Source organism: Anastrepha ludens, chromosome 3 (assembly GCF_028408465.1).
Source record: "Anastrepha ludens isolate Willacy chromosome 3, idAnaLude1.1, whole genome shotgun sequence".
Classification (NCBI taxonomy): Eukaryota; Metazoa; Arthropoda; class Insecta; order Diptera; family Tephritidae; genus Anastrepha; species Anastrepha ludens.
This window is the reverse complement of record NC_071499.1, coordinates 46,503,388-46,647,566: the sequence shown is the minus strand read 5'-3', so window position 1 is coordinate 46,647,566 and position 144,179 is coordinate 46,503,388. Positions and strand designations below refer to the sequence as shown.

Sequence of the window (144,179 nt, the reverse complement as noted above, 5' to 3'; positions counted from 1 at the left end):
CGAAAAAGTATATTTGGTTCATAGGACAGAAAAAAAGTTCGTTTTTGTAACGCAGTGTAATTACTCAGAATACAACTTCGAAAGACCACATTAGAGAGGCGAGAAAAGACGAGAACTTCGTTTACAGCTGTTAAGTTTTAGCTGCTGATGAAACGTGGTGTTTCCAATATGGACCTGAAACTAAGCGTCAAAGATTCGAATGGAAGGCCCCAGACGAGCCACCACACAAAAAATCACTTTTGAAGAAGTAGAAAATCAAGTCTATGCTGATTAGTTTTTACGATTCCAAGGGAATTGTCCACAATGCAATTTTCTATCTTGGCGTTTTGAGGCATTTGTTGCATCGTATTCGTCGAATTCGCCCTAAATACCGCGAAAAAGGAAGCTGGCGCTTATTGCATGATAATACAGCATCTCATCGATCCACTCTTGTGACTGATTTTTTGACCAGATATCGCATTTTAACCATCAATCACTCACAGTATTCATCTGATATGGCTCCCTGTGATCTCTAACTATTCGGAAAATTGCCTTTGGTCATGAAAGGAAAACGTTTTGCGTCCGTAGAGGCCATCCAAAAGGCTTGTCAATGACCTGAAACACTCTTTCCAAAAACTTTTAGATCGCGCAAAACAGTGTATCGAGACCAGAGGGGACTATTTGAATAAATAAACTCGAAGTTATCTAAACAAGGCTTCTGTCGTTTCTATTTTAGACTTCATCTTGTAGATGCAGCGATTTCGCTAATGGTCGCTAATGATCCCCAAGTATTCAGTATAGTGAATGATGAAGGTTTCACTCATTTAATTAATGTTTTGGATCCTCGATATCGCCTTGCCTAAAACAACCCTTAAAAACATTTTATTTAGAAATCGATAAGAAACAGCTAAATTAGAATTAAAATTGAACTTCAATTAGTTACAGTTAGTTTTGATTTAAGGAGCTCGAAGGCTATGGAATCTTATTTGATTTCTAGTTGTAATTTTATTGGCAGTGATTTTAATTTCAAGTGCAAGGTCTTGTCAACCACAGCCTTGCTTGACTAATCAAACCATGCAGCGAAAAATATTGAGGTATCGCTGTCTGAAATATTCGTAGAGTGGGGCTTGAGGGAAAAAGTAAATTGTATTGTCACTGAAAATACATTTTCAATGCTTAAGGCTTATGAGTTTCTGAAACAGCGGCATCTGCCATATGTTGCACATTCAGTCAACTTAGTTGTGCAAAATTAAAAAAAAAATACGCGAAGTTTCCTTTCTTTTAAAAAAAGAAAAAGTTTAAAATATCGTAAATTTTTTAAATCGTCCGCCACTTTAACTGCAAAAGTTCTCGCAGGACAGTCCACTGACAAACCTTTAAAATCTATTCAAGAAGTTTCAACCAGGTGGCCAGGTAGCTATGCAATCATTGCTCGAATTATTGAAATGAAAAATGAATCAAAAATGCACCAAAGCCTCTGAGAAGTAACGAAATTGAGGTTTTGAAAGAACTCGAAATTATTTTGAAGTTTTATTGATGATATAACTCAACCATTATCTCGTTCAAAGAAAGTTCATCTTTTATAAACCCATTCATATGTGGACTACATCTACAGATTCAACAGCTTTTCAAGGAAATCAATACAAATAAGGGAAAAAATTTGTATGCGGATATTTTGAAAGAAGTGGTAAAAGGATTATTTCCTTATGTAAAACGAACCATTTCCCGGATATATACAATATTGGGTCCACTCTCAAAATAAAAATGGCTTTACAAGTGAAGAAAATTCTGGACAGACATCGAATGCATTGGAGTCCAAAATGTTAATATCTGCTTGTTTGAAGCCAGCAATGCAATCAATCAGCACCAAATCCACCCCTTTATTCAGCTTTTTACGGCAACCAGTAACCAACCAAAACAATAGAACACCAAGAGTGGCGGCGATTGTCACGAAAAGCAATATTTTGAGCAGCTCAACTGCAATTACAAATCTTCCATTAATGCGTTGGAAAAGGCCGCATGATGAAGATAAATTTTCCGAACAGATTACTAAATACTTTCTCTATTAAAGGTTAATAATATTTGCTGCACGAACCAAGAAATACGAGGGGGGGTTCAATAAGTGGCGTGTTAGTAATAAAGACACCATTTAAAAAAAAAAAAATTTATTTTTCAGCATAGACCCTTTTTTAGAAAAAAACACTTCTGCCAACGCTCCAGACATTTTTTTAACCCCTACAAAAAAAAAAAAAAAAGATTTGTCGAACTCTCTAAAATCCGCCTCTGTCTCAGCGATGACTTCCTCGTTTGAACTAAATATTTTCCCCGTGAGCTATTTCTTCATGTAAGGGAACAAGAAAAAGTCGCAGGGAGTTAGATCGGGAGAATACGGGGGGTGCGGCAATAATTCATAACGCAATTTACGCAGTTTGGCGCCTACAACTCCGGATGAAAGTGCTGGTGCATTATCGTGGTGAAACCGCACCTTCTTTTTCACCAAATGCGGCCGTGTAGGAGACACCGTGAAAGCGGTCCAATAACTAACTTTAGTATTGTCCAGTAATCGTTCTTCCTTAAAAAAGTCATGGGGAAGACACCGTTCACCGCTCGCATCACAAAAAAATCTCGCAATAACCTTACTGTTTGGGACTGTTTTTGCCTTGGGAGAAATATATTGTTTTGATTGTTGCTTAGTTTGTGGTGTGTAATTATAAATACTGTAATTTCATCAACGGTGACAATTTGACGCAAAAATTCCTTCGGTTCTCGCTTAAGTTGCTCCAAACACTGCTTCGAAGCTAACAGCCGCATCCGCTTCTTGTTGCTTGTGAGCAATCGCGGCGACCATTGGTCCGTCAATTTTTTTTATCGCCCACTTATCATGTAAAATATTAATTGCCCCTCTGGTCGGCACACCTATGGCCTCTGTTACTTCGCGCACTTTCGTTCGTCGATCAGCGAGAATCGTGTCGTGTACTTTTTGAATGATTTCTTCGGTAACCAACCTGCCGGGCGTTCTAATCGCTCCTCATTAAAAACGAATGTTCGCCCACGTTTAAACACGTTGAACCAATATCCAATTATGGTCGTAGATGGCGAAGCTTTCCCATAGATAGCATCCAACTTTGCTTTTATCTCCTCGCATTTTTCCCATGCAAAAACAAAAACTGAATTACCGAATGATCCTGCTTTTTTTCCTTATTAGCGAAAATCCCGAAACATATCTTACTTGAATAGCTGTCAAATCCAAACGAACCAATCAATGAGTCTGAAATTTGTTTTGCCGATAGATGGCAGCACACGATGCTAATACAAACTTCCCTCATGAACGCCCTCTGTACCTTTGCCTTCCCACTTCATCTCTCGAAGCAGAGAGGATATTTAGCAAGGCTGGGTCAATTATCAGTTATAGACGCACTCAAATGAAGTCAACAACAGTCGACAAGTTGATTTTTTTACATAAAATGTATAAAGTGCATGAAAAGCCTTTACGTTTGGTAGATACTATCGACATATCGATAGAGGGTGCGAATACTATCGGGAAATATCATTAATCCTTACCATCGATAGTTTTCCACCTCTAGCGTGCAGGTGTATGTATTTAGCAAGCCCGAAAGAAACCAGCCTCCATTGAGTTATTCTACTATGACTAAAGAGATTATAAATCAAGGCAAACAGATGAAGACAAGCATTCAACAACGGTAACAAAGGTGTTACTAAGTCTTTAATAAAGTTTGTGCTGTAAATAAAGCTTACAAATTTTAAAGCACAATTTTTTTCATTTAAGCTGCCTTAAAATTTCAGCTCTTTCAGCTTTGGCACAACAGTGAGCAAAGATTTCGGTAAACAACCGCAATCAATTAAGAGCAGCTGCGAGCTATAAATTCGCTTGAACCTCTATCACTCACAGAAATTCAATGGTAAATCTATATATTTGTTTACAGTGGGTTGCCAAATTATTAGGTACAGCAAATTTTTTGCTTATTTTCTTTATTTCGATGCACTTGGCTACAGTTTAAGTGGTTAAAAAGTTAATGAAATTTAATACTCCGTTTGGCATGTCTCTTAGGCTCATATTTCAAGTGGTTGCTGAAAGGTCTAGGGCGTATAATGTTGATAGTGCTAGTCGTTAACCCAGCTAGTTCAAAAGCCTGGCATATGCGTTTCTAAAAGAACTGTGCAGCGAATATTGCGAGAGGAAGGCTTGACAGGACATCGTCCAGTAAAGAAACCTCGCCTAACTGAAGCCTAGCCTGGGCTCAGGAAAACGCCAAATGACTGTTGTGGATTGGAATAAAGTCGGTTTGCCAACTTACAAATGATAAACATTAATTTAGATACTATTTTTAAATATTATTAACTTTTTTTAGGTGTGTTTCTATGAATCTACTTTTGAAATTCTAAGCGAAAAAAAGTAGCTTCGTCAGAAGGCACCCAGGTGAGAAAAAGCACCCTGACTGGATAGTGGCGAGGGTGAAACATCCCATCAAAGTAATTGTGTGGTCAGTTATTAGTAGAGCTGTGATAGTCATGCAAATGCATGTTGCATGCATATTTTGCATTTTTCGTCCATAAAAGCATATTTCGATTTAAAAATGCAAACGTGCAATATTTTTTGAGTAATTTTAAGAAATGTAAATCATTCTTCTAACCAAAACATAAAGCAAAACAATTCGCAGCTAAACTTTCGTTTAGAAGAGATCTATAACACTTTATGCGCCCATCTTTTTCAAAATTTTTTTATTTGCTTTCTCCAATGAGACGACAAATTTGTTTATAAAAATGGGTCTCGAAAATTTCCACGAAATGAGTTTGATCGGTTGATTGAAAATTGGGTTAAGATGCCAACAGATAGAAAAGAAACGCCGGGTGAATTTATTGTGCGCATGAAAAACCAATTTCCCAATGTTTTTCGGTCGGACAAATCAGTTTTATTTTGTTCACATTGCAATTGTTTGGTTTCTGCGAAAAAAATATTTCAATTCAAACAGCACATTGATTCAGTGAAACACGAGGATGCTCAAGAAAGAAAAAAACAGAATTCTGAACGTGAAATGAGCCAATTGTCAATATCAAATCATCAACAGAAACATGGGCCAAATCTTTCGGAATTCAATATGGATTTATGTAAAACTTTAATCGTAGCCAACATTTCATTAAATAAAGTGTAGTACAATTCATAGAAAAATACACCAAAAAATCAGTTCCAGATCAAAGTACACTTCGTCGTAATTATGTGCCACATTTGTATGAAAAATCGATTGAAAAATTGCGTTTAAAAGCTGATGGAAAACATATTTGGGTTACTCTAGATGAAATAAAGGATATTGAAAAAAGATCAGCTGCGAATTTTGTTTTTGGCATATTGGATGATGAAAATGAGCGCGGAAAATCTTATTTGTTGAACGTTAAAGAATTAGACAAATGCCACGCTAACACGATCGCAACATTTTTTACTGAATCATTGTTACTTTTATGGCCTAAAGGTATGTAAGTCTTTACCTAAACACCTTATTTTTGCGTTTCTTTTGTATTGAAGGAATTCAATGTGAAAATGTTATGCTCGTTACTACCGATGCTGTTGCATATATATTATAATTTCGGCAATTAAGGCTCTTCAAGTTTTATTCCCAAAAATGCTACACGTTACATGCTTTGCCCATGGATAGCATCGATAGGTAGAATTTATTCGTTCAGAGTTTCATGAAATAAATTTGTTGATATCAAAAGTAAAGGCTACGTTCGTCAAAGAACGTATTGCCATTTTTATCTATAGTTCAAATTCTTATATTATATTGCAAAAACCATTAAATTCCTTCACAGTCAGCAGCTCGCCACCAGCTGTTTGAGCAAGCAAATCCGAACATTCCACTACCACCCGAACCAATTGTCACTAGATGGGTAGCTTGGCTACAAGCATGTGATTACTATGCCGACTAATTTGACGCTTTAAAATCGGTTGTTGATTATTTAAATGATGCAGATTCGGAATATATTCGAGATGCAAAAAAAGCGTTTAGAGCGTTCCATATTCGAAAAGATTTGGCATTCATAAAAGTTAACTTCATGTTCATCGCAGACAAGATCAAAATATTAGAATCGAAAGGACTTGAATTGAAAAAGTGTATAGAGCTGTATGAAGAAGTTCTCATTCTATCTTAGGCACAATGACCGACGACCGTTTTTTGAAGAAGTTCGAAGAAGTGTTATCTCGGAATGTTGGATATAGTTCTTTGCTTGAAATCAATGATATTTTGAATGGAGATTCACGAGGTAGCGCTTCAAATGAATATATAACAGCATTGACAACATGTGAAATAACATTTTTTAAATTTTCTGTTGCTACATCGGTGGAATTAGAACTTTCCTTCTCAACCTACAAGTAAATTTTAAATGAAAAACGGCGGTGTTTCCCGTTCGCTAGTCTGAAACAACATCTTGTTTTGACTTGCAACAATGAATTACCATAAGTATCTGGCTAACTGAAATAAAAATGTTTACTAGCCCAGGAGAAAAAACTATCTTTTTTGCATTTTCGGTATTTTTTGAGAGATTTTCGAATATTAATATATTTTGGACCTTTTTTTGCGTGTTTTCATACATATTTTCGTGTATGTTTTGTCTTTTTTTGCATTTTTTCGTGCATATTCCAGAGTTTTTCATGCATTTTTGCATGCATATTTTGGCCTTTTATTTTGCATGACTATCACAGCTCTAGTCAAGGGTCTTGGACGCCTAATATAAAGAAATGCTTCAGAATCGATTGCTGCCGACGTTGAGGGAATGGTTGTAGACTTCATGTTTATGCACGATTCGGCGCCATGTCATAAAGCCAGCAGTGTTACTAAGTTCTTGAAAGACCATAACATTCCAGTCTTACCTTGGCCGGGCAATTCTCCGGATATGAACGACATAGAAAATCTCTGGGAGATCACCAAAGCTGAGATTGCCAAAGAAATGTTGGCAGCAAAGGTAAGACTGATAGAAAAGCTGATAGAGGTTTGGCATCACAATCCTAAAATGAGAGAAAGTGCCGAACAATGCATACAAAGTATGCCCAGGCGCTTAGAAGCCTTTAATGAGGTTAAGGGGAATGTTACAAAATATATTTAGCTGTTTTTTCATATTTTATTTCATGTATAATTTTCTTAGATGTTTTTTCTTATCATATTAAACGTAATTTAATTAAAAATTCCGTGTTTAAATTAATAATTTTTGCCAAATACTCAACAAATGCATTCTTTGCGATTGTCCCTAATAATTTGGCAACCCACTTTACATCTGCCGCTACGAGTATAAATCTCGTGTCAGGCAAAAAGCACTACAAAACCACTACACAGGAAGCGTTAACACTCACTCACTCACGCGTGCTTGCAGAGACAACTGCAAGTTGTTCTATTTTTGGCCCTTACAAATAAATGGATAAAATAAAATACGCACAAACGATTTTCCTTCAAAAATGTGTGTATATTTTATTTTAGCAAATTCACGTTCGCACGAAAAAGAAGCACAAAAAAGGAAAGTTGCGCGCATCAGGCGATGTTTAAAAAAAAGCAAAATAAAACATAGATATGCACATTTGTAGTAATGAGACTAGTTTGTATTCCACGTTTAGTGGGTCAAGTGCGCCATAAGGCATCCATATGCAAATGCTCTTGCTAAATTTGTTATTTAAGGCTGTGTTGTTTATTTCCTTTGGTTTTACCTTCTGACTTATACGTGATGAACCACTTACTCATGTGAGTATAATAAAATGTGAATGCAGGTATGTCTGTGTAGGCAAGTGCGCCTGTATACCCATAGAAATACATAAGTCAATAGTTTCCCAGAAATAGCAATGCCTCTACTATTTATTTGCGGCTGTATTTTCTAGGTATATATTTTGGTAACGCATGCAAGGCAAATTCTAAAGTAAACAGAACTTTTCAAACCGAAAACAAGAGCAAGGCAACGGTTTTATTCATTTCAAATCAATACAGCAGTTTTCATGCACTAAAAGGGTGCCGCATGAACCTTTTAGATCCTCGACGCGGATGTCCTTTAATAAGCCAGCAAAAGCCTTTTCGGATGGTTTCTACTATGACGGGCGGCAAATCTAAAATATAACTTCAACCCAGTATGGGAAATGGTCTTTATTGTGCCAAGTTTTTCCTGAGTGTGGCGTTTGTAGCTCCCCAAAGTTCGTTGAAGATCTTTCTAGCGATGGCGAAGCGCCAGCAGGAGTAAACAACATGAGACAGCTGTATCGCATAGTTGGCCGCCTAACCAACCAACAGAGTAACGGTTGATCAGAGATTTGAATGATACTTTGCTGACTTCCAATTATGACCAGATCCGCAGATGGCAGCAGCACTTTGAAGCAACTAGCAACATTGCTCTTAGCAGTACACCTAGCTTTGAAGTGGGCAGCACAACAACCAGCAATAAAATAACAACATTCTGCCCCAGCCTAGCGGAGATTAAGCATGCAATTAAGAAGCTGAAGCTCCACAAAGCTGCGGATGAAGATGGCACACAGCCTGAACTAATGATTGCCGACCCGCAAATATCAGCGGAAATTCTTCATCTCCACATCACCGCCGTCTGGAACAATGAAAAGCTATATCCGCCCTGGACAAAAGACATCATTGTGAAGCTGCTCAAGAAAGGCGATCTGCGTGACATCCCACAAAGGCTACAATCCTTCATCAAGAAATGCCTCCGCATCATCTGCAGAATAATCTGGCCAAACACCATCAGGAACGACACACTGTGGAGATTAACGAACGAGGAACTCATCCTTAGGCAAATCACACGCAAAAAGTGGCGATGGATAGGTCACACATTAAGAAAACCACCAGAGAGCATCACGAGCATAGCACTGAGCTGGAACACTCAAGGGAGCAGAGGTCGCGGTCGACCAAAAAACACTTGAAGAAGGTCGATACTGCGTGAACTAGCACATGCCGACATCTCATAGGAAGGTGCAAAAACAGCACAAAACCGTGTACGATGGAAGAGTCTTATCGAGGTCCTGTGCTCCCGAGAGGAGTGAACGAAGGGGGGGAAAAAGTATGGGCAAGTCAGAAAATCAAAAAAAAATGGATGATAATGAATTTGCGGTCATTCTTTTTTTTTCGTGATACCAACTATAGAATGTAAATACGGTGATAATGACCCATTGCTGTAATTTCTTACCTCTTATTGATTCCGAGTCTACTGCAAAATAAGAGCCCGTGGAGATAGATTGTTTGAACCAGTGGCTTTGATTCTAAGATATATTTGATTTCCCTCTTTTCTTTTTGTGGAAAGTGAAGGAAATGGGTAGCCATGAATGCCAATTTCTTCCTTTTTAACCAAGGGTATGGGGCAAGTCGGGTTTTTTGGCTTGGGAGGCAAGATTATTTTTGACTTACTGCAATTGTATTAAGCTTAGACAAATGAGATTGTGAATGAAAATATGTCAAATATTAAAATCAGCATGAAAAAACTTGTAAATACCAAGGATATCACGTCAACAGAAAGTTAAGAGAAAGCGAATATGTACGTCTGCTCTCAGCGAGTACCTATCGAGAACAGAAAGTATTCCTTACATTAATTAAAAACTTGAACCACCCTTAAACTATTGATTAGTCATAATCTGATTGGAGATGTAATTTCAGGCCCTTGTCACCTACAAAAGTATTGTTTTATTGTTTTTAATCTTATTATCAAGCACATCACCCCTCCTTCCACATAAGAAGCAAGGAATACTCTTTAACTATGGTGAAAAAAGTGAGGGGAACTTCGGCTGCCACCACGTCACTTGGGAGACTCAGCCGAATACTGCACTATCATTTCACACATATTCACACACTTGTCCAGTTGTTGATTCAGACGGCAACGAAGTGTTATTGGCTAATTTTTTTCGTATAGCACCCACACAATCTCAATTTTTTTGTAAGCACATAAGCTGATTCTGTCTAACGAACACACCTCTAAAAATCTTTATTTCATCTATAAGAAGTATATGTACAGTAGCTCAATAAATAGTTAGGGCATCCTAAGGAAAATAAGCAGATGCAATCACAAATCTCAGCCATCCGCTTTTATCCTTATAACACACCTCAGCAGCTACCAGGTCCTGACAACAGAATTGTTCAAGACTCACAAGAACTCACTCACGTTCACGCTTTACTTCCAACTTACCATACATGAAAGTACTGCAGCCCCACGTTAAGGGATTCTGGCGGTCTAAAGCTCGAAAATTTAGGGTATTTTCAGCAATTTTTTTTTACGAAAAAAAGGGAAAAACGATATTCCAATTTTTTAGGCGTTTAACTTCTTTTACATGCAATAATGAAAAACAAAATTTTTTATTAAATTAAATTTAAAAATTAATTTTAAAAACGACGCTGAGGAATTGGATCTGTGGTGTTATCCATTTTGGCTCTTCTATTTATCTGAAATACAAAAACCAAAAAATTATTAATCAGTATGACTGTAGCTATGCCCATCTACTAGAATAAAAAAAAACTGACAAAATGGCGCGGTTTTGAATTTGACAGTCTAAAAATCGGGTTTTTTTTCAGTTTTTTAATAAAAAAAAAAGTACAAAATAATTGAAATAATAATATGATTTTAATATGAGCGATAGACATTTATGTTGTGAACGACAGATTAAAATTTCAGACGATTTGGTTGAATAGTTTTTTTTTTAGCACACCAGGCCGAAAAAGTCGATTCGATATACCTATGTATGTGAGTTTAAAATATGAGGTACAGAAGCACGCGTACCGCTCTCTATCTAGTCAATAGGCTGTAGAAGCTATAATATTGGGAATTTCCGCATGAAAATTTCACAGTGTATTCTCAAGATACTCTACTTTCGAAACATTGAAAAAACAAAAAATCGAGTTCTAGCCCACCGAGTCCCCATGGGTATCGTGGGTTCAATAACTCAATTTTTTTTGCCTATTAATTTCTACAACATCTCAAGAATATTATTCTAAATTTTGAAGTCGATGCGAATAATAGTTTCGGAGATACAGCCTTTGGAAAGTATGCGCTCCAAGCCACTTTTATTGTTACTCAAAACTTTAACCATATACGCATAACCTTCGTCGAATCGTCGAACAGAAGATAGAAATATCGACGAATGGTTAGTATTTGTGTACTTTTTTCTACAATTGTGTAGATTTTGTGACAGTTTAGTATTTTTATTTTGTGTAGTTTTTTTAATGTCGTCAAGAGGAGTGTTATCTGGGGAATCTATTCTTCGTTTCTTATTGGAGGAGGAAGATGCCAGTGTGTTGGATGACTCGTCTGGCAGCGAACTTGAAGAAGAAAGCGATCACGTAGACGATTAGTCAGATAGTGTGGATAACTCCCTAAATACACAAGATCAATGTTCTCTTGTTTCGCTGGACCGTTCACTAGAGTGTCGTTCTCCTTCAGCTCAACTTTCAAAAAACAATCCATGTATTTTAAGCTTTTCAGGAAGTAACATTCGTAGTCGCTCACGACATACTTGGGCTACAAGTAAAGGGAGTAGCTCAAAAAGAACATCTTCAATTAATATTGTACGTGTTGCTAGAGGGCCTGCCCGTTCTATCAAAAATATAACTGATCCACTTGCAGTATTTGAGCATTTTATGACTGATCAAATGTTAGAAGAAATTGTGAAGTGGACAAAATCGGAGATTACAATCAGGAAAGAAAACTATGAGCAAGCTAAATTTTCACAGAATGAAACTAGCAAATTTGAGATAAAATTGAGATTTTAGTATTAACTGCAGCGTTGAAAGATAATCATTTGACACTCAACGAATTGTTCAATATAGAGTATTCTGGGACTAGATATACATCGCTGTATATCGTGCATGAGTAAAGAGAGATGCGACTTTCTTCTTCGGTGTCTACGTTTTGATGATAAAATCTTACGATTACAAAAGCAAACAGAAGATCCTTTTATACACATAAGAAACATTTGGGAATTACTCATGGCTCAGTGCCGTCAAAACTATATGCCTGGAACAAATGTCACAATTGATGAGCAATTATTAGCGTTTCGTGGAAGATGTAAATTTCGCATGTATATTCCGAATAAGTCGGCAAAATATGGCGTTAAATTGGTTATGATGTGTGACAGTGGCACGAGATATACGATTGATTCTATGCCAAGAACTTACTCGTAGTATATATGGCTCAAACAGAAATGTTACCATTGATAACTGGTTTATGTCAATACCACTAGCGAAGCAGCTACTTCAGCAGCCTTATAAGTTGACAATTGTAGGAACATTGCGAGCAAACAAAAAAGAAATCCCAGAAGAAATCAAAAATAATCGGTTGAGAATTATCAATACATCGATGTTTTGTTACAATGGCCCACTTACTCTACTGTCATACAAACCTAAACCCTCTAAAATGGTTTACCTATTATCATCTTGCGATGAAGAGGGATCGGTGAATCCCGAAACAAAAAAGCCGTGTATGGTCTAGTTTTATAATAGTACAAAAGGTGGAGTAGACACGTTCGACCAAATGTGCTCAGCAATGTCATGCAACAGAAAAACCAATCGATGGCCAATGTGTGTCTTTTATGGTATGATAAATATATCTTGTATCAACAGCTACATACTTTATTGTGGTGAACACAAAATCGACTTTTGCACACAATGTGCTTCAAAAAATTTGCCGTGAATATAGTTAGCCCTAGACGGACATTCTTCGTCGTTTCGACGACGCTCGATTGCATTTAACTGCTTATCATAATTTCCGTTCATTGTTTTTCTTTAATTTTTCGTACAGCTTTAGTCGTTGCTGAGCTTTAGTTGTGAGCGTCCGTTCATATATGTTAGTTGCTTTTAAGTACCGTTTTAAAAAATTTGCGTCATCGAAACGACGAAGAATGTCTTTTGTGTGAGTTTTGCAACAAAATAATATATCGCTTTTAGGATTTTTTTTTTGTCTTAAAAACTTTTATATAATTCAATTCGACATGACAAAACAAGCCTTTTAAAATGACAAGGAAATTGAAAAGTTTCTTGCTGAAGACGATGACTTAATAGTTTCGGACGAAGATGATTATGCCATTGGTGAGCTTGAGACAGACTTGGGAGAGCTAATGGACGAAGAAAATTCTTCTGAAGAGGTTTCTGCAGACGAAGACGATGTCCCGTTGAATGTGTTGCTTGAAAAGTCTGATATAATTACTTTCTCAAAAAACATATTACGTGGAAAAAACCGTCATAAGTGGTCGACGCAAAAAGCTACGTCTCATAGATATGGACAAAATATTGTACATCAAGTACGTGGTCCTACTCGAATTGTAATCATGGATAATTGGTTCGCTTCAGTCTCCTTGGCTAAATCTCTTTTAAAAGAACCATATAAATTAACATTGGTTGGAACATTGCGAGATATACCTCCAGAGAGATAACTCCAGAGATGAAAGTCAGCAGAGGTCGAAAATGTGGCACTTCAATGTTCGCCTATGATAACGAACGGACGCTCTTGTCATATAAGGCAAAACCGAATAAAATATTTTAATTGTTGTCCTCATGCAATGAAATTTGGAACTGTAAATAGCATGACAAAGACGCCACATATGATCAAGTTCTACAATTCAACAAAAGGTGGTGTAGACACCTTCGACCAAATGTGCAACGTAATGAGTTGCGTTCGAAACACCAACCGCTGGCCAATGGTAGTATTTTTTGGTATACTCAATATGGCTTATATAAATAGTTATGTTATATACACCCATAATATGTTCCAATTGGGGCAGAAACCACTTAGACGCAGAAAATTTATGAAAGGTTTACACTCTGCTCTCACTCAAAAACACTTATATAAAAGACTTAATGTGGTAACTTTAAAAACAGCAGCTCGACAAAATATACAAAGCGGACTAATTCAACATGATGAGAATGCAGAAAACAGTGGAGAGGTATCAGCAAGCAAAAAAAGAAAGATTTGCACGATTTGTCCCTCATCCAAACGTCGAATGGCCAAATCTTCATGCGCCAAATGTCAAAAAAGCTTGTGTGGGGAGCATAAAATTGATCTCTATGCCTCATGTGCAAAATATAGTTGAAGACCTATAAAACAGAGTTTTATTTTTAGTTTTGAGTATAAAATGTACCCTTTTAAAGTATTAATGAATTTTAATTTGATTAATATTACTTTTTTGCTGAAGTTTGTCAGAGGCTATAAGCAAAAAAAAAAAATTTTTATTGAATATGAATATTTTTAATTTTAGGTTTTATATTATATTAAAATAAATAAACAAGCATTAAAACTATTAATTAAATATTTAGAGTAAAATACTGCATTTATATTTTATTCTTTTTGGGTGTAGGTGCAATCTGAAGAAAGCTTAAAAAGAGTGGTCGTCGTTTCGACGAAGAATGTCTTTAGTGTACTAAAAATATGAATGTCCTTCTAGGGTTAAATATCGCCAAAGAAGAAGAGGCTGTTTTTGTTGCGTTTTTTTTTTTTTAAGATTTTATAAGTATGTTATCTTACAGTGATCTCAAAATTAAATTTATTGCATGTTTTACTTAAGATATACATGGTTAATATAACAGTGTGTTAAAACTTTCAGAAATATATTACACATAATTTTACACTGGTATTCGAGATACAATTTACTCGTGCTTGAACGAAGTATTTGTTTTTTCAATTACAATTATTTAAAAAAAAAATGTCAAGCAAATTTTACCAAAATTTTCATTTTTTTGGAAAAATGTCTGCCAAAATTCCAATTTTTACTTTTTTTTCTTTCCTTCGTTCAAGTTCGAGGTTATGGTCTTAACTAAAACACTTATTTTTTTTTTCATTTTTGATGATCCTGTCAGGAGTTATGCTGACAACGCCGATGCACCTTTTTTTCGAGAGGTCACCGGAAATGACGTCATAATGGAGGAGTTTTCATTTTTTTTTTGAAAATTTCAGAACTTTTTCTTTAAATATGTATCTATAAGACAGAAAAAAGGTTGAATTAAATAAATAATTTTTTACATAGAAAAAAAAAATATTGAAAATAGGCCCCGACGAAACCCATGTAACCCCATAAACTTAATTTTGGCTACGACCTTGAGTCCATGGCAATACATTTTACTGATATTTACTTTGCTTGCATTGCATATATTTTCGTTTATTATAATTTACCTTATAGGTCAAATTTGGCCTTATCCTCTTTTTTTTATTCACAATATTTAAAACGTTCACGTTAATTCATTCATGCAGCCCTCAGATAAACAACTTAATACAACCTTAACATTTTCAAGGATATCGTAACAGTAAAGTAAATATTTTAAGCCAGCAGGTAGCACAGCGTAATTGGCAACTTTAAAACACAACTGCATAACTTTGTGCTTTACCGTGAACCACGCGCTGCCCAACCTTCTGGTTACTACGATTTCCAATGAATTTTAATTACACGTTTTTTGTACATTCGTAAAAATGAATTAAAATCACATATATATATATATATTTTTTTTTGTATAATTATTTTGCTTATTTGTACATACATCCTTACATTAACTATCAATACAGATACACTCGTAAGTGCATACGCAGTCGTGCACAGACTTCGTCGCTTCCAAGCAGAAGCTTGCTTTTATATCTTTTACAGTTGCTGGTATTTTATCCGAGCTAATTTATTCGTAAGGTAAAATTAAAAATAAGATGTTTACATAAATTTAATTCTCACAGCTGCTATTAAACAAAGAGTGAAAACTCATAAATCAATGTGTAGATATAAATCCTCTCTGCGAGAGTATCGTCATCTTAACCGACCGCCGGCAGCACGCAAAACCCTTCTCTCATATGAAAAAAAAGCTTGTTGATCCCTGTGTGCTTGTATTTATAAGTTAAGTGCGCAATTTCAACTCAGGTCATAGTGGTGTAAAGGGAGGCGAGAGAGCAGATATTTTGGAGGGGAAGCTGCAACGCACTGCACAGCATGGAACCTACCATAATGGAAAGAATAATGAGATGGCGCCTATCGTGGTACCGTTGCGCTTAGCGAATTTGACAATGAGTTACGTCGTTTTAGTACCAGTGTGGCCAAATACCATTTTCGTAAATTGATATAGCTTCTTTTTTTTTATTATTTAGTCTCGGAATTTTAGTTCTTTCTTCATAACATATTTATAGCCTGTTCTAATTAAAACGTAATGTTTATAATTTTGTAAAATATACCTTTTTTTTAAATAAGTTCAATAATTCGCTCAGTTTTATTTATCTTTACTTTTTTAACTTCTGGTCACATTGCCCGCGATTGCAGTTGCTGTTGGTGTTCTTCTTCAGCAGTCAAATCTCTCTCTCGCTACTTCAATGTTGCCTAGCTTTGTATATAAAAACGCACTAGAATGCCCACTTAAAGAAAATAATGCACCAAATTTTTATTGAATTACTTATAGAACTTTGTATGCGCGACAAATTATTTTTAAAATGTGCGTTTTTTTTTTAAATAAATGTGTTACAATTTAATTTATAAGTTTTTTATTTTTTTTTTGTTAAGCGAAACTATTCTGTTAAGGGAACGATTTTCTGCTATATTTCAGGTTATGTAACAAAATAAGGGAATCTTTTCGTAAAAATATCGTTGGGGTTACTTGAGCATTTTCTGGTATTTTGTTTTGCTAATTTTTACTATAAACGCACCTCTTAATGTCCTATGTCTCACTAAGGATTGATGACAGGAAGAAACGATTACACCTCTATGGCTTTAATTCGCATTCAGTGAGTTCTAACGCTTTTTAAAATGTGTTAAAAGGTTTTGAATGCTAAGAAAAGTTGAGAGAAGAAGGCTTAATATTCTTGCCTAACCTTAGAAAGGACAAACATTTTATTTGCACTTTCAAAATATCAAACTTTATAAGAATCAACAAATTTGCATTAGCACTAAAATCTTCTCAGAGTGACCTTTTTTAATATTCTTTTGTTTAATAATACTTTTTTTTTAACTTACAGTTTTGTAGCTTTAAATTAAAAACAAAAAGAAACAAATACCAAACTTAAAAATGTTCGCATTTTGGTTACGAAAAAGCACTAAATTTATTGTGCAGACCAAATGGTTGGCAACACTGCTCAACTTGGCAATTTGACGTCACGTACTCTCTGATGAGCGCAATCTTGTTTCTATCTTTCTTGGGTCATAGTGGTGTAAAGGGAGACGAGAGAGCAGATAGTTTGGCGAGGGAAGTTGCAACGCAATGCACAGCATGAAACCAACTACGATCAACGAAAACCTCAAAGAAGAATCCGAACCAGGGATGAGAGATTACAAAGTTTGGCTATCCGAAGCAAAATTGTGAGAGTAAGTTCGGTTGCTACGTCATATGGCATTTACACACCTAACCAATCAGACTGCAACTAAGTAATATAGGCGAAGGCTGCGCTGATTTTTTCTTGTATCACCTACACAATTGTCACGTATGACTCCCATGTATTTATTTTATAATAATAATAAATATAATCGATTAAGCTCGTTTGAATTATAATCAATGAAAAATCGAGCAGTCCGCTCACATATAGATTGTCGGCCTTAATTCGGTGGTTCTTAACATATCGTCCTTCCAGGGCGAACTGTCGTCCTCTGCATATGCGTCGTATTTAACATTCAGCTTCACTTTCTTTCACGCTCCTCGTGGTTGCTGTACTAGCCTTGTTGTATGTGTTAGTTTTTGATATCGGGAAAGTACTCTGGAGGTTGCTTTGAAGCCATGGGCAGAGAAACATTTCGGTGTCAGATCATGGACGTTTCAACAGGACTGGGCACCGTCTCGCAAAGCTCGAGTGCATCAAGAATGGCTAAAAAACAACGCTCCGAACTGCATAACGTCCACACGATGATTCTCAAATTTACCTAAAGAATTTTCAAATTCTCAAACTAAAATATTCACCAGTCTCGAGGCACTGAAAAAAGCCATTGTCCGCGAGTGGGACCAAATAAAGGGGTTTTCAATTGGCGCGGATCGATTTTGGCGCCCTCTATCAGCCATTTTGTTTAGGTGACATCTGTCAAATCTTTTGTTTATTATTCAGTTGTTTATGCCAAATCATCATGGCAAGTTACACGATTGAACAGCACGTTCAAATGATAAAACTTTATTACCAAAGTGAGTGTTCATTAACGCAAACGTTGCGCGCATTGCGCCCATTTTTCGGTAGACGTGGTGACCCTTCAAAGTCGACTCTTCAACGTTTGGTGGCCAAATTTGAGACGACCGGGTCAGTAAACAATCAGCCAACACCCGTACGTTCAAGGAACGCAAGATCAGCCGAGAACGTTGCCGCGGTCCGTGAAAGTGTACAGCAAGAACCCGAGGCAGTCTATTCCTCGCCGTGCACAAGAACTTGGCCTTTCGCAGACTTCAACTTGGCGAATTTTGCGTCGGAACTTGGGCCTACACCCGTACAAGATCCAACTGACCCGAGAGCTCAAAATGAATGACCATAGACAACGCCGTTTGTTCGCTGACTGGGCTTCGAATCGTTTGGAAGAGAACCCTAGTTTTGGGCGAAAAATCATCTTTAGTGGCGAGGCGCATTTTTGGATGAATGGCTGTGTTAACAAACAAAATGGCCGTATATCGGACGACACCAATCCACACGAGGTTCACCAGGTGATAATGTATCCTCAAAAAGTTACCGTTTGGTGTGGATTATGGGCCGGCGGCGTCATTGGTCCGTACTTTTTTGGAAACGACGTTGGTGAGGCGGTCACCGTCAACAGCGAGCGCTACACAAAGATGATAAACAATTTCTTATGGCCCATATTGAACCATATGGACCTAGGCGACATGTGGTTCCAACACGATGACGCTACGTGCCACAGAGCAAACGCCACGATTGACATTTTCAACATCTACCCGCCCTTATTGAAAAACCCTTTACCTGGAAGTCACATTCGGGCAGCTTGCGATTCGTTTCTGAACCGCCTGAGGTCCATAGTCAAGGCAAAAAAAGGTGGTCATATCGATCAAAAGTAAACTGATTCTTAATTTTGTATTATTTTCACACATTTTTTAGTTTGAGCTGAATAAAAGTAATTTTCCAAACTAAATTTATGGTTTTTTCAATTGGTTACACTTCGAGTGCCGGACCCTGTACTTCTTCTTCTTCGATTTGATTTAGAATTAGATCGTGTTATATCCACGAAATATCTGCTGAAATAAGAAATTGTAAAAATCATGCAAAAAAGTTAACAATTAACGATTCGTATATAATTCAGTCATTTTGCGACTCAGGCTTTCAGCACTCATGCCATCGTTTCGATGGTCTTTCGGTGGTTTACTCCACATTGCGTTTCTGGCTTCACAAACAGCACCCACTCTCTTCACATGCTTTTGCCGCTCTGTCCGTTGTCTTCGGACCCATTTCGAGATGAACGGCTCTCTTCATTTGAGATGTGATCGAGTCTTGTGTGCCCACACACCGCTCTGAGCGTTTGCATTTCTGTGGTGGTAAAGATATGCTGGGTTGTAGGTGTATCTGCACGCGTTTCGATTGTGGATGGCATGATATAGAGGGCACATGCTTTGTTTGCATGGGTATGGGGTTTGCTCTAATTTTTTTCTACATAAAGCAACAACAACAAACTAATATAAAGCAACTGTTTCTTTTTCTGAAAGCTTTTCCAAGTCGAATTAAGCAATAAGACAATAACCCACTTGTTATTGAGAATTGCTTACATACAGGCTAAACAAAAGTTGCATTACACTAGACGTAATAAGTACAAATCACTTAAAGTGTACTCTTCACGAAAATTTATTTAATAACTCTGTTCATTTCTTAGCAAAAGAAATAAGCCAACCTTTCTTCTCTGGCTTGTAAATCAAACACCAAAGGACGTAATAAGATGCTGGCATACTCTGAAATAAAATCTTTTTTCTGTTTTTTTTTTTTCAAACTTTAAGCAAAAAAAAAAGGCAAATCATAGGGTAATTATTAAAAAAATTAGAGAAATATAAAACGGCAGTGAAAAAGGCAATTCGATTTTTTTTGTTATTTTTTAACTCTTAACTTTCTTGGGAATGAATTATTAAGTGGCGTGCTTGTAATTTGAATTTAATCCTCTTCTTTGTTTCCAGTTTGAAATAACCTTCATATTTGTCTTTATGCGAAATGAAATGGCGAGCGCCTCTTTGTGAGTAGCGGGGAAAACCATGAAATACTAACCACTGTTGTACGAGTATTGTAATTGCAGAAGGGGAATCCTCATTTGAGTAAGCCGGAGCGCCTTAAAGCTATGGTGCTTACTTTACAGAGGCAAATGAGTTATGTATGTATGTGTGCACATAAAATAAAATGTTTAATGCAAATAAGGAGTAAAGTGCAAAGAGAGAAAGCTGCTTAATTTTATTTGTGTTGGACCGCAATTTCATTTTATCTTGTTTATATCAAACATTTTTACTGTAATTTGCTACTATGAAATGAAAAGCTCAAAAAACGATAATTTAAATTGCATTGTAGAATATTGCTAAGTAGAGTTTCTTTGCAGTAATAACAAAATGAATAAACTAATTTTTGTTTCTTTTTCGATATGATTTTTGCTGTTTTAGAAAGAGCAAATATTCCCATTTGAGTGGCGGTAGCTTCTTCCTACTGACTGAAACCATGTAAACCATTATCAAAATTGCTATTTCTCATTTTCAAGCAGTGTCTGCCCCCGAACTGCATTACCCCATTCAAATGCTCTAATGAGAGCATAATTCGATAAAAAGCAAAGTGCATACCTCAAAATGGAGTAAAAACTCACCTCAAATGTTTGTCATAGACAAGTGCACTACACTAGTTTTTTACTACAGAGTGTCATTATATAAGGAATCCGATTTGATTTATACATACAGTGACCGACAAAATTCCACATACACCCCCCATTTCCACTGGGCTCAAAGTTCAAAAACTTTACTGAAAAATGTGTTAACCCAGTTTTATTTTAAAGCTTTTTCTAATCATTGTAAACTTAAAAAAATCCATACCTTAACAGAAAACAGCAAAGCTATGGTAAAAAAACCTAAAATCAACGTTGACAAAAGTCTACATACAGTACACAAATATCTTACTCCAGTGTGAAAAACTCTAACTAACTTATTAACTCTAAATAATATTGCTTCTTAGTATTTAGTTGGTCCATCATTAGCATAAATCACAGCTTGAAGCCGTCGTGGCATCGAGGTGACTAAATTGTTTGTTCTATTAGTCGTTCTTTGCGTACTGAAGCGCTTGAAATTGGATTTTTTCTAATTTTTCGGTGTAAAATTTCCCAGACATGTTTAATAATATTCAAATCTGTTCTTTGCGGTGGTGTATTTAATTGCCTTGGCACATGGTAAACCAGCCAATCCGTCACAATGTGTGCTGTGTGCTTTGGATCGTTATCCTGTTGAAAGACCCGACCTGGGCCAAGCTTTAAATCATCCACCGAAGATTTCAGATTGGCTTCCAATAGTGATTTGTATTTATAGCGATCCATTTTACCTTGAATAAGTACTATAACTTCCAACTCCATATGCAGCAACAGCTCCCCAAACCATTACATTGCCGCCACAATGCTTCACTGTTGATACCAAATTCTTCGGACTCAGTGCAGTACTTTTTCCCCTCCACACTTTTGCTCTTCCATCGCTACTGAATATATTAAGCTTCGACTCATCTGCAAACAAAACTTTTTGCCAAAAATCCATCCCCTTTTCCCTGTGCTTTGGCGAACTCTAGGCGAAGTTTACGGGTTTTTTCAGAAATAACAGGCTTTTTTAGTGGCGTTCTACTATGAAAGACGTTTTTGTTCAGAACTCATTGAATTGGATTTTTGTCCACTTCTTTTATAATCAAGCTGACGTCTCTGCGAGATAGTTTGGTCGGGCGGCCACTGCGCGGCTTATTTTCGGTGGAACCACTATTTTCAAAGTTTTTTAATATATAATGGTCTGGACTGTTGCACGACTCAAGTTTAAGATTTTTCAAATTTCGCCATATGATTTTTTTCTTTCCTGTGCTGAATAACTAAATTTCTAACGTCAACTGATATTTCTTTTCGAGGAGCCATTGTAGATGCTTAAGTATTCAAACTGCAACTAAAATCAATATTAGCAAAGCAACAAACATAAGAAAAGGAAAGAAATAGACAAACGGTATTTTACCGTTATCACAACATAGGATATCAGAGTACAAGGTAGGAAACCGGTTCTGTGTGTACACTTTTGCCAACGCTGTTTTAGCGTTTTTTTAGCATAACTGTGCTGTTTTATGTTAAGGAATGGATTTGTTTTAGTTAAGTCGATTAGAAAAAGATTTCAAATGGAATTGCATAAACACATTTTTAAGCAAAGTGTTTGTACTTTGTAAGCAATGAAAGGAAAGGGTGTATGTAAACTTCTGAAAGCTTTTCTTTCGAGTGGTAACCACCCATAACATCCAGGCCAACCCAATCACACCATCTTTTTGTCAAGTTTAAAGCACTTTGCATCGCAAAGAGTGTTCTCGAACATGCGTCCCGCTATAATTACAACGTCATCCATATATTCCTGACAGCGGATTTCGTTGCTTGTCAGCAAGTAAAGCAGTTCGGCTCCACAGGAGGGGTGATAAGACTCCCTCTGCGGATACCCCTTGCCTGTTTGTAGCTGAATATAACTGTGCGCTGTTGCGGTTTCAGCTATCCTTGTCCATAGCAGTGACTCTATCCATCTGTAGATATGGGTTCCAGCACGTTTCTCTTTGCTAGTGCGCGACATACCCCTGAGTGAGAGGCATTGTCGAAAAGTCGCTCAATATCGAGGAAGGCACAGAGAACTGTTTCCTGACAGTCAAAGGTACTCGGGATCTCCGTGCATAGCTGATACAACGCAGTGTCCGTAGACCTTCCTACCCTGTACGCATGTTGGTTTAGATGGAAAGGGGTTATACGCAGAGTTTTTGATCTGATTTCATTATCAATAATCTTTTCCATTGCTTCTGGTACAAAGGAGGTGAGACTTATTGGTCTGTAGAACTTAGCCAGTGAGTAGTACGTTTTTCATACTTTTGTTATGTAAACAACTTGTGCTCTTCTCCACACTATTGGTATGTATGCCAGCGCTAAACTGTCTCGCATTATCCCAACTAGGGGTGGTGTAATTAGCTCCTCGCCCTGCTATACATAGTACTACAGGGCGGATACTTAACCTGTTAAGCGATTAGTTTTTTTTAGACAGCTCGATTTACTGTGCTGAATTAATTTCAAGCGATGGACTGTTAAAGCAAACTGGTTTTCATCCTGTTAAAGCAAATCGGTTTCATTGGATTCACCGTGCGCGTTGGCTGAACGATTATGATAACGATTATTAGGAAATTCAGTGTTCATGCTTACTTTATAATGCCAAAATAACAGGGAAATTTTCGTTTTTTGCTTAACTTCAAATTTCATAGCAAATGCAATTTTCTTTTTCGGCATGACGCACATATACGACGTTACCTAAAACATGAACTTTTGAAATTGACGCATATAAACGACATAATCACTTAACAGGTTAATTTGAAAATAGAATTGAATCCACAAAACCATACCATATACGGACTTATGTGCTGCAATGAGATAAAAAAAGTACTTCAGTTGAATAAAAAAGACGGTTTTTCCAAAAAATGGCCATGGCAGAAAAATCGTCGAGGCTACTGGTCACATCAAATATGAATCCGAAATTTAACTAATATTCATTTTATTTATGTTCTTCAAGAGTAAAGTGAAAATCTCAAATTTTATTTTTTTATTGGTTTTTTTTAGGAATTATTTTTAATTTTTTACAATTTTATAGTGCAAGTTTCACCTATAATTTTTGAATATTAAACCTATTACTGTACCTGAATAAGTTTTATTGAATTTTAAGAAGAAAAAAATGTTTGTCTACACTTTTGATATGAAAAAGAATAGATATTTAAAATAGTGGAATGGAATAGAATGCATGTCTTTTAATATTTCAACTGGTTCAAAACTGAATATTTTAGTTAGACCAGAATTTTTTTATTGCTTATGCAAGGCCGGACAACTGATATCTCCTAGGATAACGCCTTGTTGAAAATACCACCTGTTAAAATTGAGAAAAAAATAGAACACGAACTGGTTAAGATAAAAATGAATTGATTCGCAACTAGAATTTTTCCCTGCGGGGTAAGTCTATAATAAGCTGAAAATAAATCATGTATGCTGAGCGTACTTCTTCAAGTCTTCAACGCAAACCATATACTTGGATATACTTGGAATAAATACGTGAATATATGTGACATGTAAATATATACATATGTAACTTGTGAATAAATTTTTGCTCTTAACATCCTGTGGATCTTAACAGTCTGTTATGGCTTACAGCTAAGATGATACAGCGAAGAATACCGCTTTAGCGAGGCAAATCGGTGAATCAGTGAAATTAACTACTCTGGCGTCGTCAAGAGATGTTGTAGCCGTCTTTTTATTGAGTTAGTGCGTTGGAAGTTACACCTTAGCTGAATTTCAGTGAAAGCTTGGTGACATTCGGTTCAGTGGAAGCGAAGTTATTGCGTCTAAAGTGTCAGTATGTTTGTATCATCGGTATAAAAATGAGTTTCGACCAAAGTGCTAATATCAAATTTTGTTTTTAAATCAGTAAAATGTTTACCGAAACATTTCAATTGATGAAAAAAGTTTATGGCGATGATTGTCTATTTCGCGTCAGAGTTCATGAGTGGTTTACACGTTTTAGAGATGGTCGTCAGGATATAAATGACAATATCAGTAATCACTCAAGACTCCATCGAAATTGTTCATAAATTTATCAAAAATGAACCGAAATCATCGTTGAAATTCATGAAATCGGAGTTGAGTATTTCCAAAACATCGATTTATCGCATTTTAACTTATCATTTGGGCTTACGAAAGGTATATGCCTGTTTCCTCAGCACAAATTAACTGATGGCTAAAAATTCTTCAGAATTCAACATTCGAAAGACCCCATTAAAGAGGCGAGAAAAGAGAATAACTTCATTTACAATATTGTATATTAACTGGTGATGAAACGGCGTGTTACCAACATGAACCTGAAACTAAGCGTCAAAGTGCCGAATAGAAGACCGTACACGAGACACCACCCAAAAAAATCGCGTTTGGAGAAGTAAAAATCAAGTCGATGCTCATTTGTTTTTAAGATTCCAAGGGAATTGTCAACAAGGAGTTCGTGCCATCGGGCCAAACCATCAATGCAACCGTTTGTTGCATCGCATTCGTCGAATTCGCCCTGAATACCTCGCCATCATAATGCGCCATCTCATCGATCTACTCAATCACTCACCGTATTTGCCAGCTATGGCTCCCTGTGACCTCTACCTATTCGGAAAATTGCATTTGGCCATGAAAGAAAAACGTGTTGCGTCTGCAGAGGCCATCTAAAAGGCTTGCACCGACATCCTAAAGGACATTCCGGTCAATGACCTGAAACACTCTTCGAAAAGCTTTTAGATTGCGCAAAACAGTGTATCGCGGCCAGAGGGGACTATTTTGAATAAATAAACTCAAAGTTATCAGAACGAAGCTACCGTCGTTTCTATTTTAGCTCAGTGTTGTTTACTTTGGACTTCACCTTGTATGTTCCATTTGTACATTTATATGCCAGCGCTTCTCGAGAGCAGTATTTTGCACTGATTTTCTGTACGTGTTTCAATATAACTCGAAAATTTGCAAAGATTGGTGAACCGCAAATATTTTTAAAAACAACTTATAATTTTTCCCCACTAAAATTTTTTTTTAGTTATATTTTTTCCTAAAAACTTTGGCAAAAACATTTATATTTATATAAAGGGTGGTTAAATTTCAAGGGCCGATGTTGAATGTGAACCACAACTAAACGTCAACGACACCGTTGGACTTCTTTCTTTGAGGTTATTTGAAAGAAAAGGTGGACGTTGATAAGCCAGCAACAATTCAAGAGCTAAGGGATGAGATAACTTTGCATATTAACGGCATAGAACCTCAATTATGCCTCAGCGTCATCGAAAATTTGGAACATCGGATGGAGGTTTGCCATTTGGTCGATATTTTTTTCTATACGTAATTTAGCCACACCAATATTATCATAATAAAGAGAAATGATAATAATTTCCTAAAAAAATTGTAATTTATTCAAAATCAACACCAGCTCTTGAAACTTCACCAGCCTTTACATATACATATATATACACATATATACGAGAAAACGGCGATACAAGCTTTATTGGGTCTTTGGCCGAGCTCCTCCTCCTATTTACGGTGTGCGCCTCCCACAAATTGAAGGGACCTACAGTTTTATGCCGCCTCCAAACGGCAGATATTTTTTATGTTCAGCTTTTTCATGTCAGGAATATGAAGGTTTGCCATTGCCTGCCGAGGAGCAACTACTATTCGAAAAAATGTTGTCTTTCTTTTTGAGATTCGAACCTGAACCCTAGTGAGTGGAAGTAACACACCAACCCGTTCGGCTACGACGGTCGAAAATCGTTAAATAAGTTGGTGTTGCTAAAAGCTAATTAGTTTTACCGTCAAGTTATCCTCAAATACCGAACACAGGGTTATATTGTTATATCGTTATATTGTTCAGAGTGTAATTTTTTGACAAATTGATGGTTGCATTATTTATTTATGTATTTTTTTTTAGGTATGATGAAAAATGGCATATTTCATTGGTACGAAAATTTTTCCTAGGTGTTTCAACCTCAAATCCCAAACAGTTGGGTGCGTACATGACTGGATCACTTGACATGTAATTGTTCATTTGTATATTTGGTACAAAAAATGTTCTTCTAGCACCAACACCGCTAAATGGAAGAAATAACAAACAAAATTAATCAATAATGCGCAATTCGTCATTGCAGCCCAAGCACAATAAAATTGAATGAAGACGCTTTTCACTCGTGTTTCATTAATTAAACGAAGCAAGCCAGCAAATACAAACTCATAGCCTTTGATGTTGTAATTTTTTGTAAAAGCCAGTTCCTTGTTTATTGGCATTTACCAATCAAGCACTTCATTATTCGTATGCAAGTGGGAGTTGAAGTATCCCATTCTCACTCATTGAGTCACTCACTCCCTGTTGCTTGAAATAAGATCTAACATACTATATTATATTTTATTTTATACTAGCAAAAACCCGCCCGTTCCGCTGATCGTCTTTAAAAAAATTTAGATTAATTAATTAAATGTGGTTTTCTCAGAAAGAAAGTTTGAGCGCGTCGTTGTTCCGTTCTGCATTTGCATAGATGCGCTCCCCTTTACACATAAACAAGAACATCAATCGTATGATACATACACATCGTCGAGTACGAAAAAGCGGAGAAGGAGAAGAGAACTGTTCTATTCCCCCCCGCTTTAACCCAGCTATGTGTTGAGGTGCAAATGACTTTTTTGCGTGAAGTCTGATATAAAAGAAGTTCTATTTACTCTTCTTAAATTTAAATAAACTTTTCCAGGCGAAGTAAAAAACTGCCATATACCTATTTGCTTCAACCGTATATTTGTGAGTACACAGGTAATACGTAAATATATGAATGATATAGGTAATATCTCATATTAGCATAACCTTTCTGCAAAAAATTAAGGAAACGATCACCAATCACGCCGGCAATGATACAATGAATTTTTCACTATAACTGACTTCAGATTAACGTTTATATAATAAACGGATATGTAACATTTTAAATTTTTTTTAGAATTTTTTTTTTAATTTTTAATAATAAGTGGTCTTCCTCTTTCTCTTCCTCTTCCTGTAGCTATTCCTTTTCCTCTTCCATCTCCAGCTTCATCTCCTTTCTTTATCCCGGAAACGGGCAATAAAAATTACTTCACTTAAAAGCTTCTATCAACAGCTTCCATCTGATACCCATATTGTACAAACACATCCAAGGGTACCTTGGTCCACCTTTTCGGCTATATCTCGAGAACCTGGTCACTCAGAGATCTAAAAAATACTCTGTATTAAAGCACTCATTAGTAGCTTTTCTTATATACCCACAATGTAAAAACACATCAGCGCCACCTGCTGGCGAGTGGAATCAATAAGCATATTATACTAACCTTCTCCGTGGAAAAATATATATATATACCAAATTTCATAATAATCGGCCCAGACACACACGACCAAAATGTATTCAATTCTAATGAATGCTATGTGCGGTACAAAAAATACGTGCGGCAAATAGCAAAAACATACTCAGTTAACCGACGCACCGCACACACACGCGTTATCGGATTTCAACCAAACTTCACAGAAACCTTTGCCAAAGCAACACCAACAATGTGTGGAACTTTCATTGTTTTCCTTACACGCGTTGCTGAGATTACCGGAGACAAATGCACACTTTTTTTCGGCTTAATTTTTATATATATAGATTTAAGGGGACCAGGTGGTCTAGGAATTTCAAAAAATCTAATTTTTTTCTCGATATTTCAAAAGTATAGTATCTTGATAATATAATGTGAAATTTTCATGCGACAATTCCCTTCTAAAGCCCATTAGATAAGTTAAGAGCAGTCCGCGCGCTCTTCATGGGTCAAACTTTAAACTCATTTATCTCGAAACGACTTTTTTCGGCACGTCGAGGATGGAAGAAAATATTCAACCGAATCACTTGAATTTGAATATGTGGTTCACAACATGTATGGCTATCGTCGGAACAAGAATCATAATTTTATTTAAATAATTTCCTATTTTTTACACTAAAAAACTAGTAAATAAAAAATAGTTTAAAAAAACTAAAAAACACGCTTTTATTGCTAATCGAACTAAAAAGTAGAAAATAAATTTTAATGACAAAGGGACCTATAATGAAGTAATAGCAAATCGAAGGATCAGTCATAGTCAACTACCTCAGAACAGAATTATAACAAAAATTAAGATACAAATAGAGTAATTCAAATTAGAGTTAAAAGCATTGTTATATTTAATTCCTCTCTTATCGACTGTGAGTCTAAAGCTATGCAGTTATCGGCCGTGATAAAGAAGTAATCGGGATTAAGAACTTATTTCGTGGAGGGAGCCTGAGAAACTGATTTACAAGAATAAATAAAGATTTTTTCATTTTACAACCAAATTCACCTTACTTTTTGCCCACAGTAAAAAAAAGAAAATATTAATCCTGGCAATCCTAATAAGGATAATGGAAAACTTTTATCAAATTATTGCATTGTCATCGGTCCTTGATAGGTGTGCAAAATTTCAAGTCGATCAGATTTTTAGAAGTCAGTGAAAATTAAGCTCAAAGATTCCGTTACATACATACATACAACCCGTCCTAATAAAAGTGTGTTAAAAAACACCCGATTTTGTGAACTTTTTTTGAAAAGCGCATCATTTTGTCAATTTTTAATTTATCCGATTTCTTCTAGTTCCGAGCATAACTGCACTCTTTCTGATTAAGAATCTATTTGCCTTTTGTGTTTCAGCTGAGTAGAAGTCTCGAAATTACCTACACCGTCCGGGTCCGATTTTGCTAGAGGGTCATCTTTAGTGGCATTTTTATAATAATAAATATTGCAGTAAGAATTAAAAAAAATAAAAAAATTTTGTATGCTCAATAGACGTAGTAATAAACACTAAAAATTGAATTATCATTTTTTTTTTTTAATTTTTAATGGCAAAAAAAATTGTGAAAATAGGTGAACTTTTCGTCCTTAGACCACCAAGTGCCCTCACAAATGCCTGTATAAGTTGTGTATCCTTTATAGAACAAACTTACTTCACTCGCGTATCTTAGTATCTGTTTTAATTGAACTAATTAATATGAAATGTAAGTACAAATACATTTTCGGTTAGTGTGAATGTAGTAATCCATCAAAAAATCCACCCACACCACAAAATACACCTAAAGTTAACAATGACAAGTGTTTTGCTTTGTTCATGCCAAGCAAGTCATTTATCTTCTTCAAATGATTCAACTGCCAATGGCCCCTATTGCTCCTTTACAAAAGACATTTGTTCGACAATGATGAGTCTATTGTGATATGAGGCGGTCAGTGTAGTTATGGCATTGTCATGAGACGTGAGATATGTATGCACATACCTACATACGAGTGTGTAGAGAATTGCTCCGCACGTTGTTATAAGGGCAAACTAGAGATATGAGTGTTCATTGTTATAGCCTTCGTTGGCACTGACTCGCTTTGATTTGAAAATTATATGAAAATGCGATTGTGGTGGGCAATCACTTAGTAATATTGATTCCATAGAATTTTGTTTATACTTTTTTATCTACTGAAAACTACACCTCATATTATAACTAAGGGGTGATCACTTTAGTGGTATTGGATTTAAAATTGAAATAAATCAAAGAAAATTCATTTTTATTGGGCACTCTTTATTATTTTTGTGTAGAACCATTCATGGCATTTTTTTGACGTGATATCGTCTTATAATTCGATTTAACAGGCTGTACGCACGAAAAAATGTGTCGTTACCTTGCTCATTAGTGTTACCTTGCTCATATGTCGTTACCTTGCCCATTAGTGTTACCTTGCTCATATGTCGTTACCTTGCTCATTGCCGTTACCTTGCTCATTTGTCGTTACCTTGCTCATTGCCGTTACCTTGAATGAACTGCAAGCGAAAGCGCGGAACGAACAAAGCAAACGAACGGCAACGTTCGACATCTTGCTCTCTCCTACTCAAGTGAGCGTATATATGTATGTATATGCGCATATGTACATATATAAATTCACGTATTTGTATTTGCATATGCCTTCTTATTGATTATTATTAATTTGATTCACTTGAAGAATTTAAAATAAAACCAAGTTTGTTAATAATACCTGTTGTTTTAATGTTATTAATCTTAATTTTTTTATTATATATGAAGGAAAAAATGTATGGTAATATTTACCATATACCTTATAAGATATGTTGTATACTAATATATGTATATAAACATGCATATACATATACAATTTCGCGCAATTTTCAAAACGAACAAATCTATATGTAAAGATGCATACAAATCATATGGACATATCAAATATACGAATCCATTCCGTACGCAAGCAAATGTAAGCTAATGTGCTTGAACTGCAAGCGAGAGCGCGGAACGAACGACAAAGAGCACAATCGGCCGCCGTGTTCGGCAACGTTCGACATCTGTCCTACTTGAGTGAGCATATATATGTATGTATATGCGCATTTGTATATAAATTCACATTTTTGTATTTGCATATGCCTTCTTCCTGTGTGCATGGTAATGAACCAATTCTCTGTTGAGAATAAACGATGATAGGAAAAATAGGAAATGAAAGGGAGTGTTTCAAGTGTAATGTGTCTTGAGAAAGTCAAATCGATGATGATGCCTCTAAGTGTTGTTGACTTATTAACGTCTGATGCACAATCGAAATTGAAGATATCTTTCATGAATTTGATAAATGTTTCGTAATTTTTCACGTTTGTGTAAATGTAGTTTGACCTATTCCATTGCAATTCCATTTACCTCCTCCTCTATATCCATACAAAATATCTATCAAACAAATAAAATTAAAATTTTGTTTTGAAAATTGCAACCATTCCATCAGTATTTTCTTATGACGTTGCCACGTTAAACTATCGTCAGTAAACCGACTTTACATACAACCTTTTTTTTAAGATAATCCCTTTCAAATGTTGGCCGCAACTGCGCCGTACTTCGGCCATCCCTAAACACCAATTTTGAATGACTCGCTGGAGGACTTCGGGCGCTATTTCGTGAATAACTTCAGTAATGTTCACTTTCAATGCCTCAACCGAAGCTGCTATATCCTCAAAGCATTTAGACTTCACATGCCCCCACAAATGAAAGTCACAAAGTGTGATATCAGACGATTTTGATGGCCAATCCACTGGTGCGAGACGAGAGATAAATTGCTCCCCGAAACAACGAGGTAGTAAAACCATTGTTTCACTGGCTGTATGCCAAGTATTTAGCTTCGTCTTGTTGGAACCAAATGTTGTGGAGATCACGGGTTTCAATTTCCGGAATCCGGCATCCGGCATCAAAAAGTCGTTTATCATCGCGCGATAACGTTCACTGTTCACTGTTACATTGACGCCAGCCTCGTCTTTGAAGAAATATGGGCCAATGATTCTTCCAGCCCCCAGGCCTCACCAAACGGTTGTTTTCTGTGGATGTAATGGCTGTTCTTGAATGACTTTGGGTTGCTATTCACCCCAAATGCGGAAATTTAGCTTATTTCCGTAGCCGTTAAGTCAAAAATGAACCTCATCGCTGTACACCATAAGTTGACCTGAGTGCGCGATGAACACTTTTCAACCTACATTGTCGAGGTGTGAGTCTTTCCATGATGAAATGTCAATGAATACTCAAAAAAATGATGTACTTATATTAGTTTGACAGTAGTCACGCATAATCTGTAAAATAACCCCTATTGGAAAAATTACATCCAATCTGAGGTACCCATATCTTTATATGCTGTAGACCAAATCAAAAAGAACACAGCTGATCTCGTTATCAACAACGCACCTTTGGAAGCTGTAGAATGATTTAAATATCTTACAGTTGTGCTTAGTGTCAAAGACGACACAACAATTTTCACACAAGATGGGCCACCAGCAGCAAATAGAACATGCTATACTTCGTTCCAACGACAGTCGGTTCTACGTTACCGGAACGACCCGGATTTATATCCGGCCAAGGACTGTGACTTCAGCAGCATTCGCCATATATGTATGGGGAATGTTTATGCTGCTACAACAACAACAAGAACAAGAACATACTTCGCGCGTATAAAGCTATTGAAATTCAAACTCCTGAAAAGAAACCAAGAACTACGTGTGTACCATGCTCTCTTACGTCCAAGCATGACATACGGTTGTGAAATCTAGACTACGAAGAGTTATGACACATATAGTATTAGATACAATTTTGAGCCTCACCTCATCCAAGGGCAAAACACCATAAACCCTCCGTTGGACACCTTTTTTAAAACCTTCAGTTGGGCACCCGGATCTGGCCTTTTCTCCTCCTATTCGAGGATCTCTTTTAAAAGGCGATAACCATAAATCGATAGAAAATTAAATTTTAAGAAGCTACTCGGAAGCGCAAGTCGTTAGCTGACGTCCAAAGTCGAAAAAGCCAGAGAAGGGTAAAATATATAAAAGCCCAAAGAATACGCTGGCATCGGCGCGTAGAAGGAATACCAAAACGAGCCTTCAATAAATAACCGTATGCGAAGCAAACTAAGAGCAGACCAAAGAAAAGATAGATAGATGCAGTTATCGACGATCTCAAAAAGATGAACGTAAAACACTGCTGGCGGTTAGTAGGGCTCGAGAAATTTAGGAGAGGATAGTTGAGGAAAGGACTACAATACTATCATAGGTATGCTGACAGGTCATAATCTATTAGCTGCACTTGCGCACAAGATAGGGATTCTTAACATGGACAAATGCAAGAAATGCAGAGAGGATGTTGAGGAAACTTTAGAACACCTTCTGCGCGTCTGTCCGGCATTATTAAAAACGCGATTAAAATGCCTGGGAGCCTCCCTGTTGGAGGGTCTGGAGGATGTCTCAAAAGCGAATCTCCAGGCTCTGCTTAGGCTCGCCAAAAGCGTTGACGTCCTACCTGATGTCTACTTTCAGAGTTCATAAAAGTCGGTCTCCATCTGGTATCGCTAGGCACCAAAATACCATGCGTGGCTTCATGCCAACCAGACTAACCTAACCTAACCTAGTTGGGGAAGCAGGGTCCACCCAGGATTGTCATGCTAAAAAAGATGAAGAATTGCTCTTCACTGAAAATGTCATTCGAATCAAAATATGTTGCTATTTATTTAACTTTGCATAATGAGAATTAATGCGTGATATTTCACCCGAGAGGATATTGAGGGCTTTATTTCTTTGAGGATCGTATGAAGGTTCATTCGATCTGCATAACTTTGTTGCAATAACTTTATGCATTTTTTTACTCCACATTTTCTTCAGTTTTGAGTGTTGCCGAGTTGGTTCAGTTTGTATCAAGTGGCGCAAAATTAACCATTCACTTTTGTTTTTGCATAACTTTTGTACTAAATAAAAACATAATAATTTTAAGTGCAGTAAATCTTTGTTTCAAACTTTACGCGCTTCATTGCTTGTTTGTTTGTAAACTGGAGCTCACAAGTATCCAATATGAACGGACGTACGACGACATTTACAAAAACTATAAATCTTCCGATAGGGTGACTAATTTTGCGCCACCTTATATTATTACTCAGAACCGATTTACATTGCTTTGGCATTAAGTAAATTAAGTTACCGAATATACATATAATAGACGCTTCTACTGTATTTCAAAAATTTTCAATTGGATTTGGGCTTGGCGCTTGTGGTGGTTATTACAATTTTTCGCCCTTGATTTCTTCTTGGAGGAGCATAGGATCTCTATAGTACAAGATCTCTTCAAGCTGTCTCCTTGTACAAGCTGTCGACGGTCTCTTAGTTGTTTCTTACCTTTTTTCTTGGTACAACGTACAGATTTCTCTCCTGTAGGCGTATGGAGACTCGATAGACTTCGATAATTTCCATGCCTTTCTCAGGGTTTTTGTAGTAAATGATATAGCGGAAATTTTGCGATAATGTGAATTTTACAACCTATCGTCTTTTCATTTGACTGCTGCTGTAGTGAGTGCTTATCTCAAGCGTCTGTTCGATTGTTTGTTTGTCTCAAGCAGTTCGCCTCCGGTGGTATGCTGCTGCTATTGTCGCCGTTGAGCTTTCCTGTCCCAACGAAAGTGTTGCAGCTTTCTCATGACTGAGAGCGTAAACGCTCTTAGGTCAGATTAGATTAGAATTGCGTGGGGCTGGACAAGTCCAAGTACTCAGTGAGGAGACCATTGTACTACACCCGGGTAGATTTCAGTAGAAAGAATAGAGATAGGAAAGATAAAAAGTGGGTGGTAAGACGGATAAATTATTTTGAGGTCACTCTTCCACAAATCTCTGGAATTCACTAATGAATCTTAAGAGATCCGGAAGAGGAAGAGTATGAACTTTATCCATACTCAGTATATCGCAACCTAATACTCGTATCCTAAGTTTGATTCTGGAAAATGTTGGGCAGCTACAGAGAAAATGCTCGGCAGTGTCGTCATTCTCAAGACAGGATAGGCATATCGGGCCCCCATGGCAGCCATATGCTTGCCACACGCGTTACGCCTTGTGATTATACCTACCAGTACTCTCAGGTTCTTCCTGCTGAGTTCTAGGAGAAAGGTCGCTATTTTCCTGTTTGGTTGATTCACAAAGCACTTGGTTACTCTGCACGAGTTCAGCCCAGACCAACGCCCTCTATGGGTAGACCTCATGAAGTCGTCAATCCATAGTTGAATCGATGCAAAATTGACACCTAGAAAGGGTTCAGTGCCTAGTGGCATACTTGCAGAGCCTTCATTAGCCAATTTATCAGCTAACTCGTTTCCCTGCAATACCACAATGTCCATGCACCCAAAAAAGACTAACTTTGTTGTGTTTTGCAACACAGTTCAGTTTTGTCTTACATTCACCGACTAACTTCGAAGAGCGGCGTGGGTTAGCAAGGGCTTTAAGTGCAGCTTCACTGTCACTAGAACTTCCAATACAAACGCTCTTACTGCGTTCGATCTCTGTCGGCGAGTGTTCTAAAACCCTCGCGAGCAACGCCAAAGTGAATGCAGTGCTCTGCACTCTCTATTGTGTCACATGATTTTACTAATGTGGCAATTCCATAATGGCATCTGTCATGACACGTCATGGTTCATTTTTAAATATTCATCACGAAGGTTGACGAGCAAGAAGTCAGTGTACAGCAGCCGTGAAGTTAAGAATGCTGTATTTTGATTGTAATGTCTCTGTATGTAGTTGACTAAACATTTAATCTAATAAACATTACTTTGTTAATTTTATAAAACAATATTTTGACAACTGCAACCGGAGCAGTAGAGGCTATCTGTAAGTTGAAACCGATGTACATAGATATTCCACAAAACAAGTGCGAGCGGTGATTATTCGGGTGAGGTAGTTATTATCAGTGTCGCCGTGTCTTCTATTCGCCCACTTATCTAGGTTTGGCATAAGTCTGTCTGTACCTTTGGTAGACGCTTTCCATCTTGGTCATAGGCTGTGCTCGTTCCGTAGCTTTTTCTGCTGCCGCCGGTTTTGTTCCTTGTGCACCGTATAAGCGATATAGCGCTGTCGGGTGGTTATCTACTAGCATCTTTCCGGCAATAACAAATATTGTATCCTCCGTAACTGTTCTGTAGGCACATGCAATTCATTATTTTTTACCTGTTCCTTACGCTATCCGTAGTAAATGGTTTCAATAAAAAATGCAAATTTTTTAGATAAATTTCAGAAAGTATTTAATTTTATAGCATAAAATTCGTAAGGTTCAATTAAAAATTTTAAAAAGCGAATTTGAATGAAATTTCACAATTGGCGCTCTTACATACATATATCTATTTTTAACAACATTGACCATTTGGCGATGTACGCCAAACAATTTGTACATCCGTTTTGTTTGTGTGCATATTTTGAAATATATTTACAACTGTAAAACACTTGAATATTTCGCTGCGAATATTGTAACTTTGATTATAATTTGGCTATCAAACTATTTAATTTGATTTCATTTATTATTTATTAGGCTCAAATATGAAACCTAATTAGTTAATTTCTACACGCCTCACATTTACAAATACACTTGCGCTCACTTAATTGTGTCACTTTCAATTCTTACTTTTTGTATTGCTTAAAAAACCTTGTAAATTGTAAAATTTTCACAAAAATGTATGAAATAAAAAATTGACAAAAAAAAATTCGCGGTTATTGAAAAAAGATAAAGTGACTCAATTACGTGACCACCAGTGTATATATGTACATAGATCACAACTTTGTTTGTATTTGTATGGTTAATTTTACGAGCCAATTTGTTAGCCAATAATTCACCTCAATTGGTTTGTATGTAATTTTATTAATTGGATTTATGAATTTTTGGAAAATTCACAAATTATTTACATAGCCTCGCACTCGCCAAATGCATCAAATTTTATTTCTTGCATAACAATATTTTTATTATTTCATTAAAACATCTGCTCTTACACATAAATACATATAATTAGTGAATGTAATCAAAACGACGTACTAAGAGCACTGCTCTTCCCAGCCAACCACTCGCACCCGCGCGCCCAAACATGGTGATCTACACCGAATCAGACATCTGTCGCTGCCATTTTGGAATTCTGCCGTACTGGCGTCGCTTTTGCCCTCAGAGCCGCGGACTGTCCAGGACAGTGTTTGTGGTCATCATGGTGCCGCTGTTGGCCATTATAATTGAGTTTCCCGCCACCGAGTGGTTCGATGAGTTTTTACGCCGAAAAAACCCACCACTCAGCTGAATGCCTTTGAAGGTGTCGAGGAAAGCGCGACGAAAGCCGGCGTTCATGAAGCAATAGGTTATTGGATTGCAACAGCTGCTGGAGTAGGCGAGCAATTGAAAAAAGGAAATCGATGTGTAATCCACATATTCATAGATGGCCGGACCAATGAACATCGCCACCGTATTAATCACATATAATGGCGTCCAGCAGATGAAGAATTCGAGTACGAGCACAAACAGCATTTTGATGACGCGCTTCTTGCTCTCCAGACTTTTCGTCTTGTTGGACCTGCACGAATAAGCCAAGAAAATAAATTCAACCGTTAGTGTAATAAATGATTGCGTGCCAACATTGTAATAAATCTGTATTTGAATGCTATTGATGTGTTACATTAAATTTAAATCGAATTTCTGCCAAATAACGCTACACGTGCCATAATCTTATGGCAGCGGTTCAATATCCTAACGCTTGGGTGGTAAGAGAAAATACGTGAATATTGGAAGTAATAGCAATAATATAGTAGACTTCTGGTGTATATGTAGATATTTGCGTATATGTGGGTATATATGTATGTAAGCTTCTGCGTCAACTTGTGTTATGCCGCTTAAGGGTACCCAACAAATGTCGGATGCGGTGAATTTATATTTAAAATTACAGCGCCACCGAATGGCAGCTGGTTTTCATAAGCAGAGTTTTCTACACTAGGCAGTTTGCCATTGCCTGCCGACAAGCGAAAGCTGCTCTTTTTTATGCAGGGTGGCAGATGAAACGCGCTGCTAAAAATAAAGGGTCTCTCTAAAGTGACACCTAGATAACAGTAGTGAATGATCCTTATACGGTTAATTTTTTTATGTCAACTTTGGTATTTGTCAAGTAGGCAGATGCACAATTCTACGCGCTAGAACAGAGACGTTAAAATCATTTAAGCTTAATTTGAAAATTGTCCGTCTTTAAGGACAACATAACGCAAAATTCGTGATTTTTTTGGAGAAAATAATCGTCGGAATGAGTCAAAGGTTCAAAAGTTCAAAGGTTGGTCAAACAACTTCAAGAAACAGGATTTGTCGATATTAGAAAAAGGACTGGCATACCAAGAACTGGACGTTCTATTCAGAATATTGCTGCTGCTGCATAAGGTAGTAGCCCGGTGTGACGGGTTCAAAAAATCGATTTTTTTTCTTTTTACATTTTTCGGAAGAAAAACATCTTAAAAATATACCATAAAAATTTCGGACAGAAATTTTAATTATTTTTAAAGTTATAGCTAAAATAAGAGAGCGCGCCGTAGTGTGTATGAAAGCGTGTGACACGCCAGCAGCAGCTCTTGTTGAAACTTTAAACGCGTTTTTCTCAAAATCATGTTTTCGAAATTTCGGGGAATCACTGACTCGAAACTATTCAACCAATTTGGCTAAAAATAAACCCGTTATTCTAGATACACATATCTAGATCCCGGACCTTTAAAACATTTAATTTTGTAATAATAAACTATTTAATTCAAACAATTTATTTTTTTTTCCATTTTTCTATATTTATTGAATCTTTCTTGTATAAGAAACTAACAATAAGTTTACAAATCTTATATGCTAGAGTAATATGTTTCCTTGCCAGTGCTAAGAAACGAATTATTTGCTCAAATGAACATATATTTACATATATGTTTAAATCGGTTGTGAATCTCCAATTCTTCATAGTTGGGAGCTGGAAAGGACGGGTTTCCAGTCTCCGATTCTTCGTAGCTGGGAGCCGGAAACGCCTAGTTTCCAGTCTCCCTTAGAGCTTCCGTTGTCCCTCATGTCGATTGTGAAAATGATGTTGTTTTTTGTTTTTTTTTTTTCGAATGTGATAGATGTGGTTGGAGGAAGTTGTGGACGGACTCTCGTGTGAGATGAGATCATTAGGATAGTGCAGACCTGAAGATGTCTCTTTTTTTCAATGGTGTGTGACCTTCATTTAAAAGTAGATTTCGCACTAGTTTATTGGGAAGGTCTTCTAGCTTTTGTAGGTATTTTTTGCTCAACCGTACTATTTCATCGGCTACACGAGGTATGCAAATATCTCTGTGAATGTTAGCGTTCTTTATATACCATGGAGCTCCCGTGATTATCCGCAAGGCTTTAGATTGCACTCTCTGAAGTTTTTCGATATTTGAGGGCGTAGCCGTTCCCCACATTTCTATACCATATGTCCATATTGGTTTTAGCATGGCTTTATATAGTAGCACTTTGTACTCTAGAGGTAATGCTGATTTCGAATTAAGCATCCAATATAGGCTTTTCATTTTAAGCTCGATATTCGACACTTTCTTTTCAATATGATTCCGCCAAGTGAGTCTAAGTGAATTCCAAGATATTTTATTTCGTTTTGCTGTGGTATTTTCTGACCATTTATTGTAACTGCAGGGCAAGTTTCTTTTCTTAGAGTAAAAGTAATATGCACGCATTTGTTTCATTAACCTTTATTCTCCAGTTTTTAAGCCATACTTCTGTTTCAAGTATATGCCTTTGTAATATAGACGTTGCTACTTTTGGGTCTGTGTGAGTGCAAAGTATTGCAGTATCATCGGCAAATGTTGTTGTCATTGTTTGGCTCGTCGTTGGCATATCAGATGTGTATAATACATATAAAATAGGGCCCAGAACGCTGCCTTGTGGAACTCCAGCGTCTATTCTACAATGCCGAGAGAAAACATCTTTTTGCTTTACAACAAATTCTCTATTGGTGATATAGTTTTGCAGCAAGAGGTGTACATTCGTAGGCAGTAAACGAGAAATTTTGTGAATTAGGCCGCGGTGCCATACCTTATCGAATGCTTGTGCTATGTCTAAGAACAGTGCAGTGCAGTACTGTTTTTTCTCAAAGGACTTTCGTATAAATGACACAATGCGATGAACTTGCTCAGTTGTACTATGTTTTGCTCTAAATCCAAATTGGTGTTGAGGAATAATATTGTTATCTTGAATAAAGGGCATTATTTTCTACAAGAGCAACTTTTCAAATAGCTTTGAAAGTATGGACAATAGACTAATTGGCCGATATGAGGATGCTTGGCTTAAGTCTTTCCCAGGTTTACCAATCATAATGATTTGAGATAATTTCCAAGCTTTTGGGTAGTAGGCAGTACGAGAGATGGCGTTAAATATGTGCCTGATATGAAGAACGGCAATATTGGGAAGCTCTTTTAGCATTTTTGGGGTGATTTTGTCGTAATCTGGTGCTTTTTTAGGTTTAAGTTGATTAATAACTGAGACTATGTTATTTTTTTTAAACTTTATTGGCTCTTTTGGTGGTTGCAATATGTGAATGTCTATTTATGAAGAAGAAAAATTAGATTTTGAGAACTTTTTTCACAAGTCCGCCATTTTGTTCTTTGTTTTTTATTTTTATGTATATTTTAGGTTCGGGACTTAAAATAAAGTCTACAGTATAATAATCTCTTTGAATTTTTATTTCAGATGACTTTGGAAGGCTGTGTGTTTCCCCGAACCAACTCATCTTTTTTTAAGGACTCCACTTTGACGTCAAAAATTTTAAACAAATTAATATAAAACTAACTTAAAAAAATTTTTTTTACATGCTTCAAAATACCAATAAAAACATGTAAAAACTTTAAAACGATCGCATTTTATTTTCTTTTTAAAAAAGATTTATGAAAAAACGTCGAAATTTCGGTCGTTACACCGGACTACTACCATAAAGGCCCTCGCCTCATTTGAAATGGTGCCTGTTTCTGGTGGGTGTTTCCTTAAAAGTGTGTAAAACGGATACGCAAAAAATTTCTTATTTTTGCTTTAAGTATTTTATTTTTCGATCTATTGTTAAAAAATAAGGTTAGTTCAAAAAGTTGTCAGCCTTCAAAAAATAGTCTTCACATGAACAATGGACACAGCTATAGCCAGTTCTACTGAACTGATTTTGGATGAAATAAAATTTAAATGGCGAAGAATTGATGTCGTTATCGTGTGAATTACGACCATCCGAAAAAAATTGTAGTATATTTTTCGAACCTTTGAAGTCAAAAAAAGGCTCAAAAACCCGTTTTCCATTTTTGAACGTCCGCCACTTCATCAAATTTTCTTTTTTCTTTTTGTAAGATCGTAGTTCACACCATAACGAAATTCATACTGAACAAGAACCTTTTTGACTTCATTCAGAGTGATTTCAGACACCTGTGAGTCCCGGAATCCGTGTCGCCAGCGATATACCGCTTTTTCAAAGACCATTTTTTGACGAGCCTCGTAAGGTCGAAACAAATTTGTATTTCCTAACAATGGATCAACAAAAAAATATTCACAATACAAAAATCAAACATTTTTTTCGTTTCCGTTTTACACGCTTTAAAGAACCACTAAAAAACACCATTTCAAATGGCTGGCTGATCTGTAAAAAGATCTCACTTAGACCACTACGGTCGATTGTGGTTCCAGTGTTACCTATATATTTGGAGTTGAATTATGTATATACCTATGAAGTGAGACTTTCAGCTATTAGTCCATAGATGTCGCTAGGAGTATTTTTAAACCTTCCCAAATGTCCTGTTTTTTTCGGCTGTCATCTGTCAACAATATTCAGTTCATTGTTTGCTACGTTTCATACAACAATGCATTTTTGCCGCTCTTAAAAATGTCGAATTTCGTGCCTTCAAACTACGATTTGCGGACATCGTGAAACCACTTGTGAAATGCTGCTCTCCTGGTTCAAAAGGAAGTATTTTTTGCATCGAATCGTTGCAGTTGATGAAAAATGGGTGTATTTATCCAATCCCGAGCGTAAACGATCATATGGTCCGCCCGTCCACAAGCCAAAAACAACTGTCAAGCCAAATCGCTTCGGCCGCAAGGCAATGCTGTGTGTTTTTCTTGATGACAATGCACCGCCACATCAAACAAGAGCGAAACATTGCCTAAAGCATGCCCTATGATGTCCTGATTTAAGCGATCCCCACTCACTGATCCTGGATCCAGTTGTTGTTCAGATGGTAATGAAGTAACATAAGCGTAGATTGTGTCGATTTTTTCGTACATCACCACCACAATCTCAGTTTTTTCGTAAAGAAACCGCTTTAATGAAACCCGTTTACGTCAGCCAATCAACTGATTCCTGCAAAATCGCTGAGAGTCGGTTAATGGTATGATGTTAGCGCCACACCTCTGGATTGTGTACCTAGCGCTCATTAAGCACACCTTTTCGAAAACGAAATGTTTTTCCTACAAATTTTGTTTTGCTTTCACCTTTACTCAAAATTTCTAGAGTTAGTTGCGCAGTTAGTCTTGCTCGACGAGTCGATTTGTCAAGAGGAAATGAGAAATTTGTTTGTCGAGCAAACCTTTTTGTATTGAATCATGGTTCTGACTGTACTGACTTGCCGGTAAAAAATTGGTAATGCGATTATAGAGGAGGGATATAGGAATCTTTGTGCATGATTACCTACCTACTATTTTTATCAATAAAGTTCACACCCTGTGCGACTTAACGAGCCGTTTGGACTTACGACAAAGAATTCTTCAACTTCGTTTTTATGACAAGCGAAGCCTACAAAGAAATAACCAAATTGTTGTCATATTGGAAACATTTTTCGGCACCATGTGGATATGACTCTTTTTAGGCGTTTCAGAAGCATTTCTGGCATGTAAAATCGCTTTTCGATGCGAGGCTTCAACTGCCATTGCTTCTATATGTATAAAAATTCTTGGTTGGTGGGCTTAGATGTTGTCTGGGTGACACGGCCCAGACTCAACTAGCACAAAACGTGCCATTTTTGATACATCACTAGCAGAACCACTGTTCTTATTTAGTCAAACCATCTTGATATGGCTATAAATCTGCCCATGTCATCTATTTTCTTTCCTGCAATTTCTACCAAGTTGTTCATTGAGAATTTCTTCCCCAGCATTCTATGTCGTAGAGCATCCAGATTTGGGCACTCACACAGCTAGTGGAAGACTGTCTCAATAGAATCCTCTCGATTGCAGCTTCTACAGGGTTGCCAATATTCGACGGACCCATCTGGCAACTCTGTATCTTTTGACAGAGACGTCAGATCGCTTAATGACATACCGCGTTGGAAGCGTCAGTCCAAGCAGATTTTTACCCTGGAACAGTACACGCCTCGCAAGCGCTCCCAAATTGTTGAAATTTTCATTCAACAAAAGAAGTCAATTGTGAAAACTCAACGTGCGCATAAAAACTTAAATAATTTGAAAAGTGCGCCTTCTAAGAACACCATTAAACGTTTGTACGAAAGGTTTTCTACCGGTGATGCTCTTTCTAATCCAAAGAGGCCAAATCAAAACCGACCAAGCCGATCGGATGAGAATATTGTTCTTGTACGGGCCAGTGTTGAGACGTCGCCAAGGACATCCCAAAATCACCGTTCTCAGCAGTTGGGCATTGCTCGGACCACTTCACAACGAATTATCCGCATTGATTTGCATTTATTCCCGTATAAGATTCAATTGACGCAAAGATTGTTGCCTGCGGACAAGACTCGTCGATTGGAATGGGCCCAAAGAGTCATCGAAATCCGTCGGGTACGTCGAATATGGGCAACCCTGCCATCATCTACATCATACATCTATCGTTGTACGACCACCCCATCTTCCTAGCATCGTCTCCAATAGGTCAATGGCCGGTTATTGTTGACATAATTCTAAAGATGGCTGTTCTTGGCTTTGGTAACAGCTCGTTAGTACTCAACTTTTTGTACTCTGGCCAAGTTTCCTTCGCTATTTCGCAGGTTTCGGTGCTGGTCCATCGTTAGCAGCCTGCTTTTCGTGTTGCAAAAAGATCTCCCTTTTGTAGACGTTAAGAAATTCTTAATGACAAAGAACTTAAGATAGTTTTACTGAATGAATTCCAGTATGCATTATAAAAAAAGTTTCTCGAGTTTTTTAATATCGCCAAATTAATCGGTACGTTCATCGATTTCAGTGCCTACTGTTGCATAAACAAATTTGACCCTAGCATTCACCGCCGCAAAATTATTTATCTGCACTTTATAATTTCTTCTAGCAAATGTTCTTTACTTAAAGATAGTGCGTTGCCTGCATTTCGTTTCAACTGTTTGTCATAGCTGTAGTTCTACAATGGACCACTAAGCTATTTTCCACATAAACAAGTACGGACACAACACTCAAAGACTATTTGGCCATTTGCTTACCTTCTCAGTGCGGTATCGTGTAACCGCAGGCTTGGCGTCGATGTTGATTTACTTCGTTCCATATCCTGTTCCAAGTATATCTGCAGTTGATGTTGCTGTTGTTGTTGCTGCTGATGTTGATTTAGCTGCTGTTGGCTTTGATGTCGCTGCTGGTACAACTTAAATCGCTGCTGCTGCGGCACATTAATCACAGTCATCGAAGAGGATGGTGACACGCTGCTGCTACTGCCCCCCAGCCCCCCACTGCGGTCATTATTATTGTGATTCAGTGATTTTATCGAACCGGCCCCCATGCAATATAAATGACGCCGCCCATCTGTCGCCGTGAGTAGTTTACGTTTCTGAGTTATCGCCGTTGCCGTCATTGCTGGCGTTGGAACGACGTCGTCTTCAATTGAAAAAGGAAAAGTAATGGCAATAAATATATATTTTATATAAATACTAAAATGAAAAATGGCAGATGAGTTTTCTCATTGTCACGTTTGCTCGTACGCTTGCAGTTGGACACTCATTTATGGCATTACGATTCTTCATTTTCTCTGCGCATTTCCGATACAAACATTTCCAATATGATTTTGATGATGAAGAATAAAAATGAAAGAATATTGCGGAATAACAGCACAGAAATGGTTCATAATAAAACCACCATTGAAAAATCTACAAAACTGCAGAATTGCTTTTGAAAGCAAATGAACGAGAAAAATTATCAGCTAAATTACAAATATGCCCGGCTTTCGCGAAAATTAAAAAAATAATAAAAAAGTGAACAATAGGAGTGTGAAAAATAATAGCCTATCCGTACAAGGACGAGCAAATAGAATAAAGTAAGCGTTGGGTCCGCGTACCACGCGTTTAAAAAGCTGCTGCTCTTTCTCTAGAAAAATTTAGAAAGCCAAGGCATTCTGTCGAAAAGAGCAAAGCTCGTCCGGGGGCTGTTATTTGTATTTCTGGCCTCACAATGGAAAACAAGAATATTAGAAATTGCAAATGAGTTTATTGTTTTCAAAAAACATTCTTCTTGATCATCAATACACTTTTGCATTTGTTCGTGTGAAAATAGATTTTTTTTTAAAGGCTAGAAATCTATTTCAAATGTGCAGGTTAGGTTAGGTTATCCTGGTTGGCAATAAGTCACGCATATACCTTTTGGGCCCTAGCGATACCAGATGCAGACCGACCTCTATGAATACCTACAGTAGACATCATGTAGGATGTCAGCGCTTTTGGCGAATCTATGTAGAGCTGGGAGCTCTGCTTTTGAGAAGTCCTCCAGACCCTCAAACAGCCATTTTGTCGCTTTTTTCACCTGTTAGTATACCTATGATAGTTCTGCAGTCTTTTCGCGAGAGCGTAAGTACGAATTGAGTCAGTTTTTTGTTGTTATTTCTACACATTACTTTTCTTGTTTTGCATGTGGTCAGATTAGTCCACCTAGCTTCCACTCGCCTTTTCATGTGGTCGTCCATTTCATTGTATATTGTGTTTAGCGGTTTTGGTATGTCGTTCTCTTGTTCAAAAGGTAGTCTAACAGCACATTTTGCTATCTCATCTACTATTTCGTTCCCCTTAATGCCTATGTGACCAGGTACCCAGGATATATGCAGCCTACTGTTTCCGTCGAACATTTTTGGACTTAATACAATATGAGCTTATTGCTTTCAGTGCTGCTTGACTATCCACGTATATATTAATTGTTGAGTTCCTTCTTATTCTAGTGTAGGCTAGCTCTGCGGCTTTACCCACAGCAAAAACTTCCGCTTGGAAAATACTGATGTGGTCTGGCAGCTTGAGAGGCTGCCTTATCCCTAGTTTTGAGCAGTAAATACCCGATCCCACTCCGTTCAAATGTGCCAGGTGACGCAAAATTAATCACCCTATCGGTGGATTTATAATTTTTGAAAATGGCATCGTACGTCAATCATATTTGACACTTGTGAACTATGTAGACAGCTGCAGTATACAAACAGACAAGCGCGCTCCATCACTCGAAGGTCAAGATAAAGATTTCCAACACGCAATTTTTTTTATTTACAATAGTAAAAAGTTATTCAAAAACAAAATTAGATGATTATATTTGCGCCACCTTATATAATATATAAAGGATGATCAATTTAGAGGTATCGGATTTTAAATTGTAATAAAACAACGAAAATTCAAATTGATTATTATTTTTTTGTAGAACCATTCATGATATTTATTTTTTAAAGATTACCCCTTTCAAATGTTAATACGGCCAGCTTTAAACACCAATTTTGAATGACTCGTGACTCGCAGGAGGACTGCGGTCGTTATCTCCTGATTAACTTTAGTAATTTTGGCTCCCAATACCTCAATCGAAGCTTTGTTATCCACAAAGTTTTAGACTTCGAATACCTCTACAAATGAAAGCCCAAACACACGATCTTGGCGGCCAATCCGCCAATCCACTGCTCCGAGATAAATTGCTCACCGAAACAACAAGGCAGTAAGTCCATTGTTTCACAGGTTGTATGCCAAGTACCTCCGTTTTGTTGGAACCAAACGTTGTGGAGATCACGGACTTCAATTTCCGGAATCCGGCATCAAAAAGTACTTTATCAAGGCGCGATAGAGTTCACCATTCACTGTTAGAACGGGACCAGCCTCGTCTTTGAAGAAACATGTGTCGATGATTCCTCTGGCTGATAGACCGCACCAAACAGTGGTTTTCAATGGATACAATGCCTGTTCTTGAATGGCTTTGGGTTGCTCTTCAGCTCAAATACGGTAATTTTTCTTACTGACATAGCCATGAAGCCAAAAATGGCGCGATGAACACTTTACACAGAGCGTCGGTTTTCGTAATATACGGGGTGAACATAATGAAGTGTTACCAACTTCACACCGCTTGTAGCTGTAAAACAGCTCATGACATCAACGTCAAAATTGTTCTAATGACAGTTCAATATATTGTTTATAAGCCATCAAAAGCAATTGCGTCTCAGTTTTGTTGAATTTTTTTCTCTGTGATGGAATTCAAACGTAATAGTGTGATTGCGTTATATTTGGCAGGAAAATCACAACCATCCATTGTTCGTGAGCTCAGTCACCTCAAAGTGAATAAAATGTTTGTGTATCGCACTATAAAACGTTACAATGATACTGGTAGCATTGCAAAACGCTATGGAGGTGGACCAAAAAAAACCGCAACACCGCCTGAAATGGTTCGGAAAGTGAAGGCTCGACGTGAACGGAATCCACGTCGAAGTGGAAGAAAAATGGCCAAAGAACTGAAAATATCGCAAGACAGCATTCAATGCATATTGAAAAATGAGCTCAAAGTCAAGGCTTACAAGTTCCAAAAAGCACACGATCTTTCACCCCAGCAAAAAAGAAGTTCGGTGCGAAAGAGCAAAGGAGTTGTTGCGCTTGCACGAGCGTGGCGAATTTCCTAACATTGTGTTTTCTGATGAAAACAATTTCCCAATTGAGCAGTTCATAAACACTCAAAACGATCGTGTTTACTTGACCGAACATTCAGACGAGAATTCGAGCCTACGTATGGCCACTCGAAGCAATTTCCCATCAATGGCCGCTGGTGGGCGCTCTCCAATCGTTTTTATCGAGCCTGGTGTCAAAGTGAATGCGACTCATTATCGGGAAAATGTTTTAGAAGCTGCTTTCGAGCCGTGGACACCGTGGAACCCAAATATTTCGGTCGTAGACCATGGACGTTCCAACAGGACTCGGCATCGTCTCATAAAGCTCGTGGAACCAAGAATGGTTAAAAAATCATGTTCCACACTTCATTTCGTCCACACAATGGCTTTCGAATTCGCCAGACGCAAATCCGATGGACTATTCCATCAGGTCCATTTTGGAGAGCAAGGTGAGGACTAAAAAATATGCCAGTATGGATGCGTTGAAAAAAGCGATTATACGAGAATGGGCCAAAATACCTCAAGATCACATTCGTGCAGCATGCAACTCAATTTTGTCTTTGAAATCAATAAAAGTTAATTTCACACAAAAAAGTTATGGTGTTTTGAATAGGTTCACCCTGTAGTTCTACGATTGGTAAACGTTATTGAGACGTACCACTTTCCATGATGAAATGTCAATGAAAACTGAAAAAAAATTATTTATCTAGTTTGTCAGCAGTCACGCGTGAACTATGAAAAACCTAATTGGAAAAGGTGCCTTCAATCTGATCACCCGTTATAATACTCGTAAACAATTCCTGCAGTGTGTTGAACAAAATTTAACGTAGCTTGGCTTTAACGCAGCTTGTTAAACGATTTAAACTTTGTAAGTGAATAACTGCAGCTCGTTCACCAAAATTCGACGCAACTAACGCCTGTTGTTGGCAGATTGTCAACACTTTTCTTTCATCATTTTGTGCGAACTCTGTCGAGCGTCTCCAGATGCAGCAGTGGCATTCTCTGCCGAACCAGCAGTACGTAGTCATCCCCATTTTGTAATATTCCTAGTGAATCCAATTTGCTCAACATGCGCAGCCAAGCAAATAATTGTTCACACGCATGGAAAAGGCCTAGCACGAAAATAACGGCTAAATTCACGCTGCGCTAAAGCAAGAAGGCCAATAAATTAATTATCTGTCTGTCTGATGGAATTTACAACAATTATGATACATTCACATTGGAACTTTACCTCTAGCCCACTCTGCCCTACGCACACAATACTCGTAAGGTGCATTTCGTAATCATAAGACACCTTTGGTATACAATTTTTGAACTACCATAAGCACGCTTTTACCTTCCGGAGTAATCCTTTTTTGAGAATTACAACATTTTGCAGCCCGTTGGAAGAAAATTATCACTATCAAGTCGAGAACAGCGAGCAATCATAGGAAAAGCGGCTAACTCGACTAAGTCTTGCGCCAACTTGGCCGCTGTTCTACAAAATAAGATTTCAAAAACCACAGTTTGCCGCACATTACAGAGGTGCAATCATTTCAAATTATCAAACCCATCTTTTGCCACAGCACAAGCTGACGCGTCTTCAGTTTGCAGAAAACCACATAGACACCAACTGGGACGCAGTAAGACATTTGGAATATTTTTAATGTTGCCCAATTTTATATTGTTTTTTTTAAATATTAAATTTTCGGATGAAGAAAAGTGGAACCTTGATGGGCCGATGGTTTTCTAAATTATTGGAGAGATTTGCGCAAGAGCCACCTCTTATTTTCCAAGCGCAACTTCGGTGGAGGTTCTGCCTTCTCCAAACTGGATAAAGAGGCAAAGCGAATGGGTTTGGTGGTGAACGAAGACAAAACGAAGTACCTCCTGTCTTCTAACAAACAGTCGGCGCACTCGCGTATCGGCACCCACGTCACTGTAGACAGTTATAATTTCGAGGTTGTAAAATACTTGGTGTATTTAGGAACCAGTATTAACCCCGATAACAATGACAGTCATAAAATCCGACGTAGAATCTGCCAACAAATGCTACTTTGGACTATGTAGGCAACTGAGCAGTAAAGTCCTCTCTCGACGAACAAAACTAACACTCTACAAGTGTCTTAACGTATGGCGCAGAAGCTTGGACGATGACGACATCCGATGAAGCGAGTGCGAGAGCGATTGGAGTGTTTGAGCGAAAGATTCTGCGCAAGATTTTTGGACCTTTGCACGTTGGCAATGGCGAATATCGCAGACGTTGGAACGATGAGCTGTATGAGAGAAGCTGTAAAGATCCAGCGGCTACGTTGGCTGGGTCATGTCGTCCAAATGGATACAAACGCTCCGGCTTTGAGAGTATTCGATGCGGTACCAGCTGGTGGTAGCAGAGGAAGAGGAAGGTCTCCTCTGCGTTGGAAAGATCAGTTGGAGAAGGACTTGGCTTCACTTGATGTGTCCAATTGGCGCGGGTTAGCACGAGAAAGAAACGACTAGCGCTCTTTGTTAAACTCGGCCAAAATCGCGTAAGCGGTTATCGCGCCAATTAAGAAGAAGAACTTCGGTGGAGGTTCTGTTTGGTTCTGTATGGTTTGGGGTGCACTTAAATCGAAAGCAACTCTTGATATACAGTTTACATCATCGCGAATGAATAGTGGGGATTACAAAAACGTTTTGAAAAATAGTATCCCGAGTCCACGTAAGCAGAGAAACAAGGCAGTATTTGACCGATTGTTCCATAGAAACTATGGACTGACCGGCGAATTCTCCGGATCTAAACCCAATAGAAAACTTGTGGGGTATATTAATTAGAAGAGTTTACGCCAACAATCGCCAATTTGACAACACCAACGAGCCCATAAGGGTCTTCTCTAGATGTAACGCAAATGGCGCTTTCACAGAATACTAAAATATTTTAGACTATAGAAAAAAAATGGAAAAAGTATACTTTTGTTAAACAATCACTTGGATTAAACAGTGCCTTATCATTTTGAAATGCCTGGTAATACGTTTTTGCTAAACATTTTCTTTATGTATTAAAAAGAGTTCTAAATTCTGTAACAAAATAAAAATTATGCGTTGTTACTTTAATCGATGTGTACAATTTTTATTTCCCTCTGAAATCTATAAATTAAAATAATATACTTTGAAAAATTATCGGTGTCTTATGATTATGAAACGCACCTTAGTAGCCCAGTGTAGTTAGACAGATGCCGTTGCGTTGAAATGGCTTGCCGATGGCACTTTATTTTTCTGTTCGTCAAACGGAGAAGTTTAACTGAGCGTCAATTAAAGCGCATTCATTTTTAAGTAACATCTTTTTAGTTGAACTGAAAAGCCTGAATATTTAAATATCCGTTTAATGGCATCAAAAGTTTTCTGCAATTTGGTTTTATATTCGCTTTTCCACACTTTTAGCTGCGCAAGTATATTTTGTAATAGTGCAAGCCTGATGGTGTGGAACGTAGAATATTAAATTGGACTTAAACTTTATTGGCAATTTCGCGCTTAATTAAAGCTAGTTAAATGTAATTAAGCTACTGATCACCTACGCCACCTCCGCATCAGTCAACAGTGCCTGGCAATTTTGGGCATCAACACCCCTAGTAGTTAGTAATAATGCCACAAACTTATAAACCTATGCCTTTGTGTGCTAAAGTATGCTTGTGTATGTGTAGAAAATGTGCGCATTCAGGCAAAACTTCAGCGTTTATTCTCGAACCTTCATTCGTGAATGAAAGTGAGTGAAAGTCAAAAAAGTTAGTAGCTGCGTTTGGGCAGCAAAACTTTTGGGAATTTCAATTTGAAACTTTTTCAAAATCTATATATTCAAGCGAAACCACCGTCCAATAACTATTTAAATTTGCCGAAACCAGCTGCTCAGATTAACAATTTGCTACCATTAGCTTTTGAGCAGTTCCGCCACTTGTAACTCGGTACTCGGGGATTTTGGGGTGACTGGTTAATTAGTTTATTTTGGCGTTAGCTTTTTGAAATTCCAAATGACTCACGATATTTGGAAAAAACTTTAATTTTATTAAAATATTGGGTTGGAGAATAAGTTCATAGCGCTTTTATATTTTCTCTTTTTTTGCAACGATTTGTTTGCTGTTTGGCAACTGGTAAGTATTCATTCAATAGAACATCTACCTGCTCTTAAGAACTATGTTACTTGTACTTTTAAGTTATTTCATTTTTTATTAGTTTCGAGGCTTAGAAATGGAACACCCAGGACGTAAAAATCAACATTTCCGACACCTGCTCTTCTTTGCTTTTCCTCGAGGCCAAAAAGTTGCCGAAGCAGATCGGGACATTTGTGACGTGTATGGAGTAGGTATCATAGGCGAGTCTACAGCACGGAAATAATTTGCAAAGTTCAAAAATGGTGACCATGATGTGGATGACACGTCCCGCAGCGGAAGGACTTCCGAATTCGATGAAGAACGTCGTAAATCACTTTTGAAGGCGAACGGTCGCCAAACCAGTAGTGAATTGGAGGAAAAAATGAATTGCGATCATAAAACGATTCTCAATCCTCTTCATTCAATGGGATTTACTGAAAAATGTGTAGCCTGGGTGTCTCAGGAGCTCAACAAAAAAAAAAAAACGAAGCATCTCGCCCGCCATCGAACAACACGATGTCGCAAACCGCGCTTTTTGCCCCGAATCGTCAGGGGAGATGAGAAATGGTGGCTATACATCACTACGAAGCAAAGAATGGAGTGGTTGGCTCCAGGAGATACGCCAAAGCCGAGAGTTAAGCCGGATCTTCATCCAAAGAATATCATGAAAGAAGCTATTTGACAGAAAAGACCTGATCGACATGGTCAAACCATACTCCTTCACGACAACGCAAGACCCCATGTTGCACAACTCGACAAAGCAGCACTCCAACACGAAAAGGACGCCCTTCAGCATCCGCCGTATTCTCCGGTCCTTCCACCACCCGATTACCATCTTTTCAGCTCCCTGACAAACCATATGAAAGGCGTTACCTTCAGTAACAAAGAGGTCCTTAAAAACTGACTCAACAACTTATTTGACATCAGACCAGGCGATTTTTTGCGGAACGGCATCAACAAATTGGTCGAGAGGTGGGAAGAGGAACAGCAAACGCGAATATATAATTGAGTAACTTATTGATTGAACAGCGGGCAATCAAAAAGCTTGTTAAGATTTAACAGAGAAGCTACAAGAAATATGATAAGAGTATAAGCTGGTTATTGTTTAATAGGCAGCCACTCTAGAAGGTTAGGACTACCGTACTTCGATTTCTGTAGAAGCAGTCTTAACACAGAAGAAGAGGAAACAGACGGAGGCTCCGCACTCTTGATACGACATTTTTAACTGATGTAGCGGACATAGCGCATCTGAAACTAACGAAGCTCTGCTCGATTATTAATGCTACCGGATGGTTTGAAAAGGAACTCAGAGGGTAAGGATAAGTTCCAGTGGTATCACAATGGACCTACAAAAGGTCTAAGTGTGTCTTTGCAACAACCACCTACCAACCTACTTATTCATATAATTATTGTTGTTTGTTTAAATAAAAATCTTCGTTAAAAACGCTACGAACTTATTCCCCAACGGAATAGTTACCTATTGCACGGTGTGAGAATTAAAGTTAAACTCGAAAAAGTCTGTATGGAAAAATTCTGCCGTGGCCGTCCAAAAACGGTTGTTGTGCCAGAAACAATCGATGTCATCGACTGTGCGTCAATTCATAAAACAAAGTCGTCTTGTGACCCATTGCGAGATAGAAACATCCCTTTGCATTAGTAAGACCAGCATAGGATCAATATGCGATAAGAATTGGGTCATGACTAAGGTTTGTTATACTTGGATACAGCTTAAATTGACAATTGCCCAAAAACGGACTCGTGACGGCTGGTGTAAAAAAATGTTGAACAAATTCAATTGATGTGGTTTAAGACACATCTACGATATGGTAACATGGTTTGAGGGTTCCAAGACGAGCTTAATCCAAAAAAGTGGTTCGTGGAAGAGGGACCTCAAAACAAACGGTCGCCTGTTTTTCTAAAAATCTGATCATATGTGGCACTAGAAAAACGTACAACAATCAATTCTAGCCGAAGCCGTATCATCCTTTACCAAGCCAATGCAAACGCTCACGTATCGACACACACGAGAGAATTTTTGATCACTCAAAATTTCGAATTGATTTGTAATACGTCTTACGGCCCTGATTTGCCATCTTGTTCACGCACGTCACATCAAAAATAAAATGCGTGGTCAACCTTTTTGAATGCCTGAAGAAGCTGTTGAATCCTTTAAAAGCCTTTGTGAGCTCGTTTTGAATGCATCCATTTTTAAGTGGCAAAAGTGTTTTGAAAATTTGTTCAAGCGATTACAGAAATGTATTGGCTTCGAAGGAGAATATTTTGCTAAACAATAAAGTCATTTCCATTATTTTTTACTGTGTTTTCATTATTGTGCGCAAATTAAACATAAAAGACAATCATCCTAATAACTTATTTAAGCACCTAAGCCAACTTTTCCGGTAGCCCTGTTTATATTTCACCATTTCCACTCGCTTGACTCTTGCATCGGCACTTTGATAGTGAAACTATGCAAAACAGTTTTCTTTATGCCCAATGCCGTAGTCTCTTTTGGAAATACGCTACCAGATGCAAGTATTCCTAACAACTGTTGTGTCTCTTCGACCATACAATTTCCAAAAGGAGCCAATGGGAACATTGCCAACAAAAGGATTTTCTCCTTGTCATCATACTGATGGCATTCCTCACTTGCAAGCGAGCATTAAAGCCAAATTGCATTTGTTCTTACTTCGATGTATACACAAATGTTTTAGCAAGCAACTCATGACGATAAAACCTCTTTGAGGTTAAAGACTAAAAGCAAAAGTGGTTAAAACATGTGAAAACGAAACTCAAATTTTCTGTTATGTGCCTCTATTGCGTTATATCGCAAACACAAATTTTCGCTACGGGCATCACTGTCGCTGAGGTGGCTGATTTTCAAATGCAAGTTAACGAAATTTCACCATTTTGAGAGCATGGACCACAAACAAAACCAAACAAAAAAGCAAAACAAAACATCATTAATTCACATAGGTAAAGTAAGACCTGTTCGTTTTTGATGTTATCTTGTTATTTTCCCCTCTATCCTCCAGAATGGCCTGCACTAAAGCGTTCAGGATGTGAAGGATATCGATGAGTAAGTTCTCTTTATAAATAATGAGCAGCTAAATTTGTTTTTTACTTTGTAGTGGCGTAATTATGTTTGGTGGCGGCACTTCTGGGTAAGCAGCTGCAACTCTACTGGCAAATTCAAGCTACTCCTATATATGTTTTTTGAAGGATTGAATGTATGAAGTATAACAAAATGTGAGGATCTTTCCGCATTGGCCACCAGGGACTGTATGCAGAAAAGGTATTTGATAAAATTATACAGTGCACTCGCGAAAACTCGAACATTCGGAAACTTGAACTTTTTTATTTCTCCATTGACTACTTTAAAACTCGAACAAAATGTAGCTACTCGAACAATTATTTTCTTTTTTCATGGAAAAACATGTGAGAAACTGTCGTTTTGCATGTGCTGTAACGGCCAGTATTCAAATTTTTGTCGTTATGTGCGTCTTTTGTTTCATTCAAAGGAACTTTTCTTTTAAATTGATTGATATTTGTCAGTGATACACGGGATTTTGCACGGTTAAGATCAAATTTATTTTATTTATTTGCGTTTTATAATGGGACGAAAACTAAATGTTTTGAGTTTATCAAAAAAGGCTGAAATAATTAACGAGGCCAGGAATGGCGTTAGTATCACAGCTCTATCCAAAAAATATAACACTGCCAAGTCCACAATTTGTGGAATTGTGAAAAATGAAAACAAAATTTTGGAATGCGTTAATAACACGCTATCGGGCCCTGGAAAACGTAAAACGCTTCGCGCTTCAGAATTGCCAAAAATGGAAAAAAAGCTTTACATGTGGTTTTTATTACAACGCAGCAAGAATTATCCTATAAATGGATTAATTTTGAAAGAGAAAGCTAAGGAGTTACATGCCAAATATGGCGAGAATGGCTCAACCTTCTTTGCCAGCGATGGATGGCTACACAATTTTAAAAAACGGTATGGCATACGATTAATTTCAATCTCAGGGGAAAAACTTTCCTCGCGACCAGAGTTAGTGGAGCCTTTCAAAACTCAGTTACAAGCTAAAATTCAGGAGCTTGCACTATGCCCAGAACAAATTTACAACGCAGATGAATCCGGGTTATATTGGAAGCTCCTTCCGGGAAAATCATACGCGTCTAGAATGGAAAAGCAGGCACCGGGAAACAAATCTGAAAAACAGCGCAACACATTTCTGGCATGTGCGAATGCTATTGGGAAACATAAGGTTAAAATGATTGTCATTGGAAAAGCCGAAAATCCGCGTGCATTTAGGCATTTTAACTGCCCAGTGGAGTACCGAAGCTCAAAATCAGCCTGGATGACATCAACTCTGTTCCAAAATTGGTTTCACTTTTCGTTTCTACCACAGGCAAGTTCATATTTGACTACAAATTAAACACGCTTTAAAAAACCTAAAACTATATTTTTATTACATAGGTGAAAACTTATTTAAAAAATATAGGACTACCTGAAAAGGCATTACTTTTGCTTGACAATGCACCTTCGCATCCAAACGAGAGCACGTTAAGATCCGAAGATGGCTTAATTAGGGTGATGTTTATGCCGCCGAATGTAACTCCTTTGATTGAAGCAATGGATCAAAACGCAATAAGAATAACAAAGCTACATTACCGAAATTCTCTCTTGGCAGCTATTTTCTCCGATGATTGCGATTTGATCCAATCATTAAAAAAAATTAGCTTGAGAGATGCTGTTACATTTTTGGATAGAGCTTGGAATAAATTGAGACAGGAGACGTTGGCGAAATGCTGGACAAATATTTTAAACTTTGCAAACCTGAAAGACGATGACGACGATGTGGAATGTGTCTTAAAAAACCAAATAGAAGCTGAAGCTAAAAGTATGGAAACAGAAGCTGCCGAAATTCTCGAACACTTACATCCTGAGGTAGTTATGGTTTTGATGTAAATAAAAAAACATACGATAACAATAATAAATATTTATTAGGCTACTTTCACAGAAGAAGAAATAAGAGACTGGAATAACGACGACTTGATTGAAGAGATTGAAGCTATTGCAGAAAGCGAATCCGAAGATGAAGTTGAAGCTATAGGTAGAAATGAACAAAAGCGCATAAGTTCATCCGAAGCCGTAACAATTTTCAACAAAGCTATAGCATGGGCAACTGCAGAAAAAATTAGCCCGAGGATAGTTAATGTGCTACAATCACTGCGCGAAAAGGCTGTATTGGATGCGGTAGAAAATAAGAAACAACATTCATATTTGCTAAAATTTTTTTAAATAAACTGGCAATGAACTACAAAACATGAAACCAGATAATCTCTTTGATTACACTAGTATACAAATTTTGATTTTGAAAAAGTATTTTCTTGTGTAAGTAGCTTTTTTCATTTATGTTGACATACTGCATACGAAATTACAATTATATTTTTTTAATTAGTTTCCATTTCTTAAAAAAAAAATTTTAAAGTTTTTTGAAAAAATAACAGAAATTATACCGTTATTTTATTCATTAGTAGAATTGCGACGTGGTTTCTTCGCTGCCCTTTTGTACTCTGCTTCTGGAGTATCTCGATGAATAGTCCAGCAGTAATCCGCTAACATTGAAACGTTCCACTTGCCCTGATATCGTTTTTCCATGTTAGCGATGTCCTGGTGGAAGCGCTCCCCATGTTCATCGCTAAAGGCCCCACAGTTATCCGGAAAGAAGTCCAAATGAGAATGTAAAAAGTGGATTTTCAGGGACATGTTACAACCCAGTTCTTGGTAAGATGACAACATATTTTCAATAAGTTCAGCGTAGTTGTCGCTCTTCTTATTTCCCAAGAAGTTTTTTGTCACGAGGCGAAAATTGTCCCAGGCTTTCTTTCTTTGCCTTCCAAAATAGTGTCGAAGTGTTCGTCTTTTAATAAATTTCTTATTTGGGGACCAACGAATATACCTTCTTTTATTTTAGCCTCACTTAATCTTGGAAATTTCTGGCGAAGGTAGTGAAAAGCAGTTCCATTTTTGTTCATTGCTTTTACGAAATTTTTCATAAGCCCTACTTTTGAATTGAGTCTTATTTTTCTTAAAATTTTGTCTCACACCATAAGTGTGCTGACTCACCACATCCCTACACTATCTAACCTTTGGGTACCGAGTCACACACAGCCCTAACCCCTAGAAACCACCCCTATCATACCGCGAGCAGGCTAACCCACATAACCGCAAGCAGGCTTTCCCACAAACTCCAAATTTACATACTATTAATCCATATATTTCAGGCCCTCAAACCCAAGAAAATTAGTAAGCGACTATATCATGTCTATGTTATCTTAATCGATTTTCAGGTGTAGGAAAATTTCGAAACATGAAAATTTCAAAATGCGATATCTCTACGAAAAAAAATGATATTTGAGCAAACAAAACGCCATTTGAAAAAAGAAGGATTGTATTTAAAGATGTCATCCTTTAATTTTGGTGAAAGAACACATCTGCAAGGCTACATAACCTCAAATATGGGCAAAAATGGTGTTTATGGCACTTTTAGGTTAGGATATCTCGAAAACCAGAGCTGATAGAGCAATTCTGAGGCCAGATTTGGATTCAGCGCATCATAAACCTTCGGAAATATATAGTCTGGTTTCTGGGTCTGAATGTTGGTTAAATTTTGTCGGCCTAGTTCCATTAAACACGAAAGATACGATTATCGTAAAAACTCAAACTAATAAATTAATTTTAGTTATCAATCCGAACTTTGCATGGACAGAGAAGCAGATATTAGTTTAAATTATTTCGGATACTTTTCCTTGTAGACTAGTGTTAACTATGCCATAAAAATGGGCAGGGTATAAAAACTGTTAAAACGAATACATATATGTATATTAAAAATACATAACGTTCGAAAACTCGAACATTTCGATAACTCGGTCAGGGCTGGTTTTCATTAGTTCGAGTTTTCGCGAGTGCACTGTATAATAAAGCTTATTGACGGCGGTCACAATTGAGTTTTTAAGCATACAAACACGCAAAGTTAAAAACAAACTTTCTAATATGAATCGACCTTTCGGCAGGCTATGCTAAACTTCCGAGTAGTCAGACAGTTGACATGCCACCTTGATTCTGACTTGTGAACTCTGGCACTCCCCAAGTAGCACTAAAGCGCCACTTTGATACCCTTATGAGACCTTCAACGGGCAAATATCTACATCCAACCAGATCTGTTGGTGTAATGGACAAAATTGATGGGGTTTAGATTGGCGCACTGCCCTTAGCCGTCGAAGAAAGCAGCACCTGAATCATCTAGCTGTCAAACCCGTACATTTACAGAGAAACTGCTCAACAGTCTCCTTCTCTGATAGTTCCCCACAGCTTCTGCAATGGGGATTAAATGATAAACACAGCTTTTCTGCATGAATGCCGATCGTCCAATGACCGGTAAACACAGCTACGAGTTTGGACCACCTTGACCAAAAAATTACCGGAACATATTCAGAAAATTCAAAATTCAAGTTAATTCCTCAAAAGTGATAATATCGTCTTCAAAGTACGCCCCATCAACTGCAACGCACTCACGCCAGCATTTGATCCAGCTCTCGTAACATTTCTGGAACTTTATTTTCGAATGGCATCAGAGCCGATTTTTCCTTTACTTCTTTTCGATTGCAAAACGCATTCCCTGTAATGGCTTTTTTGACACTGTGCGGTGCCAAATCCAAGAGTTGTTTTGCCACAAATCATTTTTTTTTACGAATTGCTTTACGTATACATCTCATAACGATCAAATATTAGTCCTCATTAACTGTCTGGCCTTCTGAAAAGGATTCGTGGTGTACAATACAGTTGGAATCCATAAAAACCGTGAGCTTCGCTTCGATTCCTTTTTTGATTGAAAGCGAACTGTTTTTTTTTTGTCCTGGTTCATTTGGAGCTCTCCACTCAGTGGTCTGATGCGGGGATTACGCTTCCTACTCAAAAGTCCCCGACTCGTCTCGAGTAGTGATGCATTTGACGAATGTTGGGTCAGATTCCGTCTTGGAAATCATGCCTTTGGCGATATCAACACCTGCCCTTATTTTCATGAAATTCATGTCTTTTGAGACCAACTTTGCCGCAAAGTGGCACAAACCCAAATCATTAACTACTGTATACTGAATGGAACCCTAAGTAATCTTCAAGCCTGCTACCAACTTTTCAGCCCTCTGATGGTTCATTTGGATAATTTGCGGTTATTGATCAACTTTTCTTTCATTTTATTGATGTTTTCATCGGTTTTCGATGCCAATGGCCTGGCACTGCTTTCGTCATCCTCGATGCACTCACGATCTCTTCTGAAGCCTTCATGGCACTCGTAAATAGCTGTTTTCCCTAAGGTATCATGACCGCAACTATTTTCCAATATTTCTAAAGTTTTCGCACCGTTAAAGCCATTTTTAATGTAAAATTTGATGCAAACTCTTTGTTGCAATTCCAAATCCATTTTTAAAACTGTAAAATATCGAAAAAGCGTGCAGAGATAGATTTACTTAAGACAACGTAACTTTTACGAATTTTAAACAATGGCGATACAATTTTTGTTAGGAATGTTAATCACAGATGTGGGAACCAAACAAAAAAAAAAAGAAAAGAGAACTTGAATCAGTTGACTTAGAGCGTCATCTGGCGCTTGTTCGAAAAACTTTTTGATCCAGGTGCAATGCAAGTCAATCCATTATTGCTAATTGATTATTTTCAATATTTACTTGGTAACTAATAGTAAAATTGCCGACGAATTGGCCAAACGCGGATCAGCGGTGCCCCCACAAGGGCCAGAGTCAATAATCGGAATCACTTCCGCGGGAATCATGAATTGGATAAGCGATTATGTAGGCAATCTACATAAACAGCGACGGTCCGGTCTAGAATGCTGCAGAACTGCAAAGTGTTTTGTGACAAGTCCGAACGAAAAAATGTCAAACTTTCTACTAATACTTTGAAGGAAAGACCTTCGGTTGATGGTCGGCATCATTACAGGACACAACCCATGGGGTCAGCATATGACCATCATTGGAATCATCGAGGACCCGGTATGCCTGTCATGCTTGGAGGAGGCGGATAGCACTGAGCACTTCCTCTGTGAGTGTCTTGCCTTTGCTAGAGCACCGCTACGAGTATTGAGTTCCGATGTCATGAGAATGAGTGATATTCGTTCTCTAAAACTGGACGATATTTACAAATTTGCCAAAGAATCTGGAAAATTCTCACACGACTAACTATCTCTATTTCTGTCTCTATTCTTTCCTATCTCTTTCTCTGATAGTTTTCTCCTTCCCTCATTGACTATCAACCCCACTTCCAGAGCTTTAAATACAATGGGCTTTTTAGCCTGAGTGTTTTAGGAGCCACCAAATTTCCTGGTGCTCCTTGGCTCGACCTTTTCAAATTTCAATAATTAATATTTACTATTCTCATTTTCAAATGACGTCAATTACACAGTGCGACAATTTTCAGGTCATCGGCTCGGGCCCAAACCAAACCAATTGCAAATGAAAGTACTCATGTAGAATAGTAAAACCCCAACTGGGTTTTGGTCTACCGAGTCACAATTTTTCTTATACAGTGTGTTAAAGGGTCGCAATATTTATCAAATGCCATATTAAATAATATGGTAAATTCAGTACAAATATTGATTTTTCTTAAATTTCGTCTTAAAAGACTTTAAGTAAATTCAATGATACATTTTTTTTAGAACATTTTAACCCAAAGCTTTTTCTAAACCCATCCCATATTTCACTCAGAGTATCAAGCCAATTTAGCTGCTTTTGATTGAGCACTTCGCTACGTGCTAGATTGTTTGGCTGCTTGCCAAGGGAAAACTTTGTATGTGAACGCTACAACAGTTTAACGATGTTGAAGCAACTTTAATTTTAGCCTCTCAACCCACAAGCGCCATGCTTAGGGCAGTGCTACCAAGTATAAGTAAGGGTATTTTACTTCTTGTTACCAAATAGAATCGTTCATTGTTTATTTATATATTTTTAGATATATTTTGACTCGTTGAATTTTCTTTGACACAATAAATTGCTTTAAATGTTTATTCTTTGCAAGTTGTGAAAACCAAAATAATGCAGTGCTGCCAAATATATGCAACGTTGGATTTAAGGAGAACTTGCTCATTTCCTTCCTATTCGATAGGTGGTTGATGAATCACAAGCAGCTATTAAGGAGTAAACGAATTAAAACAAAGAAATGTAATTTGTTTTCCGTCATCACCAAAATGCCAAGGCGTCTAGTGCTTACGGGCGTAATTAGCTCCATTCTCTTAGTCCAAAAAAACGCCATGGAGATGCGCTGAAGTTTATGATAAAGAAACGGAAAGCTAGAAACAATGAAAGCGATGAAATGTCAGTATTAAAAGCATATGGAGCAACACTCTACCCCCACCATTGGGAAATGACAAGTCATTATACTTATCAGAGCTACGCATTCGCACTACTTCCGCACGACTATTTGCGCAATATGCTGCGTCACAGAGCTAATCACACAACTTTCACTTGTCTGCAATTCAGCAACGTCACATCCAAATGAGTTCGGCTGATAAGCGTAATGGCAAACCCGCAAACCTGTGTTGATAGATAAAGTCACGAGATGCGCAAAGTTTTCCTAACTGGTGAAACTCGAAAAAGAGGACTATACTAATTGCGGGGTGGGGTGATTGGCCCAAGTTGGCACACAAATACTGATGCGAAGCCACATAGGTGCTATTTAACACTGACAGTAGGCGGAAACAAACAAATGTTGAGTGTATTGCTTATACCAGCCTCCAGGCAGTGCTTTGCTGTGGTACCGCAAAGGTATGGCTTGGGATAGTAAACAGTTGAAATTTTTTGAAATTTAAAAAGGTCGAGCCAAGAAGCACCAGCAGACTTGGTGGCTCCTAAAACACTCAGGCTAAAAAGCCCATTGTATTTAAAGCTCTATAAAGGGGGTGGATAGTCAAGGAGGGAAGGAAAAAAGCATCAGCGAAAGAGATAGGAAAGAATAGAGACAGAGATGGAGATAGTTAGTCCTGTGAGATTTTTTCAGATTCTTGGGCAAATCTGTAAATATCCTCCAGTTTTAGAGAACGAATATTACTCATTCTAACGACATCGGCACCCAAAACTCGTAGTCGAACTCTAGCAAAGGCAGGAGAAAGTGCTCAGTGCACTTCCATCCTCCAAGCATGACAGGCATACCGGGTCCTCGATGATTCCAATGGTGGTCATATGCTGACCCCATGGGTTGTGTCCTGTAATGATGCCGACCATCAACCGAATGTCTCTCCTTCAAAGTATTAGTAGAAAGTTTGACATTTTTTCGTTCGGACTTGTCACAAAACACTTTGCAGTTCTGCAGCGTTCTAGACCGGACCATCGCTGTTTATGTAGATTGCCTACATAATCGTTGATCCAATTCATGATTCCTGCGAAACTGATTCCGATTATTGGCTCTAGATCTGGGGGGGGGGAACCGCTGATCCACGGTTACCCAATTCATCGGCAATTTCGTTTCCTGGAACACCAGAGTGTCCTGGATCCCATATAAGTATAAGCCTGTTCTGTCTTGCGACAGAATTAAGCTTCTTCTTACATTCGTGAACAATCTTTGAGGTTTGCTTCGCGTTCTCCAGGGCCTTCAGTGCAGCCTGACTGTCACTGAAAACTCCAAACTGTTTCCCGCTCCACCTCCTCTCGATTATCCATTCGGTTACTTTGAGGATGACAAAAATTTCTGTTTGGAAAACAGTTGCCATTTTCCCCATAGCATAGTGATACTTATTACTATCGTTCAAGTACCATCCGGCTACAGATCCTTTATCATTCTTGGACACATCGGTAAAGAAAATATCCGTCAAACCTCTCTACATGCATTCTGGATTGCTCCATTGCTCACGCAATGGAAATCTGACATCAAATACCCTTCCTGTGGGTATCAGGTCGTCTTTAGGTGGCAAAAACAGTGAATACTGCTCAGACAGCAGCTTAAAGATTTCTTTCTGTCCCGAAGTTCCGTCTTCGTGCCCGAAAGTCTACACATTGCTTTTATGCTTGATGCTTCCTGTTGTATCTTAAGATCCAAGGGGAGCAAATCAAGCATAGCATTTAAAGCATCGCCAGAGGTTGTACTCAATGCATAAACATACACTTCTTTGCAGCCTGTATAGTTTGCGGATGCTGACTTAGCCATGCTCCGTCGCCACGAGACCACAGAGGCGTAAGTGCTGATTAGTCTGATAAGTGATGTGTAAATCCATAGGACCACAGCAGGTTTCAGACCCCAGGTTTTACCAAAGGCTCTGCGGCATTGCTGAAAAATCATCAATGCGTGATTCACATTCAGTGAAACGAGTAACTCCGCTTTTTATCCAAGATCAACCCTAGATATTTGACTTCATCGGAAAGACCAAGAGCAACACCTTTCAGTGTTGGAAGACTGAGTCCATCCAATTTCCGTTTTCTCGTAAACAAGACTATGATTGTTTTATTCGGATTAACGGAAAGACCTTGTCCCATGCACCAGTCATCGATTTTGTCCAGAATCCTCTGCACTTTCGTGCAAAGCCTCCGTAGGGTTATCCGATGTTAGCGCACAGACATTGTCCGCATATGCTTGGACATGAAAACCGAGTTCCTGCATCTCCGCTAGTAGACATGACAAAGCACCACAGCAGCGGAGAAAGAACACCCCCTTGGGGGCATCCTTGCTTGGCCCTGACGGTGATTAGTTCGTCACTGTTGTGACCAGCAGTTAACAGCCTCTCAGAGAGCATGGAATATATCCATTTTGCAATGGTTTGATTAACTCCATGTCGTTCGGCAGAAGAACATATTGAGCCGAAAGTGGCATTATCAAATGCCCCCTCAATGTCCACGGACACGCCCATTGTGTATTCGAGTAAACGTTTAGAAGCTAGTTAAATTAGTTATTTCTTGTAGAAAAACAAAAAAACTAAACAAATATACAAATATCGTTTTTGGCTTTATAAGCAAAAGTTATTGTATTGTACTTAAACTCGTCTGTAAATATCCACTATGTATGTATTGGGTGTGGGAATAAGAGGTGATGCTGCTGATTCTGTTTTTGTGTTTGCTCTAGTAATATACTGGTGATTTGAAGGTGTACATGTGAGGTATTGATCGTAGTAGTTGACATTCGTTTGAAGCATAGAGATCATTCTTTATCCATTACATCCACTGAAAACAACCGTTTGGTGCGGGCTGGGCTCTGGAAGAATCATCGGCCTATATTTCTTCATAGACTAGGATGTCGCCAATGCAACAGTGAATGGCGAACGCTATCGCATCATGATAAACGACTTTTTGATGCCAGCAATTGAAGCAAATTGATCTCCATAAGATTTGGTTCCAACAAGGCGGCGGTCGATGCTACTTGTCATACAGCCCGTGAAACAATGGATCTACTGCGTCGTCCTGTCCGTAAGCAATTTATCTCGCGTATGGAACCAGTGGTTTGACCACCAAGTTCGTATGTTATTACACCTTTGGACTTTTATTAGTGGGAGCATGTAAAGTCTAAATGCTTTGTGGATAAACCAGCTTGGATTGAGAAATTGGAAGCGAACATTACTGAAGTTATTCACGAGATACCGATTGAAGTCCTCCGGCGCGTCAGGAGGCATTCAAAATTCGTGTTTACGGATGGCCGATTTACGGCGCAGTTGCGGCCAAGGGGAAAGGGATTATCTTAAAAAAAAATGCCATGAATGGTTCTACACAAAAGTAATAAAGATGGTCCAATCAATTTTCTCGTTGTTTTATTTCAATTTAGAATCCGATACCTCTAAATTGATCACTCTTTACAATGCAATACATGCAAATACGATGAATTAGCCAAATAAAAGTCAAAAGCATTAAACAAGCAATCTAAAACCACTTTTTTCTCACGATACTTAAGTTCTTCTCTATTAGATAAATTCAAAATTATTTTATAAAAATAAGGCTCAAGAGGTTACTTACTCCTAGAATTTTGGAAAATCAATTTTTTTTTCGATATTTCGAAAGTATAGGATCTTAAGAAAATACTGTGAAATTGCATGCGGAAATTCCCAATATTATAGCTTCTACAGCCCATTAACTAGGTAGAGAGCTGTTTGTGCGCTCCTGTACCTCAAACTTTTAACTCATTTATCTCGAAATTACTTTTTCCGGCACGGTCTGCATGATAACTCATACAATTTTTAATATTTTTTAATGCGGTTTTATTTTTATTTTTTATTTTTATTAAAAAATTTTATAAACCTAATTAAAGTGTGACATTTATGACGTAAAGCGCATAATTTAAAGGAAAAATGCCGTAAATTGTAAATTTTTTCGAAATTCAAAAATCCGGCTCGACAGTCTACATCTTTGTTTTAGAAGATTTTTTTTTACTTTTTACAGATCCATCAACATTTCAAGGATCGACTTTTCTTTCATTGCATTTTGGGTCACGTGATTTTTTATATACTAATGTTTGTAAAGAAAAATTAAAATAAATTTTTTCTATATTATAAAGTTTAAGTACTAATAAAAAAGGTATACATTTTTTTACATTTATTTCTATTGTTATTCTTCCTGAAAACAGACTTTCTTTTAGCGCTTTTTTGACGCTGCTGCACGTATTTAACCCCTTAATAAACTTTGCTTTCAACATCACACAGCTAAATATTTCACATCAGGGTCTTGGAGCTGCTAAGCGCACTCCCAAAATCTTTTTATGTATGACTTTTAGAAGAGTCATTTATTTATATGTTTCTCGTACGAATTTATTAAAGCAAATCGAAAAAAGCAGTTATAAAGCCGTTAAAGTCGAAAACTCCACACTGAGAGTTTTATTATGTTTATGTATGTGTTTATGGAGTTATAAAGTAGCACCAAATTCAAGATTGCTCTGTCAGTGACGCACTTTCACACCTCCTACGATACACATACGAGTACACTTATACATTCGCCCTCTATATGACTCGAAATTTAGCGCATATATCTGCAGCCAGATGCTCAAATGAAGTGAAATCGATAACCATTACCGCGCGCTATGTAAATTATCCACATAAAAGAAAGACGTGTAGAGCGCAAGGAAGTGCGATTTCGAGCAGTCGGCTAAACGGTTTCCCAATGTGTACATAAGTGTTTCTCTGTTTTTCATATATGTACGCACACGCGTATGCACATGCAAGGAGATAGAAGAAATGCAATGGGATGCTATAACATAAATCACCGTAATTTATAAGTCTATAGCACCGCCAGCTGTGTTAAATGAGTGTTTTTATACAAACGAGTATACAACTTTTGATGGGGAAAGGAGTCAAAAAAAGGCGCTGACTTTCGGCTTGATGCGTATGTCAGTAAGCGTAAAAACTAAACAAATGGTAAGTACTTTTCAAAATTAAAGTTATAGCTACGCGCAAATAATGGCATACACGCGATTGGTTACCCAACGTGCGCGAGGAAAGTATTTGAAGGTAGGACGAACTCATGTAAGTTTACTATTTTCGCAAGTTGAGAAGAAATCTAGAGTAGCTAACAAACGTCAGATTTTTGTGGTCACAGCGCTCTCTTTGAGCAAAGGAGACCTAAGAAACCACTGATCCAATCCGTCAAACTGTGGTGCCCCCAAATAGTTTAAGTGCCACCTGCACCCTACATTTCCTGCATTCGTCGCTGTTCTAGATTCCTATTTCATAAGAATACGTTGCTACTGAGTCGCTGCTTCAGCGCTTAGTCGCTTAGTAGGACGCTATAAAAGACCCGGCGGTTGTTATCAAAACACTCTTTTGACTCTCTTACGGAACTATACGGCGTAGGATTAAGATCTATTCCATAAAAAATAAAATAACAGTCCCTATAAAGTTTTAGCTTGTGTTCTCTGCTAACCGGCGCGTTGGACACACCAAGTGAAGCCAAGTCCTTTTCCACCTGATCTTTCCAACGCAGAGAAGGTCTTTCTCTTCTTCTGCTACCACCAGGTGGTACCGCACCGAATGCTTTCAGAGTCGGAGCCCTGTATACATCCGGACGCTATGACCCAGCCAACGAAGCCGCTGCATCTTTATTCGCTGCGCTATGTCTACATATGTCGTCGCAAAGCTCATACAGCTCCTTGTTTCAGCGCTTACAATACTCGCCATCACCAACGTGAAAATTTCCAAAAACCTTTCGTAGAATCTTTCTCTGAAATACTCCAAGAGAAGCCGATCGGATGTTGTCATCGTCCAAGCTTCTGGGCCATAGGTTAGGACGGGCTTGATGACAGCCTATTTGTGGCGTACACCTTGCCGTTGTTCCACAAATGGAGTGACCTACTGCCGATTCCGAACGGCAATTGATTTTTAATTTTTAGGAGGAGGTGTTTCATGGCAGAAATACACTAAGAGATTTGCTATTGCCTGCCGTCGGGCGACCGCTATTAGAAAAAATTTGTTTTATCATTTGCGGTTTCATGCACGGAAATTCGAACCTGCGCACTCACCAACCCATTCGGCTGCGGCAGCCACGGTCCGAATTTAGTACCTCTTTACTTATAAATATGAGAGGAGTCTTACTAAGCTAACCTAAAAGAAGCTAGTAATTTTCAGAATATAACTATTATAAATATTTTTCATTGTAATTTTCATCATCCATTACTCGGATTCAAATATTTACACACATTCGGCACCGAAGTGTTACCAATTTTAGACAGTTAGCGTAGCTAATTCACGGGCATCAGCTGTCTGTTAGTTGGCTAAATGACAGTCCAGAGTATTGTTTACAAGCGCGTGGAAGCATCTGGCCCAGAGTAAGCACGAAAAAAGAAAATAAGTAATGGATTTCAAACGTAATGGTGCGATTGCAATATATTTGGCTGGAAAATCACAACCAGCGTTTGTTCGTGAGCTCGAGCAACTTAAAGAAAGTAAAGTTTTGGTTCATCGCACCATTACTCGTTACAATGCTACTGGTAGCATCGCGAAACCTCATGGAGGTGGTCATCAACAGACTGCAACGTCACGTGAAATGGTTCAAAAAGTGAAGAAGCGACTTGAACGAAATCCACGAAGAAGTGCCAATCAAATGGCGAAAGAACTGAAAATATCTGAGCGTAGCATCCAAAAGGCGCATACTGAAAAATGATCCAAAAGTCAAACCTTACAAGATCCAAAAGGCCCCCGATCTCACACACAAGCAGCAACAAGTCAGACTTGCGAGAGCGAAGAAGCTGCTTCACTTTGCCGAAAGCGTTCAATTTTCAACAGCGGTCGTTTCAGTTTGAATAAAAGTAATTTTAAAAACTCAAATTATGACATTTTTAATTGGTTACACATCCAGTACCGGACTCTGTATTTAATAAAAATTATACAAAAGTAAAATTGAACAAATTGGCGTTACCTTGCAATTGTACTTCACTATAATTTCATGCAACTGAAAAATAAAATTCCATATCTCTAAACAAACTTTTTTTAACCTAAGCTACCTAACTGCAAGTATTTACCGTGTTTCGTTTGAAAAAAGTAAGAAATTATTATCTCCAAAAAAAAAAACAAAAACATCCGTTGTATTGGATAGTTAGCTTTATATTTATTAGATAACTTTTTCTTTTCACTACAAATATTGTAACCTACGGGCGTTGTTTATTTGTATGTACTTTTAACTTTTAGAACAGATTTGAAAATGGCAAACTCGTTCACTGAAAGCTAAATTGGCACAAATATCACAAATGAACTCAACGGCACGTTCAGCCAATTCTTTGTAAAAGCAAAGTTGCACATTTTTTCACTTTTGGCTTTTCCCCAACAGTTGTGACATTATTTCGCTGCTTTCTTCCGCTTGCTTATTTATTGGCTTTATACCTTAGCCTCCCCAGAAACACTTGCAGTCAATTGCAAATTACTTTAAATCGGCTCAAATAAATACATGGGAAACTTAAACTTTGCGCAGATAAAATGATGCTATTCAAACTTGTCAACACTAACCCTGCGCTCAGGTGTGGTTACAAACGAAGCTCTAAGTAATTCTCCGTTTCATTTACAAACATTGAACAAACTATTTCTGAGCCTCATTACACCGCAGGAAAGAGCAAATACCTTTATCGGGTTGCTCTAGTGGAAGTAAACACTTATATGTGCATGTTTTTGTTTTTGTTGTGTTTTCGTTCTGCTTACTTTCTAACTTTTGGTGTTGGGATTTTGCTGTCCGCAGAAGCATCGCCGTTGAATGAATTGACGAAGATAATGCAATTTGTTGAAAATGGTTTCGCAAGCCGGTCGAGGCGACAGGTGGGATACTTATCGAATTCGGAAAGTTTGACCCTTTGAGTTTGAGAAGTTTGTATGTTCGCTTAAACTAAAACGAACATCAAAAGTGTTTACGACAACTATTTGTGTGCCTGTCGCGCCATCCTTGCAGTTATACCAAGCAAACTTACCTTGAACTTGAAAAAAAAAAAACTTTGGAGACTGAATATATGTAAATAAAATGAGATAAAAACTTCGATTGAAAGAAAAATAAATGCATTACAAAACTTTTTACCAATTTCAAATAATTTGCGTTTTGGCAAATTTTTCGAATGTATCGGCTAGAGAACTTGCACACTAATGGGCGTGACATCTGGCGTATCGCGTGGCAGAAAGTTTTTAAAGCCACACAAACTGCAAAACTACTTAGATAAAATCACTTTATTGGTGAAACAATTTTTGTTATGCGCGCATCGATGGACTTGAGCCAACTCGAACCGTCGTCCACTTGAACTAAAACTCGCTACAAAACTAAATCCTCTACTATAGTTAAGAAATAATGTTATGAAAAAAAAAAGAAAATTGGTGTGGCTGGGAAATTAGAAGTTTTAAACAAGAGAGGCTCGCTTATTATTCAATGTTAGAAACCAACAGTCATTACACATTTTCTTCCTCTCTAAAACGAGTTATGAACCTGTGCGCCAAAAGAATCAAAAAATTTTTTTGTTCCAGAATTTTCTCGCATTTTTGATTTAACACATTAAAAAAATTGTCATCAGAATTTAAATTTTTTTATTATATTAGAATATTGAGAAAGCGTCAACGTATGCAGTTTTCTTCTTCTTCTCCTTCTAAATTGGCGCGATAACCGCTTACGCGATTTTGGCCTAGTTTAACAAAGCGGGTCAGTCGTTTCTTTTTCGTGATAACCGGCGCCAATTGGGCACATCAAGTGAATCCTCCTTCTCCATCTGATTTTTCCAACGCAGAGGAGGCCTTCCTCTTCCTCTGCTACCACCAGCTGGTATCGCATCAAATACTTTCAGTGCCGGAGCGTTTGTATCCATTCGGACAACATGACCCAGCCAACGTAGCCGCTGGATCTTTATTCGCTGCGCTATGTCTATGTCGTCGTAAAGCTCATGCTTTATGCAGTTTTCTAGGCTGTGCAATGTTAGTACGAAAAAGTGTAAGTTTAAAGTCACTCAAAAATCGCGTTGATTTTTTTAAATTTTATTTGCATATACGAGGCGGTTAAATAAGTACCTCTTTTTGACAATAGAGGGCGTTCCTGAGAGAAATTGGTATTAGCATCGTGTGCTACCATATATCAAACGACGCCAAAACCAATTTCAGACCGATTGATAGGTTCGCTTGGATTCGGCAGCTATTCAAGCAAGACGTGTTTCGTGATTTTTGCTAGATGGCAAAAGAGCAGGATCGTTCGGGATTCGCTTTTTGTTTTTGGATGGGGAAAAATGCGAAAAGATAAAAGCAAAGTTGGATGCTGTCTATAGGGACGCTTCGCCAACTATGACCTTAGTTATATATTGGTTCAATGAGCTTAAACGTGGACGAACATTCGTTTTTGATGAGGAGCGACCAGAACGCCCGGCAGGTGTGTTTACCGAGGAAAGCATTCAAAAAGTCCACCACATGATTCTCGTTGATCGACGAACGAAAGTGCGAGATGTAATAGAGGCCATGGATGTGTCGACCAGAGCGGCAATTAATATTTTACATGATAAGTGGGCGATGAAAAAATTGACGGCCCGATGGGTGCCGCGATTGCACACGATGGACAACAAGCGGATGCGGCTGTTAGCTTTGAAGCAGTGTTTGGAGCAACTTAAGCGAGAACCGAAGGAATTTTTGCATCGTATTGGCACCGTTGATGAAATCTGGATTCATCATTGCACTCCTGAAACTAAGCAACAACCAAAACAATGGATTTCTCCCGGTGAATTTGCTCCAAAGAAGGCGAAGACAACTCCGTCGACCGGAAAGGTCACGACGACGATTTTTTGGTATGCAAGCGGCGAACGGGGTCATTCTCATGGATTTTTCGGAAAAAGGAAGAACGATTACTGGACAATACTACCGTGAGTTATTGGAGCGTTTGCACAAAAAAGTGAAGAGGACACAGCCGAATTTGGCGAAAAAAGGTGCTGTTTCCCCACGATAACGCACCAGCACATTCGTCCGGAGTTGTCGCCGCCAAACTGCATAAATTGCTGCCGCACCCCCCGTATTTACCCGATCTGACTCCCTGCGACTTTTTCTTGTTCCCTAAGATGAAGAAATGACTCGCAGGAAAGAAGTTTAGATCAAAGAAGGAAGTCATCGCCGAGACTGAGGCGTATTTTGGAGAGCTCGGCAAATGCTTTTGTTCGGGGGGTTCAAAAAATGGGCGGAACGTTGAGAGAAGTGTATCTTTCTGAAAGAGCCTATATTGGAAAACAAGTTTTTTTTTTTAAATGGTTTCTTCATTTCTAGCACCAGTACTTATTGAACCCGCCTCGTAAAGCCCAAGTTCGGCAGTATTTTATATGGAAATGAAAATACCCAACACCTCAGCGAAAAAAAAATGTAAAAAATCTAAAAGGATTTTCACCGACTGAGGCTTGGTCTTTGTTATACTTAAATTGAATGAGCTATAAAACTGCAATTACAGAATTTTTCCTGAAATTCCGAATAAGAAATTGGAAGTTGTGATGGAATTTTTTTTATTTGTAATTTTTGAATTTTTTCTGAATTTAGTTCTAAGTGAAGAGTTTTGAGTTATATAGTTTTGGTTGCAGTATGCAATATATAGGGCTTTCCAATAAGAGGTGTTATTTTGATATTCAAAGAAAAATGCTATTCTTTAATATGATTGGATGTTTATTTCATAATAAAGAGGAAGGTATGCCCTTGGCGGCCGCCGTAGCCGAATGGGTTGGTGCGTGATTACCATTTGGAATTCACAAAGAGAACGATGTTTCGAACCTGGGTGAAAGTAAAACTAATAAACCCATTTTTCTGATAGCGGTCGCCCCTTCGGCAGGCAAACCTCCGAGTGTATTTCTGCCATGAAAAAGATTCTCATAAAAATATCTGCCGTTCGGAGTCGGCTTGAAACTGTAGGTCCCTCCATTTGTGGAACATCAGGAAAATCACCTCCACGGCCACGCTTACAGGACAATATAATTTTCATGAAACTTTCCATAACCGAATTGCAAAGTGGCTGGCCTATGTCCTCGATAGCTTCACGAATTCCATCTTTGAGGTCTTGAATTGACTCTGGACCCTTGACGTATACCTTCTCTTTCACGTGGCTCCAAAGAAGAAAGTCACAAGGTGTTAAATCACAAGATCTCGGTGGCCAATTGTGATCACCTCTTCAAGAGATAAGACGGTCCGGAAACTTTTTCCGTAAAAGATTAATAGTTTCGTTGCTTGTGTGGCACGTAGCGCCGTCTTGTTAAAAATAAACGTTGTCCAGTTCAATACCATCCAATTCCGGCCATAAAACATCGTTAATCATCATCATCAAAATAACAGCTATTATTGGAAAACCATTCACTATTAAAAAAACATAAAAAAACATAGTTAAAACTTGGTACTTCCCGCAGAAATATTTTTGCTAGCCCTTTCAATTTTCCCTCCAATCGCATAATGTAAAATTATAAGCTTATAAATTTAAAGCTATTAAGTATGCATGCTTGGTCGGTAGCTATAAAATTAATTACCCTTTTCATTCGAAAAGCTCCAGCTTAACATATATTAAGAAATAAAATTCCCATTATTCTGTAAAAATTTTCAGAATTCATTTGCCCCAACTGCGGTTTCATTATCCATTGAACTCTGCTGGCGAAAAAAATCATCCACAGAAAACATCGCACACAAATCCATTAAAAATAAAATAAATAATTGGCGCGCACATTTCTGCTATGTGTTTGGCCAAGTTCCTCAGCCTATTTGTGGTGTGCGTCTTGATGTTGTTCCACAAATGGAGGGACATGCAGTTTCAAGCCGACTCCGAACGGCAGATATTTTTTATGAGGAGCTTTTTCATGCCAGAAATTTGCCATTGCCTGCCGCGAGGCGACCGCTTTAGAAAAAACTTTTTCTTCATTTTGGTGTTTCACGGAGATTCGAACCTACGTCCTCCGAACTCTGAATGGCAGTCGCGCACCAGCCCATTCGGCCAAGGCGGCACAAACCCATTACTGTTAGTGAAAACTCAAATGCGGCTACTAAATCACCCATAAAAAAGTGTTGAACGCGTGATTGGCTTTTGAAATAATTCCAACTTAATAGAAATATTTGCATATGACCCTTGTGGAAGCGTTTAAATTTTTTTACGAGCGTTTCATGTGCACTTTTATTATCAAAATGCATGCGTATGAATCTGTAGTAAAACCGCAATAACCGCAATTAGTCTTACACGTATCCGCGCAAACGTATGTGTATGTATGAATGTATGTATGTGTGTGTATAAGTATACGGAGCGGTGCGATTTCGACAGGATTACCAGTATCAGCAACTCTAATAAGGCTAGGATATTTTAATTACTTATTGGCCAAGCTATTTTTTATTAGCTATTAAATATACAGGGTGTTAAAAAAAATAAAAAAAATTTAGAGCATTTAACCCTTTCGACCCCAATTTTTTTCCTGTAGAACGAACATTTTTTTTTTAATTTTAATCCTTTTGTATTTGCTTAAGAAGCAATCGTCCAAAATTTTAAGTCGTCACGCCCCACGGCTTGAACGCTGCTGAAAATTGCTTGTGAACAACTTCGGGCAATGGTTGTATACAAAATAAACACATTTTTTCTTTCGAAGAACTTTTAATGATTGTTATTTATTTTGCAAAATTAGGTATGATAAGACAAAAAACAATTTTTATTGTTATTACTGCAAAGGTGAACTTTGCATTTAAGGCATTTGGACATTGCATTGCACAATCTACAATGTCCCTTTTCACTAAAGACTACCCAATGTTCCATTTTAACGTAACGCTGTGGGACTGAAGGATTCGGTTGGAACCTGTACTTTTTCGAGAGTTGGGAAGACACGCTGCTTGATGGGGAACCCAGGGATACTATCGAGTTAGCTCTTTCAACATTCGATGGTCGGCCTTTCCTTTTTCCGAGCGAAGTAGTGGCAGTAAGCAACTCATGAGCAATTTCTAGTTGAAATTTTATTAGACGAATATGCTTTTGCCTCGGGTTTATCAAGTTTGAATGCTTTCTATACAATAGCCATGCATTTGTAACGGATGTTTCGAGGCACCAATAGAAGATTCTTATGTATCACTTCTTTGAACGGTGCTTGACCTTTTCGAGTTGCATGAGCATGTCAGCCCAATCTACTTCTCCCATACTTTTATTGTAAGAAGGAACAATCGCAGGTCTTGCAACATCACTATAAGCTTTTTCCTTTGGATTCCAAAGTTTGCATATGCCAACAGGTTCAATGCTTCACACGAGGATATAAGTTGAACTGGCTTATTGTCAAACCATTTGACGCATACAATATTAATGTTGATTTCACATTTCATATCGAAAGATCCTTTTCCACGCTTTTTTAACTCAGCATCTGAAAGTAGCTGTGCAGTAGTGCAGTTCCTGTTGCAAATATGTCCATTTCTTTCAACGAGATCAGAAGGCTTACTGACGTAAACCAATTATCGAAATAAAGCTTAAAATGTTTGTCCTTAGGAAGGCCTTTTGCCAAATATAAAACTATATCCGAAGATAGGCCCAATCCATAAGCAGGGCCAGTACCTTCACCAACATATAACGTAAAGTCGTACACTAATCCAGAGGTTCCAGCACGCGTAAGCATTTGCAAAAGTTTCTTTCAGAGTGTCTAGTAAAGGACGTATTTTGTACAACTTGTCATAGTTCAAATCGCTTTTTTTGGATTGTTTAGTGTTATCGTTGAAATGTAAATATTGCTTTATTTTTTCAAACATTCCGCGCGGCATTGAATCTGTTATAGCGGTAAGATTTAAATCTTTTGACCATGCCATTTTGAGTTGAGGCAATTTTAATATCTTCAACAGTGCATTTGAGATCAATGCCGTGTTCTTGCAGCGCATATAAATATGTTTGTTGTGTGATCAAATCAAAAACGTGGCTATTAAAAACAAACTAACCTTGCTTTATTGCTAAAACCGTGAACATATCTTCGAGATGAGTGCAACAACACAAAAAAAAAAAAAAAAAAAAAATGTGAGCCGCCATGGGACGCCTGGCAGATGTGAAGCATCGTGTGTGTACAAGTAATATGTATAAAAGATAATATTATTACAGGAATTAAATATAGCCTAATGAAAAAATGAAGTACTCGTATTACGAATTTCTTACAGAAAATGGTAACTTTATTTAATAAACATTTATTTACATGTGATATCAAAATTCGATATTAATATCAAGCCACAATTTAAATATTTTCATCTGTAACTTCAGTAATAGTTATATTCGATGTTTCCTCTGCCGGTATTACTGTGACGATTGGGCGATGATAACTAAAGTACGTTAAAAAAGTATTGGATGAAATATTATCAAGATATCTCACAAATACAGCGTCAATTGTTGTTCCATATTTGGTAGTAGATTCTCTTGGATTGTTGTTGATTTGCAATTGAAATTCTTTTTGAAGTGTGCTTTGAGTGCAAAAATTTTTTGAATTTTCAGGTGGCGCAAAATTAATCATCCAGTTTTGTATTTGAAAATTATTAAATAAAATTAAAAATAAATTACATAAAAAATGACTTTGAGTGATGAAATTTTTTGACGTTTCTGGTGGCGCAAAATTAATCATCCAGTCTTGTATTTGAAAATTATTAAATAAAATTAAAAAAATATTAAATAAAAAAATGATTTTAAGTAATGGAATTTTTGAATTTTCAGGTGGTGCAAAATTAATCATCCAGTTTTGTATTTGAAAATTATTATTTTTAGGGCAGCATTTTCAAGGTGAGGTACTGTGTCGATGGAAGAATATTTTTTAACTTATCCTCCAATTTTTTGTTTAACCTCATCAAAAATAATATTCCTTGCGTAGACTCGAGACTCTTTTACCCATTGCACATCAATTACAAGATTTGCTTAAAGTATTTTCAATGTCTGGATACACTTTATAAATCGTTAACGGAGTGCCCCATTTTATCAATTGTAAATTCTCGAATTTACACTGACGTATCCATCGCTGTTTTGCACATTCCCATCTCCAATAGTAAGCAAATATTGAAGGAAAGTAGAACCAAATCCGGTGCTTAGAGCGGCTCTCATATTTTTCTGCTATTTTAACGCATGCTTTGATGATGACCGCCCTTTACCATGGCTGGGAAGGTCTACGAAAATCTTATCACTTACCAAGACTTCTTAAGTCTCTTAAAAAGGGAGGTCGGCTGCTTTCATATCAGCACAGTTAATCATAGTAGGCTCACATCTCTCTATAAATACGGCTTTCTGTAAAACTTTTTCCAGCGAACGATTTTCTCAAATACTGCAAAAAGTTTTCTCCTACCATGCATTTGATGGTGGCTTGAATGTGAAATGAGCAGTTCTACCACCTGAAAGTGCAGTTGTTGCTACTGTCGCTTATGCTACAGTGACCACAACACGTCTATTTAAAGTAATAGCAGACTAATCAGAGAGTTTCATCTGCACCATAGAGAGCGTCGAGGCAAAATGCTAAGCTTTTGTTTTTGTCAATGCTTTTAATAACTTCTTCATATACCAATCGTTGGCCTGGGACATATTTTTTAATATTTTCCCGCAAGCATTCTTCCATAACGTTTCGGTCACAACGGATTCAACGCTTTCCCGCAATGATATAAAATTTCTCTCAACTGCAGAACATTAAAAAAAAGCATTTACGTCCTTTTTTCTTGCTCGTATCTGAGCAATGCTTTTATTTGCTTACGACTTTGTTTTTGTAAAGCATTCCCCATAGCAAGTGCGTTGATGTCTTACCTACATACGAAACATACAAATGGGACCGTTAGGGGCATGCGCAACATAATTTTGTAGTAAAAGTTTTTATTGGAATTTATGAATTTCATACAAATTTTTTATGATCAACCAGAAAGTTGCTACCCGGAAATGTAAATGCTTTTATTTAACTCTTAAAGGATTAAATGTTTACATTCCACGAAATGAAGAGATGAACACATTTTAGAAGCAACCGAGTCCGAGTCATGCATGCACACTAAAAAAAAAACTTGACTGCTGTTTGGCTGCCGCCGCTGCTTCTGCTTGTCAAAAAAATATTCGTTTACTCAGAAAATCTCGCAATTTTAAAATGTCTGAACATCCCTTTCAGAGAAAGGTTTTAAACATTTGCTTGACTCTGGACATGGTGCTTCCTGAAAGCTATTTACATTCAAAATTTCATGAAAATTGGACACGCCGCGCGAGAGATCACAGCTCACAAAAAAATTGGACTTCTCTTTATATGATTAATTACAGATTTTTATTTAGTTTCATTCGAAGTACTCGTCCACGGCTCTCTCCAGTCCTCAAAACACATTACTTCGACTTAAGCAGATTTTGTAATCCCTTTCTTGTTCTTCTGAAAATTATTCATTATTGCGTCATTCACCTCTAAAGGCTGTCCGATGTATTGACTAGAGTTACTGCAGCAGCAAAAAGTCATACCGAACTTTGTCACGGGAATACATAGCTTGTGGAATGGTTGTTTTTGACCGAATAGGCGACTACAAGATGAAATGTGGGAGGCGCCATTGTTGTGCTGGAGAAACCAAGAGTAGTTTCTCCACAGTGATATTCGGCCTCTGGTGCCGAACTTTTAGAACGGAACGGAAAACGTAATTTCGACGATTGTTGGCTCATTTGTAGACCCACGTTTCGTAACCGGTAATGATGCCTTCAATGACATTTTTAAACTCAAAGGAAGCATTTAGTTAGCAACAAAGGCATAGATATAGTGCAGCGAATAAAGATCCAGCGACTACGTTGGCTGTGTCATATCTTCCGAATGGATACAAACGCTTCGGCTCTGAAAGTATTCGAGAGGCAGAGGAATAGGAAGGTCTCCTCTGCTTAGAAAATATCAGGTGGAGAAGGACTTGGCTTCTCGTGATGTGTTCAATTGGGTCTGGTTTCCACGAGAAAGAAACGACTGACGCTATTTGATAAAATTCGGCCAAAGTCTCGTAAGCGGTTATCGCGCCATTCAAGAAGAAGAAGATAATGGACTGCTGTTTTTGCAAAACATTCAACACTTCTGGTACAAGTTGCTTTTCAACTTGCCTGGTACACCCACCTTAACGCTGTGCAGCAATCCGAACGACACGGCAATATCAGTTGCTGTTTCTCTGATGCCTACATTTCGATTTGGTGAAACGAAAAAATCAAAAAGCATCGTAGGGCTGAGCCACTTATAAAGGTTTACCCCTAAGACAGAAGACCGCTAAAGGATGTGTATCTAAAAATAAGAAAATAGCGACGGCTTAAAAAATCTAAAAAAACCCAACAGTTTTTGATGCGTAACTTAAAAAAAAAATTAATAGATAATAAATTTTAGGAGTAACGCTCAAAAACTTTATTTACAAATAAAATGAATCTAAGTACAATATTAAAAATTGGTTGAATAGCACTTAAGAACTTAAGTTACGCTCGCTGTCAGTTAAAGAAACAAAAAAAATCGCTTTAAGACGTTGTATAATTTTGATATGTAATAGAGTTTCCTGTATGCCGCGATGTCTGAATTTGGTATCCCCGCAAAACTAATACGTCTATGCAAGATGACGTTGCTGAACACCAGCAGTGCCGTCAGGATTGGGAAGGACCTCCCCGAGCTGTTTGATATCAAACGAGGTTTCAGACAGGGTGACTCGCTGTCGTGTGACTTCATTTCCCTGATGTTGGAGTGGATCGTACGAGCAGCAGAACTTAATCGCTAAGGCAAAACTTTTTATAAGAGCGTACAATTGTTGGCGTATGCCGACAATATTGGCATCATCGGCCTTAACAACCGCGCTGTTAGTTCTGCCTTCTCCAAACTGGATAAAGAGGCAAAGCGAATGGGTCTGGTGGCGAACGAGAACAAAACGAAGTACCTCCTGTATTCAAACAAACAGTCGGCGCACTCGCGTATCGGAACCCATGTCACTGTTGACAGTTATGATTTCGAGGTTGTAAAAAACTTCGTTTATTTAGGAACCAGCATTAACACCGATAACAATGTCAGCCTTGAAATCCAACGTAGAATCTCTCTTGCCAACAAGTGCTACTTTGGACTAAGTAGGCAACTGAGTAGTAAAGTCCTCTCTCGACGAACAAAACTAACACTCTACAAGACTCTCATCATGCCCGTCCTAACGTATGGCGCAGAAGCTTGGACGATGACAACATCCGATGAAGCGACGCTTGGAGTGTTCGAGAGAAAGATTCTGCGTAAGATTTATGGACCTTTGCACGTTGGCGACGGCGAATATCGCGGGCGATGGAATTTAATTTTAATAATTTTTTTTAAGAACGTTGAGTTCATTCTCGCAAAAGCCATATGAATACAAGTTTTCAACTTTTTACAAATATAAAATAAATCCGAAAAATTGTTATCAAAATTTCAAATAATTTTTCAAAAGAAGAATTTTGAAGTGCAAGTTTGACAACTTTTTTAGGGACAATGTTGGTGTTTTCTGCAATCCAAAAAAAAAAATGTTGACTGCGTTCATACATGGCAACTTTTGTTGCTTCAGCTCGTAACTAGTGGAAAAGGGGAAGACGAGGAAAGGAGAAGGGCAACGAGTTGCTTGTGCTCGGTTACTGTTGGTTGCAGGCGAACAACTAAAACAATTGTTAGAAGTGAAGTTGCCGTGTGTGAAGACGTTTTGTTACCCAAAATAGAATTCGCAAAGTTGAAACAAGAAAAGTTTCCCTGCATGAAGGCGGCCGTATGGTGAAAATGCACAAGATGTGAAATTTAGGTGGAAATTTTTTGTATTGTATTTTTTTATTTTGCATTTTTTTTTTTATGTATATGGATTTGGTAGAAGAATGAATTATAATTTCATAAAAAAATAATTGAAGTTAAATGAGAAACCGGTTAGGTTAATCCGGCTGGCATTAAGCCAGACAAAGACCTTTTGGTCCCCAGCGATAGCGGACGAAAACTGACCTCTATTAAGATTTAAAGTAAACATGCAACATGAGCGAAAACTAGGGAATGGGAAAGTACTCCAAACATGTCAAATTATTATATGGGACGAATGTACAGTTTCTCACAGGAAAGCATTGGAATCGTTCGATCGTAAACTGCGAGATTTGTGAGGAAACAGACGGATCTTCGGTGGCGCACACATTTTATTATCTGGAGATTTTCGACAAACACTGCCCATTATACCACGTTCAACACCCGCTGATGAACGGAACTAGACTCTCAGTCGAGAAAATGATGAACAATGTTATCGACGCAATAATTTTGGCTGGAAAATTCAAAGGTGAAGACGTACTGTTGCCACGTATCCCAATGATCCCGACAGATATGCCATTGGCATTCAAATGTTTGCAGTTTCCTGTGCGACTCGCTTTCGCAATGACTATTAACAAAACACAAGGACAATCGTTACAAGTGTGTGGATTAAATTTAGAGAATTCATGGTACTCACATGGACAGCTACATGTGGCTTGCTCACGTGTCGGAAAACCTTCTGATTCATTCGTCTACGCACCAGACGGAAAAACAAGAAATATTGCGTATCCCACAGCACTTCAATAAACATCGAGTTGAAACTAAACTTTGTAATGTCACGATTTTTTCGAAATAAACAAAATTAATAAAATGGTTTAGAATGAATTGAATCTTTGTGTACTGATTTTTCTTAGTTAAGTTAGTTTAAGTTAGTTTTCTTAAATTTATTTTAGTTGTTAGCGTAGCAACGGGCGCCGGGTACAGGTAGTAAAAAAATAAAATAAAATAAAATAAAATAAATATTTAGGATTTCTGCAACTTAAAGGAATCAGTCACACGCTAGTAAAGCAATACCTCATTAACAAATTTGACGCACAGCTGAAAGCTGTATTAAAAACTAGTCTGAACAGTGGAAATAAATGCAAGACAATCAATACCTGGGCCATACCCCTTTTGACATACTCGTTTGGAGTAATAAAATGGTCTCAGACAGACATCCTTCGGATTGAAACGCTGATACGCACCACTTTTACAAAGTTCCAAAGCCATTACACTCAAAGCGCTGTGGAAAGAATATCCCTTCCTCGAAACGTTGGTGGGAGAGGGATCATCAATATAGCGCGTCTACACTTCTCGCAAACTTTAAAGCTACGTACATATTTTCTAAGCAGCGAGTCTCATCTATTTAAAGCTATCGCTATGGCAGATAATGGTTTTACCCCGCTAAGTCTGATGGAACAGGATTTCCCAGTACCTGAGGGGGTTAAATCCCCAGCAGAAATGATCGCAGCATGGAAGGCAAAAACAATACACGGTGCCCATCCCCATGATCTCGCAATGGAAAGGATAGACGCACAATAAACCAATTTATGGTTGAAAAGAGGAAAGCTATTTTCTGAAACAGAAGGTTTCGCAATCGCTATCCAAGACGGAGTTATTCTAACAAGGAATTTCCGAAGGTCGATACATGGCGAGGCAATAGAAGATAGGTGCCGAAGGTGCGGCATTTACGGTGAAACAATCGACCATTTAATTGCTAGATTTAGCGTACTTGCCCCCCGTGAATATGTCATGAGACATAACAATATAGCAAAGATCCTCCACCAACAACTTGCGATAAAACACGGTCTCTTACAAGCAAAAGTCTTGTATTTTAAATATGAACCAAAGGCAATATTGGAAAATGCAAATTTTAAACTGTACTGGGACAGATTTATTTCTACAGTTCAAACCGCAGCTGCCAACAAAGCCGATATCATCTTGTTCGACAAGATAAATAAAACAATCGAAGTAATCGATATAGCGGTGCCCCTTAATCGCAACATCCAAAGCACATACTCCACCAAAGTATCGAAGTATGCAGCTTTGGCCATAGAACTGAAACGGATGTACAAAGCGAGGGAAGTGAATATAATTCCAATAATTATATCGTCCAATGGATTAGTGCCTAAGCATTTAATAAAAAACTTAAAGAAGTATGACTCCTAACACCTCTTAGAAGACATGCAGAAGTCGACCATACTGGACACATGTGCAATAGTTCGTAGATTTTTAAATATTTAAGCAATAGTAATCGCATGGGCGTAGAACTTGGACTACGCTCCACCAGAGCACAATCCCTTGAAAATTTTCTCCGGGATGTGTAATCTCCGGCAATAGCCGAGATGGATTAAGCTCAAATAATATAAAATAAAATAAAATAAAATAAAATAAAATAAAATAAAATAAAATAAAATAAAATAAAATAAAATAAAATAAAATAAAATAAAATAAAATAAAATAAAATAAAATAAAATAAAAATAGTCTGCCTTTCCATTCTACACAAAAAGTTGCTCACCAGTTTTAAATTAAACAAAAAATTAGACGGATATTTTAATTCTACCTTTATTTCTCATTATAATCTGAAAACAAATGTTAATCAAAGGAGCCCATCTTTTGGGTTGTATGGCGGCTGTTGACAAGCCAAATATATATACATTAGGCCGGGTCGATTTGTGGGGAGGCAAAAAAATCGTCCATTGCTCTGTGAAAATCATATTCTAGGGATCAAAATAAGAAACTTTGCCCAAGGAACCATACCTCTAAAACGAATTCTGATGTCCCCCAATTTGGGTCGAACTTTTTAGTTTATTTTCTATAACTCACTTAAATTAATTTTTTCATTTACATATGTTCTGACTAAATAAATTTCTTAAGAGAAAAATAGATATTATTATAAGTAAATAATAAATATTATTATAAATAAATAAAAGTAAAGAAAAAACATAGCCATTTAGCAGATTTTTTCTGGTAAGGGCAAAAATGGTGATATTTTGAAATGATTGTATGGGGAACCCCCCAGGGGAGTTTCAGGGGGTGTGCCACTAGCATGGGTGGATCGGTCGTCCAAAGTTAGTGAGGGCGGTCATACATTTGGACTCGATTGGAGCACTCTAAATGGGTCAAAGTGGCATTTTTCATTCGACCCAAATTAGGGGACATCAGAATTCGTTTTCGAGGTATGATTCCTTCGGCAAAGTTTCTTATTTTGATCCCTAGAATATGATTTTCACAGAGCAATGAGCGATTTTTAAATCGGCCCGCCCTAATATACATCTACAAATGTATGTACTCGTATCTGTGCATTTGCGTCTGTATGTACGTCATTAACTTTATCGAAGTTTTAATTTTTCCACATAATATATTTATTGCTGATGTACATATTTAAGTAGATTAGCTACGGAAATGACTACATCGCGCCAATTATATTTAACAGCAGCCCAAAAGAGTCTGGTGGGCGGATTGTGGTTCATTATAACACATTTTGATTGATTCAGCTTCAAGCCAAGAGTGACGGTGGAAATATTTTCTATTTTAATGAGCCAAAACAAAAACAAGAGGGATTATTTATGAATTTTCTTACCTTTATTTTGCTTTCCACTTGTCGCCATATTTAATTTTCTATATTCTGGCCCGTGCAGCCAAGTGAATGTTTGCGTATCCCACAGGCTGTTGACCCGTAAAGAAATTTTCTAACCGCAATTTAGGGTTCTATCAGGAAAATTATAGAACTAACATTTTCTAAGAACTGTGCGGAGGTTTTAAACAGAAGTAAACTTTCTAAGCTAATCAAATCTGCGCGTGCTTTAATTTCACATGAAAAAAGTCAGCCATTCGGCATGAAGCTCTATACCTTGAGAAGATATGCAGTTTGTTGGCCTTGCTGGGGTTTCATCTATACCCTTAAAGTTTTTAGAACTTTTAATGCTGATGTAATTGAAGTGAATTGGCTATTTGATAACTTAAATACTGCAAAATACATACAAACCCGTATACTACGGCATGGTGGTCCACCTACAGAGTTCTTGGAATTTTAACTATAGATTTTTAACTAAAGATTTACCAGCTAAAATAGCATTCGTGATGCATCGAAAATTTTGTTTATCTAGGCAATTGCAATGTGGGCCACTTTTCACGTAAAACATATATTGGGAAAATTTTAAAATCGCAAAATCAGCTGAAACGACGAAGTCAATTGGCGCTGATTTCACTGCATTGCATTATTTTTGCATGGGAAGCTATAAAGTAGAGGCGGTTCGAGCGTACAAACCTAAAATGAAAGTTATCATTGCTGTGAATGTAAATGCTGAGAGTCGCGTAAATCTACTGAAACATTGCTTGAACAGAGTGAGTTGCTGTAAAGCCAAATGTCAAAGCCATTTCAATGGAATTGTCTTTCAAATTTAATTACAAGGTTTATTCACTCCAATCAAAAACAAAGTTCATTGAAAAATATTCATGCGCTTTTATTTATAACCGAACGCTACATTAACACCTATTAAACAGTAGCTCAAAATAGCCCAACACCCGTACATGGGCCGCTCATTAAATAAACATGCAAGTTGACTTGGCATTAGGCAAGCAAAAACAGTGTTAGTTAAATATTTTCGGTTTTCTTGTTTGCTTTATGTGTAGGAAATTTTGATTACAATATGCATAATAGATGAGGGTCATTATTTATTCAGCATGTTTTTGTTTATTTACGACAATTCTGTGTGCTACGCTGAATGTGCTTTTTACGTTTTTATACGGTTGGCAACGACTGTTGGCCCAAAAGTTATCGCTTCGAGCCTCACTTTAGGTGTACTTTATCGAATTTATAGAAAAAGTTTTTGTAACAATTAGAGGACATTAGCTTGCTTTAAAAACGCCTGAGATTAGGGGGCAACAAACGGGTTCCAATTGGAAATTCCTGAGTGGAGTTCTATGGAGTTGGCGTTAACACCCGTTTTGGGTATTTGGCTGAGCTGCTCCTCCTATTTTTTTTTTTATTTCAGTGTCATTTATTGTTTGTTGAAGTATGACAGTAGCTTGTTTTTTTACTTTATCTGATGCCATTAAAACCGTGTCATCCACGAATGTGGCTATCATGCAATTTTTTGTTTTGTTGGGATCGGTATATCTGCTGTAACTATCAAGTACAAGGTGGCGCAAAAGTAACCTTGCGATGTTTTTTGGCTGTAATTAAAAAAAAAATGAAAAACTTTGATTCTTCTTGTGGATTATTTTTATTTGGTCTTTTAATTTATTTTACATCAAGTCGAGAATATGACGTCATGTAAATGGCCGCCGCCACAGTTGATTGTCATTTGAGCCCTTTTTATGGCATTTTCCATCACTTTGGCCAAAACTTCCGGCGATAGGTCCTCACATTCTTGACGGATATTGTCTTTAAGAGCTGCAAGAGTCTGAGGCCTGTTGACATAAGCCCGCGACTTCAAAAAGCCCCACAAAAAAAAGTCTGAAGCGGTCAAATCAGGCGATCTTGCTGGCCAGTGCAAATCGCCAAAACGGGAGATTAGGCGCCCGAGAAATGCATCCTTCAGCATATCGGTTGTGGCACGTGCAGTGTATGCCGTTGCACCGTTCTGTTGGAACCACATGTTTTCCAATTCCAATTCATCAAGTTGCGACAAAAAGAACTCGTTGATCATTGCTCTGTAGCGCTCACCATTCACAGTAACCGTTTGGCCCGCGACGTCTTCGAAGAAAAAAGGTCCGATGACTCCTCCAGCGAAAACAGCACACCATACAGTGACTTTGAGCGGATGTAATGGCTCTTCGTGGGTTACACGCGGATTTTCAGTGTCCCAGAAGTGTAAATTCTGCTAATTTACGTACCCGCTAAGATGGAAATGGGCCTCATTACTCATGATTATTTTTGATGAAAAATCATCTTCCTCTTGGTGGTGATTAAGGATGGCTTGAGCGTATGTTAGACACGATTGGCGGTCAGCAGCTAACATCTGATGCACCGTCTGGACTTTGTACAGAAACATCTTCAAATCTTGGACCAAAATTCGCTGTAAAGACTGTCGACTGATACCCATTTTCGTGGCACATCGTCTGGTCGATGTCGGCGGCGCTTCCATGACAACCTCGGCCACAGCAGCAATATTCTCTGCAGAACGGCTACTCCGGAGTCTGCCACGCCTGGCAGCATCTCGTGTTGTGCCAGTCTCTTCGAGGCGAGCGGCTAAACGTCGCAGTGTTTCACCAGTAGGCGTTGGACGGCGAGAAAATCTGCGACGAAATTCACGTTGTGCCAAAGTCACCGACCGATTATTGGTCAAATAAATAGTCAGCAATATTCCGTGATCTGGAGCAGTGTAGCGTAACATTGTTTATTAACGTGTATTTCGCATGTGTTTACTACACCAATGTCAAAAGAGAACTGACATTAGGGGCCAATCGCAAAATTTATAGCATTTTCTGATTGGAGGATTACTTTAGCGTCACCTGTTACAATAGAGCGCCTAGGACACTACCTTGGGGTACACCTGCTATCATTTACTTCATGCTTGAGCATTCGTCTTCGAACTTTATGAAAAAATGTCGGTTTTCCAGGTAACTTTTGAGAATGGTGAAGTGATTCCGTGGTAATATTTCGCTTAGCTTGTGCAGTAGTCCTTTATGCCACACCGTGTCAAAAGCTTTTGCAATATCTAGGTAGACAGCTGTGCAGAACCTTCTATTAGCCATATCATTTAGTATGTTGTTTATAACTTTGTGGACTTGTTGCACAGTTGAATGTTGTCGTCTAAATCCAAATTGATGGCTTGGTATTATACTTTTTTCTGTCAGAATTTTGTCTAATTTGGCAAAGAATATTATTTTCAAATACTTTTGAAAGAATGGGCAAGAGACTGATGGGGCGATATGATGTTGTTTCTGATGCACTTTTACCTGGTTTGGGGACTGCCGTTATTTGTGCAACTTTCCAGAGGCGTGGAAAGCACTGTGTCCTTAATATGCTGTTGAATATTTGTCGTATATATGTGATTGCTACATCAGTTAATTCTTTTAGTATTTGACTAACCCGTTTTCATTGCTCCACCTCTCTATCTTGCAACTTGAGCGGTTCAATTTTGTTTAACTGCGCCCCTAATCTTGAAGTATTTCATAAAAATTAAAAGTGCAATCCTGGTTTTTTTCCTGCGCACTTCTAACTTGTAAGCAAAACATTTCCAACGCCCTTCATTATAACTTTTGTTAATTTTGTAATAAATCTGGACAAATATTCATGCTTTTGTTACTACACCCAGGTACACCATTAGATTCCCTTTCCTTTAGTGTTCAAGCGCGCAATGGCTCATACTTTTGGGACTTTCGATTATAATGAAGGTAGTTTCTAAAGTCATTACATCCGAGGTGTAATGGGTATTCACCCTAGAGCGCCGTTATACCATAAATATGCCCCTCCTGCTGGCACTTATTGAGCAGCGGTTTGAGCACATTCGACAAATTAGCTTAGGGAGCTGGGAGCTTAGCACGCACACAAATAGCCATCTGCTTTTTTGCATACATACATGCATATGTATGCGTAAAAACAAGCTTCCTCTGTGCATACATAGACACCTGCTGGAATATTATGTTTTTTGTGAGCAAAATTCTGTGGTTTGGTTTATGTTTCGTTTATTTATTGCGCGCGAAATGTAAATAAATATTAAAAATAAATATGAAATAAATGGAATCCAATAAAGTATTGTTAATACAATAGAAATTTAAATGTCATCCCTCGAATAGGTCAATTGCATGATTCAATGATAAAAGGTTTGCTCAGTAAGCAGCTTTCTCGTTCTCTCTTGACAAATCGGCTCCCTTAACAAGACACTGGTTTGCTAGCTCTAGAAATTTTGAGTAACAATGGAGGAAAAGTAAAATTTGTAGAAAAAACATTTCATTTTCAAAATGGTCTACTTACGAGCAACAACTCGCTAAAGAGTTCTTATCGGTCTTTAACAAAATAATTTCATATTGGCGAAGCTTCTTAATTCCGCGATCGATTTTAAATTTAATAATTAATTCAAGAAATATTTTAATTTACAATAATATATTTAAATATTGGATTAAGTGAAATAATTTCTTGTTTTAATATTAGACTTGGCAATTTCCGCTAATAACTTTTATTCGTACCATTATTTACATTCAACTATTAATAAAAATTTATCTTTTAAACTGTTCGCAGTTTGTTTCCATTTAAGAAAGAAAATACTTTTTTGCTACCATTTTTACCAAAAAGGATTTAATTTGTTCCACTTTATTCACTTCTTAAATACAACCTTTTGTAAGGGAGTGTCAAAAATCAAGTGTCACTAGTGAGCAAACCTTTAATAATTGAATCATGGGTCAATTGCACGTACATACATAAGCTATTATATTGCCACAAAGTCTGAAAATATTTTTTTTTAATTCATAACTTTAATTAAATTACTGCAATTGTCGTTTTACTTTTTTCGAATATAATTTTTAATAGCCTGAAGTAATAAACTATGCAATTTTGCTTTTTTCACTATGATTGTTACGCCGCATTTGAATCAGATGTCAGATATTTTATATCCCACCACATTTTAGTGGAAATTTTCGATATAAACATTAATTTTGTCATATTTCGCAAGTGAAGGTGAATAAGAAAAATGCCGCTGAAATTTGTTAGTTATTGAAAATTCAAGCTAATGCTTTTCTCATTTGCTGTCAATTAGTTAAATGAATATTAGAAGTGATCCTAAAGCGTCGTACGGCCGCCGTAGCCGAATGGGTTGGTGAGTGATTACCATTCGGAATTCACAGAGAGATCGTTGGTTCGAATCTCGGTGAAAGCAAAATTAATAAAAAACATGTTTCTAATAGCGGTCGCCCCTCGGCAGGCAATGGCAAACCTCCGAGTGTATTTCTGCTATGAAAAAGCTCCTCATAAAAATATGTGCCGTTCGGAGTCGGCATGAAACTGTAGGTCCCTCCATTTGTGGAACAACATCAAGACGCATTTATTTTTTTTTTTCTTAAAGCGTCAAACGCATTTCCCCACAAGTGTCAGAATAAAGCGGTAAACCTAAACGTTTTGCCTTCGATATGAGTGGGCCATGGAGGTTAAAACTGAGCCTAAATGGCTCAAAGGCCTAAATAAGGGTCCTTATTTTATTCAAAGTTACTTAAATTTATTCAAAGATTATATTGTTAAATAAAATAAATAAAACAAATAATTGGCGCGTACACTTCTGTTAGGTATTTGACCGAGCTCTTCCTTCTACAGATGGACTAAAATGTTGTGGGCCTAACACATACATGACACTACTTTTATTGCATTCACCTCTTTTTCAGCTAGTACTAACCTTAAGGACACAGATACCTGTAAAATTTCGAAACAAAAAATTTTTTTTTTTATAAAATGTTAATATAATCCTTTAAGAATATGACAAAAAAAATTTAGAACGTAAATTTAAGTATTTCTTATATTATGCGATCGTCAACCGTGACGACTCTATTCTTTGCATTCGAGCGCTGGGAGAGGTTTAGTTACATTGCCGACTTAAGACGCGTTTTTCTCAAAACTATATTTTTCGAATTGGCGTACACAATAACTCGAAAAGTTACTGACCGATCTCCCTGAAATTTTGCACACATCTTTTTTATGATATTACTTTCTATGTGAATTCACAATTCGAAAATTTAAGAAAAACAAATTTTTTGAAGCAAAAAAAGGAGGAAAATTCGCCCCAAAATTCATTTTTTTAAGCATTTTATTCGCGAATTTTTCTCTTTTCCATTTTTATTTAATTCATATAGAAATTAGAACACAATAAACAAAAAAAATGTTTGGTTTTTTGTATTCCGATGACGCCGATGCTACAATGCCCCGCTGCGACCTTCCTGGAAGAATTGAGTGTACATCCGCCATTTTAAATGATTAAAGTAAAAAAAAATTATACAGGGCCGTCGAGGTACATCCGGGATGTTGAACTTAAAATCAAAACTATTGGATATTTACTCAAAAATAATTTTATTTGCACTTAACTTTGTATAATGTGAGTACACATATCATAGTTGAAAATTATTCAATGTAACCTCCATCTCGTGCAATTACCTGCTCCAGCCGGGACCTGAAGCACCCACATGCGCGAGCTACCTTCTCTTTGTCCATTGTGGTCATCACTTCCTCGATGGTTGTGTTCAGGGCGTCCTTAGTGTTATGAGGCTTTGCGTTAACTTTTGCTTGAACTGTGCCCCACACGTAATAATCAAGAGGATTGCAGTCTGGGCTTAAAGGTGGCCAAAAATCTGGTGACCAGTGGTAGGGTAGGTTGTTCTGGAGCCAAGCCTGAGCCTTCTTTCCTTTCTGAGTAGGTGCGGAGTCCTGCTGAAACACATATTCTCTTCCAGCAGCCACGCGGTCCATCCAGGGTTGCGTTTTTTTGTAGCCAAACCACTCAATTATCTCTTTAGGGCTTTTTCCGGCGCGAAGTGACTCTAGTATCGCAGCTCTTCTGTCCTGCTCTCGACTCATCGTTTCACTAGCACTTACTCCGGCACTCCAATATCAATCAGAAAACAATACACAAAAAATATGTCCCTTTATAAGCGGTTTTAGACTTAAAGCTACTGCTCCAGAGCTTTCGAAATGTTTTCCGGATTTACCTCGACGGCTCTGTATATTATTTTAATGTATAAATAAACTGTATGCCAATTTTGAAAAAAACAATTTTTGACTTCTTCATTTTAAATAATTTTAATGAAAATCAGGGAATATATGGCCATTTACAAGTATCCCTCTTGAAAGGACAGGTGTTAAAATTTCATGATATTCTATTCATTAGTTCATGAGTTGTTGTGCCAAGAGTGACGCTGCTTTTGCTATTTTCAAAAAAGAATAAATCAAAAATAATTTTCTGTTTTAATTTTACACAGGTTCTTGGTGGGGGAAAAAACCGTTCAAACAAAGCAATGGCTTGAAGAGTGTTACGGGGGCTCCGCTCCATCAGAAACAGCAATAAAACTATGATTTGCTGACTTCAAACGAGGTTCGTGGTCGTAGAGAAACCGATGAGGCACAAGGCAGTGGACGTCCAAATGAGGCGGTAACACCAGAGAGCAACAAAAAAATCTACAAAATTGTTTTGAGTGATCGGAAAGTGAAGTTGCGTTAGTTAGCTGACATTGTCAAGATAGCAAAGGAACGTCTTGGCTTTATATTGCATGAGCATTTGACTATAAGAAAGCTCTGTGCAAAGTAGGAGCCACAAGTAAATCAAAGCAATGGCAAAACTATCTGGATTGAACTTCGAATTGCTCCCACATTCACCGTATTCGCCAGATTTGGCTCCTAGCGACAACTGGCTCTGTTGTTGTTGAAGTGGTTGAGTATTTCCACCGAAATAATCCTAATTAGTGACCCGCACCATTTTAATACCATCGTTCTCGTACAATGATGTGTTTTTTTTTTTTTGTTCTAAGTCAAATCCATTTAGTGAGGTCCAAGTATAGCAGCAAATTCTTTACCTCGATGTCTGAGATCTCATTAACTTGCTGCAGGAAAGGCTTACCAAAGGAGCGGAGTCGTGCCCTAGCTAGCCCTGGACATTCACATAAGTAGTGGAAAATACTTTCTTTCGCTCCTTCCGCTTGACAGCTCCTGCAGATAGGATTGAAGGGTAGATTGAGTCTAGCTGCATGATCCTCTACTTTCCAATGGCCTGTAAGGGTTGCAGTGATGCGTGAGATGTTTGGCCTCTGACTGTTCGCAGACCTAAAAAAAATGCTCGCCGGTAAGAAATTTCGCTTGAATGAAGAAGTTATCGCTGAAACCGAGGTCTATTTTGAGGCAAAATATAAATCGTTCTACAAAAGTGGTGATGAAATGTTAGAGCGGCGCTGGAATGATTGCGTTGTTCTTGATGGAAATTACGTTGATAAATAAAGCTAAATTTGAAAAAAAAGAAACGTGTTTTCTTTGTTGACCCGGGACTTTTCAGCCCATGTGTTGTGTCTTTTTTCCTAACAGAGCGTCGTCACATTATGCCGTTAAAACGTAGCAGTTTTAAATTAAGCGAAAAGTTAATTTTACTCCAAAAGAGCGGAATCCCACAAGCTCTCAAGAATGTCATCCAAGAGAGGATTTCTTTGGGAATGAAGTTCAACTGGAGAGCTAAAAATTGTGAAGAAGATCGGAACATGTCTTCGAAAAATAGACAAATATGCAGTTCAGCAGTCATTCGAAGGCGTCCCTACAACTACTATGCATTAATTTTTCTTAAGGGGGTATTCTAGTCTAGAAATTAAAAAAAATCGAAATTTTTTTGTTTCAAAATTCGATTGTTTAAGTATTCAAAAATATCTTCCTAAAAGGATTTTTTAAAATTCAAATTATTTTCGAAGTTACAACTATTTTAGTGACGCGACAGGTAGACTGGTTTGAGCGGACGTGTTTTTCTCGAAACTACTTCTTTCCACACATGGCGGCCGCCCTAGCCGAATGGGTTTGTGCGTAATTACCATTCGGAATTCACAGAGAGAGCGTTGGTTCGAATCTCGATGAAAGCAAAATTTATAAAAACAGTTTTCTAATAGCGGTCGCCCCTCGGCAGGCAATGGCAAACCTCCGAGTGTATTCCTGCCATGAAAAAGCTCCTCATAAAAATATCTGCCGTTCGGAGTCGGCTTAAAACTGTAGGTCCCTTCATTTGTGGGACAACATCAAGACGCATACCACAAATAGGAGGAGGAGCTCGGCCAAACATCCAAAAAGGGTGTACGCGCCAATTATATATATATATATACTTATTTCGATACGGTCGGCACGATATCTCAAGTTCTAATCAACCGATTTGCTTAAAGCTTGTTATGAATATTCCTTACATATTATATATCTCTATCGGATGACGCACGAAAAACTAGAAATTTCAATTTTTTAATATGTGTAAACAATTCGACAAAGTTTTCAAATTACGGAAAAATCTAGTGCAATTTTTGATAATGACAATCATATTAATTAAGAATTTATCATCGTTTTTTTTTTGCTGATGACCACAAACGTAGAAATCGTGACGACGAGGACACTGCCTATTGTTTTCCCCTTCCACTTCAAAAGCGCATAGTTCCATGATTTTTTTTTTTTTTTTTTAAATTCATTTTGTGTGCTCTTAATATATAAATAAATAAATGTTAAAAAACTGGATAATAAAAATATAAATAGCTTTTTTTATTCACCGTCAAAATATGCTCGAAGTTCGAGGCTCTAGGCCAGAATACCCCCTTAAATTTTATTTTAAACCCTCTGTGAAGAATTAAAAGAAAAACATTCGTTTTACAACGTTTTTTCTTCTCAACATCCGTTGGCGCAGTGCACATTTTCGGTCGTTATTTCATTTCACCCACTGTTTTAACACACCTGCAGGGTGTAAAATGTACAAATATAGACGCATAAGCCTTTACCTGATGTTTACCAAAACAAAAAAAAACCAAAAAATAAACAAGCGAATGCCAAATACTAAGCGCGCAAGTCCCACGCGTGGCAGCTTTCATTTTACACCATAAATTATCAAAATTTTTCACCGGCACCGCCAATGATACCCCAGAGCATTGCGTTTTTCCTCGTATTGCCTTTTATTTTTGGTCGCATGCACAAAAATGTAATATTTTTTTGAGAATTTTCTCCTTTTTTCTGTATAGCCAATCGACTTTCTCGCTCTGATTAAACCGGACGACTCCTTTGTTGTTCCCAATTGGACAAACATTCCAATCAAGTGCACTGAAGTAAACTTAAGAATACAAAATCTACCTACCATAACAGTGTTGACGTTGCTCTACACTTTTCTTTTGCTGTTCTTGTAGTGACTGCTGTTGTTGTAACTGCCGACTTTGGGATGTTGATTTCTTCATGGAGTGTTGTCGCTCTTGTGTCGTCTCGTAATCATCACCGCCAACACTAATACTACTGCGGCCACGTACACGAAAAGAGACATTGAATTGAAATCTACTCGCTGGCTTTGTTGTAGTTGTTGTATTCGGTACCAGTGCGGTGGTTAAAGCATCCACTTCATTGCCCAATTTGCCACCGCCACTTCCACCTCCGCCGGCTATAGCAGACGAGGCGACGCTGCCGAAAATCATGGCACGTTCATTCTGCATACCCACATACAGGGTGCGTGTAATCAATATATACGCAAAGCTGAGTATCAGTAGGGGGAGCACGAGTAAAATGAGATCTAAAAAAATATTGTAGGAACGTTCGTAGGCGAGACTGTCTGCGGGCCATTGTTCGCGACATTTGCGGAGGCCTGAAAAAAGATCAATAGGGAAAGGTGGAGGAATTAAATTAATATGAGTAAATACATCAAATCAATGAAACGACAATGAAATGGCAACAAAATTCTTTCAAAATGGCAAATCATTATTTGTTCTAATGCGTTGAAATTTAAAAAGAAATCAATAGACAAAATTTCATTAGCACGCTTTTAATGCTCACAGCTAACAGGAATGTAATGAACAAAATGCAAACGGCGTTTGAGACACATTTATTGTAAATAATCGCATCTTCTTTTCCCGCGTGGCTTTATAAGCTTTAAAAGCCGCTTTGTTAAGCATCAAATTGCATTTAAAACCATAAAACCCCATTTAAAACTCTGCCAACAAGGGGCGCAACGCTTGTATATATTTGTACAGTAAAACCTCGATACAACAAACCTGGTAATAAAGAAAAGCTTTATATAGCAAAACATTTGCCGAGCACGCTGAAAGACCCCAGCCAAGTATTTTATATAAAAATGCTCCATAGATACAATTCTACCGCTTACCCAAAGGTGCGCGTGTGCCTATGACTAAAGAAAGGTTAGGTGGAAATGGTTGCCCATAGGGCACACTTGAGCCAAAAAAAGAAAAACAAAAAATCGTCTTTTGAGATACCATACTAAACGAGATAAGAAGACTGGGAAAAAAGGAAAGAGCAGAAGGGGGGTTTATGCATTTGAAGACCGATTCGCGGTGGTGTTAGCCACTTCGTTCTGCTGATGAAGTTCATCAGGTTTTTAATATTAATGCCTGATATATCAACAGGCGTAGCAAAAAGATGAGAGCCAAGATACTTAAATGTTAGCCCTTCGGCAATTCAGTAGAAGGTGCTGAGATGATTCCACTACATCCTTCATAAATCAGACGCCAAAAATAAACGAAGTAATTCCGAGACTCACAGCATGTACGAGGTGTGTGCAAAAAGTATGGCGAATTTTGAATTTTCGCAGGTTACGTTTATTCGAAGCTCGATTTTTTTTGCAGCGATATGTTGGTGCTCATGTCTCTCAATCATGCCGACGAGTTCGACCATTTTGAATGTTCAGCTAATTGTTGACAGCTGCTTTGCTTGCACGTGTTTCGGCTCGTCTTCGACTTTTTACCTATTCAAAAAGATGGATCAAAGAACCTGTATCAAATTTTGTGTGAAAAACGAAATTAAGTGCGCGGATGTATACCGAATGTTGACTGTGTCAGAAGCTACTTTGGACCAAACCCGAGAATATGTGAACGACGAAGAGCGTGCCGGACGTCCGAGCACTTCAACAACAGAAGAAAAAAGTGATGATGTGAAGAAAATGGTATTGGCTCATCGTCGAATCACCATTAGAGAAGTTGCTGAGGACTTAGACATATCGATTGGCTCGTGCCATTGGATTTTTTTCAATGATTTGGGCATGAGACGAGTCGCCGCGAAATTCGTACCAAAACTGCTCAATTTCGACCCAAAGCTGCATCGCGTTAACATTGCTAATGAGATATGAGATGTTGGACTCTGCCCGCGATGACCCAAATTTGCTCCAGACAGTCATAACTGGTGAGGAATTGTGGGTTTATGGTCATGACGGGGAAACCAAAGTTCAATCATCTCAATGGAAGCTGCTGCACGAACCAAGACCGAAAAAAGCGCGCCAAGTTCGGCCGAATGTAAAAGTTTTGCTTTTCGTTTTCTTCGATTGCAGGGGCATTGTGCATGAAAAGTTCTTGCCAGAGGGTAAAACGGTCAATAAGAAATGCTACCTGCAAGTTATGCGCAATTTGCAATTTGCGCCAGAAACGCCCGGATTTGTGGAAGAACAAAAATTGGCTCTTGCATCACGATAACGCCCCTGCTCACACATCGTTGTTCGTGCGCGACTTGTTGGCCAAAAAAAACACACAAATGATGCCACAGCCACCGTATTCCCCAGATCTGGCCCCCTGTGACTTTTTCTTGTTCCCGAAACTGAAGAGGCCCATGAAAGGACGACGCTACGCTGCGATTGACGAGAAAATGACGGCATCGAAGGAGGAACTGAACAAGATGGAACAAATGATTTTTTGAAGTGCTTCGAAGATTGGAAAAAGCGTTGGCATGCGATACTTATTGAACACACCTCGTATAACTCGCAGCCACTGTTCTGTAATAGCACCCACGACACTCGACCGCTGAGACTTTATTAACCACAGGAAATCTCACTCTCTAGTTTTGCAGGGTAACTACCTCACAGGTCCCCTGTCTAGCCAGCTCATCCGCCTCGCAGTTTCCTGCAATGTCGCTATGACCAGGTACCCAGATGAGCCTTATATCAAAGAATTCGGTTGTAATCGAAAGTGAAGTCAGGCATTCTCCAACCAGTGTCGAGTGCACCATCATCGAGCACAGGGCCTTGATTGTCGTTCGGCTGTCGAAGTAGATATTAACCTCCATGACAGTTATTACGTGATCCAGAAATCTACTTGGCATAGGCAAAAAAGTATGCAAATTAGACACAAATCAGCGGTATTTTTCTTTTCCATACTCATAAAATAAATCGTGGAAGAACGCCTTTTGGATTGGAGTTAATCTATAAAACGTGATACATTTTTAAAGTTCTAAACCACCACTGTTTTTCTTGATATACTTTATATCTCTTACACTCTTTAGTTGTGTTTCGCCGAGTTCCTGCTCCTATTTGTGGAGTGCGTTTTGATGTTGTTCCACAAATGGAAAGGTGTACAGTTTTATGTCGCCTCTGAACAGCAGATGGTTTTTTATGAGGAGCTTTTTCAAGGAAGAAGGCTTGCCATTGTCCTCCGAAGAGCAACCCTTATGAGAACAAACTTTTTCAATCATTTGGTGTTTCGTGCTCGGGTTCCGAAGCCCTGCACTCCAGCTACTAATGATTTTCATGAAACTTATCAAAAAATAAAGGATAACCCCTTGATATGTAGGTTTTTGCTGTGAATCCGATTGGTGGCGCTGAGATTGAGATATTATATTGTATTTCATATGCATGGTCCGACTTGGTTCATGCGCAGAGTTGATGATAGCTATAAAGCTAAAGTTATTTACCTTATAAGACTAGTTTCTTCCCCTGCAAACTGAGATCATTGACTACATTTGGTATGCACCTGCAAAGGTCTCGAAAGATTTGCGTCAACTCAGCGAGTATCAACTTCCAATAATGGATCGGAGGCGCTCGCAGGACATTCCAAGATTGATAAGTCCGCTCTGTGAAATTTTGTACGTGCCCTTACCAGACCTTCTCCGCTAGGTATGTTTGCATCCGACTCTACATTACTTCGAGTCCTTTTTTTAGCAGCCATCTGGAGGAAAAGATGGAACCATCATCAGCATCTTCTGTTCAGCTCCCCTGCTCCAGCGGAGCTAAGATTTATGCATCTTGGCTTTCGCTTGTGGAGATAGCAGGCCTAGATATTAACGGACTGATGAATTTCATCAGTAGTATGAAGTGGTTAACACAACTGGGTTTATCATTAGGTCTTTTGGCTTTTTAACCAATTCTATCAATTCAACTATTCATCACAATTCTTTTTACCGAGGTCATGAAGGCAAGTCAATATGAGAGAAAATATTAGGTCTCCCAGAAACACAGGCGCACTGCGATGTAAAGTATCTGTTGCACTCCGATATCTATTTTCCCATACAACGAAGTATTTTCTCATCTTCTTCAAATTCGGTACATCGAGGTTTCACTGTAGTCATAGAAGTGTTGTTCGTACTCTATTTTATATTTACACTAGAATTAAAGACTAAAAACGCAGATTCAAACATTTACGGGGGTCGTTTGAAAAGTCTGTCCAAAGTCAGAGAGCTACCACTATGGGCACGTATCAAGGTTACATTTAGTTAGTAGCACCTCTTGCAAGAACACACCCCAAGTTTAGACCAAATCGGTATATTTCGTTGCGTTCCTGGCATCCGCTAGACTTTAGGAAGTCTGGTGATTTCCGCTTTCCATCACGACAACGCACCAGCTAAAGCCTGAGCAGTTGTGGTCGCAAAATTAATGGAGACAGGGTTCCTACTCATTTCACAGCCCCCCAGACTTGGCTCCCTTGGACTACTATTGGTTCTCCAATTTGAAGAAATGACTGGCGGGAAAATATTTTATTCAAACCAGAGGGTGATTGCAAACATGAGTTGCTTTTCTTAGACTTGAACAAATTCTATTACTCGCAAGTGATCAACAAAACTAGAACAGCGTTGGACGAATTGCGAAGGATGGTTAAATTCAAGGGCCGATGTTGAATGTGAACCACACCTAACGTCAAGTTTTTTTCTGCATTTCATTTGACACTTTTCAATTTCAGACCAGCTCAATTTGATCCATGGAAAGATACACAATCGAGCAAAGCGTTACAGTTATTCAGGCTTATTATGAAAACGGGCATTCAAATCAAAATGCATATCGCGCACTTCGTGAAGAAAATCATCTTCAGTGATTAGGCACATTTTCACCTCAGTGGATCCGTCAATAAGCAGAATTGCCGCATTTTGGCGAATGACAAAGAGTGACTGTTTGGTGCGGTTTATGGGCCGGCGGCATCATTGGGCCGTATTTTTTCCAAAATGAGGACGGTCAGGCAGTTACTGTGAATGGTGTTCGCTATCGAGAGATGATAACGAACTTTTTATGACCCGAATTGGAAGATATGGATGTGGACGATATGTGGTTTGAACAGGACGGTGCCACTTGTCACACAGCTAACGAAACAATGGCTCTTTTGTGCGAAAAATTTGATGGCCGAATAATCTCACGTCGCGGCGATGTCAATTGGCCGCCAAGATCATGTGATTTGACACCGTTGGACTTCTTTCTTTGGGGTTATTTGAAAGAAAAGGTGTACGTCGATAAGCCAGCAACAATTCAAGAGCTAAAGGATGAGATAATTGGGCACATTAACGGCATAGAACCTCAATTATGCCTCAGCGTCATCGAAAATTCGGACCATCGGATGGAGGTGTGCCGCCAAGGCCCAGGCGCCTATTTGGCCGATATTTTATTCTATACGTAATTGAGCTATACCAATATTATCATAATTATGAGAAATAATAATAGGTTCCTAAAAAAATTGTATTTTATTCGAAATCAACACCGGCCCTTGAAACTTAATCATCCTTTATAAACCTAAGAGAAGGCTATAGCGAAAAATACAAAAGGTTTACCCCAAAGTTTTTATTTTTGCAGCGACTTTTCAAACGACCCTCGTATTTGCATATGTGTATGTGTATATAGGTATATTTACGAGTAAGTATTATTGTTTGCATACATACCCTGCCGGCTGGTTGGCATCAATTGGCTAAATATCGCTATAGGCGTCATACACAAAATGCTGCCAAACCAAATGAAGCCGATAATGCGATAGGCGTGATTTAGTGTTTGCCATGTGCGAGATCTCAGCGGATGGCAAATAGCATAGTAGCGTTCGCAGGATATCGCTACCAGAGTCCACGAAGAAACAGCTACGGAAATTGCTGAACAATAAAGAGAATCATAAAAAATTAAGAGTTAAAAATAATAATTTGTATTAAGCGAATATTTTATATGCATACATAACTACTGATATTCCATTTAGATAAATGTGCACGCATACATCCATTTATGCACACACATGTGCGTATAGTTCAGCGCCTAAGCAGGGCATTCAAAATAGCTTATCTGAAAAATTGGTTCGCATCGCAGCTTTGCCACAGCCTAACGCATTAATGAAAGCTGGTGTGCACTTACCCTGTGGGCTCTTGATACATAGTTGGTCTAAATATATTCCATCTCATGTAATAAATAACGGAATTTATGTGAATACTGATTGTTGGAAAAGCGGCAGAATAATCGCATTTAATATTTTTTATTTTTATTTATAATTGGCGTGTACAATAGAGCGTATCACCAAGAAAAGTCGCCCGTACCTCCCCTCATATGAAGTGTTTTTGAAAAACATTTAAAAAAAAATTGTTTTTTTTTCTGGCAACGCTAGATGTCGCCCAATTACATTTTTCTTTATATCTTCGGCATTTATTGTCGGATTTTAAAGTGTGAGACATCAATTTTTTTGTCTCAAAGAGGAGGTTTTTCTCAAGAAAGTTCATTGAGCTCATGCGTTTCGTTGTGGTACTTACCCACCATATCTTAGTTTCTACCACCCTAATGTAACAACCTAATGTCAGTTAATTGTAGACCGTAAAAAATCATAAATCTTTTGCGAAAAAAGTATTTCGATTCAATAAGTAGAACCAGAAATATAAACAATTTATTTTTAGTCTGAAGCCATACAAGAAAAAGTAAATTTTACTTATTTTCCTCGCTCGCGAAACAGTTAGTGAATTGTTTGTCTTGTAACGGAAATTTTAATCCACAAAATTTTGTCGGGATTCAAGCTTGCTGTATTTCTGCCGGCTCCCGAGCTTAGATAAAATGTGGCCCATGCGTTGTTCATCGGTGACCGCCATTGCAGATTCATGAACTGTATGAACAAATCGCTCGGTATTTTGGGAATGGCAAGGATATGCTGTGAAAAAATCAGTGAAAATGCCGATAAAAGAGAAGCAAAGAAAAATTAATAGTTTTCGTTGTGCATACCTAATTAGTAATTCAATTATTTCATTGGAATATTGTAATGCTTCGAGGTGATCTTTCGCGAAGAACTGCAAGCATGGTGGTTCAGCCGGTTCAAATCTATCCCAATCTATTACATTAAAATATTTGTCACTCTCGAAATTTATAAAATTATCCTCTTTCGGACCAAACATTTGACGAACACATCCATTGGCTTCTCTGCGGGCTGCTAAGATCTTCGTGTATCCATCTGAACGTACGAATGGATCTGTATCGGATATCATCGATATCAAAATATTTTCTCGGTGCAGAAAATATGAGTTATTTTTTATGACCGGACGTATGGCTTTCAACTAAAAACAAAATTGGTTTTATTTCGAGTTCTACTGAATTAATTGAGGTACTTTTTCGCAAAAGATTTAGGATTTTTTACGGTCTTTAATTTGCTGTTATTAGGGTTGTAGCAACTGAGATATGGTGGGTAGGTACCACAACGGAGCGCCTGTGATCAATGAGCTTTTTTAGGAAAACCCCACTCCTTGAGGCAAAAAAATTGGTGTATCACACTTTAAAATCCGACAAGAAATGCCGAAGTTATGAAGAAAAATGCAATTGGGCGACATCTAGGGTTGCCAGAAAAAAAAATTTTTTTTTTAATTGTTTTTCAAAAACACTTCATATGAGGGGAGGTACGGGCGACTTTTTTTTTTTGCCTGTAGGGCGAGACGCTCTAGTGTACACCCTCTTTTGGGTGTTTGGCCGGGCTCCTCCTCCTATTTGTGGTGTGCGTCTTGATGTTGTTCCACAAATGGAGGGACCTACAATTTCGAGCTAACTCCGAACGGAAGATATTTTTTACGAGGAGCTTTTTCATGGCAGAATTACACTCGGAGGTTTGCCATTGCCTGCCGAGGAGCGACCGCTATTAGAAAAATGTTTTTCTTAATTTTGGTGTTTTCACCGAGATTCGAACCGACGTTCTCTCTGTGAATTCCGAATGGTAGTCACACACCAACCCATTTGGCTATGGCGGCCGCTTAATATTACTTGCTTCAAAATGGCACAGGGAAAAGCACAGGATGAGTTCTTTGCAATAAAATAAAAATTAACGCATGACCTCTGTAAATCTGTTTACAGTTTTAGAGTATCGTAGTAGTTAGTGTTATATACCGCGAAATCTTTCCGACTCGAATAAGCTCCAGTCAGATCTAAATAACGTCGCGGAATGATGTGGTAAAAGTCGCCTTTACCTAAATTTCAGGAAATGTTTTCAGATATCGTTTTCCAGCTCATATTTAACTAAGGGATCGTGTCCCGCCGTTATAAATGAAGTTTCGGATTTGGGTAAAATTGGTGATTCAAAATTCCTATTTCTGGGTAATTTAGATTATACAGGGTGGGCCAAATAAGACCTACTAATGTTATAAACAAATAACTTTTGCAATAATCATTTACTTTAGTTAATTGTTTTTATACATTGAATATATTTAGTGGAAATTATGTAAGAAATATTACATCAGACAAATGTCTAACAAAGATTGGCTCTTTTTAACGCGTTTTCCCTTACTCCGCATAATGTTTCTGGTTGAAGGCTCAGTATTTCGTCTCAAATATTCTGCTTCAGCTGTCTAATAGTCTCTGGTTTATTAAGATACACTTTGTCTTTTAAATATCCCCATAAAAAGAAGTCGGGCGCAGTCAAATCTGGCTAACGAGGGAAATTTGCATTTTTGGAAATCAGACGTTCGCCAAAAATTTGACGCAGCAGGTCCGTCGTTTGCCATTGGCCGCAAAAAGTTTTCAATCAATGTTCTGTAAGAAGTTCCTGAAATCGATTCCGGCGGTTCATCCTCATTTTCGAAGAAATATGGACCGATAACTCTAGTGGCCATTTAGATGGGTGCAACTTATGTTAGTGTGTTGCCCTTGGATTTTCAGAGCCCCACAATCTACAGTTTTGTTTGTTGACATAACCATTTAAATGGAAATGCGCTTCATCCGACATCAAAACATTATTTAAAAAATCAATTTGTGTGGCTAATTGTGCAAGAATAGAAAAACTCGATAATTTTTAGCGCGTTGGGTTGTACTGTAGGCTTCCACAGTAAATTTCCAACAATTCAATTATAACCTACAAAAAGAGAAAAATTAATATGTCAAAAAATAAAAAAAGTAGTCTTATTTGGTCCACCCTGTATAATTTCTAGGACATATTCTTCACTTGCCTTTACATATATCAGGCTTTGCTGATCCATACACGATTAAGTTACTATTTACCTCTCTCGAACGACATAAGCTGGAATAAGCTGTCTTTACAGTACATAGTATGTAAAGTGTGATCAGATTGGAGGTACTTTCTCCAATAGGGTTTTTTAAAGGATCACGCATGACCACTGTCAAACTAAATACATAATTTTTTTTATCATGAAAACACCTACGCCTAAACAACGTTTGGAAATCATAGAATTGTATGACGAATATCGCGAAAAGCGTTCATGGCGCGCTGAGGCCCACTTATGGTGTCCAGCGATGGGCCCATTTTAGGCTTAATTGCCATATTTGGACTGAAGAGCAATCCGAAGCCATTCCAGAACAGCCATTACATCCATTAAGACAAACGTTTGGTGCAGCCTATGGACTGGAGAAATCATCGGCCCATACTTCTTCAAAAAGGCTAACGCCGATGGAACAGTGAATGGCGAACGCTATCGCGACTTTTTGATCGCATCATTTGAAATTAATACTAAATGTGAGATAGATATGGCAGATCAAATGGTCAGAAAGTAAAGTGTGAAGCCAGGATCTTCAAGATGAACGCTTGAAGTATTTTTTAAAATTTTCAATTTAGCAGCAATAAATGTATACATAGATTTTGTACAACGAAACAACCAACGAAAATATATAGCGAATTGTTTCAATTAAGAGAAGAACTTTCCGCAAAGTAACAAGAACCATCTGAACAGGAAAACTTGAATAACATCTTGAACAGCTCTGAAAGTTCGAATGCAAGAAAAACCTATTTTGCAAGGTTTTTGTAATGAAACTATGAATATAAAATACCCGTGTGTTGGTTGTGAAAAAAAAATAAATTGGATTTGTGGGGGGCGGGACAAATCCAAGCACTCGGTCAGTAGACACCCGAATAGATATCAGTAGAAAGGAAAGATAAAAGGTGGATGGTAAAAACGGACAAATTAGTTTGAGGTCACTCTTCCGCAGATCTCTTGGATTCATTGATGAACTTTAAGAGATCCGGAAGAGGAAGAGTATGAACTTTATCCATACTCAGTATATCTCAACCCAATATCCCAAGTCTGATTCTGATAAATGCAGGACAGCTACAAAGAAAATGCTCTGCAGTGTCGTCACTCTCAAGACAGGATAGGCATATCGGGCTGTCTACGACCCTCATGGTAGCCATATGCTGACCACAGACGTTGTGCCCTGTGATTACACCCACCAGTACTCTGAGGCCCTTCCTGCTGAGTTTTAGGCGAAAGGTCGGTGTTTTCCAGTTTGGTTATTTCACAAAGCACTTGGCAACTCTGCACGAGTACAACTCAGACCTACGACCGCTGTGGGTAGACCTCATGAAGTCGTCAATCCATAGTTGAATCGATGCAGAATTGACACCTAGAAAGAGTTCAGGGCCTAGTGGCATACTTGCAGAGCCTTCATTTGCCAATTTATCAGCTAACTCGTTCCCTGTAATGCCACAATATCCAGGCACCCAAATAAGATTAACTTTGTTGTGTTTTGCAACACTGTTCAGTTTTGTCTTACATTCACCGACTAACTTCGAAGAGCAGCGTGGATTGGCAAGGGCTTTCAGTGCAGCTTGACTGTCACTACAAATTCCAATACTGTTACCCCGCCACTTTTTCTCAATTAGCCAGCACGCCACATTCAAGATGGCATAGGCTTCCGTAAGGAAGCCATCTGTCCTGTGGCATAGGAGTACTTAGTGTCTTCGTCTAAGTACCATCCAGATCCGCTTCCATCACTGGTTTTGGATGCGTTGGTGTAGAAAGTGTGCTGATATGCCGTTAATAGGTTCTCTGGACTTAACCACGTACCGAAGCTAACGACAGGCACCCGATTGTCCACCGGCATCGAGAACAGTGTGCACTGCTCTGACAACTGGTGGTATAACTGACAGTGGTCAGTGCTTACTTCATTTCCCCAGACTCTAAACCTAAAAAAAAACAAAGAATATGTCTACTTTCTATGTAAACTGAATGAAATATTGGGTACTCGAAAAAGTCTTTTCGTATTTTGCAATAGATGCCGTTGGTGTCATCCATCTCCAGTGCTACCAATCACATTGTGTCATATCATATGGTGTTAGACAGGTGACATTTTAAGCTTCCTTTAACCAAAAAAATTAAACTCGGAGAAGTTGAAAAAAAAGTTATAGCTGTTCAAAAATGAGTGAAAATAATGAAGAAATTCGCTATATTTTGAAATTTTTGTGTAAAAAAGGGAAGAATGCCACGGAAGCCACCAATGAAATTTGTGAAGTTTACGGAGACGATGCTGTATCAGTTCGTGTAGCACAATAATGGTTCGAACCAATGAAATCGAACCATTTCTGAAGCGAATGGTAACAGGAGACGAAAAGTGGATCAAATACGACAATAATGTGCGAAAAAGATCATGGTGCAAGGGTGGTGAAGCTCAACAAATGGTCGCAAAGCCAGGATTGACGCCTCGAAAGGTTATGCTGTGTGTTTGGTGGGATTGGAAAGGAATCATCCACTATGAGCTGCTCCAGCCTGCTCGAACGATTGATTCTACACTTTACTGTCAACAACTGATGAGATTGAAGCAAGCAATCGAAAAAAAAAACGGCCAGAACTGATCAGTAGAAAAAGCGTCGTCTTCCATCAGGACAACGCTAGACCACACACATCTTTGATGACTCGGCAAAAAGTGGGAGAGCTTGGCTGGGAAGGGCCATCGGACTACCATTTGTTTCGGTCAATGCAGGACTCCCTTAATGGAGTAAAGCTGGCTTCAAGAGAAGCCTGTGAAAATTACTTGTCGCAGTTTTTCGCCGAGAAACCATAAAAGTTTTACACTGATGGAATAATATCTTTAGAAGAAAAATGGCAAAAGGTGGTCGACCAAAATGGTACACATTTGGTTTAATAAAGTTCATTATAAATTAAAAAAAAAATGATTTGAAGTTTAATTAGAAATACGAAACGACTTTTTCGACTACCCAATATATTTTATTTTATTTAAACCTTTCTTTAAATTTCCATATTTTGCCCACTAAATATCGCACCGGTCAAAATTACCAGTTTGGTAGAAAGGGTATATAGGAACTTTTGGTTTATCTAATTAGCAAAGCAAAAATTATCCGAATCTATCATTGCCCGCCTAATTGCAAACATAAGCCGGAAATATTTTCCTACTAAACTGAAAAGTAAATTAGTGCTTTGAGTTGCAGTTCTGAAAACTATTTTGTGTTATTTAGGAAGTACTCCCATAAAATAATTTATTTTATTTTGAAAACGAATTAAATCCTCCCAAAGTTATTGAAATCGGAGCATTTAAATCATAATTAGTTCATACCATCCCCAAGCAAAAAAAATCATGATTCCGTAGGCTTCGCTGTTTAAGTTTTCGCGGTTCTCTTTTGGGTGATTTTGCAGCACAATTCCAGCCTGTGCTCGTTTACGTGTTTTAGTGCGAGAGCAAACGCAAGATGTGTAGGCATAACTTTAAAGTTTTACTCGAAACCTGTGCTGTGCACAGCCAAGCAAACCTTGAATTGATTTAAATTTTAATTAAAAGCACATACCAGCTGTTACCCCCCAAAACAAAAAAACAAAATTCAATTGAAAATGCACAAAAGTGAAAATCACAATAAACGAATTTTATGTGATTTTTATGAAATCAGAATGCTAGGGGCATCATGTTTTGGGAAAACAAGAATGGAAAGCCTTCGCAGCTGTAGGCCGCCAATAAGCGGAAAAAGCGTGCTTGAATTTTAAGTGCCACAATCCTGTTAGCCAGACGAGTGTAGCGAGTGTTGCGTGTGCTGCTCATCATCATCATCATCGGAATTTTGTGTTTTGTAACACTGCCTTTCAGCGTTTTTCTTTTTGTTGTATTTTTTTTTTTTTTTTTTGTACTTTTTCTTTGTATGAAAATCGAATTAATGGCATTACAGTATCCGCACCGTATTTAGTTTCGATTTGAAGGACTAACAACAGCGAGAATACCTGCAATGTGGCATAATTTGGGTTGCGACATAAAACGGTACCAGCAATCATTGCGTGCAACACGTTCGCGTGCTTTCTTTTCCAACGCTGAGAGACAACGAGTCTTTGAGTGCGTGGCTCGGGTTCTTGCCATGCGTCCCTACTTTTATCACATAATAAGCGTTTTTCGTTGCCTTTAGGACTTGCGTGCGTGTAAATAAATTGCTGCAAAACCGTAATCACTTTAGTGAGGTGTACTCGTATATGTGTGCGTGGGTCCCCTGACACCTTTATGGTGGTTACACACACACATACATACACACGCGCACGCACACACACGCATGCATGCATGGATATGGCGAGATGTGTTGATTAAATTGTTTTTCACACGCTCGCGTGCAGGAATTTAACACAAGCACAAAATTATGCATGAGCAGCGGCAAGTGTTTCAATTTATTCACCCATACAGAGGCGCATATTTTTCCTGCGAATGCATTACCCGTCAGTCACTTCCTTAGCTGTACACACAACTCATTTCCTGTTTTGACAAATAATTTAGTAAGCATGTAAATTTTAGTGTGAGGGTCTGCATTTTATTTAATTTTCAAGCGAATATCTTGGGGCAAACTTCAACTCGTGATCAACGCTTTCTGGGTTCTTTCGAACGCTTGTTGGATGGCTGCAGGACATCAACAAGGGATTTATACTTTCTCAAATGAAAGAAAAAAATGTATATGGAAGTTAGTGAAAATATTATATATAATTACTTTTGCAGAGCGATAACACCTTCTTTTGACAAGAAAAGTAATTACTCAGTTTTCTCAGGTTGGCGATTTTAAGCGTTCTTTTTTCTTTTCGTGTTTAAGTTTTCTAGTCGCAATTAAATTTGTTTTGAATGCAAGAATTTCTACCTCTAAAAAGTGTTTGTGTTAGTTTTCGGGTACGACGAATTTGAATCAGCTACTTATTTTTACTAAAAATCGCCGCAAAGGGGCACTCCGGTGTAAAAAATATTTAAGGAAAATAGTGTTATATTTAATATCGCTATTCTTTCGGATAGCCAAGCTGCAATCCAGTCACTGGATTCAGCAACTACAAACTCTATGGTGGTGGAACAAAGTAGGAATAGCCTTACCACCTTGAGTGTAAACCATAAAGTTACCTTAATCTGGGTGCCGGGACATCGGAGCATTGAAGGTAATGAAAAAGCTGATGAACTGGCAAGAAGGGGATCTGCCATGAATAACGCTCTTGCAGAATTGGTATTCACACCATTAGGTGCAGTCAAGAGTACAATTTCCCTAAAATACCTTCGAATCGCAGATTGTAGATGGAGAGACCAGACGAAATCCAAAATCAGCAGAACGTTATGGCCCACCCACAACCTCAAACAATCGTCAATATTGTTAGACATGAAAAGACGGGATGCCTGGAGACTAACGGCAGTCATAACTGGCTTTTGGTCTGTCGGAGAACAAGCAGCCAAAATGGGCATCCCTTACAACTCATAATCACAATCTTTCATTTCCTCAGTGAATGCCTTGCCCTATGGGGGGACAGAATGTTAACCCTGGGCCGACCGCTGTTCGAGAATCTCAAACAACTGTCTGGCTTAGACGTCAACAACCTAATAAGGTTCTTAAACCGCACAGACTGGATATAGTCATGCCGTAAATAACTGGTAAACAAGTTGGTAACTAGGATGTGGCAACAAAATGGTGCGGAAGCGCTAGTTGAATTCTGGAAGAATGACCACAAAAACCAACAAACCAGAGTTATATATTGCATCGGGTGTTTTTTTAAGAGCTTGAGAACTTAAAGTGACAACACAAAACAAAAATATTGTTGGATTACTTTTTGAAGTGAAACTTCTTAGACGTCGTTGGGCGCGCGAGAATGAAGAGTAAAATTTCTAGGCCATGCAACGTTTTGCGCGTTTTCGTTCCGCGAGAGAGGAAAAAGATATAACGTAGAGGAAAACGAGAGAGAGAGAGAGCTATACATTATATATATCTTAGATACATTTAGGCTATTTTTCCTGTGGGGTTGCCAATTTCTAGTGAGAAATAACACCGGCTACTTTTTGGCGCTTGTTTGTTGGTGCAAACTTGTAGGAAATATATTTCTGGTGCCTACTTTTTTGCGTTATATTTCCTCAGTGCCTACTATTTGGGGCGTTTTTTGGTCCCAATTTTTTTGGCGTATTTTTTTTTTTTTTGTGCCTACTTCTTGGCACTTATTTCCGTTTCCTGACTAGTGCTTGGTCGTGCTAAAGGGTAATTTTTTAAGAGCTATAGGAAAGTTTTTCAAAAAAGCACACGTAAAATTCAGAAAAATGCATGAAATTTTTATTTAAATCGATACTACAGTCCATATAATTTAATGTTTGAAGATTATTTCAGGCAAATGTTGACCGCGACTGCGCTTCAAATGGTCCATCCGCTTAGTCCAATTTTGGCATACTCTTTCCAATGTTTCGGCCGGTATCTTACATACAAATGCTTTAATGTTGTCTTCCAATGCGTTAATTGAAGCAGGCTTGTCTGAATAGACATGAGCTTTAACATGGCTCCACAAAAAATAATCTAAAGGCGTTATATCGCACGATCTGGGTGGCCAATTGACAGGTCCCGAACGTGAAATAAAATGTTCACCGAACTCGCATCTCAACAAGTCCATTGTTACGCGTGCTGTATGGCATGTGGCACTGTCTGGCTGAAACCACATGTCATGCAAGTGAAGCTCTTGCATTTTGGGCTAAACAAAGTTGGATATCATTTCACGGTAGCGCTCACCATTCACAGTTACGTTACGATTCGCAGCATCTTTGAAGAAGTAACGTCCAATGATACCTCCAGCCCATAAACCGCACCAAACTGTGACGTTTTCTGGATACATTGGTAGCTCTTGCAATTTTTCTGGCTGATCTTCACTCCAAAATCGACAATTCTGCTTATTTACGTACCCATTGATCCAAAAATGAGCTTCGTCGCTGAACACAATTTTTCGACTTTAAACTTTCTTAACAGAACACGCATTTTTATAATAAAATTCAATGATTTGTAAGACGATTCATGGTTTGTAAGACGATTCATGGTTAAATTATAGACCAAGCTGAAGATGTTTGACAGTGAAACAAAACCAACCGAACCGTTGATGCCGTCAACGTGTAAACCACACGTTAAATAGACGAAGTTTTTGAAGTGCTCAAACAGATTTTTTTTTTTTTTAATAAATTACCACAATTTTTATGCGATATTCTGGCCTTAAACGATCCATGATGACTTGCCCAACATTACTGAACAGAAATGTGAACACATTTTGCCATTCTCAGCTGCCAAATCATAGTTATTGATGTCGATAGTTCTCATGCCGCTAAACCGAAAAAGACCCGATATAAAGAAAGGTAACTTCTCAGTTTTCTCTGGTTGGCAGTTTTGAGCGTTATTTTCTTCATTTTGAATAAACAATTAAATCTGATTTGAATGCAAAAATGTCTACCATTAAAAGGTATTTCTGAGGATTTTCAGGTACAATGATCCTGAATCTGGAATTTATTTTCACATGAAATGGCCGCTAAGTGGCGCGGCGGTATGAAAAACATGGGGAAAGCCCCATTTTAACGATTTTTTCCACTGTGAGGGTCATCAAATTGTGTCTAGTGTACGAAAAGTTCACTTTTATCTATGATTTTCATTAAGCTAAAAAAACGTTTCTTAGTTTACTTTTCACTTCTGCCTATATAAAACCCATTTATAGTACAGCTCATCAAAGTACTTGAAAATAGTTCGCATGACTTGCCACTTTGTTGAATGCAATTCTTACATATACGAGCACACATACAAACACATAGCACTAATTGCTGCACTCAAATGCATCAGTAAAAACTTTTTAATGCCCTTCAACACATTTTGCTAATGGCAGCTTTTAATGAAATCGGTGTGAATATGTTCTTAAAACCTCATTTATTACATGCCCAGCTTGATTGATTCGCACAACAGCCATCCACTGAGTCGAATGAGCAAAGGTGAAAGCTTTCATCACATTAAAAATATCTATGGAAGCAGAGTATAGAGGACAAAAGGATCTCGAAGTTTGTAATAAACATACAAGGTGAAGTACAAAATAAACAGGATTGGCGTCATAAAAATGATTGGCGCTATCAATCCTTACAATGAGTTAGTGTGTAAGAATTTATATCCCTAGCTGACTTCTAGTGAATGCTTGGTTGTACTGAACCGAAAGTGGAAGCGTAATTATTGCCTCTAAAGTGTCAGTATGTTTTTTGTCATCGGTACAAAAACGAAATTCCAGCAAAGAGCTAATATCACCTTTTTTTTTTTTAAATCGGTAAAACGTTTACCGAAACATTTGATTTGATGGAAAAAGTTTATGGCGATGATTGTCTATATCGTGCCCAAGTTCATGAGTGATTTACACGTTTTAGAGATGGTTGTGAGGACATAAATGGCAATGGACATTCGGGCCGCCCAAAATCAGTAATCTCCGAAAACTCCATCGAAGTGGTTCGTATACTTATCAAAAATAAACTGAAATCATCGTTGAAATTCATGGGTTGGAGTTGAGTTGCAGTTGAATATCTCCAAAACATCGATTTATCGCATTTTAACTGATCATTTGGGCTTACGAAAGGCTGCAAGTTTCATTCCGCACAAGTTAACTGAGGACCAAAAATTGCTCAGAATTCAACATACGAAAGACCTCATTAAAGAGGCGAGAAAAGACGCGAGAGAACTTCCTTTACAACATTGCAGCTGGCCACGAAACGTAGCGTTTCCAACTTGAACCTGAAACTAAGCGTCAAAGTGCCGCATGGAAGGCCCCAGACGAGCCACCACACAAAAACTCGCGTTTGGAGAAGTCACAAATCAAGTCGATACTCCTTTGTTTTTAGGATTCCAAGGGAATTGTCCACAGGGAGTTCGTGCCAACGGGCTAAACCGTCAATGCAATTTTCTATCTTGGCGTTTTGAAGAGTTTGTTGCATCGCATTCATCGAATTCGTCGAATTCACCCTGAATACCGCGAAGTAGGAAGCTGGCGCTTATTGCATCATAATGCGCCATCTCAACGATCCACTATTGTGACCGATTTTTGACTAGCAATCATATTTTAACCCCCAATGACTCACCGTATTCACCTCATATGGCTTCCTGTGATTTCTACCTATTCGAAAAATTGCATTTGGTCATAAAAGGAAAACGTTTTGCGTCCATAGAGGCCATCCAAAAGGCTTGTACCGACATCCTGAAGGACATTCCGGTGAATGACCTGAAACACCCTTTCGAAAAGCTTTTAAATCGCGCAAAACAGTGTATAGAGGCCAGACGAGACTATCTTGAATAAACGAACTCGAAGTTCCCAAAACAAAGCTCCTGTCGTTTCTATTTTATTTGGGACTTCACCTTGTATAACAAGCAACGATTCATCGCTGAGTTTTTGCATATTTTCCGAGGTTTTTTTTTTCTTTGTAACCGCTTGGATCCTTCGAATTGTACGAATTCGGCAATAGTGGCGGGGGAATTAGTATATGCCACACATTTCCATATCCACCATTTTCATGATATGCCGTAAAAAGTTACTCATTTCGTGGTTAGCTTTGAAAAACGAGAAGTCCGAATGCAGAGAGATAAGAAAGTAATGCTAGTGATGCCAAATACTTTGGGTAATAAACTCTGCACATTTCGTTACAATTGAACAAACTTTCGCAACCGAAGCTTAAATTTACCATATCCATTATCCGACCATTTATTTACATTAACAGTTGAGCGACTACAAAATCATGTGCATATAAAAAATGTATTACAATCCTTTAGGAGTTTGACAAGCACTCAACTCAAGCAACTTGTGCCGCCTTCTCCTGCCACGTCGAGTATTAAATGTATTCTGCATCAATGTATTCTGCAACTTCATGCAACGGTAATTAAGGAACTGCAACAAAATTACTATTTTCTTACAGTGGAAAAGAAGCTGCGCAAACATTTTCTTGCTTAATACCGGCGAGTAAAGGCAACTTATTATTTGATATGAATTAGGCTGGGTCGGTAAGATTATGTACCACAACAAAGCATATTAGCAAAAATTAGGAAAACAGAAAAAATATATGAATATGTGTTGATTTATAAAACACTCTTCAACTATATCATAGCCACGCATGGATTTTTCGCAGCGATGGGCGAGTTCGAGAAGTTTCAGACGATTGTCTCGATTGTTCAAGCATCTCGATAGTCCTCCATGTTTTCTCCCGTAAATTGACGTGCATAAGTTAAAGTAACATATTTGCTAACAATCGACTAATCAGCTCGGACTCGCTCCCGACCGGCTATTGTTAAAACATCTCGATGGTTCTCTCTCGCAGTCCCTGGCAACGAATTGCTAGTCGCGTTTAACGTTAGAAGGGTTAGGTTAGGTAAAGTGATACATTATATCAAAAAGTAAGGGGAGTTGTCCAATAAAACGGAAAATTATTGTTTAATCATCAAAATTTATTTTGTCGCCTTCAAAATAAGCACCATTCGAAGATTGCTTCTATTTTCAACGATTAGTCCAGTCATCAAAGCACTTTTTACACTCATTTGAAGAGATCTTCTTCAGCTCTTTCAGCGAATTCTCCTTAATGGTCTCTATCGACTCAAAGCGGCTTCCGCGGCCTGGCAATTTAAGTTTTGGGAAAAGGAAAAAGTCACAGGGGGCTAAATCTGGTGGTTATTTGATGATAATTGTTCATTTTTTGGTCAAGAAAGTGTTCATAATATGAGTCTTGTGAGACGGTGCGTTATCATGGTGCATGGCCATGAGTTTTCTTTTCATAAATTGGGCCGTTTCCTATGCACTTCCTTCCTTCTCTCTCAAACAGCGCATAACTTCCAAATAATATTCCGTATTCTTTATTTGCCATAGAACCATTTGGAATGAATTCCGAGTGCACAAGACCAGTGATACTCAAAGAAAACGAGTAGCACGACTTTCACTTTTGACCATCTTTGGCGTGATTTTATGGGTTTCGGCTCATGTGGATAGCGCCATTCAGCCGCATGTTGACTGGTTTGCATGTCGAACTCATACATATACCCACGTCTCACCACCTGTTATGATGCATTGGATAAACGTTGGGTCCGAATTCACTTGCTCAACAATGTCTTCAGCCACCTTCTTCCGACGAATTTTTTTTAAAGAAATTCAGCTCTCTTGGACCAGCTACGCGTCTCATGCCCAATTGCTGGTGTAAAATGTTGCGAATTGATTCGTGACGAGCTACCTCTCTCAAACTGTGGTTTTCCAGCACCACTTCCTTGACCTTGTCGTTGTTTTCATCCGTTGAAGACGTTGATGGGTGACCAGATCGGGGCAATCTTCTACGACTTCTCGGCCCTTTGCAAAATCCTTCTAGCCCTAGCCACTTGTAGACCCGTGATTTTGATTAAGCACACTCGCATTAGGCTTTCTGCAACATTTTCAATGATTCGGCACACGAAATTCCGTTCAAAATACAAAATTGAAGACAAATTCTTTGTTCGATATTGATTCGATAGTGAAAGTCACATAGAATAGAGCCAAAAACAAACTAATTGGAAGATCACACTCAAACTGTGCGACACTATAGAGGACAGTTGTATCAACATTTATTATAAATAAAATAATATAAAAAAAACCGAAGACTTGAAACAATCGGAAAACACCTCGGTGGTACAGTCGGGCGACGAGTCCATTGTTCATTCGACTTTTTCAACAATGGCGATTCTCTCGCATGTTTACGCTTCATAAGCTCGCCCTTAAGTTACGAATGACACCAAATGAATTTCACGCATTAAATTCGAATATGGGATAAAAAAACATTACATCAGGTTTCGTTTTCGAAAAATCCCGAATAGCACGTGTAGGCAGCTAGAATTTGAAGCAGCATCAAGAGTAGCCAATCAATGTAAACCCTTCTTTTATTTTAAATAGGAATTTTGGATAATAAGAAATATCTATGGGTTTGAGTTCCTTTCATTCTAATGAGTTAGATGGTTCCAGGTTTGCGTTCTGCACTTAAAATTATTTCAACATAGCAAAGTGTCAGCTGTGTGATAAAAATAAGATTTAGCTCATATTTTGGCTGAGTTCCACACGAATTTTGTACTGTAAGTACTAATTTTCAGTAGTGATAGGCTAATTTTATATCTCGTCGTACGACTTATGGTTATAAAAAAAGTGTTTTTAATAACCGTAGCTAATTGCAAGCTTGATGGTGCTTTCTGTAATGGAAAAACTTCTCATAAAAATCATCAGCATACAACTGCGAGCCCATACAAATACAAAAAATGAAAAAAAGTCGTTTCGAAATAAATGAGTTTAAAGTTTGAGGTACAGGAGCGCGCAGACCGCTCTCTATCTAGTTAATGGGTTGTAGCAGCTATAATATTGAGAATTTCCGCATGAAAATGTATCAGGATATTCTTAAGATATTATACTTTCGAAATATCGAAAAAAAATCGATATTTTGAAATTTCTAGACCACCGGGTCATCTTATACGATTTTGACCGAGTTTAACAGAGCGCGCCAGTCGTTCCTTTCTCTTGTCAACCGGCGCCAGTTGGACACACCAAGTGAAGCCAAGTCCTTCTCCACCTAATCTTTTCAACGCAGAGGAAGCCTTCCTCTTCTTCTGCTACCAGCAGCTTATACCGCATCGGATACTTTCAAAGCCGGAGCATTTGTAGCCACACGGACGACATGACCCGGCCAACGTAGCCGCTGGATCTTTATCCGTTGCTCAATGTCTATGTCGTCGTAAAGCTCATACAGCTCATCGTTCCATCGCCTGCAATATTCACCGTCGCCAACGTTCAACGCTCCAAAAATCTTGCGCAGAATCTTTCTCTCAAATACTGCGAGGGAGGCCTCATCGGATATTGTCTTCGTCCACGCTTCTGCCCGATACGTTAGGACGGGCACGATGGGAACCTTATAAAGTGTTAGTTTTGTTCATCGAGTGACCATTTTAATATTCAACTGCCTACTCAGTCCAGTAGCACTTGCTGGCAAGAGAGATCATAATAAATAATAAATAAATAAAAAAAATTCGTTTTTGGTGGTACAAATAAACTTTATGAAATATCGGAGAAGTATAATAAGCAATATGTTAACGTAGTTTCGGACATAATTTCATGCCTCTTCTTCTTCATCTTGTGAGCTTTCTGATTTCTACGTCGTTCACGAAATATTTTTTTTAATATATTATAAAATTATATGACTTTCGTCGTGCCTAAACCCACTATTAGAACAATAATTTTTTTTAGGATATCAGAACTATTAGTCAAAAACATGATTTATAATGAGTGAACTAATAAAGGTCTTTAAAATAAGAGGTGTTATTTTGATATTCAAAGAAAAATTATATTTTGTAGTATAAATGATCGGATGCTTTTTTCATTATACAGAGGAAGGTATGCCGTTAATAGTGGAGAATAACACCAGGCAAATGACCACCACGACCAAGCCCACAGGACAATATCCTTCTCATGAAATTTTCCATAACCCAATTGCAAAGTGGCTGACCTATGTCCTCGATAGCCTCACGACTTCCATCTATGAGATATTCAATCGACCCTGGGCTATTGGCGTAGACCTTCTCTTTCACGTGGCCCCAAAGAAAAAAATCAAAAGGTGTTAAATCGCAAGATCTCGGTGGCCAATTGTGATCACATCTTGAGAGATAACGCGGTACTGTAAAAGGTCAAAGCTTTCGGGGCATGTAGCGCCGTCTTGTTGAAAATAAACGTTGTTCAGATCAATACCATCCAATTTCGGCCACAAAAAATCTTTAATCATCTTCGATTGCGCAATCCTATTCAAAATAAAACCTGTTATTGGGAAACGCTTTATATTTTCTGGTTCTCCGGTATATTTTATAATTATAATTCTTATGATCCAATATTCTCATCCATATTCTCATTATTTGACCTACATGATTTCCTTTACCCATAGTGCATTTTTTTCCATCTTCTGAGTGGGCACACCCTAATGCGTGTGCTGCCATTGGTGCATCTCAAAGTTTACAGGTTAAATGGATTGTAAAATGAAAATAGTTTTTATTACTGCTCATTTAACGAGTTATACTCGCATTCAAATATAAATAAACGAGTATATACACCGCGACTCACTTGCTTCGGGGCACTACTTTAACGATGAATTAATGCTCTCTGCTCTCAAGATAATTTAACTGTAGGATTGAGTCGTAAATTTCTTCAGACATTTATCATTTAACCACCACAGTATGAGGAGACGAACAAAGGAGAAGTGCCGTTAAGTTCAGTATGCGCATTTCTCCAACTACCTTGCAAAAAATAGAGTACATTTTACGTTACTTGAATGGCGGCATATGGAAATTAAAGCGAAAATAACAAAATAAGTATCGCTAGAATATTGCTGAGCATAAATAAACAATTCGCGTTCGCTTAAATAGTACCCCCACCATATTTATGTGAACCCCGGCTATACCTATTTATATGTAGATAGTAAAGTTTACTACTTTAAGTAGCCTCTCTTAAAACTAAAACAAAAATAAATTAAGCGTGTGCAAATTATATGTTTAACTTCGTCTAGATTCTCATTACTGTCGGGACAAAGCTTAACAAAAGAAGAGGTGTTAAAAGCAATAAATTCTGCAAAAGATAACAAAGCCGTAGGACTTGATGAAATTCCAGCTGAATTAGACATATAAACTTGTAAATGAGAAAAATATAGGAATTATAGTTCAAATATTTAATATAAAAGAGCACTGAATAAAGCTACGAAAGAACTCAAAACAAAACTATCTGATCTCAGAAATCAATCGTTTAGTTCTTTCATCAAAACACTTGAACCTACAAAAAACGATGAACACAAAATCTGTAGGGCTACTAAATATATAAAGCGGCCGATCAAGCGTAATGTCAGCATTAGGGATTCTAATGGGGTATGGTGCAGAAGCCATGAAAGTAAAACAGAGGCTTTTGCCAAACACCTCTATCAAATATTTCAGCCAAATCTTCCAATTGCCGCCAATGACGACGCGGAGTTTACAAATTTTTTTGAATCCCCATGTCAAATAGATTTTCCGATCAGCCAGATATCAAATAGTGAAGTATCTGAAGAAATACTTAGACTAAATAACTGTAAGGCTCCTAGATATGACTGCATTGATAGCAAAGTAGTTAAAGATCTACCTGAGAAAGCTATTGAATTCCTCACAATAATCTACAATGCCATTCTCAATGTAAATTCGAATGAATATTTTTGAAGAGAATGTTACCCGTAGTAGGGGACCACAACATCATTCCCGAACATCAGTTTGGGTTCAGGGTAAGACATGGCACACCAGAACAATGTCACAGGGTTGTAAATGTAATTAGGGATGCGCTAGAAAGGAAGCAATACTGTTCTGCAGCTTTTTTAGATGTTCAACAGGCATTCGACAGAGTATGACATGTGGGACTTCTAAACAAAATTAAAAAACTCCTGCCAGAACATTTCTATTTGATCCTTAAATCCTATCTGAGTGAAAGGCACTTTTATGTTAGACACCGAGATGCGTCTTCAGAAGTATACAATATTAGCGCTGGTGTGCCCCAGGGTAGTGTGTTGGGCCCCGTCCTATACACAATATTGACTTCCGACATGCCAATAACAGAAGAAGTGGAAGTGGCTACTTACGCTGACGATACAGCCTTCAGAGCTTCTAGCGATTCACCTGCAAAAGCATCCTCTTTGCTGCAAAACCAAATTTGATAAATGGAGGATCAATGTTAACTCCGACAAGTCTACCCATGTCACCTTTACGTTAAGAAAAGATAACTGCCCTAGAATATTTTTAAATAATGCTGTAATACCAATGAATACCAAAGTGACATATTTAGGAATGCATTTAGATCGACGCCTTACTTTGAAATCCCATATTAAGGCCAAACAAGAGCAGCTTAAAAGTAAAACCAAGCGAATGCACTGGCTGCTTGGTCGCAAATCTCAGCTTAGTTTAGAAAACAAAATAAGACTATATAAAGCTATTTTAAAGCCTGTCTGGACCTACGGTATACAGCTTTGGGGAACTGCTAGCAAATCGAATATAGAAATCCTGCAACGCTACCAATCAAAAATCTTGTTAACGCCCCTTGGTTTGTCACAAATGAAGCAATACACAAGGACTTAGATATCCCATTTGTAAAGAGTGAAATTCCAAACATTTCTAACAGATATCTTGCACGGCTGTCAAACCATGTAAATACGAATGCTATATGCTTATTAGACTCAAGTAATGAAACAATACGACTGAAGCGTAATCATATCTTAGATTTGCCATTTCTCTAATTTTGCTGAATTAAATTATTAAATCAACACTAAATGAAAAACAAAATACATAAGTTCCTATATGAAGATAAGCAACTCATTAGTACAAATGAAATTTAATACATTTAAGATATAAGATTTGAACAAATATCGTAATTTTATATGTAGTTTTGCATTTGTGCAAATACTACCGCTGCTATTAGATTATAAGACCTAATTTGCTGAATATCATTGTATTAAGATAGGTTGTTAATAAAATATTTACACAAAAAAAAAATTTAATAAAATCACTTCCTACTTGTATTGGGGCCAAACTGCGAGCGTAAGACTACAAAATGATATTACGAGTGATGTTGCAATCAAGAGGGAGTTCACCAAGGATGTGTTTTATCACCAATATGTGAAGAAATTTTGGTATCAGTAATATACGATTTGCCGGGGACACTGCAATTTTGGCTGACAAAATTAGTGACCTACAATAACTCGTTAAAGAAGTGAGCGAAAAGAGTCAAAGAGCCAAATTCATGGTTGTTTCAAAAAACTCTCAACAAATCACCAATTCAAATATTTACATATGTATATGACAATCCGATTAAAGGAGTACCTATTGCGATTTAAGTACCCAGGATGTTGGCTTAGTGAAATATGGACAAATGACAGATAAATTAGCAGTCGGATTGAAGCAGCGAGGAAAAGATTCTTCAATTACAGGAAAGTTCTTTCCAATAAAAGCTTGAACATACTATTATGTACGCGCTACCTTAAATGTTAGGTTTGGTCGGTTTTGTTGTACAGTGTGGAGGCATGGACTCTAAAGGCAACGAGTATGAACAAATAAGAGGCGTTTGAGATATGGTGCCAGAGGCGGCTGATGGAAATATCGTGGACAGACAAAGTTAGTAGACAAAGAAGTCTTAAGGAAACTTAGAAGAGATAGAGGGCGATAATTAATAATAAAGCGCAGCAAAATCGCATGTTTCGGTGATATTATGCGTGGTCCTAAATATCATATGAGTTGTTACAACTGAATGTGCATGGTAAAACGAGGAATTGCAAGGAAACAAGTGTCTTGGCTGCGAAACATAAGAGGCATATTGGTCAGTTGTTGAAGCAGCACGAAGCAGGGACAATTACCATGGTTTTATATAAAATATTTTATAGTTTTGTTGAATGTAATAAAGAACAAAGAATTATTTATCATACTGGTGAATAATGGATTACTGTGATCGCTTACATTCTGTGTTAAAAATTTGCTCTTTATTTGCAAGGTTGTTATTTGTTAAGCATTTGTGAAACAAAACTCATTTTAGTTAACATACACACTCTCTCTCTCTATCTCTCTCTCTCTCTCTCTGTCTCTCTCTCTATCTCTCTCGCTCTCTCTCTATCTATTTCTCTCTTTCTCTCTCTGTTCAACACATAATTATGTGTATTTACTTACGTACATGCCTGTATACATATGTGCTATGTGTGTATTAGGGCGGGTCGATTTAAAAATCGCTCATTGCTCTCTGAAAATCGTGTTCTAGGGATCAAAATAAGAAACTTTGCCGAAGGAACCATATCTCTAAAACGAATTCTGATGTCCCCCAATTTGGGTCGAACGAAAACTCCCGCTTTGACCCATTTAGAGTGCTCCAATCGAGTCCAAATGTATGACCGACCCCCACTAACTTTGGACGTCCGATCCACCCATGCCAGTGGCACACCCCCTGGAGATCCCCTGGGGGTTCCCCATACAATCATTCCAAATTGGGGGACATCAGAATTCGTTTTAGAGATATGGTTTCTTCGGCAAAGTTTCTTATTTTGATCCCTAGAATATGATTTTCACAGAGCTATTTGACTTTGGAGAGAAGATCAGCCAGAAGAGCTGCAAGAGCTACCAATGTATCCAGAAAAGGTACCAGTTTGGTGCGGTTTATGGGCTGGAGGTATCATTGGACCGTACTTCTTCAAAGATGCTGCGAATCGTAAAAGCTCATGTCTATTCAGTCAAGCCTGCTTCAATTAACGCATTGGAAGACATCATTAAAGCATTTACATATATTTGAGATACCGGCTGAAACATTGGAAAGAGTATCCAAAATTGAACTAAGCGGATGGACCATTTGAAGCGCAGTCGCGGTCAACATTTGCATGAAATATTCTTCAAACATTAAATTATATCGACTGTACTATCGATTTAAATAAAAATTTCACGCATTTTTCTCAATTTTACGTGTGGTTTTTTTTGAAAAACTTGCCTATAGCTCTTAAAAAATCACGCTTTATTTAAATCCAATCACTACCAAGTTCAAGACTACAATTCGCACACTTTTCGCTCTTTAATATAAATCTGATTACAAAATAAATATTTAGGTGCAACACAAAAAAAACAAAATAAATGCCTTCATTACCCGCCAAAATGTATTAGTGTTGATTTTATGACTTGCGTATAATAAATATATTAATGATAAAGTATGTCAAATCACGGAAAATTACAAACCAACTTTTTTTTCGAAACAGTTCAAGCACAAGTTATGCAACTGACTTGCCAACATACAAAACCTACAAAATGACTAAAAGTAAAAGCGGAATAAACTGACTAAAGAAGTAACTGAACTTGTAAATATATTAGAATTTTTTTGTTTTCTTTTTCTCAAGTTTGTTTTGGTGGATTAATTGGTTTTAGTACTTCCCGGAAATATCATTTTATTTCTGATGATTGATGATGGTTTTTGCCTTCCGTAATTAATTGATCTAACCATTTTGACATTTTCATGAATTCAGCGGTGTCGTCTAGGGTAACAACCGACAAGTTAGCTTATGAGCGACGACAATTGTAACTGTCGCACCGCAAATTTCCTCGCAGACCTTCACTTGCATGCGTAGCCGGAATATCCAACGGAAAATTTCTCTTAACTGCAAGTGTCAGTGAGGAGGCAACTGAGAAGAGAAGCCTTCTCTCGTCTAACAAAAAACAACTTTTCATAAGTCCCACCCTTGGAGTGCTTGGGATGATTTATGAGCTTGTTGTAATACCAACTACTCCTTAAATGAACCACTCAACCGATGCTAATGAGTTAGGTGGCCGGCCAGTTGAACCTATTCTAGGAAGTTAGAGATACTTTTAAGACTAAATTTATTGCTGCTTTATATTGAATATTTTGCTCTATTATTCATTATTATTATTTTTTTATTTAAATTTACTTAATCTTATTAAATAAATAAATAAGTAAATAGACAAAATAAATAAAAAAATAATTGCGTATTTTCGACGTATGATGAGTAGGTTGTTTGAGCTTTAGACCCAAATAGCATAGCGCACCATGGCATAGTGTAGCAAATATTTATCCATAGGATCCAAAAGCTATGTAGGTAATACCTTAGGATTTGTTGCAAAGATTTCAGCACTGAAAATATGCCATTCGGCTATTGTGGAGAAGAAGTAAGAAGAATAGAGAAAATATGAAGTAGGCAAGGTATTAGCGCCATTTGGTGATTCTGTTTGCCGCCTGTCGACATGAGTGACGCTTTGTTAAACTTATGCAAAATGGCTTGTGCGCACAATTAATTAATCAAAAAATAGGAGAAGATCATACCTCGCTTATACACAGCATTTGTGCCTAATTTTCTGCGTAAATATGTGACACCCAGTGTCGCAAGTATGATGTTGTGCCTACACTGTTTTCTGCTTACGATCCATGAACAGAGGGAGGGACAAAGAGAGAGAGAAAGAGAGGAAAAGGGGGCTTGCTTTCAAGTAGCTCACACTATATTTTATTGCCTTTCATGGCGAGGTGACGGTGACCGACAAAATCCCCTGTCTTCTGGATTTCAGGAGCAGCTCAAAGTGGTTAATAGAATCCGTAAATAGTCATCGTACGCTCTTTCATCCCTTACCTATTCTTATTTCCAACTTCCCCTTTACCATTCAATAGTACCTTAATGGACGAATTGATAATTTTCGTTCCAGTGAGACATTTCACCATCTTACTTGGAGTAACCATCTAGTCTAAACCAACTTTTCTGGACTATAAGTTAGTTAAGGTTAGGTTGTAGCGGTTATCCATTGTAGGACACACTCAGGCTCATGGCCCATTGTGATCCCGCGTGGGGAACTAGCCCTTATCCCTCCTGAAATGTCCACCCAAAACGGCGAGTCTACCTCTGGATAGAGCAGGACAGTGAAACAGAAGGTGCGGGGTCGTCTCTTCCTCTTCCTCATCTAGACAACTTCTACAAAAGTCATGTGTTTGCACACCCATTCTCTATGCGTGCCTACCGATTAGGCAGTGCCCCGTATTATCTGAAATCAGTATGATAAGACTAAGCTTATCTCTTCAGTATGTTAAGACTATGCTTATCTCTTCTTAGTAGAAGCTCAGTGCGTTTAGCATTGAGAGCCAGCCACATCTGTCGGCCTATTTTGCAGTGTACCAGTGTCACGGCTTTCATTATTGCCATCAAATCAATACACTAAATGTATGATTAGTCGAAGTAGACAGGGCATTTTGTTTTTTTTCTTTTTGTTTGGTGGCTGCGAGTCGACTGGTGTGGCCAGTAAAACAATCCCTTCTCCTCTTCTGGGGAGGCTCCCTTCCCGGGACTACTTTCTGCATTACTTCGGCAGGACCCAGAGCAACGTGCATGAAATGGACAAGTTTTATTCGCTTACGTCTGGGTCCAACATGCTTGTAGCCAGCTTCATGTTGTATGCTCATCTCCTTATATCCCTTATGTGAGGCTAAGCTTTATTGCACTGCGCCGAGGTCTATATTTTTCCTCTGTAATACACCTGCAACGTATCTTCCAACCGTATTCCAGTCATCATTGCGTTCAAGCATTTTGCCGATTACATTGGTCGGGGCGATGCCGCCGATTTGCTCCCTCAGAGTATCTCTTTCCATGAGCATACTGACACAGCTAAAGAACGTGTGTTCGGAGTTTTTTGTCGGTCCTTCGCAATATATGCACCTGGGATCACTTACCTTACCCATGCGATATAGGTATTTTCGAAAGTATCCGTGACCTGAAAGAAACTGAGCCATGAAATAGCTCCTATTCCCTGAAGTTCTTTTGAACTTTGAAATTTGGATATTGTAGAAATCAGCTTCGCCATCATTCTGCTACTCGATTCGGGGTCTCATTGGCTTTGCCACCTCTATATGGTTCGACAACTCCGTTTCGCGGCATATGTGGTGGCGTGTTTTTCCTTTAATCCCACAGGAGGTCGAGAAGTATCCCCCCGCTGATCACAAAAACTGCTGCGCCTGAGGCAGTGTGGTAGGCTGCGGCAACTCTAAGTGCCGCTATTCGTTGTACATCCTCCAATGCCCTTGGTCTTGCAGTTTAGAGCACCTCCCTATATTTGACACAGGAGTATTGTGTTTGTGAATGCCATAAACAACCTTATTTTACTCTAGATTGGTCTACCGATGTTTGCTATTAGTCTGCTCAGCATTCCCGTCATCTTCGCTGTTTTAGCAGCAGCGTGCCGTATCTGGGTCTTGCAATCGAGTTAAATGCCTATTATGTATTGTGTATTGTCTGCAAAGTTATTTTGTCGAATAGAGAGTTGCCGACATTTGCCCGTTCCGGCACTATTGTCCCTCTCTATACAAATAGAGACAATCAATTCTGCCATCAGTCGAACACGTTGGCGCGAACGGAACTGAGTCATGCTGGCGGGCCTATTACAGGGTGATATATGGAGAGTTCTTTGCACCAACTACCGTACGATGGGCCGAACTACGCGAAAATTCAAAGGTCTATATTAATAACCCATAGGCTTTTCAGCGCTCTTCTGCTGTCGAGATCTGGGGTTGGGGTTTTGTCTAACTTGCTGGGAATAACGAGGTTTGCTTTTTATATGGTGCATACGTTGCTTTAGGACCTGCATATAAGTGGCTATAACTTCACGAAACCATTATTTTTCGTTTTTATCTTTTTCAGATGGAGATGAACATGGAGACTACAATTTAAATCAGAAAATGAAAATACTAGCATTGGGGTCTTTAGTCACAGTCACGCCGCATTGAAAGCTCTAGAGAACATAAGAAGAAGTGTAGTTCTGTTGCAAGACAGAATAAGATTGTACTTATGTATATGAGTTTCAGGACACCGCGGTATTCAAGGAAGTGAAATTGCCGATGAATTGACCAACTGTCGGTCAGAGGGTAAAAAAAAATCGATTTTGGTTTATTTGAGAAAATGAATGTACATAAGCTCAAGAATGTTGTGTCCAAATTTTAAGTCAATCGGTGCAAAACTCACAAAGTTAGAGCACTATAACCGTTGGCCGCTCCGACTCGGCTACCTGCTATGGTCGAACACCATTGACACATTTTCTGGAAAACGACGTTTTTCAAGTCGGTGGACACTTTTTCTCTGAATCTACTCGACCGATCTTCCTGAAATTTTGTACACACTTTCTCTACATATTTACCGAGGTAACCCTGGGAGGTTTTTTTTCAATTTTTATTTATTTTACAATAAACAATATTATGCGATTTATCGTCTAAAAATCGCACTTCTACTTCAAATGTTAAAAAAAATTTAAAGAACTTTTTTTTTTAATAAAAACTCGACAGGGTTACCTCGGACAATTGATTACCTAATGAAAACTTCTTGATTTTTTGATTTCAGATGATCCAATGCTGAGAAAAACTGTCCACTGCAAATTGCCTTTTTTCGAGACGTCAGCGTAGATCTGCTTTTCTTGGGAAAATTTTTGAAAATATTTTTGAAATATGAGTTTACAGTATACTAATTGGATAAATAAATTTACATGAATCATTTTTCCAAAAAAAAATTCATAAATAAGTGCATATTTTTAGTGGAATTAACCCTACTCCTGAAAATACCCTAAATTTTCGAGCTCTAGACCACCGGGACCTCTTAATAGCCAGCAACAATATAGCTTTCCCACCTTCAGCAATTGGTACCGAATTTAGATGGTCAAACTTATATCGCCTGAATATGAACTTAAAAGAGCAAACACTGATAGTGGAGCCAATCATGAGCATTGCCTTGCTGGCACTCACTCTATAAGAGCGCAACTGCAAAGAAAGAAAGTGAACAAGAGACATAGAATAGAGAATAGAGACTATTTAAATCACCAGCTTTAGTTAGGAAGCGATGGACCACTCTGCGAATGTTTGCGTTAGGTAGTTTTTCACTTACGAGCTTTATTTGTGTTGAAAAATGCATATCGCCCAAAAGATGGAATTAACTCGTGACAATTTTCGCGCGATGAATTATTACAATTTTCGACGTAGTCAATTGAGACAGGGATAGGGATGCATTGATAAACTTACTTCGAGGGCCTTAAATTCTTCGCCCCCAACTCAATCTAACCTATCCACCTCTTCATTTCTAAACATTTTTAACTTTCTAAAAGCATACAAATATTTCAAAAATGTATTCCTCATGGATTGTGGTTATATTTTTGCAGCTGAAATAATTAATTTTGCATCTACAATTCCGCAATCACAACTACCCATAAAATACGCAGCGAAATAAAGGAAATATAATTTTATGAAAAATACTACAATACACAACGGTGCTATAGCTTTTGACTGCGACCATTAGTTTCCATTTGCATTTTCAAATGTTCGCCTACGTATGAAATAAATATTTTTGGCAAGCCCGCCAGTGCATGCACAACTTTCTGGCACCAAAACTAACATTGCTGACAGCTATGAGTACGCAGACTACTGCAGACTCGACAGTCTCTCAACAAAACGCCAGCCAGCTAACCGCGAATTCGCTGGAAATAGTGGGGCGTTATGTCATGTCAAGTGCGCAGTGTGTATGGATGTATGTATTTACAATAAAAAAATGCATGCGATTGTGTTAATTGGACGTGAAGTTGATGACAAAATTGGACACAAATATGTTTTTGTAATTGAGAGTGTTTTGCTTTTGCAATTTTTGCCACATTTCTCCTCAGTTGCAGGATTACTGTCGACAATGCAAATTATTAAAAACTTAGTGCTAAAATTCCGTGGACAAAATTAAAACATACGAAATCCCATAAATCACGGTTAGAAACAAAATGATATTTAAGAGAAATTTACGAGCTAAAATCGGTTGCATTTTTTGTTTTTTTTTCTTGTTTTCTGTTATGCATTGCGAGGTCATGCAATTGAATTCCACGCATTGGCTCATGAAACGCAAGTAAATTAAGTTATGACCAAAATTTTATTACGAGTATTGACCTTCGTGTAAGTCTTGCTCTAACTCTACACAAAGATTTCACGATGTTTGAGAACACCTTTCGTAACTCTTTGAAGTGAATCCAATCTGATGGCTCCTTCACGGAGAAGCAAAGCGAGACATTCAGCTTGCTGATGGACTCTCACTTTCCAGGAAATCAGATAAGCATTGGCCGGCAACAGCCCTTAACAAAATAGGCTGATGTCAGAGCTGCTACACCTTCTCGGCGTGACTGGTACGTTGCCAGATCTGTGGTGAATGAATCCGCCATTCGATTTGCCATCGAATCCTTTGGCGGCTAGAAGTCCCCCGGACCAGATGGCATTTATCCCGCCAGGCTGAAGGAAGGCATAGAGTCATTGACTGCAGCCCTGAAGAAAATCTTCGCAGCATGCTTGGCACTGGCTTATATACCACGCTCGTGGAGGATGGAATGTTTCATCTATAAGGAGAGATGACTACAACAGCCCCAAAAGCTTTAAAGCTATCAGCATGACCTCTTTCATGCTGAAAAGTCTCGAACGGCTAGTGGAGTTACATATGCGTCAGAGGTCGCTGAAGGTTCACCCACTCTCTACATTTCAGCATGCCTGTCATAGCGGAAAATCCTGCGAGTCGGCACTGCAAAACCTTGTTGCTAGGATAGAGCTGGCCATAGACAGAAGGGACTACGCTATGGGCATCTTTTTTGATAAAGAGGTAGCTTTTGATAATGCCACTTTCAACCGTATGTGCAGTTCTGCCAGCAGACATGGTGTAGACCGAGTGGTGGTGAAATGGATTCGTTCAATGCTAGCCCAAAGAATCATCACGGTGTGAGCAGAGGAAGACCTACTGGTGCCATCCGGGTTTAATAGAGGCTGCCCCCAAGGTGGTGTGCTGTCTCCACTGCTCTGATGCATGGTAATCCATCCTCTACTAACCACCTTAAATGGTGCTGGAGTCTACACACAAAAAGTAAAGTGCAGAAAACTCTGGATATGCTTGACACTTGGTGCTGTGCGAATGGGCTATCGGCAAATCCCACCAAGACTGGTAATGTGTTCTTCACCAGAAGGAGGAAGCTTGATGGACTCGTTCTGTCTAAGCTAAAAGGAGTCACAATCCAGCTATCCAAGGAAATCAAATATCTTGGAGTAATCCTCGATAGTAAACTTCTTTGGAAGTCACACGTTGAAACAAAAATATCCAAAGCACTGACAACCTTCTGGCGACGTCTCGCAGTTGAAAGCCTTGTGAATTCGAATTCTTCATCCAAAACAGATCATGATCAAAACTAGGAGGGCATAGTGCACTGGGAAAGGCTTGGAAAGAATGCCACGGTCAACAAGGAGCTCTACATTGCCCAACTACACCGCATGAATGAGGTTATTCGACTAAAAAGACCTGTTCGACAAGTTCAAACTATCCTCTTTCACGACAACGCAGGCCCCAAGCTTCGCAAGTCGTCAAAGCCGTACTTCAAGAGCTGGAATGAGTGGACTTTCAGTATTTGCCGTATTCTTCGAATTTTGCACCGACCGATTATCATCTCTTCTGTGTTTCCTTCGAAAACAAAGAGATCCTTAAAAACTGGCTCAACTACTTCTTTGACACCAGACCAGGCGATTATTGGCGGAACGGCATCAGCAAACTGCTCGAGAGGTGGGAAGAGGTTGTAAGCAGCAACAGCGAATATGTAATTGATTAACTATTAATATAATTATTGTTTTTTCTTTAATTATTGTTATTCCTCAACTTAATATTTACGTTCAAACTCAGCTTTCCAATTAGCCACATAAAAATGGAGTGATGCACGTAGGTTTTTTTGACGCACTTTTGCCTCTATATATGATCTGTGATCCCCGCAATATATTGATACAAAACATGATTTCAGACAAGCTGACTTGCTGACGTGCGACTTCTTTAACCTGCTGCTGGAAAAGCTCGTGTCAACCACAGAACTTAATAGCTCAGGTACCTTTTATTATAAGAGCGTACAATTAGTGACATATGCCGATGATATTGTCAATATCGACCTTAACTACCTTCCTGTTGGGTCTGATCCTGAACGAGGACAATGCGAAATACCTCCTGTCATAAAACAAGCAGTTGGCACCCGCGTAACGGCCCCCACGTCACTGTTGATAATTATGAATTCAAGGTTGTGAGAGACTTCGTTTATTTAGGAACCAGTATTAATACCCATAAAAATATCAGCCTTGAAATCCAACGAAGAATCTTTCTTTCCCACAAGTGCTACTTTGGACCAAGTGGGCAAATGAGTAGTAAAGTCTTCTCTCGACGAACAAACCTAGAACTCTATAAGGTTCTCATAATGGCCGACCTAAAGTATGGCGCAGAAGCGTGGACGAAGATAAAATCCCCTTGGAGTGCTTGAGAAAAGAATTCTGCGTAAGAGTTTTGGATCTTTGCACGTTGGTGACGGCGAGTATCGTAGGCGGTTGAACAATGAGCTGTATGAGCTTTACGATGGAGTAGACATACCGTAGCGAATAAAGATCCAGCGGTTACGTTGGCTGGGTCATGTCGTCCGAATGTATACAAACGCTCCGGCTCCGAAAGTATTCGATGGTGGTAACAGAGGAATAGGAAGCCCTCCTTTGATCTTTTCAGGTAGAGAAGAACTTGGCTTCAGGTGGTGTGTTCAACTGAGCCTGGTTTACAAGAGAAAAAAACGGCTGGCGCACTTTGTTAAACTCAGCTAAAACCACTTAAGCGGTTATCGCTCCAAACAAGAATAAAAAGAAGTCTGTTGGTTGCCCCATTGTATCCATACTGTTGTTTTATTCCTGAATGTTTATAGATACCTTCTTGTTTGTTAAACAAAAACCTCTGCTCTGACACCCTGCCGGTCTTTGAACCATCTACATACGAGTACATGACTGCAGTTCTGGGGCTTAGTTCGTTCTTTGTCCCAAAGGGAATTCTTTGGGCATAGGTCTATAAATAGTGTGTGGAATTAGACCTCGCAAGACAGCAGTCTACAGCGCTCGGGCAAAGTACTTTTTCATGGTATATTATAATGAAGGTGAGTTAGATGATTGTCTTCTACATTTTCTTCTGAGCTGAGTGAGTACTTCTTGCTTGATTGCGATGTGCACTAGAGATACGTGCAAAAGTATTTCGGTAGTCGCGAAGGGCGTTGTTTTCAACTTCGCTATGGGGAGGCAATGGTCAACCTCCTCTGGGTCATTCAACTCATGAAACAACATGAATATACGCACTTCAAATTGCAGGGAAAAATTGGAAAATACATATCTATCAGATTGCATCAGTGATCATTAAAAAAATCAGTTCTCTTTTTATACCGGAATTATAAAATCTACAATATTATATTTTAAAGCTGCCGCCAAAAAAAATTTCGGAAAACTGCAAGGCCCGCCATCTATCGTTACGGATTTGAACTAGGTATTATTTGAAGAATGGTAACACTTAGCTGTCATCTGATTTGAGAGAAAATTAGTTTTATTCTTCCGCTGAATGAAAATGGTTGTGTATACGCTCAGAGAACGCTGGAAAATATATTGCGACATTACTTTGAAAATCATGGCAATGTTGCAGAATGTGTACGAAATTTACGTACGGCAATGGGAAGAAGAAAAGCACCGAGTGAAGCGTATGTGCGTTACTTTGCGAAAAAAGTAAGCGAAACTGGGTTGCTTATTGGCAAACCAACGCGTGACCGACACAAAAAAAAAGTGTTATGCCAACAAACCAGCAACAATTGATGCACTGAACACCAACATACGCGATGTCATAGCTGAAATACAGCCGCATACAATCGAAAATGTGTTGAAAAATTGGACCGATCGTATGGGATGGTGCATGGCTAGCCGAGGCAGCCATATGAATGAAGTTGTGTTCCATCATTAACGGGAAGGATTGTACTTCAAAATAAAAAAAAAAAACAGTTTGGAAAAATATTGAGTAGTTTCTTTTTTATAGCATTTTTAATTCCGTAAAGTTATATGGCGGACCCTATACTAAGATTTGCGTGCGCTCGACCGACTTGCAAATACCTCGATAAGTAGACTATTTTGTAAATAAAATTAGTATTCCAAAAATTCACTTCAGATTACACTAGTCTACAAGGAAAAGTATCCGAAATAATTTAAACTAATATCTGCTTCTCTGTCCATGCAAAATTCGGATTGATAACTAAAATTAATTTATTAGTTTGAGTTTTCGAGATATCCTAACCTAAAAGTGCAAAAAACCCCATTTTTGCCCATATTTGAGGTTATGTAGCCTTGCAGATGTTTTCTTTCACCAAAATTAAAGGATGGCATCTTTAAATACAATCCTTCTTTTTTCAAATGGCGTTTTGTTTGCTCAAATATCATTTTTTTTCGCAGAGATATCGCATTTTGAAATTTTCATGTTTCGAAATTTTCCTACACCTGAAAATCGATTAAGATAACATAGACATGATATAGTCGCTTACTAATTTTCTTGGGTTTGAGGGCCTGAAATATATGGATTAATAGTATGTAAATTTGGAGTTTGTGGGAAAGCCTGCTTGCGGTTATGTGGGTTAGCCTGCTCGCGGTATGATAGGGGTGGTTTCTAGGGGTTAGGGCTGTGTGTGACTCGGTACCCAAAGGTTAGATAGTGTAGGGATGTGGTGAGTCAGCACACTTATGGTGCGAGACAAAATTTTAAGAAAAATAAGACTCAATTCAAGAAAATTAGTAATCGAATATATCATGTCTATGTTATCTTAATCGATTTTCAGGTGTAGGAAAATTTCGAAACATGAAAATTTCAAAATGCGATATCTCTGCGAAAAAAAATGATATTTGAGCAAACAAAACGCCATTTGAAAAAAGAAGGATTGTATTTAAAGATGCCATCCTTTAATTTTGGTGAAAGAAAACATCTGCAAGGCTACATAACCTCAAATATGGGCAAAAATGGGGCTTTTTGCACTTTTAGGTTAGGATATCTCGAAAACTCAAACTAATAGAGCAATTCTGAGGCCAGATTTGGATTCAGCGCATCATAAACCTTCGGAAATATATAGTCTGGTTTCTGGGTCTGAATGTTGGTTAAATTTTGTCGGCCTGTGTTATACAAGAGTTTGAGCGTAAAAGGCGTGCATGAAAATATTCAAAAATTGCTTAAAGGGGATGATATTTCTTCAACTTTTTTCTCCAAAGGAGGATTAAGAAAAACCTGAATAACTCAACTAAACCGATTTGGTTTACCAAAATACCAGTAGAAACATATTTGCTCACCCTTTCCATTCCTTGGAAAGTAAACCCATTAACATTCCAAATTTTTTTCGCAAATATCAACACACCGCCGTTCCACTGATTCCATTGATTAATTCTTTAAACATTTTCAAGCAGACCTTTAACGCTTAAGCACTTCTATCATCTCAGCCAATTTTTTTATGAGAAATATTTTTAAAAACTGATATATTAAATATATATTATATAATATATAAAACTACAAAATAATCAGCGTAGAAAAGGTTATAATTGAAAGGAAAAGAAATTGTAATGATACAATTTTATACTCCTTTTATTTGCTATACTCAGCTAGTTTGGCAAATGCCCTTCCATTGCATATTATTTGGTACCACTGCCAACTATTCCAAAGAAGAGAAGAAGTTGCCTAAATGAATGAAAATTGTCTCACATACTCGTACTCGCACATAATTCTCAAATGCACATTCAAATATATTTTTATATCCTGGGGTGGTGCATTGGCTAACGTTTAGAAAAAAACCGGAAAGTTGTGATTATTACCCTTGGCACTTCAGGCTGGCTCCACATGCCAAACGAGTTTAATTACCGCGCCAAATAACTGTGAATTGTGTGCTAAAGGTGTTCCAGACATGGAATTATTTGTAAATGTAGTGCCCTGTGAAACGCCTACCACTCACATGGCTACTCACGCACTGGCTACTTAAAAGCTTTGTCGCTTACATATCTGAATGGAGCAAAGTAGATAAGAGCAAGAAAAAATAATAATTTTGCTTTAAGTGCGGCAAAAATGGCGCGAGATAAAAGTTTTCCTGCATGTACTCCAACAAAGGGCCAAGCTAAAACAAGTAAAGATATTTCAATTAGCCTGTACGTAAACTTTTCTAACCCAATGCACATAAAGGCGCTGCTTAATAAAAATTTCCTAGTTATTTTGGATGAACTGCGTATAGACCAATGTTGCCAGAAGCAAAGTATTAACTGTGAATCGTAGATTTTTACACAAGCTTACAATTTTTCCGAAATTTCAGGTTTGAACGAATAAATTCAAATCTCTTTCATTCGTAGTCGTTCAAGCAATGGAAAATTTGTTGAATATGGACTTACAGATTCTTTGTACAAAGATTTTGTCTGAGGCGACCCCTTATTAAAATTTGATGGCAAATATTTCTCTGGAATATTTTAATCCTCTAGCGACCTTTAAAATGCCATTTATGCGAACTTTCTAAAGAAGGGATCAAAACCGTTTTTCGTGGGAGAGATAATGGGTTAAAATGTTCTGCAAAACTATTCTTCGTAAAATTTCACTAAATGCACCTTAACAAAACATTTCACTCAGATATGAATTTTAAAACTTTTCTGCAGTTGTTCTAAAAACACTTGGGCAAAATATTGCAAACTTAAAATGGTCATAGCGAAGAAATTTGGCCCAAGAATGCAAAACGATTTTGAGGTTGTTTTACTAAATGCGTCTGGATCTTTCATCCAGAGTTGGATTCATTCCGTCCCAGACAATAATCCTCAAATTTTTGTACAGTGTAAGGAGACTGTTGCCCGGTTCGGCAAACAATTTTAAATTTATCAGACTTTAAAAATGTGAAATAGCAAAATTTGGTATTGAAATTCTACAACTTTAAATTTGAGCAGGCTGAAAAATGTCAAAGTTGATTGCTGAAACCGAGCTTGAATTTCATTTAAACAAAATGTGATTTAATATTCCAGTTCATGAAGGCTGTTTTTATTTAGTTAAATACAATCTAAGCTTTTTATGTGATTTTATTGTGAATGCATTTTTTAGTATTTATTTAATTTAATAAAATTAAAATTCTATACTGGCTTGCCCATATTCGACGGACCCATGTGTTTTTTTTTTTTTTAAATCAAAGAAAACCGCAATTTTTTTGATGTTGACGATAATAATCATTTTATTTGGTTTAAGTAGATTTGTTGGCATCATCTTTTTAATATGAAATCTCTCAAATGGCCGCCTTGAGCCTGTACGGCGTATTGTGCCCGTTTTGCAGCATTTTCCATAGTTTTAGCTAACATTTCGGCTGGAATAGCGGCTATTTCCTCACGAATGTTGTTCTTGAGCTCTTCTATGGTCTTTGGCTTATTAATATAAACCTTTGATTTTAAATATCCTCACAAGAAAAAGTCGGGTGGCGTTAAATCGGGCGAACGCGGTGGCCAGTCAAAATCGCCATTTTTCGACATCAAAGGACGAGGAAACAATGTCTTCAAAACATCGATTGTGGTGCGAGCTGTGTGTGGTGGAGCACCGTCTTGTTGAAAATAGAACTGCCTCATACGCTTTCGAGGAATAATTGGCATCACAAAAGTGGTTATCATATCGCGATAATGCTCTTTCTTCTTCTTCTTCTTCCTCTTCTGACTTCTTTTGTTGAATGTAAATTTCAACAATTTGGGAGCGCTCGCGTGGCGGGTACTGTTCCATGGTGAAAATCTGCTTGGACTGACGCTTCCAACGCGGTATGTCATTAAGCGATCTGACGTCTCTGTCAAAAGATACAGGGTTGCCAGATGGGTCCGTTGAATATGGGCAACCCATATTTTCAAACCAATTTTTTTTCGTTTTGAAGGTTACAGATTTCTGTTCAATAATACATTTGTTTTTTTTTTGGAAATTTACAGTTAAAAAAACTCTGGCTACACTGGTATACCTCAGTCCTAGAAATGAGAAAAAATGTTCAACTATTTCACCACACCAAATGCACGTAAATGTACGTGAGGAATTGACAGGATGCAGCATCTTAAAACAGGACACTGCTCACGGATTGCTCAAAATTTGACCCACAAGTTGAAGTAGGGGTTCTTCTATAAGGAGCTCTACATTTGCCTTACGGATGAGTCAGTGATATATGTAGATTATTCAAGAAACAGTCGATTGGTTCTTGATTTTCGTAATATCCTTTAAGGAGACAAACATTTACTCTTATAATCAGGCGGCAATCAAATTCACTGATGAAGCACTCGAAATTAATTGGCGACTATCCTTTCGATTGCGCTTGAATACCTTGCACTCATTCTAAATGGTTCTGGATCATATAGATTTTGCAGGGAGCTCCATGACTGCTGAGTTGGCTAGGCAGGCAGAGTAGCTAGGATGTTTTTGTTTTGTTTTGGTGGGCGGCTTGGTTCAATATGCCTTCGCACTTACAGCGACCGTCGTCTAGTGCGTTAAGTGGTGTGGCTACTAAAGCAATCCCTTCTCCTCTTCTGAGGTGACTTCTTTCCCGCAACTACTTGCTGCATTACTTCGTGAGAGCTCAGAACGGCGTCTATGAAGTGGATCATTTCTAATCACCCACGTCTGGGTCCACCATATTTGTAGCCAGCTTCCTGCTGTAGGCTCTTCTTTGTGTCTATCTGTGCTGCGTTAGGGTCTATTGACTACAATTGGCTCCTGCGTCTATGGACATATAGAGGTTTTATGTCATCGATAGTCTCCATTGCTCTGCTTTTTACAGGTACTTGTAGGTTGCTCTTGAGCTTGAGCTGAGCGATAATACTGGCTTCCAAGATCGCAAGTTCCTTCTCGCAGGAAAGTTAAACGGAAGTAGTCGGACGAGCTTGTAAGCCGCAACTCTTGATCGTGACCGGCTACCGGTGATAAGACGGAAGCTGAAGAGTTGTTGCTTAGCATAACGAAGAATGACTTTTACGGCAACCGGTGGAGAGCGATTAAGTGGAATCAGCTCAGAACATACTCCTCATTTCTTCTGCTGTTGTAAGCTTAAGTTTCAGAAATTATGCCTCTCACTTTCTTATTACGTTCCGGCTGGGGTAAAAGCAACCTGAAGAAATTTCTCTTCCCTAATCGTCGTAGCTGAAATATCAGTCGCATCTACCCTCTATCTATCAACAATCTCTTAGACATTATGTCCCCAATGTGTACTGGATCCAGCGACATAGTGGCGCTTCGGCAAATGCGGAGGCAAATGAATGCGCGTGAAGAGATTATGGGGCAAAACTTGGACAATCGAGTCGGAGCGATATGACCTGCTCAATTTCCGGGTTTCATAAATTTGGAATAGAATAAGAGCAACTACTAGCAGCAGGTGGATGAATCTGGATACTTTTGGAATATCGCGTTCACTTTGGAATACGCACAATGAAACTGATGAGTATCAGCCATTTCGACGGCTGGCTCAGAACTCAACATGTAGCGACGAGGAAGTGTAAGAATCCATTCGAAGAAAAAGTTCAGATTTCAGGTTCAGAGCACAACTTCTTCCATTTAAATGATAAATTGATGGGATTCGCCTAGTGATCGGTATGGTTGAAGAAAATTAAGAGGTAGACCTGAAATCTGTCCGTTTATTTTGAAAAGCAATCTATTTAAACTAATCTAGCTCTCTCTGCAGCCGTATGCTGCTTTCGAGGCTGAAATGATTTTTATTGAAAGCAGGAGTAGGTACCTCCGTCTTCACTGACGGATCTACGATGGAATCTGGAGTGGAAGCGGGGGTTTTCTCTAAATAAGCCAGCATTTCGGTCTCATTTAAACTGCCGGAAACGTGCAGCGTTTTTCAAGCAGAGGTCTTCGCGATCATGCAAGCATACAAAATGCTTCAAGATCGCTGTTGGGAGGGAGACATTCATATTTTTTCCGATAGCCAAGTTGCGATCAAGGCACTGTCGTCCCCGTATTGCAGCTCTCTTCTGATAAACTCGTATAAGAAGGAACTGAAATGTCTCGAACTCACAGGAAACATTTCCCTTATCTGGGTTATAGAGGGAAATGAAATTGTAGGCGAGTTTGCCAGGTTTCACCGGTTTCAGCTGTCCCCCTCTCAGACATCGGCGTCCCTTTGTCCGTTGTTAAAGGGAAACTATGCAATTTCTTTCTAAGAAAAGCGCAAGAGAGATGGAGGTCTGTCTCATCGTGCGCTATTTCGAAAACACTATGGCCCCAATACTGGATGGCTGTAGAAGGTTTTCTCCTCCCAAAAATCTTCCTTTGCACAGGTAATGGTCCACATTATGGTTTCAAAACGGCACGTAAGTGCTACTTGAAGTGTGCCTGTGGCACTCTTGCCATTTTACCTACTTACTTACCTAGGAGTAGGTTTGCTCTCACGTAACGTGAAGCGATCGATACTTGAAAAAAACTTTTTCTGTAACTTCGTGCTCTATGGCCGCAGTGCGTATCGAGCTCAGTATCTACTGCCAGTGAGCTACACACAAGCAATGCCAACCCGTGCGCTGTGTAAAACAATCTATGAGCATAACTTTAATTCAATTTTACAGACAAACTTTTGTAATCAGATGATCAACGAAAAACGAGGATGAAAATCGCCCTGGCCTTCCCAGATATGCGTTGTGTAAACTGGATGCTACTAAATAACAATTCCAACACCAACTTTTATCAGAACTCAGTGTGAGCTTTTCCCGTTTTATGGTGGTAGTTTTATAGCCAAGTAAATAACGTTTTCAGTTGACATTACACTTACAACAACGACAACACTTGGCACATTTCCAACTTACAAGCATTCAAATGAAAAAAGAATGTTGCAAAAAGTATTTATTGTAGTTTGTATTTCATTGTTTGGCTTCTTTCGTTTACTCTGCGTCAGTAAATTTAATCCGTCTATTCTCGCACTTCTTTAGTAACAGTTGTTATAAACAAATCTTCTCCTCTTCTTCTTCTTATAAACAAATACTTTTTATTATTTTCCCAACAACTTCTTAATTGTAAGTAAGAAATTTGTTCGCAAAACTTTTGATTGACCATTTACAAGTCAAACACTCACAAAAGTATTCGAATGTACCAAAATAACATTTTTAGTTAAAAAGCTATTGTATTCCTAAGTTATCATAAGTTACCCGAGGCGGCTGCCAAACATTTGAGTGATAGAAAAAACAAATGGCGGTGCCCTTTGGCATCATATTCTCCATATAATGCATAATAAAGAATGTAACGAACGGGGAAATGGAGAGACGGAGAGGTGGGGAAATAGCAAGTCACCTCTCGTAAATATATTTAATGGCTATACACAAACTGACAAGAGATTTCGAAAGTGTTTTAATTTCACCAAAGGTCCAAATAGAAATACTACCATAAGTATACGAGTAGGTACAGTGGGATCTGGATAATTTGTAATCTCGATGAGACGAAAATCGCTTTAGCTCGGACAAAAGATCGGGCACATAACAGAAGTGAAACTTTCAAGGCAGAAAAAGAGAGAGGGAGAGACCCGAGGTATAATGAGAGAGAGAGAGAGAGGGAAAGAATATATATCGAAGTAAATTCACAACATTTGCAGAGAATACAAATAGACAAAATTTACAAAAAACGGAGAAGGGTCGACCGGTGTAGGTAAACGCCGGACACAACCCGTGGCAATAACGCGCACTACTCCGAGCGTTTATCACCCGCACAAACGCAGTGATTCCAGGATCGCAGCAACGGCACAAATTACCGCAAGGCAATACCAATTATTCCGACGCCGGAATGGATAGCACTTTATAGTACGCATAAGCACAGGCCAGGAAACGGAACTAAACGCCAAAAAGTAGGCCCCAAAAAAACGCCAAAAAAATTGGCAGCAAAAAACGCCTCAAACAGTAGGCACCAAGGAAATATAACGCCAAAACCTAGGCACCATCAATGTGTTTTCTACAAGTTTGCACCGACAAACAAGCGCCAAAAGGTAGGCAGTGTTATTTCTCACTAGAAATTAGCAACTACACAGGAAAAACTCAGGAAAAATAGCCTAAATGTATCTAAGATATATAAATATAAGATATAGCTCTCTCTCTCTCTCCTTTTCCTCTACGTTATATCTTTTTTCTCTCTCGCGGAACGAAAATGCCCAGAACGTTGCATGGCCTTGCAATTTTACTCTCCAGAGAGAAGAAGTTTTTAAGAAGTTTCACTTCAAAAATAAATAAATAAACAATTAACGCTTACACCCTTTCTTGGTTTCTGTTTCCACAAACAGAGAAACCTACAGTTTTAAACCAACTCCGAACGGCAATTTCAGCTTTTTCATGCCAAAAACACACTCGGAGGTTTGCCAATGCCTGCCGAGGGGCGATCGATATTAGCAAAACGTTTTCCATTATTTTGGCGTCTCATGAACCGCGATTTGAACCTACGCATAACCGAATGGTAGTCACGCACCGAAAATTTGCTTCCTTAAATAGTAATTGTCTGATAAATTTATAATTGATTGGTCAAATGGCGAATTTAACACGTAAAAATTGCATGATATTTTGTCCTCTCGATATTTCAAAATTTTATTTATTCATTACTTTTTTCGCTTATTTTTTGGCCAAATAAAAAAATGTCTTTTTTGTTTTGGCAACTGCCGTAAACATTCAACCACTCGTAAGCGGCAATTCATGGCAAAATTAGTGCTGTTCGCCGTTTATTTTATTTTGCTTGCTGCAATTTATGTTGTGCGCAGATTTATTGCCATTCTGATTATAAAATATTAAAGCGGGGTTGTAAGACCTTATCAACCAAAATGAAGCTAGAGCATAGGAGCAACCAAGTGGGGGTTTTGGTGCCACAAAAGGATGGCACTTTTCATCATACTAAAAGAAAATTTAAAAATACAATCACTGGTCAAAAATAATGCTCCAGTTTACTCGGCATCTAAAATATAGATTTTTAAAACCGAAACGAAATCTCCTTGACATTCAAACACTTTTCCCCTATAACAGCTTGAGTCTTGGCGATAATGCGGTAATAAAATTTAAGAGAATTGCATGCCTTTCATAGTGATGGCTTAGAAGTAAATTTTGGGTCAATTCAGATGGGAGAAGCAGATAAAGTTGTAAATCTACGTAAAAAAGGGGAAAGTCTCCCATCAAAGGAAATTTTCTGAAAATGTATGGGCCAACACCGTCATTATCCCTATACTTTTTTATACGTGTCATTCTCCTCCCTATAGCTCGTAATATTTCTTATGTAGAAAATAGCAAAAATTGTTTGCTGTTCCTTTGCATCACGTGCTATCAAGACTCCACTGTACGCACTTGAGCAAATCCCAAGATTTTTATGGTGTAGGGTATCTAACGTGTCTTAACGAGTTTTTGGCTATTCAGATTATAACAAGTAAGCCTAATATTTACGCAAGTCATTAATTAGCTAAAATTCATTTGTCCTTGCCACGTGCAAGCCGAGTAAGAGGTAGCCGCCGTAATCGAATATGCTTGTGTGTGTATCATATACGAGGTGCGGCCATTAAATAATGAGAATGATGGTGCAAAACAATTTATTTGGATTTCATAGAAATTCTCTTATTTTTGGCTTCAATTAGCATCTTCAGGCTCGATTTCTCTTTGCAGTTGAATGGACTCAAGATTTGTCCAAAGCAAATTTCATCTTAAGAAATAGATAACATTTTACAAAAAACACGCAGTGAGCTGGCGTACTGTCTTGACCGAGACCTCATGACTTGCCTTTACTTAGCGTTGTTCCTTTTTTTCAGCGGAGTTCGGTAAAGACGTGGAGGCCAAGCGAGGTGATCAAAATTTTAGTTAGTATTACAGGGTTTGATTGAAAAGTAATAATTAACGTTGCTCTAACGATCGCTGCATTTTCGCCACTGCAAAATCCTAACACACTTTTACAACAGCTTTCACGCGCGGAGCGACGTTGACTACACCGCCGTTGCCAACGAACTGGTACCGGTTTCTAGTGGAAGAGGATGGTCCAACGATCATTTTCTCCCACCAGCCGATTCGGTTGATCGCTTGGCAGACGCTCCGCTCCGGGAAGGCTCATTACTTTTCAATCAAACCCTGTATACTTTGACCTTCAGAAAGCCAGTGATGTGTAACTATGAAGATCGAAAAAAAATACGCGGTTACTTTAAATTTTGGTTTGCTCTTTTCTGCTTTTCGGGCTGTCGGTGAATTCAATATCTTAAAGTGCATGAACTCAATATCGTTCCTAAAAATTGGAGGATTTTCAATATCATTCAATCAATTGTCAGTTATATAACTTTTCGAGCTTTTGAGAGTGATGAAAATTTTAGGTGCACTTACCAGTTTGGGGCCCATCAAAATTTGTTCCGCCGTAACAGAAAGATGCAACTCTAATGCGAACTAAGTCTGCGGCCAGAGAATGTTAATGAGTATTCATTAACAGAGAAAAGAACAGAACAGTAAAAAAAACAACAAATCTCTGTTAAGGGGTACTGGTGGTCTAGAGCTCGAAAATTTAGGGTATTTTGAGGAATGTTTTTTACAAAAAAATGAAAAACGATATTTAAATTTCTTAGGCTTTTTGTTTAACTTCTTTTACATACAAAACTGAAAAAAAAACTTTTTTTTAATCAATTAAAAATTTTAAAATTATTATATTTTTTTTCTGAAAAAACATTTTTTTTTTTTAATTTTCATAATTTTAAAAATGTTGCTGAGGTTGACACTTCCGAAAAATTGGAGCTGGACGGTATTTGCCGGAATTTTTTTTTGCAAAAAAAAGATAAAAAAAATATTTAAATCTCTTAGGCATTTTGCCTAACTTCTTTTATATACAAATTTATTTTAATGAATTAAAAATTTTAAAAATAATTTTTTTAAAGTAAATTTTTTTTTCGTTTTAATAATTTAAAAAATGGCGCTGAAGTCGACCCTTCCGAAAAATTGGAGCTGGACGGTATTTGCCGGAATTTTTTTTTATATTACAAAAAAAAAATCAAAGACGATATTTAAACTTCTTAGGCTTTTTGTTTAACTTCTTGTACACACAACATTTTTTTAATGAACTAAAAATTTTAAAAATAAGTTTTTTAAAAGTAAATTTTAAAATTAAAAATTTTTTTTAATGAATTTTTTTTTTTTTTTTTTTAATTTTAATAATTTAAAAAATGGCGCTGAAGTTGACCCTCCCGAAAATTTGGACCGGACGATGTTGTCCATTTTGGCTCTTCTATTTATCTGAAAGACAAAAACTAAAAAAATCACTATCAGTATGATTGTCCCTATGTCCCGTACTAGGAAAAAAAAGAATTGACAAAATGCCGCGGTTTTGAATTTCACACTTTAAAAATCGATTTTTTTTCAGTTTTTAATAAAAAATACGCAACAATTGAAATAATAATATGATTCTAGTACGGGCGATAGCCATTGATGTTGTGAACAACAGATTAAAATTTCACACGATTCCGTTCATTATTTGTGTTGAGACGTCGCCAAGGACAACCCAAAATCGCCGTTCTCAGCAGATGGGCATTGCTCGGACCACTTTA

General features: G+C 38.0%; 1 protein-coding gene across 1 annotated transcript; it reads right to left on the bottom strand.

Annotated features, from left to right (window-relative positions):
• Positions 1-36,368: 36,368 nt before the first annotated feature.
• Positions 36,369-101,563, bottom strand: LOC128857484 (cholecystokinin receptor type A-like). Its single transcript, XM_054093238.1, has 5 exons — positions 101,557-101,563; positions 100,714-100,914; positions 94,949-95,443; positions 44,460-44,847; positions 36,369-37,588 (listed from the first exon to the last, which is right to left on the bottom strand). Exons 1-5 carry the CDS (start codon positions 101,561-101,563, stop codon positions 37,189-37,191), a joined length of 1,491 nt encoding a protein of 496 aa, XP_053949213.1. The 3' UTR covers positions 36,369-37,188.
• Positions 101,564-144,179: the final 42,616 nt, after the last annotated feature.

Bases quoted from the DNA above. Each gene is read 5' to 3' on its own strand.
- LOC128857484 (XM_054093238.1), bottom strand. The intron at 95,444-100,713 runs GTATGTATGCAA...ATCTTTTTTCAG, and splicing joins GATGCCAACCAGCCGGCAGG to GCCTCCGCAAATGTCGCGAA. The intron at 44,848-94,948 runs GTAGGTAGATTT...TTTCAATTGAAG, and splicing joins GCAACGTCAACACTGTTATG to ACGACGTCGTTCCAACGCCA.